We start from the raw sequence: 121,692 nt of genomic DNA, 5'->3' as shown, positions 1-121,692 counted from the left end.
TGTCACAGTATATATCACAGAAGAAAATTCCCCAATGTGAACACACTTTAATGCTAAGCTAACAGCTGTTTGTCTACAGAAGGAGGACTTACAGCTTCAGCTAATGTTCAGTCTGATTCCACTGCTGTGATTTTTATTTCCCAAAATTTGATCTGTGGATAAAAATCAACAAAATCAAAAAATCAACTAAACGATAGTCAAACATTAAACAGTCATAAATAACCAGAGACCATCTTGTGTTGTGATCAAACTGCTGACAATTCCAGGCCATGAACAATCAGAGGTCATTACCACATTCAATTCAATTCAATTCAATTCAATTTTATTTATATAGCGTCAATTACAGTCAACTCGTCTCAAGACGCTTTACAGAACCCAAATGCCTGACCCCCAGAGCAAGCCCAAAGGCGACAGTGGCAAGGAAAAACACCCTTTTAACAGGGAAGAAACCTCGAGCAGAACCCGGCTCTATATAGGGGGGACCCATCTGCCTGCTGGCCGGGCGGGTTGAGAAGGACAGAAGAGGGCAAGGGGGAGGGATGGGAGAAGAGGGAGGGGTGGGAAAGCACGGAAAACACAACACACATTTGGATACATGCATGACAGGATATGTGACACAGACAAAGTATAAGCTAACATTGAAAACTGACTCATAGTTTACTCTTATGATGTACGGCTCTGACATTAAACATACTCCATATATAGCTAGCAGTAAAATTCAAACAGTATGTAAGTTAGCATAACAGTATAGTGAAGGCAATGCAGAGTTGACTGGTGGAAAAAGGGAGTTGGAAGCAGAGGGCTGGAGGAAGGTCAGCAGCAGCATCCCACAGTGGACATGGTGGAGACTGGACCAGCCGGTGGAACATCAACCGCAGATCTGAAGCATCCAGCTCTGGGACCAGGGACACTCGGAGAAATAGCACAGGGGGAAACAGAGTGAATGTACTGCAATAACGGTATACATATTAAATGTAAAGGTAGATAGAGAAGGGCTCAGTGCGTCAAGAAAAGTCCCCCAGCAGCCTAGGCCTATAGCAGCATGACTAGAGGCAGAACGAAGGGACGTCCAAGAAGGAGTCAGCTGTGCAAATGAAGACACAAGCCGAACCCCTGTGGGTCACCCAGTCAGCCCCAACTATAAGATTTGTCAAAAAGGAACGTTTTAAGCCTGGTCTTAAAAATAGAGAGGGTGTCTGCCTCCCGAACCCAAACTGGGAGCAGGTTCCACAGGAGAGGCGCCTGATAACTGAAGGCTCTGCCTCCCATTCTACTTTTAGAAATTCTAGGAACAACAAGTAAGCCTGCAGCTTGAGAGCGAAGAGTTCTGCTAGGATAATATGGTACTATCAGATCTTTAAGATATGATGGAGATTGGTTATTAAGAGCTTTATATGTCAGAAGAAGGATTTTAAATTCTATTCTGGATTTAACAGGAAGCCAGTGAAGAGAAGCAAGTATAGGGGAAATATGATCTCTTTTGCTAACTCCTGTCAGTACTCTCGCAGCAGCGTTTTGGATCAACTGTAGATGTTTGAGAGAACTATTTGGACAACCCGATAATAAGGAATTGCAATAGTCAAGCCTGGAAGTAACAAAAGCATGAACTAATTTTTCTGCATCACTCTGAGACAGAATGTTCCTGATTTTTACAATATTACGCAGGTGAAAAAAGGAAGTCCTACAGACTTGCTTTATGTGTGAGTTAAAGGACATGTCCTGGTCAAAAATAACTCCAAGATTCCTCACAGTAGTACTGGAGGCCAATGTGATGCCATCCAGAGTAACTATTTGCTTTGAAAGCGAGTTTCTAAGATGTTTGGGGCCAAATACAATGACTTCAGTTTTGTCTGAATTTAGCAGTAGGAAGTTAAAAGTCATCCAGGTTTTAATGTCCTTAAGACAATCTTGCAGTCTAGCTAACTGATCAGTTTCATCTGGCTTCATAGATAAATACAATTGTGTGTCATCTGCATAACAATGGAAGTTAATACAATGCTTCCTAATAATATTGCCTAAAGGAAGCATGTATAATGTGAAAAGTATCGGTCCTAAGACAGAACCCTGAGGAACTCCATGATTAACTTTAGTATGCTCAGAAGAGTTATTGTTGACATACACAAACTGGAACCTATCTGATAAGTAGGATTTAAACCAGTCCAGTGCTGTCCCTTTAATGCCAATTGAATGTTCTAGACGCTGTAATAAAATGTTGTGGTCGATTGTGTCAAACGCTGCACTGAGATCTAACAAAACAAGTATAGAGACTAGTCCATTATCTGATGCTATGAGAAGGTCATTAGTAACTTTCACTAGAGCTGTTTCTGTGCTATGATGCACTCTGAAGCCTGACTGAAACATTTCAAACAAATTATTCCTTTGTAAGTGTTCACATAATTGATTTGCAACTGTTCTTTCCAGAATTTTAGAGAGAAATGGTAGGTTGGATATCGGTCTATAGTTAGCTAACACATCTGGATCTAAAGTGGGCTTTTTAAGCAAAGGTTTGATGACAGCAACCTTAAAAGCCTGTGGTACATAGCCTGTTACTAGAGAGAGATTAATCAGATCTAACATTGAAGAATTAATTAAAGGTAAAATCTCCTTGAAGAGTCTAGTTGGGATAGGATCTAAAAGACATGTTGATGGTTTGGATGTAGAAACTGTTGAAATTAGTTCAGAGAGACATATAGGAGTGAAGAATTCTAAAGATTCATCAGGTCTAACAGCCAATTCAAAAGCATCTGTGACATTTGTAGGAAGGGCCAGATTAATTTTATCTCTAATCATAACTATTTTATGTGTAAAGAAGCTCATGAAGTTGTTACTGGTTAAAGCTAAAGGAATACAAGGTTCAACAGAGCTCTGACTCTTTGTCAGCCTGGCTACAGTGCTAAAGAGAAACCTAGGGTTGTTCTTGTTCTCATCTATTAAAGATGAATAATAAGTTGTCCTGGCATTACGAAGAATGAAACCAACAGCTGAGACCACATTCTGCTTCCTGTACAGTTTACAGTATCACTGCTGAATGAACTATCAAACCATCCTCTCCTGTCCAGCTCCTCTTCATCTGTCATACAAACATTTCTGGATTTACAGTTTCATGTAAAATGATTCGACCCTTCCGACATTTGTGACATTCTGGTAAAATGAGCAACATTCTAGCTACAGGCGACTAAATCAGTGAACAGTTAGTTTATTAAAATATAATACCAAAGCAACAACCAAGATTTAATTCATAATCCATCCAAAATGTGAACTACTTTACTAAAATCAGGTTGCAAAATGATCCTCCCCCTATAAACATGTTGGTAAATCCAGATACCTGCAGTCCAACTCTAATCCATCCACCTGAATGTAGACATCTGGAGGAGAATCCAACAGTGAAACATTAATACTCGTGTATAAAATGAGGACACTTTGTCCTCTAGCAGCACCATGATTCAGACCAGAGAGATGTCCTGAAGTTTAGAGAGGAGTTGCTTTGCACCAGAAAGGAAATGGGTCCAAGAAGATCTCCAAGTTCTAGAATGTTCCCAGAGACTCTGTTGGAAGCATCGTTGGTAAATTCAAAGCCACCTGTACTGTGGCTACGCTACATGGTGGAAAAAAGAAGCTGTTGGTGAGAACATCAAGGTTCCTGGAAACAGATGGACCAGAACCCTCGGCTTACTGCCAAGGACTTGCAGGAAGATCTGGCTGGAAGAGGAACTGATGTTTCTGTGGACACATTCCATGCTGAAAGTCTTAATGCCAGATCTCCTAGACTGACACCACTTCTGAAGACACACCACAAGAACAATGGTTTCCAGTCTGCTAGAACCAACCTATCAAAGCCACAGAAGTTGTGGGAGTCGGTTCTATGGACTGATGAGACCAAACTAGAGCTCTTTGGTCCTATGGATCAGAGAAATGTTTGGGAGAAAGAACAAGGCCTATGAGGAGAAGAACACCCTGCCTGCTGTGAAGCATGGTGGTGGATCTAGGATGCTGTGGGGGTGTTCTGCTTCTAATGGAACCAGGAATCTCCAACGTATTGAAGGCTCCATGGATTCAGGAAGTACCAGGATATTCTGGACAAGAACGTCCCTCAGTCCATGAAGAAGTTGAAGCTTGGGCTTAATTGGACGTTCCAGGAAGACAACGACCGCAAACACGCATCAGAACCAACAAAGGCTGGTTAGAGAAGAAAGCCTGGAAGGTTCTAGAGTGGACATCACAGAATCCAGACTTAAACCCAATGGAGAAACTGTGGTGGATCTGAAGAAAGCTGCTGCAGTATGTAGACCTGAGAACATCGCTGAGATGGAGACCATGGACCACGAGGAATGGACTAAAATTCCCAAGGAGCTGCAAGAAGCTTGTTGGAGACAATTCCCTTCCATCTACAGCAGGTCATTGGAGCTAAAGGCTGCTGAAGATACAGCCTGATAGGACCTGAAGATACGGCCTGATAGGACCTGAAGATACGGCCTGATAGGACCTGAAGATACGGCCTCATAGAGGGTGAAGATACAGCCTCATAGGTTGTTGGATCATTCTGCAACCTGCTTTTTGTAAAAAAGTTGAAATTTTGGATGGATTATGAATGAAATCTTGATTGTTGCTTTGGTTTTATATTTCAATAAACCAACTCTTCCCCTCTGATATGATTTAGTTGCCTGCAGCTGGAATGTTGCTCATTTTGCCAGAAATGTCAGAGAGATTGAATAACTTTTCATGCAACTGTTCACTTCACATTTGTGTTCATCATATTATGGAATTATATTTTTGATGGAAAAAAACTAATTTAAACTTCTCTCAATATGCACAGCCTCCTGAAAGATCTGAAACTGGTTGTCAAATGATTGGTTGCAACTAGAGATCTTTGTTGGATTGATTAATGTGATTGAACATCAGGAGTGCTTCATTTAGCCTTAAAGGAATACTTCCTGTTGAGTTTGCATGTAGCTGTGTGCTAACGCAATAACGTGGCATGTCTCCCAGTTTCTTTAGAGATGAACACCACTGTACAACAACAAGGATGTAGAGGATGTGTAAGTGAGTATGATAAACTACATGAAATAAAATCAGTTTGAAGTATAAAGGATAGCTATGCTGAACGGATATGCATTAAAACGAATAGCAACCAGTGAAAACGCTTCGTAGAGACACAGTAATACCTCTTTTCCTCCAAAAAGAACCAGAGCCAAGTTAGATCCACGTTCATTGTGTCACCGTAAAACATCACTATGTCGCTGCATGTGTAGCCGTTCAACAACATTCGTAACCATGGAAATGCTGTTCCTGACTTTTCAAGTCTACATTATGATCCAGAAACAAATAATCAAGCTGTTAGTAGCTTCCTTTCTTCATCGCAGTCACAGGCAACAGCGGCTATGTTTGAGAAGACCAGTAACTGTCAGAGGTGCTTTGATGCAGTGAATATGTTAGCATTAGCTTAGCTACTTAACTTCGGCTAAGTTTGCATCCTTTACATAGCGGTTAACCTTCCTGTTGTCTTCATTTACAGGCACTAAAAAATATTATTTCCTTGTCGGAAAAAAATCCAAAAATCAGCAAAAAAAATTCCTCAAATTTCTGAAAATTTGCAAAACCTTCAGGAAGAAAATTCCAATAATTCCTTAAAGGTTTTTTTTTTTTTTTTAAATCCCCCAAATTTGGCAAGAAAATTCTTGTAAATATTTTCAGAAAATTAGTAAAAACCTTCCCAAAAAATCCTAAAAATATCTAAAGCGATTCCATATACAGTGGGGATGGAAAGTTTGGGCACCCCAGGTAAAAAAATTGTATTAATGTGCATAAAGAAGCCAAAGAAAGATGGAAAAATGTCCAAAAGGCATCAAATTACAGATGAGACATTCTTAATATGTAAAAAAAAAAAAAAAAGAGATTTTAAGGAGATTTTGTTTCCATCATTTACACTTTCAAAATAACAGAAAACACAATGATAGCGTCTGCAAAAGTCTGGGCACCCTGCAGAGTTTATAGCATGCACCGCCCCCTTTGGAAAGCTGAGGCCTGACAGTGTCATGGATTGTTCACAGTCATCATCTGGACAGACCAGGTGATGTCAGTCTCAAAGGTTTTAAATGTCCAGACTTATCTGAACTTTCCCCAACAATCAGCACCATGGGTTGTTCTAAGCAGCTGTCTAGAACACTGAAATGAACATAGTTGACGCTCACAAAGCAGGAGAAGACTATAAGAAGATAGCAAAGCGATTTCAGATGCCAGTATCCTCTGTTTGGAAAGTAGTTAAGAAATAGCAGTCCTCAGTAACACTGGAAGTTAAAGCAAGATCTGGAAGACCAAGAAAAATATCAGACAGAACAGCTGGCAGGATTGTGAGAAAAGCAAGTGAAAACCCACGTTTGACTGCATGATCCCTCCTGAAAGATCTGACAGACACTGGAGTTGTGATGCACTATTCCACTATAAAGAGATACAAATATGGTCTTCATGGAAGAGTCATCAGAAGAAACCTCTTCTACATCCTCACCACAAAAATCAGCGTTTGACGTTTGCAAATGAACATATAGACAAGCCTGCTGCATTTTGGAAACAAGTTCTGTGGACCGATGAGGTTAAAATAGAAGTTTTTGGGCGGAATGAGAAAGGTATGTTTGGAGAAGAAAGGGAACAGAATTGAATGAAAAGAACCTCTGTCCAGCTGTAAACATGGGGGTGGATCAGTCCCCAGATAGCAAACTATGGGTGAATCAATGTTGAATCTATGTTGAGACCAAACGTTGAAATTATACAGAAAGCGCAAGGTTGATAAAATGTTGAGTCAACGTTTGCTTACATAGATTACATGTTTGCAAACATAGATTCAACATTAATTAAACATTGACCTGTCAAACATTTTAATTAAACCAAAATACAACGTAGATTCAATGGTATCTTTTAAACACAAACTTCAATGTTGACAAAATGTTGTTGAATCAACGTTGATCCAACCATCAGTCTTCAACCGTAACCATAATTCAACCTTCTTAACCCTAATTCAACATTGATTTAACATCTTTTGCTATCTGGGTAAAGTGTGATTTATGGTTGAAAAGCAAACGTTGACTCAACATTTTATCAACCTTGCGCTTTCTGTATAATTTCTACATTAGGTCTCAGCATAGATTCAACATTGATTCACCCATAGTTTGCTATCTGGGTCATGCTTTGGGGTTGTATTGCAGCCAGTGGCACAGGGAACATTTCATAAGTAGAAGAAAAATGGATTCAATAAAATTTCAGCAAATTTTAGACGCTAGCTTGATGCCATCTGTGAAAAAGCTGAAGTTAAAGAGAGGATGGTTTCTACAAATGGATAATCATCCTAAACACACCTGAAAACCCACGGTGGATCCCATCAGGAGGTGTAAACTGAAGGTTCTGCCACGGCCTTCACAATCTCCAGACCTCAACATGATTGAAAATCTATGGATAGACCTTAAAACAGCAGTGCATGACAGACAGCCCAGAAATCTCACAGAACTGGAAGACTTTTGTAAGGAAGAATGAGTGAAGATACCTCAAACAAGAACTGAAAGACTCTTAGCTGTTAGCCAACTGTTCATTACATTTAGCAGAATGTTATTTATATTTAGCTAAGTATTTATGACTTTTAGCCAGCTATTTATTACATTTATCTAAATATTAGTTTCATTTACCCAACTGTTTGCTATGTTTAGCTAAATGTTCATTACTTTCAGCAAACTATTTGTTACTTTAGTGAAATATTTGTTATGCTTAGCTAACTATATTTTTTTTATCCAGCTGTTTGCTATGTTTAGCTATCTACAGTAACATTTAGCTAGCTATATATTTCTCTTGGCCACCTGTTTGCTATATTTTGCTAACTATAGTAACACATTTAGCTAACTATTTATGATCATTATTTGGATTATTATGATCACTACCTAGTAGAACATTTTGAAAATAAAACAAGTAAACATTGTGTAAACGCAGGTGTAAATCGTTGGTTAGGTATACAACTAACTGGAGTAACTAACTATTAAACCTGGAAAAGAGTGTCTATGTGCTTCTCAGTTAGGAGATCAAATCAACAATAAATTTAATACACAAAATCAAGAAATCATTTCAGTGACAGAATTCAAGTATCTTGCGATTGTTGTAGACCCTCAATTTAAATTTAATCTTCATGTAAAGAAGATTTCAAAAACTTCAAAAAAAATCCAGGTTTATAATCTTATCTGTGCTGTTTTTATGAGTCCTCTGACTACTTTTACTGAAAACCCAACCAGGGATGGAAGCTGAAAATTAGCTTCATGCTAAACACTCTACATGTACACATGTGGACAAAATTGTTGGTACCCCTCAGTTAAAGAAGGAAAAACCCACAATTCTCACTGAAATCACTTGAAACTCACAAAAGTAACAATAAATAAAAATGTATTGAAAATTAAATAATCAAAATCAGCCATCACTTTTGAATTGTTGATTAACATAATTATTTAAAAAAACAAACTAATGAAATAGGGCTGGACAAAAATGATGGTACCCATAACTTAATATTTTGTTGCACAACCTTTTGAGGCAATCACTGCAATTAAACGATTTCTGTATTTGTCAATGAGCGTTCTGCAGCTGTCAACAGGTATTTTGGCCCACTCCTCATGAGCAAACAGCTCCAGTTGTCTCAGGTTTGATGGGTGTCTTCTCCAAATGGCATGTTTCAGCTCCTTCCACATATGTTCAATGGGATTCAGATCTGGGCTCATAGAAGGCCACTTTAGAATAGTCCAACGCTTTTCTCTCAGCCATTCTTGGGTGTTTTTGGCTGTGTGTTTTGGATGGTTGTCCTGTTGGAAGACCCATGACCTGCGACTGAGACCAAGCTTTCTGACACTAGGCAGCACATTTCTCTCCAGAATGCCTTGATAGTCTTCAGATTTCATCGTACCTTGCACACTTTCAAGACACCCTGTGCCAGATGCAGCAAAGCAGCCCCAAAACATTACTGAGCCTCCTCCATGTTTCACCGTAGGGACAGTGTTCTTTTCTTCGTATGCTTGGTTTTTGAGTCTATGAACATAGAGTTGATGTGCCTTACCAAAAAGCTCTAGTTTGGTCTCATCTGTCCAAAGGACATTCTCCCAGAAGCTTTGTGGCTTGTCAACATGCATTTTTGAAAATTCCAGTCTGGCTTTTTTATGAGTTTTTTTCAGCAGTGGTGTCCTTCTTGGTCGTCTCCCATGAAGTCCACTTTGGCTCAAACAACGACGAATGGTGCGATCTGACACTGATGTACCTTGGCCTTGGAGTTCACCTTTAATTTCTTTGGAGGTTGCTCTGGGCTCTTTGGATACAATTCCAACGATCCGTCTCTTCAATTTGTCATCAATTTTCCTCTTGCGGCCACGTCCAGGGAGGTTGGCTACTGTCCCGTGGGTCTTGAACTTCTGAATAATATGAGCCACTGTTGTCACAGGAACTTCAAGCTGTTTAGAGATGGTCTTATAGCCTTTACCTTTAAGATGTTTGTCTATAATTTTTTTTCGGATGTCCTGGGACAATTCTCTCCTTCGCTTTCTGTTGTCCATGTTCAGTGTGGTACACACCTTTTCACCAAACAGCAGGGTGACTACTTGTCTCCCTTTAAATAGGCAGACTGACTGATTATGAGTTTGGAAACACCTGTGATGTCAATTAAATGACACACCTGAGTTAATCATGTCACTCTGGTCAAATAGTTTTCAATCTTTTATAGAGGTACCATCATTTTTGTCCAGGCCTGTTTCATTAGTTTGTTTTTTTAAATAATTATGTTAACCAACAATTCAAAAGTAATGGCTGTTTTTGATTATTTAATTTTCAATAAATTTTTATTTATTGTTACTTTTGTGAGTTTCAAGTGATTTCAGTGAGAATTGTGGGTTTTTCCTTCTTTAACTGAGGGGTACCAACAATTTTGTCCACGTGTGTATCTATCTATCTATCTATCTATCTATATCTATATAAATTAGGTGATTGTTCTCTTCCTGTCTCACTTATACACTACCCTTCAAAAGTTTGGAGCCACTTAGAAATGTCCTTATTTTTAAAATAAAATAAATGTTTTTCAATGAAAATGACATGAAATGAATCAGAAATCCAGTCTAGACATTGTTAATGTGGTAAATGACTATTCTAGCTGGAAACGGCTGATTTTTAATGGAATATCTCCATAGGGGTACAGAGGAACATTTCCAGCAACCATCACTCCTGTGTTCTAATGCTACATTGTGTTAGCTAATGGTGCTGAAAGGTTAACTGATGATTAGAAAACCCTTGTGCAGTTATGTTAGCACATGAATAAAAGTGTGAGCTTTCATGGAAAACATGAAATTGTCTGGATGACCTGGAACTTTTGAATGGTAGTGTATATATTCCCACTTACCAGTACAAATTTTTGCCCGAGTGAGAAGGACTTATTCAAGATTTTTTTTAAATAGTTTTCTTAAAAAAAGTTTGACAACAAAGTTACCGAGACCAGAGAACTTAGAAGAAAAACAATTCTCTTGCATGTTTAAGAGAATCAAGATAGCACTACTCAGCTAGTTGACTAAATTAGGTCAGCTCATTGCACTGTTTTGATTGTCACTTTTCTTTTCGGTGTTTATATGAGGCCATGCAATGGGCTCTGTGCACAATATGGCGTCTGATAACTTCCGGGCCCTGAGTGTATGCATGAGTACTTCCTGTGACAACTGATTTGACAGCTAGAGCGGGACATACCGACTTACCGACGTTTGACAGATTTAGTTGTTTTATTGTTCAATGAGTGTATTTAGAGTTCGAGAGAGGCGTCTTGCCTATCAGAGGGTGGGGGTATCGGCACTGCATTGTTGTGTGCCGTTGTGCACCGTTTCGTCACGCTATAATAGTGAAGTTAGCTTTCATTCATTCCCAGTTGACTCCGTGGTGCGGGCGCAATGGCTCCAAAAGATTCGGAGGGATAACTTCACCCCGACTAAAAACACCCGGGTTTGTTGTCGGCATTTTAAGCCGGATGAGTTTTATGTGACTGCTGGGGGGCTGCGAAAGCTGAAGAAGGGAGCGATACCGCTGTACTTCGAGTGGAATGGATATGAGCTCCCCACACCCAGACCGAGCGTTTGGGACCGGCGTACGCGGGTCGAGATTCCTGTCCCGGAGTCAGACTCGGATGCGGAGATGGAGACTGCATCCGAGGCAGAAAAAGATCATGATTATTGTCTTGTCCCAGAAACAGGAGCGAGGGCCAGTGATTTAGCGGACGAAAACGATGCCTTACGCCGCAGGATTGGAGAGCTGGAGGAGCAGCTGGAAGCGCTTCAACTGCGCCAGCGCTTCGGAATAGAGCGCTTGTATGGATCTGATGAGGACGTGCGCTTTTATACAAGATTTGCATCTTACAGACATTTAATGGCGTTTTGGCGATTGATTGAACCTGCTGTGACCCACAAGATGGTTCGCATAACCAGCGCCAAGACAGCCGCAGCCCGCACAGTCCCTCACCAAACAACGGTAGGTCAAACTGATAACATGACGTGAATTAAGACGAATGTTATTAGTACTCATTAAATCACAAGTTAAATTCAGATTTAAATATACAATTATAATTATTACCTTTATGTGTTATACAATTTTATTGAAGTAAATCAAAATTATATTGTACTGCTCATCAATACTAAATACAGTCTTGTGTTCTTGCATCTCAACAGAAACTAAGACCCATTGATGAGTTGCTGCTGTTCCTCATGTACCTCTCAGTGGGTTTTCCTTTAAGGGACTTAGCAGAGAGGTTCAGCATTCATCGCACCACTACAAGCAGGATCATCTCTTCATGGACCCATTTCCTCTACTGCCTGCTGGGAAGCAAGCGCCTTTGGATTCCCCCAGAAACAGTGAAAGCTCAACTGCCACCTGAGTTTGAAGCTTTTCCAGATACACAGGTGGTGCTTGATTGTACAGAATTATTCTGTCAAACGCCATCCTCTCTGCTCCTTCAGAGTGAGGTGTTTTCCACCTATAAATCTCATGCTACATTCAAGGCTATGATTGGCATGGCACCGCACGGTGCAGTCACCTTTGTGTCTGGGCTTTATGCAGGATCGATGAGTGATCGTGAGATCTTTCGGCTGTCTGGCATCATAAAGCTGTTGAAGCCAGACATGGCAATCATGGTGGACAAAGGGTTTCTCGTGGACAACATTGCGCCATGCAAGGTGTACCAGCCTGCCTTTCTCCATAGCAAAAAACAAATGAGTGGGGAGGATGTCAGACAGACACAATCTATTGCACGCCTTAGAGTGCATGTGGAGAGATGCATAAGGAGAGTAAAAGAAAACAAACTGTTTGACAAGGACATACCATTGTCTGTATGTGGGAACATTGAAGAATTGTTCTCTGTGGCCTGCTTCCTGGTCAATTACCAGAACGGGCCATTAGTCAAGGCATGGGCAGCTCGAGAGTGACTTACATCAAAGATGTGTCCAAGTAGTGTGGATGTACTGGTGTAAATAGTATAAAATGAAACAAAATGCTGATAAATGACTCACCTGCAGAAGTGTTCCCCTTTGCAGCTGGAATCAGCACCTTTACACGTTGTGATGTTTGTTGTGAAGAAATGAAAAAAGGCATACTCTGCTTTTTTAAAACCTTTGTTGCTTCCTTGTTATAATTATACTAAAATTAAGTTTTGCTGACTTGATATATAATTGAAAACACGGTGGAGATAACGTAAGAAAGTGTATGATTTAATGATGTAATAAAGAAGTATTGCAAACAAACAATACAACTTAAACACTTGTGGCATTGTGCTGTAAATTGTCCTGGGCAATTACGCCTGACAAAACATTTCTTTATTTATTTTTCCAACCAACTTACCAAACAACATAGTCAATTAAACAGAATACAAACAACAATCTACAATAAAAAAAAACAAACAAACACGAATCAAATATGAAGGGGGGCAGGAACAAGCAGAGTTTATCATGACCTGTCCTTACCTTTACAGTCTTATAATATCACCCATTTAATGTTAGTGTGTGTGTGTGCGTTTTTGAGTGAATAGGTGAGCATGTGTGTGTGACTGTGCACACAAGTCAGTCTCAAATCAAGTAATGATAAAAAAAGAAATAATCCCCCTTCTCCCTGATGACCTTAGCCACCTCAGCATCCCTAAAAATCCTCTGGACAAGAAGGGGCTCCTCAGCAAAAACGACAAAATCGCACCACTGCATGCCAGTTATAAGCAGTTGGCCTTGCACCTGCCAGTAGTAGCTGTGGCCTGGCTTCAGGCGCATGTTGCCACTTTGCATGTGAAGGTATCCAACATCTACATAGCTCTTTGCATTGGGGCACTTTACCTCCACCAGCCCAAACGGTGGACTCTCAGTTGGATCAAACACGAGGCCATCTGGAGAGGATCCAAGCCAGGGAGCATCTGGGTGGATGACAAATCCTGATGGCCAATAACTAATGCACCTAATTCGGGCATATTCCTGAATAGCTGCTGGCTCCAGTGATAGCCCCCTCTTCATCAGTGTTGTCTGGACCCCACCTTTGCGGATCCGTTCAGCAAGGTTCTCAGCGGAGCTGTGGCCTCTGACGTGGCACACCTCACGGAACCTGGAGGAGGTGAGCCTCATCTTCCTAAGGCTGTGCCACTCTGCGCTCCCACTCTGCTCCCTTGTGGCCATTTCAATGGACTGTGCCATGTCGAAAGTGATGCTAAGTGACATTAAATTTAAGTGTTGTTGGTGAGTGCACACAAAGGAACATGTGCTTTGGTCCAGCCTGTGACCATTTAATGGCAAGCGTGGTGGAGGGGGAGCATCTGAGTGCTTAATGATCACCCTACTCACTGGCACTGGGTGCTGGTATGAGATGGGGCTGCCTTCTTGAACTGTCCCGAAAGCTGAATCAACGAGGGGGACCTCATCGCTTATGGCTAGTGTGGTGATTAGCGGAGCAATGTCGGCTGTGAAGTCCTGGTATACCTCATCGACCTTCAGGACGTCTGGGTCTGGCAAGTCCCCTCTTACTGCTTTGTAGCGTTTGCTCCTTTGAAAATAGTTGTTAAATAATTAGAAAAAAAGAGAAAATCTGAACATAACTACTTCATTGTATATAACTTATAATGTAAACAGAAATAATGTGAATAATTTTATGAGACTATGACCAGTGCTTAAAGGAACTATATGTAAGAAATCTAAAGTAAATGGTCATAAGATCATACTAATATGTTAGAGACTCAGGAATAATGTTAATATAACATACTCATCTCATGGACAACAGTACAACCAAATTATTTGCATTTTTAAAAAATGTGGGACCTACACATAGATAAATTAAGCACTGACTAAAACTAATAAAGAAGTCTGAAGACTCAACTGAAAACTAGAAAAGATGACTAAAACATACCTTACACCATCAGCAACTGTGTACTGTCTTGACTTGGGTTTTGTTGAGATAAACACCATGTCACCCACTCTGCCTGGTTTCACACCCTTTGCAGTAAACAAAATAATGAAAAAAGGATAGAAATTGATTAGTCAATCATTTTTCTAAAAAGCTGTGAAATAATATGTATGTTTTTACATTTAGCCCTCAAGCGACCGAGTGTTGTCATTTATGACCCCAGCCATATAATTATATTTGCCGTTTTTATATCTTTTATCTGAAAAATGTTTCCTACCATGAATTTGTCAATCTACTTGTCCTACAGCTGCTCATAGTTTTTTGTAGAGATCGGCCAACTGATGTGACAAGGATAATGGAAACTTGTCTGGGGTCACTTATGACCCCAGAAAGATGTATAGGTTTTTCACTATTGTAGGCCTTAGTTTTATTTATTTCTACCTCTAATCGCTATATTTCAGTGTTTTGCAGTGCACTATAGCTGGCAGACCTACATTTTTAGCCACAGCTGCCCTGGGGCAGACTGACTGGCTGCCAATCCACTCCTACAACCCCTCTGACCACCACCAACATTACACAGCACACACATTCATACACCAGTGGAAGTGGCAGCACTGGAGCTAAAGTGGGTAAAGTGTCTGCATTGGACGAACGGCTCTGCCCCCTGAGCCACAGCCGCCCCTAATCTAAATACTTCTCTGCTTGTTACATTGCACACATACAGACAAGATGTTTGTGTAGATTTTGTTTTTATGTACTTTGATTTACTATTGAGGAAACAAAAGGAATAAAGTTTTAAAAGAAGTGGCAGACAAAGCGTGTCTAAATAAATGTTATTGCGTTCTTACAATGCATCACATTGTTCATATGGTTTTACTTTAGTTCTGAGTCAAAAATGATTAAAATCAATGAATAATTACAGAAGGTTATTTTAGAATATCCATTTTAAAATGCCGTGGAGTGGAATAGATAAGAAAGCACAAAAAGAGGCACTAAAGTAGACGTATTCCTGTGTAAAATATAGTGGGGTCATAAATGAGCCCAGTCAGTTATTTTAGTCGCCAAAATAGCTTGGTTGCTTGAGGGTTAGATGTATAATGACTTGTATAATAAAGCACTTCACCTTTACCTTATGTATTTACCTGTGTTCGTGGTTTATGCCATCGCTGTTCTGTTTCTGTGCAGCTGAGAACAGGCGGCACTGCTTTCAGTCTCAATGTGGAGTACTTTGTGGTCTCGTATAACAGTGCAACATTGTGGTTGCACAGCTCGGTTCCAGCCACACAGGAGCACTCAGCTGCATCAATTTCAACAGGGGTGGTGTTCTCAAAAGTAATCTATAAGTAAAAAAACATAATTTAGAGTCAAATTTAAGTTATCAATTTACAACTACAAATGAACTTTGTAAATGAGAGAGTTGAGAGCAGGCTAATGGATAGGCCTATGTTTACACTTAAGCTCCAATGAACAGGAGCAGTACACATTTGAACAAGTTCTTAAAGCTTAAATTGAGGATACAAAATCAGCTCTTTAGTTATACTAATGTACCCACCATAAATAGGCATACTCAAACTTAAGCTCCAAAGAACGGGAGCAGTAACAACTAATTTCTGGAGTGTCCATGAAAGCTTTCTTCAACTTTAAGGCAACTAACTATACTTAAATTATATCCAACTCCAGCCACATAAACACTCCATAAACACATTAAACACATTTTTCCTTCCTACTCTTAGGTTGTGGGGCTTCTCATTCTTCCTCAGCGACCTATAGCATGTTGCCCTGACCGTCACCCTACCAGCAAGGTCTTTGTTTGACACTGCGGGATTCAAGATTTTGCATAGGTCAGACAAAACACAATGTTGCATGAATGACTATAGAGCGCGATGGTGAATGTATTTGCACTTTTGCCCGTGAAGAGAGCGACGCTCCCCAGTACATCAGCACATCTCCCCAACACTTTGTAACCGCAGTTATTTTCTGTGTTGTCATCTGTGCGCGAGCGGCTAGCTACGTAGCTAGTGTGAGCTGGACAGCGATACGTGTTGTACTGCCAGTTTCTAACTTACCTTCATAGTTATCGATGTAGCTTGACAGGTACATCTTGTACCCCTTCTCCCGTTTGCTCCTGGGGGTTGAGGATCGAGCTTTAATTATTCTGTTAACATCCGAAATTGTGACTTTTGGGAGGTCTTGGAGAGACCGTGTGTAGAACGTCGCCATCTTCGACACCGGAAGTACTGATGCACACACTCGCGAAAGCGGAAATAAAACGGAAGTTGAGCCGTGCACAGAGCCTATCTCTAAAATGTCACAAAAATAGCTGAACAAGAAGCCAAATTGGACATTTCACTAAATATTATTTAAATTTAGGGTCAGACCCTGCAGTATTGAGATTCGTAGTGTCTACAGATACGGACCCGTACCCGTAGCCTGTGGCCTACGGATACGGCGCTTTACCTTACTATAAATATTAATGAGACGACATGAATATTAATGAGCCGGCTGATGAACGCGCTTTGTGATTGGCTGGTAATCCGACGTACATAAATATTAATGAGCCGGTTTGGTAATCCGAGTGATGAAGGCGCTTCCGTGATTCGAGGTGAATCTGCGTGCCGAACCTGTCATGTCAGTCATCTGCTGTTCTCTTTTCTATCATGCATAATGTCTTATAAATATCATTATCTGACTTTTTCACGGACAGCGATTTGGGGGTTGAAATCAGCACTACTATTAAAAATAGCAAAACTTTTTATTCACGTGACCCTGTTCTAATAAAGCACAAACAGCAAACAAAACAAATGGCGGAACTAACAGCCAGCAAACTACAAGTATTTTTTACCTTCAAAAGTAGCGACAGACTATTACATATTAACAACCTAAACAAAACCCTGACGTATTTTCTGCGTCTGTCAACACAGACCCTGCACGTCAGTCACTTTAATGTTAGCGGACTCTGTTGAATGGCTAATTTACATCACCACAAACAAATCTCACAATATCACAGTGAATCGAGTTTGTGGGTTTTTTTTTAATTCATGCCGAATTAAAGAGCTGCTCCTCACCATTCACGAGTGTTTGTTTCATATTCGACATCCTTAATTTTATCTTGTAAATTAGCGTCCGAAATTAAATGGGAACATTTGCAATGGAGTTCGTCAGCCGCTTCCACCACTGAACGCGGTAAACTAATTAATAGGAACTGGACTTCAAACAGTTTAGACACGGCGTCTAAAAGCGTAAAAACTGCAATGTCTAAAGTGTGAGAGGAGACGGTGTATTTTTGGTTAAATTATACAATGTTCGCCGTCAAAGTCATTCATATAAACTGCCTGTAATGTGCAGCAAATAGTAGTTAACCGGCGCCAGCTCTTCAGTGACCTTAACGGGTCCGTACCTCTAGTACAGATGCTATGAGTACGGGTCCGTACCTGTAGCATCAACCATTGAGATTAAGAAATCAAATCTATAAAATGTAAATACACTGAACTCATTTGGATATACAGGGTGACACAAAAAACAGGAACTTTTTAACAATCCAATAAAACCAAGAGTGATAGAAGAAAAAATATTTTATTCATAGTAATTGAAACCTTAAAACATGCCATTTAAGAAAGAATGATGGAATTTTCATTTTTGAAAAACTACGTCCTGTAGATGGTGTCCTCCTGTATAAATGCATTCTTGAAATCTGGGGCATTTGACTTCATGTTTCCACATGTTTGGAGCTGCATTTATTCCACAGATTTAACTTTTGTTCCAGTGAAAATGATCCATCAGCAGATCATTTGCACTGTAACAAAAGTAAATCTGCACCCAGTTAATGACAAACACGAGTGGAGCTGTTGAAGGCAGGATGTGGGACTGTGGAAGATGCTGGAGCTGAAGTGTCAGCGTGTGATCCACCGTCACGGACAGAATCAGCAAAATTGATGTGCTTCCTAAAGTGTGAGTGATGTGTGATGAGATCCAAAAAAGTGTATAAATAGAAAAGGCTGTTATTGTGGTGATTTCATGAAGCATTTTCAAACAGTGATTGAGCTCCATTTCAGAAACAGTCAGATCCGCTGGAAGTAAATATAGATTTAAAAATAAAAATAAAATTCCAGAAAAAATGGAGAGGCACACGTTTGTTGACCTTGCAGCAGCCACCTGCAGCTCCAGAGTGTTGACGGAGCTGCCGGCCTCAGACAATTCATATCATGTGCACTTCAAATGAGAAGTCACAGTGGAGGTTTTGTTTCTTAATACCATTTAAACAATTCATGCCACGTACCACTCGATATGAGAAGGCCCGCTGTAGATATTGTTTTTCGGTCAGGGGCTAAAGTGCAGGTCAAACCCATCTCCAATAAACTCCTAGTATTCCAGCTGTATTTATAGTCAACGGACCGGATGTTGGTCTCACTCATGGAGTTCTCAAAATTATTTAGAGGCATTTCCACGTGCGACACAATCTCCTAGGAAAACCTGACCACCCCACGGTGGTTTGACATTTTTATTTGCTTTAGTTTTCGCGTGAGCGGCTGGATTAGTTTCGTCTGAGGCTGCCCCTTGGAATTCTGGGTAATCATTGCTACGTCTCTGCAGAGCATAGACTACAGTCTATGGTAGCGCGTTAGCCTATCTAATCTTCTGTCTACATCTATGGTCAGCTTGTCTGGTAGCATCTCTGGCTGCTGATGACCTTGTTTTTGGAGTAAAACACGGTAAGAAGATTAATACTTTTAACCACTAGCATTGTTTTGTTGCGTGTTAAGTCAGCGACTTGTGAAGAGTTGTGTTTTGTCGTGTTTGAGCAGTTGGTCCAGACGTGTTAGCTAGCTAAGCGGCTAGGTTAGCTAGCGGGCAGTGGCGGCTTGTTAATCGGGGGCGCTAGGGCGCCGCCCCCATCAAGATTTTGTGATAAAGGTATTGATACAGTAAACATAAATACGTATTTAAAGCCTACCCGATGCTGAATGGAAGCAAGCTGAAGACAGAACGCGGTCTCATCTCCAGCAAAGTAGAGTTCAGAGCCTGCTGTGGTGCACTGGACCTATTCCAGCTGTTTATGGAGAACAATCTTGAAGTTGTCTTTTCAGAAACTGTCAATCTTTTAAGGATCCTGATCACCACACCCATGACCACAGCTGAAGCAGAGAGGTGTTTCTCAACCTTGAAAAGAGTGAAAACATTTCTCAGAAACACCATGACCCAGGAAAGGCTGAATGCCTTGGCCATGCTCTCCATGGAAAAAGAGACTTGTTTGTGAAATGACAGATTTCAATCAGAAAGTCATTGATAAATTTGCTGGCCTGAAGGAGAGGAGAGCAAAATTGATGTTCAAGTAATTGTTTTGTTGTGTTGTAATGCCCGTCTGCTAGTTTGGGCTGATGTTTGGGCTGCGAGGGCCGGTGTTCAGTCATGCCACTGGATTGATCATTCTGCTGCTGCCGCTGTTCCTGAGCCGCCTCCATTGGCAGCTCTTTCTTGTTTTTTTTGTTTGTTTGTTTTTTTTGTTGCAGACGCACCGTGACGTAACACGTCCGTGCACACGGTCAGAGGTGTTTGAAACATATATGTCTATGGTTTGAAAGATGAAAACAGGAAGAGCAAAGGTGGTGTGGAGTAGTGACCCATTTTATTTTTTATCATTAAAAGACAGTAAATACACAAAGCCCACAAGTGACAGAGAATAGGAAGAGATAAAAACATTTACTGTCATTACCGATGTCCAGTTTTAATAAAGTTCATGCAACTTTTATAAAATGATGAAAGTGAATAAATTGTATTTGTGTGATCTGTGTTTGATAGCTGTCTTTTCTCCGGTCATCCAGATGTTCAGAGGGAGGTGATGCCACATCTGGTCCAGCTGATGGAAGGTTTTGAAGTTCTCTGACTGAAGATGGTCCTCTGACTGGATTTAAGGTTCAGATGCTCAGGAACAAACTCCACCAATGAGCCAACAGGGAAGCTTTAGGATTATTAAATGCTGCTATGAAGGTTTCGCTGTTTTTCTTTGTGAATGCAATGTGCTCCAACTGAAACTTGAACTAGAACTTAGAAGTAAATCCTTCCATCTGACAGGATTTAGTTGCATTAATAACCTCATGACATTCTAATTTTTATCCCAGTCTTGGTTGGAAATAGAATCTCTGTATTGATTCAGGTAAAAACTGAACTTCACAGCATGTTGGAGCAAAACAAGCAGATGAAAAGTGTGATGGTGTTGGGCTGTCAGACCGTAATGTTGCAGCTTTTCTATCTCAGTTCATTCTGACATTCAGCTCTGAATCTACAGCAGATCCAGTTGATGGTGATCCATGCTGTGGAAGTCTCACATCTCCTCATTTAATTACACTGTTTTTTTCACCAACACTTTATTTAATAAAAGTCCCATTTAGTTTTTATGACTTTTTTTTTTTTTTTAAATGTGACGTTTTAATTTCTCTGTGAATAACTGCAGTCTAGTGGAACAGCTGGAGTTGTAACATCTGTTACATGTTAATCAGCAATTCAAAAGTAATGGCTGTTTTTGATTATTTAATTTTCAATGCATTTTTATTTATTGTTACTTTTGTGAGTTTCAAGTGATTTCAGTGAGAATTGTGGGTTTTTCCCTCTTTAACTGAGGGGTACCAACAATTTTGTCCACGTGTGTAATACATCAGATGTGTTCTATGGTAACTGCATGGTCCCTGATCAAATAAATGAATGCATGAAAAATAACTCCAGAAAAGGGTTTTAATAAGGTTCCTCCAGGAACCCTCCAAGAAAGCAGGGTTCCTTCATCATCCCCAGAGTTCTTTGAGGTTCTCCTGGTGCTAAGAGAGCAGCTTTCAAATCTACACTAGTTATTGGTGTGTTTCCTTCTGTTGGAGGAATGATCTGCTGAAAACACGTCTTTCTATCCTGGATTTCTTCACACTGAGGCAGATCAAGTGATGCACAACTGATGATCCTGAAGGAAACTGAAGCCCACAGATTCTCGCTTGTCCTCTTCTACAGGTTTGTTCTGGATGAACTTCAGAAACATGCTGAAGTTGACAGTGAGAGTGTGTGCAGTAAACGGACTTTATCTCTGCTTGTGCTGCATCGTTTCCATCCTTTTCCTGTTGTTAAGGAGGAAACCTCAGCTCTGATATCACAGCATCTGCTCACATCAGGACACTTGATCTGTTCTCTGTGGTTTTTAACGTCTTCACTTGTGAGAAGCAGCTCGTCTGTTGACTGACGACAGATAAAAGAGGAAGAAAGCCTTGGTGAGCAGACGGACGTGGACCTGGACATGGATCACCTGCTGCTGCTGCTGCTGCTGTGGAGTTCAGGTACGACTCAATGCTCACAGAGATTAGAACAGAAGAATACAGGAAAAGGAAATATGAGACACCAGCTAGAACTTCTGCACCTTTTTCTCTCTTTGTGCTTATTTTAGTTTGACGTTCTGTAGATTCATGCGGTTGATTTGTTGTCATTTTTGCTCATTTAGTGTTTCGTTTCGCACATTTCTAGGGTTATTTCCTTCTGATTTTTGGTCCAATCTTTGTTAGATTTTTGTCATTTTGTGCCACATTTTCATTGTGTTGCATCATTTTGAGGTTGTGTTCAATTTTGGTCGTATTGTGTCTCAGTTTGGTCTTTTTGCATCAGTTTGTAGCCGTTTGATGTCTAATTCTGGTCTTTTTCTTGTTGTTTGCATTTAGTTTTGGACATTTTGTGTGTGATTGTGGTCACTCTGTGTGTGATTTGTGTAGTTTTATATCTCATTTGGGACATTGTGAGTGTCCTTGTGTTCATTCTGCATCTCGTGAAGTGAACATTTCACATTTCAGCCTCCGAGCTTGGACCAGCCGTTGGCTTCAGCTCTGCAGCGCAGCAGCGAGTCACTCAGCTGATAATCCAGAATCAGTTTGTGTTTTCTGAGAGTGTTGATCAGAATTGTGCCTCATGTTGTTTCTGTCAGGCCTCAGAGGTGGAGGACGCCTGGCCTCAGCAGGTAAACACACAACACCAACATGAATCCTCGCTGCCTTTACTGGAGCTCACATTAATCTCATAAGTCACTGATACGTCTCAGACTCTAAGTGCAGCAGCTTTGGACGGGTTTTACTTCTTTGTGGCCGTTTCATTTCATTTGGCACATTTTGTGTCTCTCTTTGCATCTGTTTGTGCTCATTTTGTGTCTTTCTGGTTGTTTTTTGTCACATTTGTCTGTTTTGCATCTGCAGCCGTTCTGTGTCTCTTTGTGGCTGTTTTATTTGTGGTTGCATTTAAATTGTGTTATTTTGTGTCACATTTGTTTGTTTTCTGTCTGACTGGTCACTTTGCATCTCTTCATGTTTTCTTTTTGGTCACCTGTTGTGGAATTTGTGTCTCAGGTTGATTATTTTTTGTCTTTCTAGTTGTTTGTGTTGAATGTGGGTCATTCTGTTGCCTCTTTTTGCCATTTTCCATCTTCTTGTGGCCATTTTGCATCTATTTGTGGTTGTTTTTTGTCACATTTGGTAATTTAGTGCCACATTTTGCTCATGTTGCATCTCTTTGTTGCTGCTCTTTGTGCTCATTTAACATCTTTTTACGGTTATTTTGCCACATAGAGTGACTTTTGTGTCACTTTGCATCTTTTTGTTGCCATTTCTTGTGTTTGTGGCCGTTTTAAATCCGGTAACGTGCGTCTCAGAGCCTCTTAATCAGCCTGTATCATCTGTCCACTGTTCTGTAACAACCCGTTTACATGTTACATAGAAAACATACAAATAAAGAGAGACATCTATCATGAGTGGTTCAGTTTAAAAGCGCTGAGGACACTCTGAGCAACATCACTTCAATGTCAAAACTACTTTTCCTCTCAATCACTGCATTATTTCTCAGTAGAACAGCAAAATATTTAATCTGATGAATAATCAAAAACAAACACTTTATAAATAAGATTTAAGACTTTATTCTAAATCCAGGCTCCACAGTAGAAACTCAAAGTGAATCCAGCTGTGATTCCAGTCAGTCTAACTGCTGAACACGGTCCTAAAATGAGCTGAGAACAGCAGAACGTTCTCAGTTCTGGACCTGTGGAGTGAGTCTATCTATGTCTGTATCATGGCTCCACATGGAGAAGAACTGAACAGAGGAAGAGAAACATCTGACTGAGAGACTCGACAAAGATGGAAAACGATCCAGGAAGATCAGTGAGCAACTAAAAACCAGTAACGCACAGACTCAGCAGGAATCAGGAGGTCTAGAAGGAGTCATAGTACCACTAATCAGGAGGTCTAGAAGGAGTCATAGTTCCACTAATCAGGAGGTCTAGAAGGAGTCATAGTAGCACTAATCAGGAGGTCTAGAAGGAGTCATAGTACCACTAATAAGGAGGTGTAGAAGGAGTCATAGCACCACTAATCAGGAGGTGTAGAAAGAGTCATAGTAGCACTAATCAGGAGGTCTAGAAGGAGTCATAGTACCACTAATCAGGAGGTCTAGAAGGAGTCATAGTAGCACTAATCAGGAGGTCTAGAAGGAGTCATAGTTCCACTAATCAGGAGGTCTAGAAGGAGTCATAGTAGCACTAATCAGGAGGTCTAGAAGGAGTCATAGTTCCACTAATCAGGAGGTCTAGAAGGAGTCATAGTACCACTAATAGGGAGGTGTAGAAGGAGTCATAGCACCACTAATCAGGAGGTGTAGAAAGAGTCATAGCACCACTAATCAGGAGGTGTAGAAAGAGTCATAGTAGCACTAATCAGGAGGTCTAGAAGGAGTCATAGTACCACTAATCAGGAGGTCTAGAAGGAGTCATAGTAGCACTAATCAGGAGGTCTAGAAGGAGTCATAGTTCCACTAATCAGGAGGTCTAGAAGGAGTCATAGTACCACTAATAAGGAGATGTAGAAGGAGTCATAGCACCACTAATCAGGAGGTGTAGAAAGAGTCATAGTAGCACTAATCAGGAGGTCTAGAAGGAGTCATAGTACCACTAATCAGGAGGTCTAGAAGGAGTCATAGTAGCACTAATCAGGAGGTGTAGAAGGAGTCATAGCACCACTAATCAGGAGGTCTAGAAGGAGTCATAGTAGCACTAATCAGGAGGTGTAGAAAGAGTCGTAGTAGCACTAATCAGGAGGTCTAGAAGGAGTCATAGTAGCACTAATCAGGAGGTATAGAAGGAGTCATAGTAACACGAATCAAGAGGTCTAGAAAGAGTCATAGTACCACTAATCAGGAGGTGTAGAAGGAGTCATACTAGCAGTAATCAGGCGGTGTAGAAGGAGTCATTTCCACTAATCAGGAGGTCTAGAAGGAGTCATAGTAGCACTAATCAGGAGGTCTAGAAGGAGTCATAGTACCACTAATCAGGAGGTTTAGAATGAGTCATAGTACCACTGATCAGGAGGTCTAGAAGGAGTCATAGTAGCAATAATCAGGAGGTGTAGAAGGAGTCATAGCTCCACCAATCAGAAGTCCTAAAATGACTCCACAGACAGTGAACTACTTTCTCCATCCATCTGTAAAAACAGACATCAGCTGCTGCAGACTTGGTTCAGGGGTTCTCCATGGAAACCAGAGTTAGTGTGAAGCTCAGACAGTGTGAAGGAACCTTCAGAACATCAACTTCTATGGACGGAGGACCAGAACTAAACCTGGCTGCTGCTCAGAACTAAACTTCCAGATGAAAGTTTGCTGAAGAACATGAGATGAAGCCTGATGGATGCTGGAGAACATTCTTTGGTCAGATGAAGATCAATGAGTTGGGCTCAGATGGAGTCCAGATGTTTGGTGAGAACCTGACCAGGACTATCACAGTGGATGCATGGTCCTGACAGTGAAGCATGGAGGTGGGAGTGTGATGATCTGAGGCTGCATGGCGTCAGAAGGTGGGTCTGAGGAGGAACCAGAATGCTGGCTGACCAGATGAAGAAGAGGAACATTCCAGCAGGAGAACATCCAGAGAACATCATCACACCAGAGCTTCTCCACTAGAACCAAGTGGAACCAGGACCCGGACAGTGTAAGTCCTGAAGCCAGCAGAACCTTTGAGGTGTTCTCCAGAGAAAGGTAGACCAACACAACCCCTCCAGCAGAGAGCAGCCGAAGAACAAAGAAGAATGTGAGAAGATGTGAGCAGAAATGAGTGGACTCTGGTTTTCTGCATGAGGAGGACTGAGTCATCAGAGATAAAGGAGGACATATGAAGGACTGGAGGAACCAAAGAACCTCAGGAAACATGGAGTCACTTTAGGTCCACTGAGTTCCTGCTGTGGAGCCTGAATTTAATCCATGAAATCTGAACTGTAGTTTGGAATCTGATACCAGAGTAGATACTATTACTGCTGTAGAAGTAATCTGATTACTGTGAGGACAAATAGAGGCTTCTAAATAGAGAAATGATATGTTGTTGGTTTTTTTTGGTATTTTCTTGTTTCCCACAATCCTTTGTTTTGTTGCAGCTGCTCAGTGTGAAGCAGCCAAAGCTGACATTGTGCTGTTGGTGGATGAATCTTCAAGTATCTCCTTCCGGGACTTCTGGATCATGCGACAGTTTTTTCTTGAGATAATCAAAATATTCAACATTGGCCCAGATACAGTGCAGATGGGTAATGTTTTACTGTCTCAGGATTAGAACTGATTCTGTGTCTTTAACCCTCTGAGGTTCATTTTTCAATCTGAAGTCTTTGATCAGGGCAACAATGGCAGCACTGGGGTTTGATACTCTGACCTTCTGATCAGAGGCTTAGAGACTCAACCATTGAGCACTATTGTCATGTTGCTGTTATGAATAATCAGCTCCTTGCTGTCGTTCTTCAGGTCTGACTTCATTCGCTAGGACACCAAAGACCATGTGGGAGCTGAACACCCACCACACCAAAGAGTCGCTGCTGGAGGCTGTCTACAGATTGAAACAAATAGGTGGAGACACCTACATAGGTGGGAGAACAGCAGGTACAGCTGTAAACTAAACTTTCCATCCACCTGTAAAGTCCATGATTATCATTCAGTCTTTAGTCTTCAATGACTCCTAGAACTCTGAATTTATGATGGAATCATTGAAACATGAATCTTTGTCACAACAAACAATCATGAATTTTGGTTCTTTCATAGATTCATTAAAGTTTTTCTGGAAATATGATCAAATCTGCTGGATCATAAATACACAAACAAAAATGTTCATTTTTGGTTAAATTTGTCCATTTCCTCCTCAGTTCGGTTCTTCTGGTTTCAATCTTCTGGTTTATCTTTGACTCCTCTGGACAGAATTGGTTCAGTCCAACTAAACTTGTCATCTTTCTGACTCAGACTTGTTTCTTCATCAGTCCACAGGTTCTTGATTGGGCTAAGTCAGGACTTTGTGGAGACCAGTTTAGAACCTTCATTCCAGCCTGATGGAACCATTTCTTTACCACGTCTGATGTGTGTTTGGGCTCATTGTCCTGTTGAAACATCCAACTGTGTCCAAGATCAACCTTCTGCTGATGGTTTTAGGTTTTCCTGAAGAATGTGGAGGTGATCCTCCTTCTTCATTATTCCATTTACTTTGTGTAAAGCTCCAGTTCCACAGAGCATGATACTGCCACCTCCGTGCTTGATGGTAGGTTTGCTGTTCTTGGGGTTAAATGCCTCACCTTCAGTTCTTGTTCCATCTGACCTCAGAAGTTTCTTCCAGAAGGTCTTTTCTTTGTCCAAATGATCAGCAGCAGACTTGAGTGGAGCTTTAAGGTTCTGCTTCTAGAGGAAGAACTTCCTTCTTCATGGATCTTCTAAAACCCTGTGGACACTGACAGCTTTGTTCCAGCAGCCTCTCATCCATTTTGTAATAGTGTCAATGAATTTGTTGATTGTTTCACCTGATCCTGCCGTGTGTTTCTGTGTTCTCTGCTGGGGTTCAACACTGTGCCGGGTCAGTACCATTTACGATGAACCCAGAGAACACACAGCCCAGTCCCAAGCCTGCCTGGTGCCCCCAACAGTTGCTGCAGGGTGTAGCCAGCCAGGGGGTCCTCCTAGGACAACATGGCCAGCTAACACCCCCCTGGGGCATTATGAATCCAGAACCTGGAAGATGCCCTCGCGTCCTCCAGAACCTGGTGAACAATGTCCTCCTTAATTTCCTGAACCGCTGTGTTTTCAGTTACCTTGATGACATCCTGATCTTCTCCCAGAGCTAGGAGGAGCACTGTGTCCGCAAGTTTGCCAGGTTCATGAGCGCCTCATCCAGAACCGTCTGTATGTCTGGGCTGAAAAGGGCAAATTTGATGCTCAGATGATCTCCTTCCTGGGGTACATCGTTTCTGCGGGGGAGATCAGGATAGATCCTGCCAAGGTCGTTGTGGTGGAGGAGTGGCTGTGACCCGAGAACCAGAAACAGCTTCAGCGGTTCCATGGGTTCGCCAACTTGATTGATTGATTGATTGATTGCAGGGTTAGATCTTAACTTTTTTCTGCACTAGCCACCCGGGCTAGTAGCTTGCAAAATGCGCTAGCCTGCAGAATGTTGCTTACTTGAAGCCCATCTGTGACAATTTTAGAAGTTTCAATACTAAAGTTAAAACAGTTATCAAGTTGAAAAAAACAATGCTCCCACTTTGGTGTAATGAAACCATTATTTTATTCATTCCTTTATGGTTCTCATACATGACCTTTCTGTATAATTAGTGATGGTAACAGTTTTACTTTAAAGTATAACACACATTGGCTAGTGGTGAACCTGGAAACCAAAACTGCGATAAATTAATAACGACAAAATGTGGTAAAAAAGGCTTATCTTAACATGTCTCTATTACAGGCAGGTTAAATTAGATATTTACAACTATGCTTTAGGGCTGGACCCGAATATCCGAATATTCGTTCGCTACGGCGGTATCCGGATATTAATTTTGGTATCCGAATATTCGCTTTAATAGGGCCCGAATATTCAGAGGCCAGAAACCACTATTCGGGCCAGCCCTACTATGCTCATAACTAACTGACACAGCACTAAGGAACACCTGTTTCCTCAACTTGAAAGTCACATGCATTTCAATTCTAAAAAACTAACAGATTTTGAGACTTCTTGAATCTCCATACTCACCAGGTTATGCTCCCTGTGCTCAGAATCACTGGCCATCTGGATAAGCCCATTAAAAGCTATGCTATCTTGCAAATTCACTGCAAATCTCCTCACTCACATTTCAAACAAACTTTTCAAACATGGCTGACATCACCCCACCTTACTGCCCTGCCATCTACCCTAAGTTACAGATTCTGTTAAGCACTTATCATGGTGCAACACAGTTACCTGTGTCAATGAACAATGACATCAACAATACATTACAATAGAAATAGAGTGAACTTAAAAAGTTTTGCACTAGCCAACACGGGCTCGTAGCAGAGATTTTGCACTAGCCCGTGGATATCTGCACTAGCCACGGGCTAGCGGGCTAGTGTTAAGATCTAACCCTGGATTGATTGATTGATTGATTGAACTTCTACTGCCACTTCATCAAGCCGCACCGTGGCCCCTTTCACGTGTTCACCTCAACCCTCAGAAAATTCTCTTGGAACCTGGAGGCAGAGGCAGCGTTCTAGGAACTCAAGGACCGGTTCACCTCAGCCCCCATTCTCATCCAGCCAGATGTCTGCATCGTAGAGGTGAATGCCACGGGTCTGTGTGTTCTGTTTGGGTTCACCACTGTGAACCGTGACAAGTTTGTTTTTTTTAATTTCCAGAAGACCTTTAATAAATCTTTGAAAGAACCAAAATACATGATTGTTTTTTATGACAAAGATTCATGTTTCAATGGTTCCATCACAGAAAATATAGAGTTAGAAGAGTAATTGGAAACTCAACACTGAATGATAAACATCAACTTTACAGGTGGATGTAAACTTTAGTTTATAACTGTCCTTCTGAAATGATGAATCCCTGAACTTTCCTTCACATTTTTATGCATCCTTCTTGTTGTCACTCAGGAAAGGCTCTGGAACACATCCTCCGCTACAGCTTTAAATACGACAAGGGAATGCGACCAGACGCGAAAAAAATTGTTGTTGTTGTCACTGATGGAGATTCCATAGATGATGTAGAGGAGCCTGCTGAGCACCTGAGAGACACCGGCATCGAGGTCTACGCGATCGGTGAGTGACTCTGACTGATTCAGTTTCAACAGTAACACTTCTGAAAGTACGACATCAAAACTGTGAAGCACCAAAGAATTGGGTGGAGCTGGTGTCTTTGTCAGTGTTTAAAACATCTAATGAGGCTTGTTTCAGATCTCTGCAGGTTGGTTTTGGCAGTAAACTGAGCTGAAACAAACGGCTGCACAAGAATCAGGAAACTGCAGTTTTATTCCAACCAAACTGTTCTCTTTGTTTTGAAAGCACAGTTTTAACTCAGCGTTTTCTTTCAGGTATCCAGGATGCCTTAGAGCTCCAGTTGCTGATGATGACCGCTGATGTTGATCACATGTACATTGCCGAAGACTTCAGTTCTCTACTACAAATTGTCAACGATTTCTCCATCAGCCTCTGTAACAGCGCTACGAGCCGAGGTAAACAATCATCAGCACTTATAGTGACTCATGTTAGTGTTGTGGAAGTTCAGCGAGGTCCAGAGAGGATGAGGAGGCCGACACAGAGAGACTCACTGGAGACTCAGAGGACGTAGGTTGAGATGAAGGTTTACTGATGTCAGGAGAAGTGACACCGACAGAGCAGCAGTACATGCAAGCCATGGCAACATCAGTTGTGAGGATTCTCTCTGATCTTTGAGTTTATATTGTAGTTGGGAGAAGGTCAGATTTAGATTACAGTCCGACATGGAGACAGCTAGTCTGCTGAGTCACATCAGAATAGACGATATCTAACCTCCTGCAGCGTCTGCCTGCCCGCACAACTAGGAGTCTTAGAACGGCGACTATGCTGCATCAGAACATATATCTGTATTTACCAAAGGAAGGAAACTGTCTATCATCCAGTTTATACAGAACAGACATGACACGAAACCTGTACGAAGAGCAACAAGACTGCAGCTGCATGAAGGAAGCAAAGTTTAAAGAAGAAAAACAGAATCAAACCCATCATCTGAGAGCAGTTTGGTTTGTGATGCTGGAACAACAACCCTCATCCACTGTCTCTGTTGGTCAGATTCATTTAAGTCATTTCCTCTGAATTCATCAATTATTTCTGATTCTGATCAGCAGAAGAACTGAGGATTTGACCCAAATCCACCTTTGTTGGTTTTTGTTCCTCATCAGTGTCGTTCTTCATGCAGCCACCAGATGGCACCAAAGGAGGACGTTTGAAATCCTCCAAACAGCTGCTGGAGAACTTTTCAGTGTTTTCTCTTTCTTTTCAGACTCTGTGAGGCTGGTGAATGGAACCAGTCTGTGTTCAGGAAGACTGGAGGTCAGATCCAACCAGTTTAACCAGTCTAACCAGTCTAACCAGTCCAACCAGGGGTGGTCCTCGGTGTGTGAGGCTGACTTTGACCTGCAGGATGCTGAGGTGGTCTGCAGGGAGCTGGACTGTGGGGCTCCTTGGGTCCTCCGGGGGGCGCTCTATGGAGAGGTGGAGACTCCATGGTGGAGCAGAGAGTTCCAGTGTGGAGGCCGTGAGTCTGCTCTGATGGAGTGTAGAAGCTCCGCCTCACATAGAAACACCTGCTCACCTGGCAGAGCTGCTGGACTCACCTGCTCAGGTAGAAGAGGAGCTGCAGCTCTGATCTGAACTCTCTCTGTTGTGTTACTGATCCTCTGTGGTTTGTGTTCAGAGCCGCTCAGGTTGGTGGGAGGAGCCAGTCGCTGTGCAGGTGTTCTGCAGGTGAAGCTGGTGGAGTGGAGGATGGTGGACGGCTCTGACTGGAGCCTGAAGGCAGCAGCTGCAGCCTGCACAGAGCTGCAATGTGGTTCTGCTGTTTTAACAGCGAGCAGCAACCAGTCCTCAGAGAGTCCAGGGTGGAGCGTCGACCGTCGGTGCGTTGAGGCCGGATGGAGGCTGAGGGAGTGTTCCAGGTCCACTTGGTCCTCCTCCACCGTGGAGATCGTCTGCTCAGGTCAGTGCTTCTCTGATTGGTCCACCCCGCGTCCAATCCGTCTCTGTCCAGAGACACGATTGGACTCGGGGTGGACCAATCCTAGTGGTGCAACGGATCATCGTTGATCTGTGATCTGTATGGATTTCTGTCCATGGTTCAAAATGCACGTGGTCTGCAGACTGATTGATGAAAAAAGTTGTACGTGCAGAGCTCATGTTTAATCCACACTAGTGCAGCGGTCGTCATGGCTAGCGGAGGAGCAGAGGAACTTGAAAAACTTTCTGCGTCATTTAAGTCGTCCATATGGGAGCATTTTGGCTTCCCTCTAAAATACAGTGATGATGGAAGAAAGGTGGTGGACAAAACTATAACAGTGTGTAGGCACTGTAGCAGAGAAAGCCGTATGAGAGAGGAAACACATCGAGCATGACCACCCGTATGAAGAGACATCACCTGTCAGTGACAGGAGCCAAGACGAAGGCTGCTCTACAACCGCTGATCACCGCGGCATTTAAACGGCTGTTTGCTTCAGAATCCGACCGGTCTAAAGCTGTTACAGAAGCTGTTGGGGTGTTTACAGCTGCAGACATGAGGTCATATTCCGTGGTGCCAAACACGGGGTTTAAACATGCTGAACGTCCTTGTTTACTCTTTTGATCCGATCTGTGACTTAAAACTGTGATACAATCCGAACCATGAGTTTTTTTGATCCATTGCTCCCCTAACCAATCCCGTCTCTGCTTCCAGACCTGCTGGAGCGGCCCATCATCTTGGCGTCCTCTGTGGACGGGGTCTCTGAGGCCCAGCAGCAGGGCTTCCGGGTGTCCTGGCGCTCCAGCTTCACCCTCAGCTGCTCCATCCAGCCTCAGTACCCAGGAGGCTCCTTCCAGCTCAGCTTCACCTCCTCCTCCAACACCACGCTCAGCCGCACCCAGGAGGCCGTCAATCACTCCGCCCACTTCCTGTTTCCTGTCACAGACCACGCCCACCAAGGCAGCTACACCTGCGTCTATCACGTCCACGTCTTTTCCCACAACTTCTCCTCCGAGAGCCGCCGGCTGTCTCTGGTGGTCTCAGGTGAGTGGAGCTCAGGTGGAACCCGAGCAGGAAGTCCTCAGCAGCAGCCGACCGGAATCAGGAGCTTCCAGGTTGAAGATGGAGGCGGATCAGCCACATTTAAAAACAGCCCAAGAGCCGCAGTTCAACATTTAACCCACAACTTTAACTACTAACCAAGAGACTCCACAGTATTATTCATGACACAAATACAGTGACAACGTTAAATGTGAAGCTCAGCGCCTGCAGGAACATTTATTATTTAAACTCACCCAGATAATGATCCTAGAAAGTTTTAGACGCATTTATCAGACTCATTTAAACGTCAAACGTGGGACCATACAGGATTATTTATTACAGAAAGTCACCTGAAAACTGAAGTGTCAAAGACCCTGTAATGTTCTTTATTCTACAATTTGACCAAAATCATTGAAGTTAAGTTCCTCCAATATTTATTCTGGAAATTTATCAAAGATCCTTCAATGTTTTAATGATATAAATGAACTGAAATAAGTTAAATATCAAAGATGGAGTTTTATTATTTCCTTAAAGTGATTTAAATAATGTAGTTCTAAGATCAGACTGGGTTCTGTGTGGTTCTGATGGTTCTAATGTGTGTTCTTCAGATCCAACAGTGTTCTTCATCAGACTGACGCTGCTGCTGCTCAGTCTGCTGATCTTCACGTCTCTCATCTGTTTCAGCCACAAGGTACCGACTTTAACCTCAGGACACCAGAGGAACCCTGAAGCACTCTAACATCTGCTGTTTCTGTCCAGACCGCCAGGAAGTACAAGAGGAGTCCACAGGAGGACGTGGAGGTGGAGCAGCAGACCAGGAGAAGAAGGAGGATCCTCCAGGTGGAGCAGCAGATCTGAAGAAGAAGGAGGATCCTCCAGGTGGAGCAGCAGATCTGAAGAAGAAGGAGGATCCTCCAGGTGGAGCAGCAGATCTGAAGAAGAAGAAGGAGGATCCTCCAGGTGGAGCAGCAGACCAGGAGAAGAAGGAGGATCCTCCAGGTGGAGCAGCAGATCTGAAGAAGGAGGAGGATCCTCCAGGTGGAGCAGCAGATCTGAAGAAGAAGGAGGATCCTCCAGGTGGAGCAGCAGATCTGAAGAAGAAGGAGGATCCTCCAGGTGGAGCAGCAGATCTGAAGAAGAAGGAGGATCCTCCAGGTGGAGCAGCACTGATGGTCTGGAGGAACCCATCAGCTGGTTAGAGTTTCATAGAAGGTCTGCTTTCGTCCAGAGATCTTCAGTTCACTGAAAATATTCACATTTCAGAGTTTAAATGAGACTTTCAGTGTTTGTGTTTAAAATGCTCTGATCATGGATCAGAACAGTTCCTGTAATAATTAACGACTGATCGATTGATCGTTCTACCTCCAGCTGGTGGAGAACGTTCTCAGATCCTTTACTTCAGTAAAGCAGGAATACCACAGTGTACAAATATGTAGCAGTACTGCAGTAAAAGTACTCAGTATAACCTCAGATCATTTATTACTCTGTATTTCTGTATTTTACTGTTTTATTATTAATGTTTGCTAAAGCAGCAGTCAGTGATTATTTTTATCATTTCTACATTTCCTCATTTATCGGTTGGTTTGTAAAAATTAATACCGTTGTATGAATACTCGTGAAAATGTCTCCTGTTGTGTATTTTTACTGATTTGTTCTTTAATAAAGTTTGACCATAAAATTACACGATTATTTACTGTGTTTAAATCAGAAATGTTTTTAGCACATTTTCTCCGTGTTGTGAAAATACAGATAATATTTAGTGAAATCACAGAAATAGTGTTAATTTACATGATGACTGTAAAATAAAAACACCTTTATTTGAACAAACTGCAGTTATTTCTGACAGCTTTACTGCATGTAACTTATTTATAGAGCGAAGGAGCCTTGTCCTTACCTCCTGTTATATTAATATGTATTTATAATTCATTTAACATCTGTTCTACACATTCACCAGTTATTTTACTGATATTTTTAATTAGTGGAGTGTCCCTTTAACCCTTCTGTTGTCCTCATTTATGGGCATCAAAAAATATTGTTTCCTTGTCAGAAAAAAATCCAAAAATTCAGCATAAAAATTCCTCAATTTTGTAAAAAAAAAATGAAATCTTCAAGAATAAAATTCAAAAAAATCCCTGAAAAGTTTCCCTGAAAAGTTTTATTGAAAAAATGAAGAAAAATCCCCAAATTTAGCAAGAAATAAAAATTAAAAAAAATATACAAATTTGTAAATATTTTCAAAAAATGAATACAAATCTTCCAAAAAAATCCTAAAAATGTCTAAAGTGATTATAAATATATCAGTAAAACTTCTAATATTTTCTTTAAGAACATACAAAAAGAAAAAAAAAATCCAGTGAATTCCGCAAACTTTCTGTTTTATTTTGAAAACAGTTCAGGGAAAAGTACTTCTGAAAGCATTTGAGGTGAGAAATAAGCTCCTGAATGTGTCCTGGTTTTAGTTCAATGACGGCTGGTTCAGACTTTCACGACCTCCTCTCCCGACATTTGCATAAAGTAGAAATCAACTTTATGCAAATGAGCTCTGTGGCGACGCGATTTAATGAAACCAGCATTCAGCACGGTGCGTTTCACAGGCGCTTTTCCACCAGCACCTACTCTACTCAGTTTAAGTGTTTTTTTATTACACCTCATTCATAGAAGTCCCTTAACATCGTTTGTGTGCGACACAAACGCAACACAACAATGGAGGGCATGGAGGCGATGGTACACCTGCTGTGGCTTTCTGTCAGATCCAGATCAATGAGCATCGTCGTTGTTGCCAGTTTTTTTTTGTTTTAAATGACGGTTTGGTTTTGGTGAAGGAGTCGCTCTGGTGTGTCATCACTCCCTGTCCAATCAGAGGCCTGCACTCTGTAGACGTCACATTATCGGCTCCAATCAGCTCTCTGGGAACCCCGGCCCAGTAGGAACTAAAACAGTAGCTGATACCAGGACCTACATCCTGATGGAAAACCTCACAAACCCTGTAGAGTAGCTGCTGGTGGAAAAGCTCCTTTAGATGATGAATGGGATGCGAGAAATCCTGTGGTCGTATACCTTTTAATACCTCTGTTTAAATAATGAATAATGAAAAATAATAACCACTGTAGGATCAACCGGCCATAGCTGACTTTAAAAAAGAGGAAGAGCAGAGTCCTGTGGAGCTCTCTAATTTAAGATCCTCAGGGTGGATCAACATGTAACCCAGAAGAAAACATCTTCCACGGCTGTCAGGATAATGGACGTTTGTGTTCTCAGGAGGCCAAAGGACAGCAGACCTCTAGAAGATTCCACATGAGCACAACAAAGATGTGTATTTTAGGCTGGCCCACATCTCCAGTACCTGTCAGGTAAATAAAAGACCAAATGGTCCCCAGATCCACCAGGACGAGCTGCAGACCCTGCAGGAAGCAGGGCTCAAATTCTGATCAAAGGAACTCCACTTCCTGTTGACCTGAAGCACAAAACTCACACCAGATATCACCTGACAGCTTAACGACACTCCTTCCGTTTTCTCAACTTTTCTTCACGTTTACTCACAGAAATCAGCAGACACCGCTGTCTGTTATCTCCCCATAACCCGAAGAGCAGCTCGTCTCCTCAACCTTGTATTTTTAGTGTGTCTGAGTAGAAGTTTAACGTTTCCTGATCATTTACAAGGTCTCCCAAAGAATCTCACATCATTTCACAGCTAATAATTTCAGCAATTCTTTTTGAAATAACCTCAAATTTTCACAGAATGTATAGAAACAGATGAAGGTTTTATATTTATTGCTTTATTTTTGTTCTGTTTTCAGGTTGAGCCGTGCCGTTAGAATCTGCTGATGTTGATGATGGTCTACCAGATCCTTTAGTCCGGTACAAGCAGCCTTCCTCTTTACATTTTTGGTACCAAGTCTGACTTTGTTTGCCAGTCGGTGAAGCTTTTCCAAATTTTGAATTAGACGCGCTGCACAGTCTTGGGTGAGTGTGTGCGAGCATATTCCACGTTGTTCACACATACTGAGCTCTTAATAATGAACTTTCTCTTCAGTCCTGAAACTCTGACTGCACAACAAGAACTTTGCATTCAGTGTTCTTCTGCTCATCTCTCGTGTGTTAGCTGGTTGAATGCAAAGTTAAATTGTGTAATAATTCTGTTTAAATGTTGAGCAATATGTTTGCTAGCTGTCTGTATGTTTATAACAGCTACTGCAGGGTCAATAAACTCCGTCTCCACACCGACAGCTCAGTGAAAATTCCTCAAATTTATTGAAATGAAAGTGGCACAATCAGAATGTAAAAACACCCACATGGTCCCGTATTTAAAGATTCCTTTTAATACAACTCTCATGTTTAAACAGGTTTAAATTCCCTCATTAAAACGGGACATTAGCTTGGTCCTTGTTCCTGCAAATGTCTGAATGAATCTGCAGAAACTGTTCTTTAAAAACAAAGATCTCTGCTCTCATCAACAACAGCTCCACTTTGTTTTCAAATCGAGATGTTTAAAAGTAAAATAATATATATATATTTGAAATCTGAACTGGTGCTGCTCAAAAAATAGACTATGATGTGAAAGTTTTTTTTCATAATTTCATTCCAGAAGTTAAACTTTCATATATTCCATGTTAGTGACATATTTAAAGTCTGTTGCTGTCGTGGCCTTTAGCTCACAAATATCAGAAATAACTTCAGTCTTTCTCAAATCAATAAAAATGGATCTATTTACAAAACAGTTATGATTCTAACAGCATCTATACTGTCTGAATTGTAACTTATTGTAACCTAATTCTCTGATTTTCATGAGGTATTGAGCCAATATCATCAAAATGAAACCTTTTTGAATTAAATGATGACAAAAAGAACATCTGTAGGTGCATCTCTCGGTGCTTTCAGTCATTAAACAGCAGCAGGTCTTTTAATCTTCATGTTTTAAACGTTCAGCTCAGACAGCAGTCCTGACAACAGTCTGCAGCTGCTAAAACTACTTTAGACCTTATAGTGTGTGATTAGTGGTGATCTGATGCAGATTCTTCTTCTTTCAGTCGTTAGTCAGACGATGCATCCTTCACAAGAAGCTCATGACGGTTCCTTTCTTCCCGACCTGGTGAGGCTCCAGAGCGTGGAACTGGAGAACGATCCTGCAAATCACAACGCGCCGTCAAAACACCAAAATGTGAACACAGCAGTCTGACGCATTTAAATTGTAGGATGCAGCACTCATCAGCAGTGTTTTTGATTAGGAAAAAATCCTGAAATTTCCCCAAATATTTCCTTAAAGTTCCCACAAAACTGCAGGAAAATTGCCATGAAATTCCAGGAAAATTTGGGGGAAATTTCCAGGTAAATTCATATAGAATTGCTGGAAAATCTCCAAAAATTTCTCATTAAATTTCACAAAACTTGGGTTGAATGTCAGATACAATTCCAGGAAATTCTCCTAAAAAAATCCTGGAAAATTTACATAAAATTCCTTGAAATTTTCTAAAAAAATTCCAGGAAACCTGAGGACAAATTCCAAGGAAACTTTGGGGAAATTGCTAGAAAAATTTCAGGAAAATTTCCATAAAACTCTGGAAAAAAATCCTACAGATTTTGGAGGAGATTTTAAGTACAAAATCCTGGAAAACATTGGAAAAAAAATCTATAAGATTTCAGGAAAATTTCCATAAAATTCCAGGTAAATTCCCATAGAATTCCTGGAAACTTTCCAGAAACTTTCCCATAAAATTACAGGAAAATTCAGGGGAATTTCTCAGAAAATTCCAGGATTTTTTCTGAAAATTCCCGGTAAATTCAAGAAGAAATCCTGGAAAACTTTAGAGAATGTTCTATAAAATTTCAGGAAATTTTCCAAAAAATTCCAGGGAAAAATCCTGAACATTTTGGGGGAGATTTCCATAAAATTCTAGGAAATTTCCCATAAAGTTCAAAAAATACTTTCTTAAAGTTTCCACAATGAAAATTTGGGGAAAATTTCCAGGGAAATTCCCTTAGAATTTAAGGAAAATTTTCTATAAAATTCCAGGTAAATTATTATAGAATTCCTGAAAAAATTTCAGGGTAATTTCTATAAAATTTCAGGAAAATTTCCACAAATTTCCTGGAAAACTGTCAGAGTAATTTCTGGAATATTTCAGGAAAATTTCCATAAAATTCGTGGAATATTCTAAAAAAGATCAAGGAAGAATCCCATAAAATTTCTGGCAATTTTCTGAAAACTTTGGGGTCGTCGTCTGAAATGACAGCTCAGCTCATACAGTACGGGTTACTAATTGTTCAATCAATACATCCTAGCAGTTTAAAGGAGCTGTATGCTCTCAGTTGGTTAATTATTGACATAGTTTGCTTAGAAACCTCTGATCATTCAGACTGCTGAGGAGAATCAGAGCAACAGTGGAAGCATTTTGGGTTCAGAACATGACATGTGTGCAGGCAGAGCTCACCTGTCTTCAGTCAGACCAAGTTCTCTGGTCAGAAACTCAAAGATCTTGGCGCTGTGCTCCTTGTTCTTGTCGGCGGTGTCGGTCACAGCGATAGCCGACACTGAAAGCATCACACATGGAGAGCAGGAGCCGGCTATCAGCATGGGAAGGCCAGGCTTCACCACCACGTTCATCCTCTGGAAGACCAACAGCAGGACTACCGTCAGAGAGGAGCTCTCAGACATCCAACAGAAACACACAGGGCTTCATTTAAAGGCTCAACTGTCACAGCAAAGTGTTCACATTTAACCACCGCAAAGCCACAGCTCTATTTACACACGTGGACAAAATTGTTGGTACCCCTCAGTTAAAGAAGGAAAAACCCACAATTCTCACTGAAATCACTTGAAACTCACAAAAGTAACAATAAATAAAAATTTATTGAAAATTAAATAATCAAAATCAGCCATCACTTTTGAATTGTTGATTAACATAATTATTTAAAAAAACAAACTAATGAAATAGGGCTGGACAAAAATGATGGTACCCATAACTTAATATTTTGTTGCACAACCTTTTGAGGCAATCACTGCAATTAAACGATTTCTGTATTTGTCAATGAGCGTTCTGCAGCTGTCAACAGGTATTTTGGCCCACTCCTCATGAGCAAACAGCTCCAGTTGTCTCAGGTTTGATGGGTGTCTTCTCCAAATGGCATGTTTCAGCTCCTTCCACATATGTTCAATGGGATTCAGATCTGGGCTCATAGAAGGCCACTTTAGAATAGTCCAACGCTTTTCTCTCAGCCATTCTTGGGTGTTTTTGGCTGTGTGTTTTGGATCGTTGTCCTGTTGGAAGACCCATGACCTGCGACTGAGACCAAGCTTTCTGACACTAGGCAGCACATTTCTCTCCAGAATGCCTTGATAGTCATCAGATTTCATCGTACCTTGCACACTTTCAAGACACCCTGTGCCAGATGCAGCAAAGCAGCCCCAAAACATTACTGAGCCTCCTCCATGTTTCACCGTAGGGACAGTGTTCTTTTCTTCGTATGCTTGGTTTTTGAGTCTATGAACATAGAGTTGATGTGCCTTACCAAAAAGCTCCAGTTTGGTCTCATCTGTCCAAAGGACATTCTCCCAGAAGCTTTGTGGCTTGTCAACATGCATTTTTGCCAATTCCAGTCTCGCTTTTTTATGAGTTTTTTTCAGCAGTGGTGTCCTCCTTGGTCGTCTCCCATGAAGTCCACTTTGGCTCAAACAACGACGAATGGTGCGATCTGACACTGATGTACCTTGGCCTTGGAGTTCACCTTTAATTTCTTTGGAGGTTGCTCTGGGCTCTTTGGATACAATTCCAACGATCCGTCTCTTCAATTTGTCGTCAATTTTCCTCTTGCGGCCACGTCCAGGGAGGTTGGCTACTGTCCCGTGGGTCTTGAACTTCTGAATAATATGAGCCACTGTTGTCACAGGAACTTCAAGCTGTTTAGAGATGGTCTTATAGCCTTTACCTTTAAGATGTTTGTCTATCATTTTTTTTCGGATGTCCTGGGACAATTCTCTCCTTCGCTTTCTGTTGTCCATGTTCAGTGTGGTACACACCTTTTCACCAAACAGCAGGGTGACTACTTGTCTCCCTTTAAATAGGCAGACTGACTGATTATGAGTTTGGAAACACCTGTGATGTCAATTAAATGACACACCTGAGTTAATCATGTCACTCTGGTCAAATAGTTTTCAATCTTTTATAGAGGTACCATCATTTTTGTCCAGGCCTGTTTCATTAGTTTGTTTTTTTAAATAATTATGTTAATCAACAATTCAAAAGTAATGGCTGTTTTTGATTATTTAATTTTCAATAAATTTTTATTTATTGTTACTTTTGTGAGTTTCAAGTGATTTCAGTGAGAATTGTGGGTTTTTCCTTCTTTAACTGAGGGGTACCAACAATTTTGTCCACGTGTGTAAATCCACGTATTCAGAACAGAATGTGCACCACAGCCTCTAAAGACAGGCAACGTGGAAGTCTGAAAACAAAAAAACAGGTCTGACAGTTCTGGTTACAGCACACACAGAAAATGTATTCATGTACATAAAACTCTCTGCCTCCATGTTTAGGAAGTAATGAAGAATCAGCTTTAGTTTTAAAAACAAATGCAGTCTCTGAATAACAAAGTTTGGAAGGTCAGGGGAGCAACACCTTCCTGTTGTCAATAAAAACACAGAAAAAAACAAGGGTGTAAAGATAAACAAAGTGAATTTATTATATCAGTTCACACAACAACTCTGTCTAAAACCACACATATCTCACAGTGGAAGGAAACACTATAAACTTACTGGAAATCTATAAAAATATCTACATTTAACCAAGAACACAAACCATTTTATACAAACTCTTATCACATAATGTAACAAGAAAAGCAGTCCTCCTCCAAGGCTGCTCAGTCCTAGAATTTACAATGGATAAGTCATGTTAAAGTCATTTTGGACTCATTTTTAGTCATTTTTGAACCCTTCTCAGCCATCCTACACCATTAACTCATTTTAGACAGGGTTTTGAACAGTTAAGGAGGATTTTTTTTGCAAATTCTGGACAAATTAAAGTCATTTCTGGTCATTTTGCACATATTTTGGGTCATTTTTGACTAATTTTGACAACACTTAGAGAACACATTTGTTTTACGAGGTCAGATTTGAGTCATTTTGGACGTGTTTTTATTGTTTTTAGTCATTTTTGGAACATTTCTGACAGTCCTGGATGTTTGACTCATTTTGGACAGATTGTGAACAGGAGAAGAGGATTTTTTTGAGCAAGTTCTGGACAAATTTCTAATCATTTTGGATAAATGTGGAGATTTGTTAAAGATTTCTGTATCGTTGCCAGATAGCAGCACGGCGTCACTGTAACCATGACAACCAGTGAACACTACATCAGCTGATTGTGATCCTACTACAAATCCACCTCTGAGGACTTACCAGGACTTATCCATCAGAAATGATTTGAGGACTGAGCAGCCTTGGAGGAGGACTGCTCTCTCTGAGGGCTTTTATTGCTGCTGTAATCTTTACTCAGACTGCAGATAAACACTTTTTTCCTCTAACCACAGCGTGTCAGATCTCTTTCTCAGAGCTGGAGGTCGTCATGGAGACGGTTCAAGGTCAACAGGAACCAAAGGACACAAACTTCATGATAATTGACGTATTTTTTTCCAAGTTTATCAGATATAATTACAGACATTATTGGCGTTACTTTATCAATAAACTGACATTGATAATGAGCAGAAGGAAATATATAAGTTTCATCATCACATCTGCCAGATGTTATCCAGATGTGTCAGGTCCGTCACCAGAAGGTGTCTAAAAGAACTAATGAAGGAACCAGCTGATTGTGAGCTCCATGTGAGCTGCTGGAGCTCCAGAGGAAGCTCCATGTTCTACTCACGTCCTCTGGTTTCCCCAAAGCTGCCGCGATGGTGGAGCTGAGCTTCTTCACGAAGTCCTCAGAGAAGGAGCTGGAAGGAAGGTTGCTCTGCAGGTCGATGAACGGCATCTTACTGACACAACTGCTGCCGGGAACCAGGAGAACACGACGGCTATGGAGACCCGAGACAGGACGGCGGACACTTCCGGAGGTCAAGACTTTCAAAATAAGTGTCATGCTTATGGAGCTGCTGAACTGCTGCTGCTTCCGGGTCAATCTATGACCAAGGGACTTTGGAAGCCCATTTTGCACATATTTTTAATTAAAAATATAAAAAATATATGTTTTTTATGTTCACTATGATCATGTCTTTACAAATTTCATAATTATTTATTATTGAAACAATCACTTATTAGTAAAAAAATGACTGCATTTCACTAAAATGTCAACTATGATACAAAAAGTCTCACAATTATATATTGATCCGTCCAGAATGATTTGAAAATGATCCACAGTGATGGAAAATTAGTCCTGAGCGACATGAAATTTGTCCGAAATGACTTGAAAATTACTCCAAAGACACAAATCCAAGCTGACATAAAATGTGTTGGAAATGACTCAAAACTTGTTTAGAATGACTTAAAAATTGTCCAAAAGACACAAAAATGATCCAAAAGGAGGAGAAAAGATCCAAGCTGACATAAAACTTGTTGAAAGTGACAAGAAAATTGCCCGGGTCAATCTATAACTGAGGGGCTTTTAAAGCCCATGGGATATATCTGCACACATTTTTTAAAAGTAAAACACTAATGTTTTTTATGTTCATTATGATCATGTCTTTACAGATTCCATCATTATTTATTACAGAAACAATAAGTTATGAATAAAAAAGTGAGTGGATATCACTAAAATGTCCACTATGATACAAAACATCCCACAGTTACATAGAGCGTTCAGGTACAGGATGAGGAATGAAAACTATCCCCACATCAGTCATGATGGTTCATCTTTTTTCAGCCGTCACAGTTCTGACTGAATAAACATGATCAGCTGGTGCTGACATTGATTAAAATGTGCTCTGCTCATAGAGACCTCTGCTGACGGGAAAAACAGCACAGTCTCCAAAAATCCGTTGGTTTGAATTTGGGTTCATCTCTGTAGAACTGTTTTCCAACAAATCTCAGGTAACACACCTGTCAGAGCATGCGAAGCGTTCAGGGAACATCAGTAAAATGCAGTATTTACCAATAAGATGCTCAGTGTTTAGTCTGTGCCCAGTTTATGGCTGACATCACAGAGCACTGGTGACAAAATAAAAGCATTTTCATATTAAAGCCTTTTACAGATATAAAGTCATTGCACCAAAAGTCACCTGCTGATCAGCCCGTATGCTGAACCAAAGCAAAGAGGAGACGGAGGGACGACCGGCCTAGAAGGTTGGTAGAACCAGAGCTACCAGTGGAAACGTTAATTCTGGGGGCATTCAGATGTCATGGTTTGGTCTACTGTTGAGTAAAACACCCGCTGGTTCAGGTCCATCCTACTGCGATAAAGCTTTGACTAATCTAAATTCTAGTTTACGATCTTTAACTGAATTCAATTCAAGATAGCAACCGTACTCTGTTTTAGATATGTCATTAAGTTTGTAGATATCTTGAACAGGACTTATGACTTGTCTGAATTTAGTTTTAGACATCTCATCAGTATGTAGCAGCAGATATTTAGCATTACTGTTTGGACATTTTGTACTGGCAAACATCTGTACTTACATCAGAAGTGTGTGCACGTGGCAAATCAATACATTTATTAGCTAATAAATATGGAATTAAAATGAAAGACATCATTCTGATGGGTCATAGTTCCACTGTGACTACTCAGAATTTTTGAGATATTTTTATCTGACTACTTAAAAGGAACGTTCAGTTCTGGCCGATTAAAATAATAGTTGCAGATACGCTGAATGTCATTTGGGCCGTACTGATTGTTTGGCAAGATGACTTAAGACATTTTTAGAGGTTTATTTCTGTTTTTAAAGACATTTTGAGCAAGATTATTTTCTCTTTTTTTACACCTTGCTCCACATCGTCAGCAAAAAGATTTTTCTGGGTAACTTTGTTGCTTGGTTGGCCCAGTAGAGGGCGCCGTCACCTCACAGCCTGAAGGTCCTGGATTCACTTCCCGTCCTGACGTCTTTCTATGTAGAGTTTTTATGTTCTCACCAGGTTCTCCGGCTTCCTCCCACAGTCCAGAAACATGCTGAGATTAATTTGCGATTCTAAATTGCCCGTAGGTGTGAATGTGATTGATAGCTGTCCAGATGTTCCTTCACCCTCAGTCAGCTGGGACAGACTCCATGACCCTGATGAGGACTAAGTTTATTAAACAGTGGCAGTGGAGAAGGACGGTAAATGTGGGGAAAGTCTGAAGCAAAGGTCCGACTGGCCAGGACATGAATCATGGACTAGTTCTTGGACATGCAGGTGGTTTGTTCCCAGATAACTCAGCTCTGGGATCAGCCCGAATTCAGCATCTTCTAAACAGTAATAAATTGTGAAATTACTTCTTTGTTGGTCAGCGTTATTCCCTGTTGCTTGGTTTTGATAATTCTTTCACTGTAATGTCCAAAAGCAGCACAGACGTCGAGCTTTATCTGCAATTTCAACAAACAGATCTGATTTCAAAGGACAAGAACCCCACTCTCCAAAGCCAGTACAGCCTGAGCGCCTATGAAGATCAAAAACAACGAGAAACATTCCAGTAGGGGACAGTTTGTTGATTCAAAAACACTACATGGCAGAAACGATGACATGTGCCAAAGCAATGTTAAATTAGATAGCAGCTATTTATTAAAGGTTCATCACTGTACATTACTAAATACATTCACACGTTTCAGTCACTGCCTGAGCTTCAGCTTCAGCATGCACATGTCCGTTTTCATTTATTTCAGCTAGAAAAATCATGTGATGTCTGTAGCACGTTTCGATGATGAGATGTGTCTGTCCTCCTTCACACCAGCGACGTCACACCTAGACAGTAAAAAGGAAGCAGGACATGATGAACACTGAAATCCTCTAATCATGTGAAAGCAAAGTTTGTTCTGGAGGAATGACAACCACCAACCATTCTGGAAAAACGTGAGTCCGTCCAACGGCCACCACAAACTCACCGTGGGAGAACTTGCACTGTTTGAGCGCCTCGTTGAAGCCCTCACAGAAGGTGAGGTCAGGCTGGTTGGTTGCACAGTCCAGGAACTGTTTGACCTCAAAGTGACAGGGGCCCGGCTGGGCTGGGGCCGGCCGGGGCGGCTCCTGGAACCACAACACCCCATCCTCACGTTAAAATCTGTTCAAATGTCAGCACTGCTGCATTCTCACTAATTACCCGGCCTAAATCTTCTCATGAAACAATACACAGAGCAAATAAAGCAGTATCCAGAGGACTGTGTCATTTCCTCTCTTGTATACAGTGGCATCCCATGTGGGGGGGTGAGTTCTTGCTGTCACAGACAGCCAATCATAGGGAGGTTGTGGCGAGCACTGGTATCTGCCCACAAAGGGTCAAAAGTCTTCTCCCTGTGCGTGTAGATCAGAGCTCCACCGATAATTATGGCACCATACACGGACGAGTAGCAATGTCTCCACGCGCGTAGGAGGCCCAATTATGACGCCATATTTTTCTAGTTATTCTGGAGCCAAGTTATGGGTTTTTTTAATGGTGTCATAATTGGGTCAAAAGTCGCACGCGCGTAACACTCTCGCGCGTGTGCGAAACACGTACCCTGCGCGAGCGGAAAAAATTTCCACGGGCCCAAAAAACACTCTGCACGCGCGTGGCAATGTCTCCATGCGCGAGGAGCCTCTTACGCGCGTGGAGACATTGCTACACGTCCATGTATGGTGCCATAATTATCGGTGGAGCTCTGATCTACGCCTGCAGGGAGAAGACTTTTGACCCTTTGTGGGCGGGTACCAGTGCTTGCCACAGCCTCCCTATGATTGGCTGTCTGCGACAGCAAGAACTCACCCCCCACATGGGATGCCACTGTATACAAGAGAGGAAATGACACAGTTGGCTGGAGCCCCTTTGATGTTGCTGCCGCTGTTCTGCAGCTCTGCCGAACACACACAGAACCGAGCCCGGATCTCCAACTGCCGGTGGGTGAGTGTCTCCACGTATTTCTGGCTCAAAACAGGAGGTCTCAGTGCTCCATTGCGGGGCTGTCAGCCTTTAGTACAGTGATTAGACGTTAGTTAGCTCCATTGCTAATGGCAGTTACCCAGGTGGACTGACCGGAATCGGCCCAGAAGCCCAGCGTGTCTACACCAGTGATTCTGACAGGGAGTTTAAGAGTCACTGGAATCACTGGAGTAGACACGCTGGGCTTCAGAATTAGCCGCCGTTCCCAGCTCTCTCTACTGCTGACAGCCAATCGGAGGTGAGCTAACTAAACATCGTATGTTCACTGACATTAGGTCAATCTGGAACTGAACAATAAACACTGAAACCCCTACATCAAGGACATCTGATTCTGATCCTCCGGGGAGACTTCTTTTGGAGGTTTTCTGATCATGTCCTCCTGGGAGGAGACCCCGGGGTAGATCAGAACCCTCTGGAGGGATTATATATCTCATCTGGCCTGGGAACGCCTCGGGATCCCCCAGGAAGAGCTGGAAAGTGTTTCTGGGAGGAGGAACATCTGGAATGACCTGCTTCATCTGCTGGTTCTGCGACCCGACCGCGGATAAGAGGAAGAAGATGGATGGATGGATGGATGGATGGATGTCAACATCAACAACAATATCAGTCTGTTACAACATTCTGTTATCTTCTAGTAAAATGATTCATACATGCATGAAAGTCGTTGGTATTCATGACTTTATGAAGAACTGATGGATATCGTGATGCACGGAACGGATTTGGTTACATTTTCGTCAGTGGTCCGACTTATGGTGAAGATTGACTTACGTAGATCTGTAGGAACAGAACTCTGATGTATTACTGATGAGTTAGTAAATTGTTCTGTCAAGGATTTCTACTTTGGCTGCAGCGTTTCCTTACTTGTAGAAAAGCCAGATTTGAATCTAACCCAGTCATAGCCTACTTGAAGACTCTACATTCCAGCTAGTCCAGGTTAGATCTTCTGGACTGAAACTCTTACCTGCTGCGTGGACTTGGCTGGTTCTGAACTGCTGCTGCCTCCGCCGCTAAACGCCCCAGTGAGGGTGCTGCCGAGGACGTGGCCTACGGCTGAACCTACAGCCACCCCAGCAGCCGTGGTAGCCATCTGGGCCATGAGGCCGGGTCCCTGGGACGGAGCCGGAGCCGGAACCAGGGAGGCTGGAGATGGATGGGCAGGTGCCGGGACATGGGATGGAGCTGGGCTACGATCAAAACACAAAGAGTCCATTTAGTGTGCACTCAAAATATTTATATATTATTATATATATGAATTTTCCTCATTTTACTCTATTTATAGTGACTAAATTTAATATATACACACTAAAAAACATCAATTTTGAGGATTATTTTCAATATAAATGTTTATTTTCTAGGGCTGCAGCTAACGAAGCCTCGAGTAATCGTCTCAGCACGATACGTCATCAAAAGCGGAATTGAGCGCGCAATGCAACAGAAATCACTTTCCGACCGGAGCGCTGAACACGGACAGAAATCGGCGCTGCATCGTGCATATATTATGTATGCACGATGCAGCGCGGACGTTCGCATTTAGATACAGCTGTATAGTAAACGCTGACATCCGCGCTTACGATAGATCGTGGACGTCCGCACTGCATCGTGCATACACAATGCAGCGTCGATGTCCGTCCGTGTTCCGCACTCCGGTCGGACGCTGATTTCTGTTGCATTGTGCGCTCACTTCCACTTTTGATGACGTATCGTGCTGAGACGATTACTCGAGGCTTCGTTAGCTGCAGCCCTAGTATTTTCCTTATTTGAAGATCATTTATAGGGATTTCACATATTTACTCCAAAAAGATCAATTTTGAGGACTATTTTCAAAATAAATGTACATTTTCTTCATTTTAGGATAATTTATAGAGATGATTGTTAATTAATATTTTTCTATCAAACCAAGAGTTGTAGCATGACCAGCAGGAGCCAGTTGAAGGCTGCAGTGATTTTGGAGACACGACAGAGTATCAGAGTGAAGTTAGTGAATATTTGTGTCTCTCTTCGCTGTTCCTCTGGTTTGTAATTTACAGACGGTCCCTGAGCTCCTCATAGACTCTAATGTTTTTCCTGCAGCTTTAAAGACAGCTGCTGTAGATTAAATTGTTCTTGGAGCACACTGTCTACCTTACAACGACGGGAAAGAGGCATGGTTTATGTTCTGACCATGAGTTACTGATACCGGAAGTAGAAATCTGTGAATCTTTCCGACTTTCCCAGCTATCCTCGGTGACCTTGCTCAAACCCCACCTGGACATTTGGTGTCTATGACGCAACAATAATTCAGTATTCAAAACAACCGGTCTCCACTTTACTTACAATGTATTTATGTCCTTTTTGAGTCTCCCTATGGGCTAAATTAGTAAGTTCGACAGACCACATGCAACGTTCCAACACCACTAACTTATTTTCTATTAATAACATTTATATTTATTTATAATAAAAGTGTTTACCTGGCTGGAGCTGAAGGACGACTGCGGCTTCCTCTGGCCATCTCTGGGATAAAATCTGCTCTGTTGATTAAAGAGAATAAATATCCAGCTGGACAGTTCAGCCGCTGCTTCTAGAAAGTACAGAGTGACAGGACTGCTGCTGAAAGCACGACTGTTAGACAGCCTCGTTTAGACTGGAACTGTCAGCACAGCGCTACCTGCTGGAGTGGAGGTAGATAGATAGATAGATAGATAGATAGATAGATAGATAGATAGATAGATAGATAGATAGATAGATAGTCTATCATGGAATTTGTAAAGACATGATCATAATGAACAGACAACTTTTTTTAACTTTTAATAAAAATGTATGCAGATATATTCCATGGACTTCAACAGACCCTCAGTTATAGATTGACTTGAGTCATTTTGATTTCACGTAATTTTGGATAATTTTCATGTCATTCTGGACTAATTTTCCAAAATTATGGATCATTTTCAAGCCATTCTGAACAATGTTTGAGTCATTTTCAACAAGTTTAATGTCAGCTTGGATCTTTTCTCGTCATTTTGGATCATTTTTGTGTCTTTGGGAAAATTTTCGAGTATTTAGGACAAATTTCAGGCCATTCTGGACAAATTGTCCATAATTGTAGATCATTGTCAAGTCAATCTGGACTGGTCAATATATAATTGTGGGACTTTTTGTACCATAGTTGACTTTTAGTGGTATCTAGTTGTTTTTTTTATTAATAAGTGATTGTTTCCATGATAAATAATAATGCAAATTTTGAAGACATGATCCTAATAAACATAAAAACGTAAATCTGATCAAATGTATTTTATTTTGAATTTTCAGTTCTGTGCGACTTATTTTGAAAATTGCAGCCGGAAGCTTGCCGTTCATCAGTAGACAGGGTTTGATGCTGAGGAGAGAGCATCTTCACTGCAGCACTGTTAGGCCGTATGTTTGGGTTGGTGTGATGTCTGACAGAGGACTGTCATTATTATTATTCCTCCATGTTGTTTTATCGCTGTGATTCCAGTCTGATCCGGATCTCTGGTTCCGCCTCCTGAGCTCAGCCATGGTGGATCTGGCCGAAAGTGGTGCAGTGTTGGCCGGCCACGGCAGACACGGACCGGGCTCTGGCTCTGGCAATAACGGGAAGAAAACGTCGAAAAAGTCGCGAACGAGGAGAGGAAAACGAGGCCGGAGGAGAAGGAATAAAAAGAACAACAGGAACAACAAAACACCACCACCGTATTTACCACCGGAGGTAGCTAACGTCCCTTAGCCGGATTAACGGGACATCCAGCCCGCTGCACCGGGGGCTAGCTGGGGGTACAGCCTAGCTATTGACTGCCTAATTACTGCTGTATTTAGTTCACAGAACACTCATAAATATACAGAGCATTCATAAATAAATATTGAGAACATGACGATAAAACGTTGTTAATGTGAGCTAGACCTCCTAAAAGAGCCCTTATATTTTCTTCTCTGTCGACTACAGAAACGCCACACCAGACTCCACTTAAATCTCCGACATTTTAACATACATGTTCGCCATAATGGTGAAAACACAACCCACAGACTTTGAATATTTATCTTTTATGAAGTAGTAATAACTAATAAACAATTCGGCATGTGCTCCCAAACACTTCAGCGTTTTTCCCTGCACTATGTTTAGCTGTAATAGCATACAGCTGAGAGTGGCATTAGTTGTATTCAGTTGGAGAAATCTGCAGTGACAGGAGAAACATCTGAATAAATTGTTATTCCAGTGAAACACACCTTGCCAGGTGAATTATCTGCATGCCGAAAGGAGCAAATCTTGTCATTATAGGGAAAGGACTGAGTAACACTACACTATATATTCATTAACAATTCCTTAGTCAAAAGAAAGCTTAAATTGCAGGAATATTTAATGAGGTTTGGTTGACATTCTCTCCTCGCTAGTAAGGGACACCTGGTGGAAGAGGCCAACAGGGCATGATTTAATGATTTTAATATATATTTTTATCTCAGTATGTCTAGTATAGAGACAGAATGAACTATTAGCTTCTTGAAAAATGTACAAACCCAGCTTCTAGTAATGATGATGGAATACATGTACTGCTCACTAGAGATCTAGAGGATAAATTATAGATACTACTGTTGAAAATGTCCTTATTTTTGAAAGAAAAGTTTTTTTTTTCAATGAAGATAGCAATCAATGAATCATGACTCCAGTCATGACATTGTTTATGTGGTAAATGAGTGTTCTAGCTGGAAACAGCTGACCACAAATTTTTAAATGGCAGTAAATGTCAACTTTTACTCATTTAGAGCAACTTGAACTAGTATAGATCAACTTTGGCTAATATAGATCAACTTTAGTTAATATAGATCAACTTTAGCTAATAAAGAGCAACTTTAGCTTATATAGATCAACTTTAGCTAATAAAGACCAACTTTAGCTTATATACATCAACTTTAGCTAATATGGAGCAACTTTAGCTAATATAGACCAACTTTAGCAAATGTAAAGCAACTTTAACTAATATAAACAACTTTAACTAATGTAAAGCAACTTTAACTAATATAGAACAACTTTACCAAGTGTAGAGCAACTTTAACTAATTTAGATCAACTTTAACTAGTGTAAAACAACTTTAATATAGCACAACTTCAGCTAATATGGAGGAACTTTAACTAATATAGAGCAACTTTAACTAATTTAGATCAACTTTAACTAGTGTAGAGCAACTTTAACTAATATAGAACAACTTTAACTAATATAGAGCAACTTTAACTATTGTAGAGCAATTTTAGCTAATATAGAGCAACTATAACTAACAGAGCAACTTTAGCTAATGTAGAGCAATTTTAGTTAATATAGAGCAACTTTAACTAATATGGAGTAACTTTAATATAAAGCAACTTTGACTAATATGGAGCAACTTTTGCTAATATAGAGCAACTTTAACTAATATAAAGCACCTTCAAGTAGTGTAGAGCAACTAAATAATATAAGCAACTTTAACTAATATAGAGCAACATAAGTTAATTTAGAGCAACTTTACCTGATATAGATCAACTTTAACTAATATATATTAACTTTAACTAGTCTTTAACTAGTTTAGAGCAACTTTTACTAGTGTAGAGCAACTTCTGCTAATATAGAGCAACTATAACTAGTGTAGAGCAACTTTTGCTAATATGGAGCAACTTTAACTAATACAGAGCAATTTTAACTAATATCGATCAACTAGCTAATAAAGAGCAACTTTAAGATAAAGCAACTTTAACTAACATAGAGCAGCTTTAATAGAGCAAATTTAGCTAATGTAAAGCAACTTTAGCTAATATAGGGCAACTTTGGCTAGTATATAGCAACTTTAGCTAATGTAGAGCAACTTTAATATAAAGCATTTTAACTAATATAGAGCAACTTTAGTTAATTTAGAGCAATTTTAACTAATATAGAGCAACTTTAATATAAAGCAATTTTAACTAATATAGAGGAACTTGAACTAATATAGAGCAACTTTAAGTAGTATAGAGCAACTAAATAACAAGCAACTTTAACTAATATAGAGCAACTTTAATATAAAGCAATTTAACTAATATGGAGCAACTTTTGCTAATATAGAGCAACTTTAACTAATATAAAGCAACTTTAAGTAGTGTAGAGCAACTAAATAATATAAGCAACTTTAACTAATATAGAGCAACTTAAGTTAATTTAGAGCAACTTTACCTGATATAGAGCAACTTTAACTAATATAGATCAACTTTAACAAACATACATTAACTAGTGTAGAGCAACTTCTGCTAATATAGAGCAACTTTAACTAATGTAGAGCAACTTTTGCTAATATAGAGCAACTTTAGCTCATATAGAGCAACTTTCATATAAAGCAACTTTGGCTAAATATGAAGCAACTTTTGGTAATATAGAGCAACTAACTAATATAGATCAACTTAACTAAAATAGGACAACTTTAACTAGTGTCAAACAACTTTAATATAGCGGAACATAAGCTATTATTGAGGAACTTTAACTAGTGTAGAGCAGCTTAAGCTAATATAAAGCAACTTTAACTAACATAAAGCAACTCCTGCTAGTATAGGGCAACTTTAGCTAATGTAGAGCAAATTTAGCTAATATAGAGCAACTTTGGTTAATACAGAGCAATTTTAGCTAATATGTTGCAACTTTAACTAATATAGAGCAACTTTAACTAATATAAAGCAACTTTACCTACTATAGAGCAACTTTAACTAATATAGAGCAACTTTACCTACTATAGAGCAACTTTAACTAATATAGAGCAACTTTACCTACTATAGAGCAACTTTAACTAATATAGAGCAACTTTACCTACTATAGAGCAACTTTAACTAATATAGAGCAACTTTACCTACTATAGAGCAACTTTAACTAATATAGAGCAACTTTACCTACTATAGAGCAACTTTAACTAATATAGAGCAACTTTACCTACTATAGAGCAACTTTAACTCATGTACATTACCATTCAAAAGTTTGAGGTCACTTAGAAATGTCCTTATTGTTGAAACAAAAGCATTTTTTTTTCAGTGAAGATAAATCCACTGTAGACATTGTTAATGTGGTAAAAGACTATTCTAGCTCCATGGGGGTACAGAGGAACATTTCCAGCAACCATCACTCCTGTGTTCTAATGCTACATTGTGTTAGCTAATGCTGTTGAAAGGCTCACTGATGATTAGAAAAGCTTTGTCCAAACTTTGAACAGGAGTGTAGATGGTTTTATTTGGGGTTTTATTTGCATGTGTTATGTAGCTAGTGCAAAGTTTATGTAGAAAGAAACAAATAAACTTTGAAAATTTAATATATAAGAAAGTTTGGACTTGTAGACTTTTTCTCTTTAATGTGCCACTAACTCTCCTGATCAACTTTCTGTTCTGTGTTTCCAGGCTGAAGAAGGAAACATTGAATATAAGGTAGCTATCCCTTCATTTCCTTCTCATTTAGTGTCATACCAACTACCTCATTATTGTCACTTTTCCTACTGTTCTGTTTTCTCTCTGAGCTCTGGGAGGATGGTGCAGGGCTGAGTTTCAGGGCTAAGGTTTGGCTTAGGTGTTAAAGCTGACCCTAACTCAGTTACCTCAAAAAGCCTACAATGGTGATAAAATGTCTGAAAAGTATTATTTTAATTTACAGTATAATTAAATGTGTTTTATTAAAAATATCTTAAGAAAATCCCAGACCTGGAGACAAACCAGAGATCTTCTATCTGCAAAGTGACAGTGCTAACTACCCTGTTCCATATCATCAAACTAATATTTATATGCATTGAATATTAGACAGAGAAAACCCACAAAACACAAAATGCTGTTTTTAAATTGTGGTTTATTGAAGATTTATTAAAACCTGTGTCAGCCCTGTGAAAAAATAGATTGTAATTGTAAGCTGCAAGCAGCGTTGGTCGGGTCCTCGCATCCTTGTGGCTAGACTTTCCATGCATGTCCACCAGGTGGCGCTGCAACTTAGAGTGTATATCAGCCTATAGATGTGATTAGGGCCGGACTGTGATCACACATGTAAATTTTGAGGCAGATTGGAGCAAGTAGAGCTAGTTAGACATCACTTCCTGTTTGATGGCAAAACATCCAAAAGCCACTTAAGTCAAAATGGCTGACTTCCTGTTGTGTTTTGGGTATTGGTACAATTGGTGTCCCTTGCCAGCAACAACTGCTGTTAAACATTTACCATAGCTTATGATCATAGCTTGTGATCAACTCTTCTCTGCAGAATAGCTGTAATTCGGCCACACGAGATGGTTTTGGGTCATGAAGTATCCTTTTAAGGTCTTTCTTGGATTCAAGTCCAGACTTTAACTCTAGAACCTTATATTCACGTCTCTCACTCTGGTTCTCTGGAGTTCCAGAGCCTTGGTAATGGCTTTGTAACCCTCCTGACTGACAAATGTCAGTGACTTTGTTTCTCATTTGTTCTTGAATCTCTTTCTTTTTACCTTTTTATGGAAGAAGTAAAGATCAAAGACAGACATTTCTGTTCCAGCACTCCATCTTGACCACCATTATTGAAGTTCTAGGAACAAAATATTTGTTTCCTGTTAATATTTGCCTCAGAAATCCAGAATTATCCATGTTCTGAATGTTCCTGCAATGACCACATCAAAGTTTTGTCTTGTTTGATCATTTTGAGATCCTTTATGTTGTTTTCTGTATGGAATTCCTCTTTGAACATCCAGTATTGACCTTTATTTTCCTGTTGTATCACCTTTCTATGCTTTAGCTGAAGCTGGTCAACCCCACTCAGTACCGCTTCGAGCATCTGGCCACGCAGCTGAAGTGGCGTCTGCAGGAGGGCCGAGGCGAGGCCGTCTACCAGATCGGGGTGGAGGACAACGGCCTGCTGGTTGGCCTGACGGAGGCCGACATGAAGGCCTCCCTGAAGACCTTGAAGAGGATGGCAGAGAAGTAGGTCGCCTCATACGGAGTTTTAGTTTGTCTGATAAGGATTGAAGGTTTCTACAGTCAGAAAGGAACATTTAGGCAGTCATTTCAGGAAAGAAAACAGTAAGTAAAAGGGACAGTAGGAGCTGCCAAACACTTTCAGCACTTTACCTGGTGGTCTATTTATTGGAGTAATGTTCTGAAAGATGCTGCATCTTCTGTGTGTTGTAGATGACAAACAGTAAATGAATAAAGGACCTGATGACATCAAAGAGACCACCATAAGCACAGCAACAGAAAAAAATAATAAGATTAAACCGTTTCATTAAGCATTTTATTACATGAAGCTGAACACACTCACTGAAATGATTAGACTCTTCCAGAATGTGAGCACCAAAACATTTTTATGTTCTGTATTATTCTGACAACTTATCTGCTCCTACGTTTACATCCAGCATAGACAACTGCACAGTCTGGTTTCTGGTCACTTGATGAATTTGACCGTAATATCTGCTCTCCTTTAAGTCTAAATGTGGTCTATACTCACTCCTGGAGAACATATCAGGTGCTTTGACTGCTGAATGCCTCTGTGGTGTGCAGGGAGTTTATCAGAGGACAAAACTAGACTGGAAATGTGCCGCTTCAGAGAAAACTTTGTAGAGCTCCTCTACAAGCCATCCATCTGACCCACTGCTAATATGAAGGAGAAATTATAAAATGAATAATAAATGTGATTAGTTCAACACTCACCATCTATTGTACTTACATTTTTACCTGGGCACTGGGCTTTATTTTTGGACGTGTAACACTTCTATATGCAGGATGGTGAACATTAATGTAGCTTTAATAAAGCAGTAAGGATTTTCTCTTTGTGCATGTTGGAGCTGCTCTGTTCTGCATGTGTGTGCATTAATGAATGTGACTTCCCTTTAAATAGGAAGGGCCATCCATACCACACTGTAAAAACCGTTACAGTATTTTGTTTGTGTTATTACTTAATTTATGTGCACATATTTTATTTGTATTAAGTATGAGAATCTCGGTGAAACAGACACACAGAGGACAACATGACATGGCCATTCACTGCATTTTACACTGTGAGCGTGTGCTAATGGTTGTAGATGAAAGTTAACCCTCCTGTTGTCCTCATTTACGGGCACCAAAAATATTGTTTCCCTGTCTGAAAAAAATCCAAAAATTCTGCAAAGGACACAAACGGGGGATCTTCTCGCTGTGAGGCGAACGTGCTAACCACTCCTCCACTGTGGTCTTTTGTGTGACCTGGTTTTGTTTGTTCGTCTCCAGAGTCGGGGCCGACATCACGCTCCTCCGAGAGAGAGAGGTGGACTACGACTCAGACAGAAACACTCGCAAGATCGCAGAAGTTCTTGTTCGAAAAGTTCCTGATGATCAGCAGGTGAGAGTTTGGCCTCTAGATCCTGGATTTATATGGCTGTACAGACATTTAGAAACCTGTAGTTCCTCACTGTAGTCTGAATCCGGATGCTTAGTTTTGGTCTTATTATGGATTCTGGTCTCAGATCTGCTCAAATATAACAAATCAACAAGAACAGGACCAACAGAGGTTTGGAAATACCCTCAGACATTAGAAAGGATGTACCTTACCTCAGCTTCATTTGAACTGTAGACAACATCTGGCTTTTGTAAAACAGCTTGGAAACAGTAGAGTGTATTAGAGCTCATGCTTATGTAACCTCTGCTCTGTTTTGGACTGCTTCAGTTCCTGGACCTGCGGGTGGCGGTCCTGGGGAACGTGGACTCGGGGAAGTCCACCCTGCTGGGCGTCTTGACGCAGGGCGAGCTGGACAACGGTCGAGGCCGAGCTCGGCTCAACCTCTTCAGACATCTGCACGAGATCCAGACGGGACGCACCTCCAGCATCAGCTTCGAGATCCTGGGCTTCAACAGCAAAGGAGAGGTAATACTTTATCTCACAGCTGTTAGCTCCAGCTTATATTAGGGAATAATTATCTCACTGGTATGAAAATCATTTGCAATGTGTTGTTATTTCTCTTCACACATCGTTGTGCAGGTCGTGAACTACAGTGAGTCCCGGACAGCAGAGGAAATCTGTGAGAGTTCCTCCAAAATGATCACCTTCATTGACCTTGCAGGACACCATAAGTACCTGAAGACCACCATCTTTGGCCTCACCAGTTACTGCCCCGACTTTGCTATGCTGGTGGTGAGCGCCAACACCGGCATCGGTGAGCTGCAGCTACACTCACACCTACAAGAAGCAACAACGTCACAACAACTGATAGCAGCAGTCTGGCTCCAGACATAGTGGCTGATAGATGCAGGCTTTCATCAGGGCATCTGGAGCCGTTTTACCACAAACATCAGCGTGTTTCATCACCATTAATCCTATTTAGACCTGCAACTGAAGATTATTTTTAGCATCAGTTCATTAGCCTATAATGTGAGCGTTAAACATTTAGTCTGTACAACGAGAAATTCATCTAAAACACCATCACAGTTTACAAATTAATCAATTTGATCGAATGCAATTGCTAACCCTTAACCCTGTAAGACCCAAATATAGAAAAAAGATCAAAAAATAAAATAAAATAAATCTATCTATCTATCTATCTATAGATATAGATATTGTTGTGAAGCACGGAGATATGAGATCCCAGAATCAGCCACAAAGGGGAGACTCTGACAGAACAACAGCTAAATAAGGGAACATTGTGATATTATAACCTGTGATTTAGGATCAAATTATGCCATAACCTAATGAATGAGTTTGAACTCACCAAGTGTCTATTCTTACATTCTTTAATGTTGAAACAGTGTAAAAATCAGAAGTGTGTCTCACTGTAAAAAGTGATGGTTTGATTATTTTTGAAAGGTTGTCTTGATAATCTTTGTTTAAGAAGTAACCAAATCAGAAGAGCAGCTCACTGTGAAAAGTGATGTTTTTGGTTACCATAGAAACTGATGTTTTTGATAGATTTGACTAAAAAGAGGAACTTATGCTTTATGAAATGGGAATGCTTTTAAGAGTCTTGACTACTGTTAAAATAAGAGGTTTTAACCTGGTAATGAGGTGAGAAGTCACGAGTTAAGTGAACTAGGATCAAGTGTTCACAGTAAAGGTCTCTAGACTCAAAATAGATTGGTTTTTTTTAATAAGTCTGTACACATTGTCTAAAAGATTGCACAATGGGATGCCAGCGACAGTTAGAGGCTGACATCTGCGTTTCCATTTCCTGATCAGGAGCCTGTGCTGAGCTGCAGACAGGAGAGATCGGGGGGGGGCAAGATGGGCTGTCTGGACAGTCCAAAGCAGACAGTTTCAGTTCCTTAAAAGTGGAGGTGATCATGCGGTCAGTGTATGGGGCAAGTGTGCGAGTTGGGAGGGGGTAAAGATACAGTAAACTATAAATTACATCTGATCGAGATGCAAGTTGGGAGATCGTTGCGGGTATCTGCCTGGGTGCAATCCAGACATCAGTCTGAGCACAGGGGATGATTACCACGTAACTCTGGATGAGTGGAATAACTTGGTCTGCAGAGGGAATAACTGTTCTGATGGAATTATGGACCAAAGTACTGCGTTTCCTGCAGTGTGGTAATCATCCCCTGCATATTGTAATCTTGTAAAGTCCACTGTATCCTGATGGTGGATGGAGATCCTCGGCTGCAAGTATAGGCCTGCTACTTCCTGCTTCAATAAATTATTATCTATCTTAATGCAAATGTTCCACCAAAGCAGCGCCACCGTCACTGTTTTCAGGGAACGTTGAAGCGGCATCCTTTCAGTTTTCTCTGCCGTCCTCCACTGTGACCGGCTGTAAAAATACAAACAAGCTGGAAGACTATCTACAGCCAGACGTAATGATGTGGAGGTGCGCCCGGCCCGTTGTCACGGTAACATGATGGTGCAGGTGTCAGGTATCAGGTTCAGGGCAGAACAGCGTTTTCTTTGATATCAGAGAGTTTTGATGACGGCAGCACTGCAGATGAAGATGAACCTGCTGATGAGCTGGAATACATTCATAAATCTGATAAAACGGAGCTGGAGCAGAAAAAGGACTTCAGTCAGAGTACAGTTAACTACGATTGTTGACTTCTATCTTTCTGTGAGGAGAGCCTGTTAGATGCATTTAGAATCTATTAGACCAGGGATGTCAAACTCATCTTAGTCCAGGTTCCACATCCAGTCCAGTCTGATCTCCAGTAAAACCAGTAAAACCACAGCATAGCAACCTTTAAATAACCACAACTCCTAATGGTTCCTTTGTTTTAGTGCAAAAATGTACATTCTGAAAATGTTCACTTTTAATGGATTGTCTTTTTACAAAACACCATGAACATATGTGATATGTTTACGTGGTTCTAACAAATTGTATCAAAAACATCTTGAAATAGAAGAAAAACTGCCAAAGTACTGTTCACAACATGTATAAACTCTATCTTGTAAAAGCTCGAAATAAACTCAAACTCAAACCTGAAATTTCTTCAGAAAAATTAGTTAAATTTTTATCAACATTCATCCTCAGTTTATCATTTCCACATCACAACTTCCAGATCACAGAGTGTCTACAAAGGAACACAACATTTAGTCACCTGGAGCTGAACCATGGAGGATTTACTGGAGGATCACAACCACAAAAGAAGACAGAAAAAGACAAAACAACAACAAAAACAAGACAAAGTATTACAAAGATGAGACACAAAATGACAAAAGTGAGAAACAAATCAACAAAAAATGAGACCAACGACACAAAACAAAACAAAAACAGACAAAAAGTTACAAAGCAACAAAAAGATGGACAAATAACACAAATGCGACCAAAAATGACAAAACGAAAGCACAAAATGACAAAAATAAAACAAAAAACACAATCAACACAAGAAGGAAACCCAAAACGAAAAAATAAGAAACAAAACGACAAAAACATGAGACAAACGACAAAAGTCAGACAAAAAAAAAACAAAAAACAGCAAAAACAACACAAAATATTACAAAAATTAGACACAAAAGAACAATCCAGTATTCTACTTTCTGATCCAAACAACGTGTCATGGTCTAGAAATGATTTTAAATTCATAGTTTTACTAATTTACAATCTGCAGTTAATGTCTTCTCTGTAATTTTTACACTTTGAGGGATTGGACCCTCTGGAGGACCACTTTTGGACCACGGGCCTCATGGTGGACACCCCTGCATTAAAAGATAAACTGTGATGATTTTGTTTGCCGGTTTCTGCCACAATGTGCTGTGATTTGACAAGGAAATAAAATGAGGCCAATAATATATAATGAGCAGTGAATTAGACTGAAACCAGTATTCTGGTTGGTTATTTTTATGTAGCTTGCTCACAGTGTTCCTCTTCTCTTTCCCCTCCAGCCGGTACGACTCGGGAGCACCTGGGCCTGGCCATGGCGCTGAAAGTTCCCATTTTTATCGTGGTCAGTAAAGTGGACCTGTGTTTCCGCGGCACCGTGGAGCGAACGGTCCGACAGCTGGAGCGAGTCCTGAAGCAACCGGGCTGCAACAAGGTTCCCATGGTGGTGTCCAACCCCGACGACGCCGTGACGGCAGCACAGCAGTTTGCTCAGTCAGCATGGTGAGGATAAGTACTACTAACACGCCTACGAATACTCCTATTAATGCTATTACTAATACTACTAGTAATACTCCTACTAATACTCCTAGTATTACTACTACTACTAATACTCCTACTAATACTCCTAATTACTGATGCTACTGTTGCTGTAGTTCACACAGTGTACATGAGGACAAAAATACCACCATTAATATGAATGCTACTGCAGTAATGGGTAGTAAAACTGCTGCTAATGCTACTGATATTACTACTATGTTATGTACTGTAGAATAATGCTGCATTACCCATTTTTGAAAGTTATGAAGAAGTAGCACCAGTGGAACAGATCTGATGGTTCCATGTGAACCTGGTGCCAGCAGATGTTCAACGCCAGTTATTTCTCGTGGTCAACTATTTCTGCAGCCAGCTTCTCTATACATAACATGGCATTCATTTGGCCCTGAAACAACAGTTTGGTAGGTTTAATGTAAAATAATTCTGTTGTGTGCAGCATCACACCCATCTTCACCCTGTCCAGCGTGTCCGGTGAGAGTCTGGACCTCCTGAAGGTTTTCCTGAACATCCTCCCTCCACTGAGCAACAGCAAGGAGCAGGAGGAGCTGATGCAGCAGCTCACGGAGTTCCAGGTAGACGCACACAGGAGCACGTTTTCATCCCTTCTGAGGACGTTACACACAGGGACATGTTTCCATCCCTTCTGAGGATATTACACACCCGAGCGTGTTTTCATCCCTTCTGAGGACATTTACACTGGCTTACATTTACTTCCTGGAGACTTATGGTACCTGTCCACAGGATGTGACTGCTGAGGGCCCACTATGACTTTACCCTAAACCAAGTCTTCATTCTAAGATGTAGTGGGGATTTACCTCAAATCTTTATAATGTGATGTGTGTGTAAACTGTTTTATGTCCCTTTAAAATTAATAATACAAGTACGCACACCCACACACACTGTTTTTACCACTCCGCATTGTGTGTGATGTGCAGTACTCACCTATAGCAGGCAGCTTTCAGGTGGTATAAGTCCCCGTCTGATGGAGGATTCCAGTCCTGTAAAAAGCTTAGTGAGTGTTTTGATGCATTCTGAGAGCCTTATGAAAGAAGTAGTCCTGGAAATCACTGATCTTCCTTGACAAAGCTGTCTGTAGCGCCACAGAACACAAAATCTGACTGAATTTAGACCATTATAAATTTGTTATCTTGTTGTTTAACATCTACATATTGGGTAATGATCTTTTACACTTGAAGCAGCTACTAATGACAAAATGCCCTGGAAGAAAATCCTCCATGCACAAGCAGATTTATGGATGTGGAACTTTCAGAGGGAAGAATTAATACTTCCATTGTGTCTGTGTGTTTGCAGGTGGATGAGATCTACTCGGTTCCTGACGTTGGGACCGTGGTGGGAGGAACTCTCTACAGGTGAGGAAACGTTCTCTGCTCTGGTACGTCTTCAAGGTTTGGAGAGCGGCCCATAAAGTTTGTTAGCAGCCATTTTGTTTATTCAAATAACTGACTGTCAACAATTTAATAAAATAATTTTTTCAAAGTTAGTCAGTAATTTACAATCTGGATTCATGTTGAAATGGAGAAATGTGAACAGACAGCAAAGTTCTGTCACATTTTAGTCTTTGGTAACTGAAGCTGAATGAGGCTAATGTTGGCTAATGATGTAACTTTAGATCATTGGAAAGTTCTCATACAATAATTTCTGATGGCTTTTGATGGAAATGTGGCTTTAGTCATTTAACAGTTAGTAAATTATACCTAACTTCAACCCTAACATGTCTGTTGAAGGTTACAGAGCTCAGGTAAAGTCTGTGGCTGCCATTTAGATGACTTTAGGTTTGGATCCCAGTTTGGGTCTAGGCCCGTCCTCTGTTCCGGTCTGAAGGACAGTTTATTCCAGTAGCATCTCTGATGGTGTGTGTTCCAGCGGAGTGTGTCGGGAGGGCGAGCGGCTGGTGGTCGGTCCGACAGACGAGGGCCGTTTCCTGCGTCTGAAGGTGGGCAGCATCCAGAGGAACCGCTCGGCCTGCAGGGTGCTGAGGGCAGGACAGGCGGCTACGCTGGCTCTGGGAAACTTCGACCGCTCGCTGCTTCGTAAGGTCAGAGGTCACCTAAAGACACCAAGCATGTAGGAGGTGATCAGGGGTGTCCAACATGAGGCCCGTGGTCCAAAAGTGGTCCTCCAGAGGGTCCAATCCGGCCCTCAAAGTGTAAAAATTACAGAGAAGACATTAACTGCAGATTGTAAATCAGTAAAACTATACATTTAAAATCATTTCTAGACCATGACAAGTTGTTTGGATCAGAAAGTAAAATACTAGATTTTTCATTGTTCTTTTGTCGTTTTGTGTCTCATTTTAGTAAAATTTTGCCTGTTTTTGTTGTTTTTTGTAATTTTGTTTGACTTTCATCTCATGTTTTTGTCGCTTTGTTTCTCGTTGTCATCGTTTTGTGTTTCCTTTTGTCTCTCTTGTGGATTTTGTCTTATTTTTGTTATTTTGTGTTTTGCTGTATTCGTTGTGTTGCATGCCGTTTTGTGTTATTTTGCCTTGTTTTTGTCGTTTGTCCATTTTTTGTTGCTTTGTAACTTGCTTGTCAAATTTTTTGACTCTTTTTTGTTTTGTTTCATGCCGTTTGTCAAATTTTTTGTTTTTGTCACATTTTTGTTGTTTTGTGTCTCATTTTTGTAATATTTTGTCTTGTTTCTGTTGTTTTTTGTCTTTTTTTGTCTGACTTGTCATTCATCTCTTGTTTTTTTCGTTTTGTTTCTCATTTTTGTCATTTTGTGTTTCCTTTTTGTCTCACTGTTTTTGTCTTGTTTTTGTCATTTCGTGTTTTGCTATATTTGTTGTTTTGCGTGCCATTTTGTGGTTTTTGTCTCATTTTTGTCATTTATTTATGTTTTTGATGCTTTGTAACTTGTTTGTCTGATTTTTTGTCTCTTTTTTGTTTTATTTCGTGTCTTTGTCTCAGCTCTCATTATTTTGTTGTTTTGTGTCTCATTTTCCCAATATTTTGTCTTGTTTTTGTTGGGTATTTTTGTCATTTTTTTATCTGACTTTTGTCGTTTTGATCATATAGTAAAATTGCCCCACTGGAGATCAAACGAATGTGAATGTGGAACCTGAACTAAAATGAGTTGGACACCCCTGGTTTAGATCGCTTCATGGTTTGGGTCACAGTTTTTCAAGTTCACCTTCAGCAGTTTTTAGTTGTCAGAACATCCTGGGAGTCACCAGATGTTATGAGATTACCTCAATTCAGTCAGGTTTAGCTAGACTTTGATTACTCAAATAAGTAATTATGTTAATCAACAATTCAAAAGTAATGGCTGTTTTTGATTATTTAATTTTCAAAAATTTTTTATTTATTGTTACTTTTGTGAGTTTCAAGTGATTTCAGTGACAATTGTGGGTTTTTCCTTCTTTAACTGAGGGGTACCAACAATTTTGTCCACGTGTGTATACACACACACACACACTGCACACACACGCAAGTTTGGGCTCCTATCCTCGTGGAGACATACCATTGACTCCCATTCATATCTAACCCCTAACCCTAACCCTAACCCTAATCTTAATCTTAACCAACACCAAAACAATGGCTAACCCTAAAGAAACGTTTTTGCACTTTTACTTTTTTCAGTAACAACAACATGGCCAAGAAAACATTGTTTCCCCCCGTGGGGACCTCATTTTTGGTTCCCACCATGACACGGGTCCCCACCGGGTTGTGTGTAGTCAGGTCAAAGTCCCCACCGAGTTAGCAGAAACATGCCCACATATATATATATATGTATATATATATATATAAATGTATGCACACACACACACACATATATATGTCTGTTTATGTGTTTTTTTTGCTAATTTTTTTCTGTATTTGAATTAAATATGTATATGTTTTTTATTTATTTTGCTATTTTATATTGGATTTTTACTATATGTATATAAAATTTCTTAGTGTTTTCTTTTATTTATGTATTTTTTTGCAAATTTAAAATTGTTTTAGATTTGTGTTATATGTATATTTTATTTTGCTTTTAGTTTTTTTAGTTTTTTAAATTTTATTTTTTGCTCATTTTTTTATAGATAGTTTTATTTTAGTTTTTTGTTTTATTTTATTTAATTTTTTTTGCCAATTTTTTTTTTCTAAATTTGGGTCTTACAGGGTTAATTGCCCAGCAGTGAGTTTTTCTTCTATTAAGTGCTCCTGTCCATTGAAGGCTAAAAAATTAAGAAAATTAAAATAAATGCAACACTTCATTGGCTTCGACAGCTGCTGATACATTTGCTGTACAGCCTGCAGGACCACAGTCTGTCCAGTAGGGGGCAGATTATCACCCTGTTGACCTCAGTGCAGACAGACAGAAATGAGGGAAAAGAGAGGCAGTGAAGGTCTGTCTAGGCTCGTTTCTGAGGACAACCGTCTCCATGATGATGACAGTAGCATGTGATTGGTTGTCATAGGGCATGGTGATGGTCAGTCCCAAGATGAATCCAACCATCTGCTGTCAGTTTGAAGCCGCCATCGTCCTCCTCTTCCACGCCAAGACTTTCCGTCGGGGGTCTCAGGTCACTGTTCACGTCGGGAACGTCCGGCAGACGGCCACGGTGGAGTGTCTTCATGGAAAGGTCAGTTTATAGATGACATAATGTGTGATTCCCTCTCTGTCCCAGGTCTGTAACTTCGCGTTTCTGTTGCAGGACGAGCTTCGAACAGGTGAACGGGCCGTCGTTCGCTTCCGATTCATCAAACACCCAGAGTACCTGCGGCTCGGCGCCAAGCTGCTGTTCAGGGAAGGCGTCACTAAAGGCATCGGCCACGTCGCTCGCCTGCTGCCCCCCTCCCAGAACCAGGACCAGAACCAAATCCACGACCAGAACCTCCAGGAGCATTAAAGATGCTCCATCTCTGGATGGACAGATGTGGAGCTCCGTGAGAACTTTAAGGTCCTCTGATTGGGTTTACCATGGGGTGTGTTAATCCGCCTGTCCTGGATCTATATTCCTACTCTTAGTCTTTCCCACCATCATCATCATCATCATCATCATCTTCCCCCAGGAGACGTCGGCGTCTTGATGTAAAGCTGGATGACCTCAGCGGACCTGATGTTGCGCCACAGATTGATTGGAAAAAGCCGTTTGTCACGATAAGCGGGATTATTTTGGGGGGATTTGAGGAATTAACGCAGCAGTTCTGCTTCTTTGCTGATGGACAGACTCCTCCGTTCTCCATCCCATAATGCAACATGCCTGCATGCTCAGACTGAACATGACATCTGCTGAGGGAGATGATATTCAGAGGCGCTACTCTGAGGTGAAGCTCATTTCTGACGGTTGAGTTCGTTCTTCATGTTCCACCCCGTTAACTTCCTGTATGTTCAACCTTTTCTACAACAGCTGAGCGTTTCTATGGAGCTCCACAGCTGGATAGATCACTGATCACTTGTGTGGACTAATCGCAAGTTAGCAACAAGTTTCTGTTGAAGCAGGAACCAAAGCTACAGGATTTTGTTTCTCTGATCAGTTATGGAGGAGCACCCCGGTGTTACCCCAGTCTACAAGGGCAGCTGTGGGTTTGTTTTCTACAGATCCGTTGTTCATTCTTCTTAATGAAGGCTGCAGCTGTTTGTTGACAGGTGGACGCCCTCAGAGGACAGTCTGATGTCTCACCTCCACTCAGCCTCCACCTCTGGGCTCGTTTCTGGATCAACCAGGACTTAGGAGCCACTGAGCTTCAGAGCTGCTGCTGGGGAACCTGTGGGTGATGTGACATCTTTCTACAGTCAGTGTTCAGGACATAGACAGAGCCCACATTCTTTATTTCACCCATTTCAGCTGCACTTCCACAGTATGTCCACCGTGGACGTACGGCTTCATCATGACATCGTGCCTTAAGCTTCCTTCGTTTATCTGTTTTCTTTGTGAAAGGATTCTTTGTCTTTATGGGTCAGATACTGACACTTAGAAGACGGATCCTCTAGAGGATTGTGGGTCAGAAAAGCACACTGGTTTACATCCAAGGACATCCTGGTAGTTCTGGTCAACATGGCTTCATTTTTTGACATTTGATAAGGGAAGTTTTGGGTCAAACTAAATCTTTCTTTGGCGTCCCCCCTACATCATACTACTGGAGTATTCCTAAAGGGATGCAGCAACACATTTTGTCAAACAGTTTACTTCCTGTTAGACCAGGGGTGTCAAACTCATCTTAGTTCAGGTTCCACATTCAGTCCAGTCTGATCTAAAGTGGACCGGACCAGTAAAACCACAGCATGATAACCCATAAAACTCCACATTTTTCTTTTGTTTTAGTGCAAACAAGTACGTTCTTCAAATGTTCATATTTAATGAACAAAACATTACGAACAACCTGAAGTTTCTTCAGAAAAATAAATTCAGTTTCATCAGCATTCAGCCTCAGTTTATCATTTCCACATTACAACTTCCAAAGGAACACATTTAGTCATGATCAAAACGACAGTCTGACAAGAAAAGACAAAATATCACAAAAATGAAGCACAAAGTGACGAGAACTAAATGACAGAAAATGAGACAAATGACAGGAAATAAACAGAAAAGAGAAAAAAATGGACAAATGACAAAAATGAGACAAAACAATTACAGAAACGACACAAATGAGACCAGAAATGACAAAAATAAGAAACAAAACAACAAATTGACAAAAAAAACTGAAGTGAGACAAAGAAACACAAGACAACAAAAATGACACACAAAATAACAGCGAAACACAAAATGACAAAAATAAGACAATAAACACAAGCAAAACAAAAAGGAAACACAAAACGACGAAAACAAGAGACAAACGACAAAAGTCAGACAAAAAAAGACAAAAAACAACAAAAACAAAGCAAAGTATTACAAAAATGAGACACAAAGAAAAAGAACAAAGAATAATCTAGTATTTTACTTTACGATCCAAACAACTTGTCATGGACTAGAAAAAGACACAAAATAAAACAAACTTGTCATGGCCTCATATTGGACACCCCTGTGTTTGACGGTGGACTGGGTGCTATGTTACCGTGGTTACCCAGCTAGTCTGCGGTCCCTAAACATTGAGACATGTCGAAGACGTTTGCTGCTGTTGGTCTTCAGCAGAGATCCTCTCCTGCCGTCCAGCAGCTCCACATGAGCCCAGAAAGACCGATTCTATGGAATGAAAGCTTTCTCCAGTGTTCTCCTTCCTGCCTCCCACTGAGTTTGTTCAGCTGTTGAATCCTCCACATCCACTATCTGTATTTACAATGAATGACTCTGATGTTTGCATCTTGGTTTCGCGTTTGTCCAGACGATGTTCAGCTCTGATCTGAAACGCGTGAAGGTTCGATGTCCGGCAGCTTTTTGCAGTGAAACTTAACCTGCATGCTCTGAAACCCTCTCGTTTATCTGGTGAAGTGTTGATGCAGTTTTTTTATTTTCCTGAGGTTCTGTGCAATTATAAAACTAAGTATTGAATGTACTCTCCATGATGTTGTGTGGCATTTGGAAGTGGAGCTACCGTTGACTTTGCACTTTCTATTCTGATTGTGAGACGGCAGCTTTAGGGTGGAGTTATCAGTCTGTTTTTCCTGCTGACCGTCCCTCCAGCCGATTAATAACATCATAGTTCAAAATGAAACGTCTCGCATCTGTTGGTGAATTATTTTCTTTTGGAAACGTCCTTCATCTTGTCCAGGAGCAAAAGGCTGGAGGCTGGAGATCATTTTCGTCTTTAGCTTAGCGCCGAGACTGAAAGCAGCTCAAGCACACCAGCTCCCCTGTAGTCCATGGGCCCGGACCCAGCGTTTCCAGTATGGGTACCACTCCAGGTGACCGATTCTTTTTGGTATTTTTAACCTGCTATACGTCTGTAGTTTGCATTCTGATACGATAGCTGCTGCAGACTCACAGCTTAACGTCTGTTACCACTGGTTTAATGGACACGATGAAAGGCTCTGTGCCTGAAACAGAATTATTATTAGAAATAAGAAGTGCCACACCATCTGTGTTCATAACTTTACAACACAGAACGATACTGGAGCAAACCTGAGACTGAGAAGATTTCGTTTCTATGGTAACAAGATCATTTGTGACAAAAACAAACAGAATGACAAAGCAAGACACCAAACGACAGAAACACAAAGTAACAAGGGACAAAATTAAAAGAAACAAGACTCAGACTGACCAAAACAAATAAACATGAAAAGAAAGTGCAGACAAACAGGAAACGCATTCATTTGGGTCTGACGATTAACTCCATGTTCATACATTTTCAGAAAACTTTTTTATTGTTTACTTGAGATATCAAACTGAAGTTGAGTGGATTTGACTGAGTAGAAAATACATGACAAAACAGAGAAAAATAATTATTAATATTACTATTATTACCTCAAGTAACAATAAGAATAAATTTGCTGAAAATATATTAAAATGGAGTTGTCTGTTTTTGCAAATAAACATACATATATATATATATATATATATATATGTATATGAATGACCCTTTCTTAGTTCTATTTGACTACTGACTGATGTTACAGGTGATCTTTGCAGACGGTGAGATTTAAATGAATCGTGCAATACAGCAGGATACAATACAGTGGAAATGCTCATTGATGGCTGATGTTACTCAGAATCTGTCTTCTAGCGTCTAAAAACACCACATGGACACAAAACAAGCGAACAAACTGGACTTTAAGTTCCACTACATCATATTCTGATTTAGTAATCATAATGTTTAAAAAGATGACAAAGTGTTGTGTAGCAGTGCAGGGACTTTTATTAAAGGACCTTATAAACAAAAAGTAAAAGAAATTCTTCAGAGTTTTCTGCAAACCAAAACAAAAACTGGATGCAACTGATGAACATGAGATTATTCAGTTTTTACCAACGACAGCCCCTAAAGACGCAAAACACACACTGTTCTCATCATTTCCACAAATTAGCAATGTGCTTGTTCCTGTCTGGTTCAGCGATTCAGAAGTTACGGCCATATTTGTAGTCCTGATGTGGAGCGTGTGCATTTCAGAGGCTTCAGGGCTTCTCATCAGATGTAAGGAACACTGCAACTCTGGCTGCTACTTCTAGCGAAATTAATTTATAGCAAAACTAAATAAAGGAAAAGCAAAAGTTCAGATCCAGCCTTTGGGACGTCGGCTACACGAAACAAAAAGAAATCTCACGAGAGCAAGATGAAACTGTTGACATTCTGGTATCGAGGCTCAGCTGGAGGATGTCAAAGAGAACTCACAGGCCAGATTCACAGAACGTGTTGGTCTGTTTCTGGGAGTTTACATCTTTTATTTGACCAAAGGAGACGGGGGAACTGCCGTTTCTTCTCTCTCCTGCAGTTCTTTGTTACATTCTTTGTGCTGAAAACCAATCGGCAGTCCAGAAAAGATTCGGAGGTTCGTTTCTCTGCTGCTTCTGGCCTCTGAAGGAGATGCTAAGCCCAGGCTCCTCTGCCGGGGTTTGATCCTCAGATACAGCTGGAAATAAAAAGGAGAGTTTCTCATTAAAACGCCGTTAAGATAACACCAAGTTCTGGAACTCCTTACATAAGACTGTTGAGTCACAGGATTCTGAGCTGCCTTTAAAACCTCATTAAAACAGATTCAGGGACTAGAAGGAAGAGCAGACGGACAGCTCAGTGGACAGCATCGTCTTTTATAAGGTTCAGGAAGATCTGAAGCAGTTCTTCACACATTTTCTGACAGTAGCACAATTTCCACACTATTCCCTACAGATGGCTATTCAATTAAATGGATATTAGTCCTTTGTTTTGTGGGGAAAAGTTACTTACAAGCTCCATACAACCATCTAACCATAGTCCAGGTTCCTTTTAAACACTCTGATGAAAGAGTCCGAACAAAGCAGTACGACCAAAAACCTCCTGAATGAAGCGTTAAAGCAGCGGTGTCACTCATCTTAGGCCAGGTTCCACATTCAGTCCAGTCTGATCTCCAGTAAAACCACAGAATAATAACCGAGAAATAACCACAATCCTAATGGTTCCTTTGTTTTAGTGCACAAATGTTCACATTTAAGGAATTATCTTTTTACTAAACATCATGAACAACCTTTAATAAGTTCAGTTCATCAACATTCATCCTCAGTTTATTCATTTCCACATTAAACTTCCAGATCAGAGTGTCTACAAAGAAACACAACATTTAGTCACCTGGAGCTGAACCAGAGGATTTACTGGAGGATCACAACACAGAAGAAGACAGAAAAAGACAAAAAACTACAAAACCAGACAAATATTACAAAACGAGACACAAAATGACACAAACAGAACAGAAATGAGACAAAAGGTTACAAGGTGACAAAAAATGAACAACAAAAACTAGACAAACAAATATACAAATGAGATCAAAAATGACAAAAGCGAGAAACAAAATGACCAAAAAGTGGACAAACACAAGCGAGACAAAAAAAGTGAAACGACACGAGCGATACACAAAACAACAAAGCAAAACACAAAATGACAAAAATAAGATGAAAAATACGAGCGAGACAAAAAGGAAACACAAAACGACAAAAACGAGAAACAAACAAAAAATGAGACAAACGACAAAACTTGACAAAATATGACAAAAATGAAGAAACAAAATGACAAAAAATAGACAAACCACGCAAATGAGACAAGAAAACACAAAACGACAAAAACCATAAGACAAACGACAAAAGTCAGACAAAAACAACAAAACAAGACAAATATTACAAAATGAGACACAAAACGACAAAAGAACAATCTAGTCTTTTACTTTCTGATCCAAACAACTTGTCATGGTCTAGAAATGATTTTAAATTTATAGTTTTACTAATTTACAATCTGCCTTAAAGCTCGTGTCCGGAGTTTGAATCGCAGCGTCTCCCAAAACACTGTTGGTCCCTCCCTCTGATTTCGTCCCTTTATTTGAGCACACGCGCAGTACATGAGAGAAGTGCCCGGAGTACTGCAGCATCTCGCCTGTTTTGCTGTTTTCCACTCTTCTACATTTAGTACATTTAGTAAATAATAAAGGAATTACGTTAGAATGCTGTATTGAGTCTAACTTGTCCTAATACCAAAATAACATGAATCTGCTAGGACGAACGAGTAAAGTTTCATATGTGATTACACTCGTGTATCCCTCTGGATGACGTTGTTTATCAAACTTAGTGCATTTACGCGTGTATATGTGTTAGATTGTTTATTTATTTCTATCTAGAGTTCAGAATTGCATGACTCCTCTGATGAAGAGTATGTCCCAGACGCCCCAACATCTTCCTCCAGAGGTCGGGCATCTAAACGAAGCCGTCAGGCGGGCTATGGAGGCCGTGGTCGGGGAGCGACGCGAGCACCCCGAGCCAAAAAACGTCCTGCAGTCTCTTGGCCTGACAAGCCGTGGGATTGGTAACTTTTCTGGAAGTTGCTGATCCCTGATGCTCTCTCCTCCACAAGCAAAACAAATGTGTGCGCGGTTGCGTAGTGCGTAGCTCGCCCACCTCTGCATGGACTTGCTTGCTGTGCGCGTAACCGTTGATTGACAGCATGACAAAGCTGAAGCTCGAACTTGATTGGTCGGCAGCGACCGGCGCTTTTTGGAATAACATGGGGGTCTATGAGAGGAAGGCGGAGCTCAGGAATAAATTTTCATATCGCGTTATACTAACTTTATATTATAGTATCGAACTAGACTAACACATTTAAGCTTTGTTAAACAATGATACATAAATTGAAAACAAACGGAAACTCCGGACACGAGCTTTAATGTCTTCTCTGGAATTTTTACACTTTGAGGGATTGGACCCTCTGGAGGACCACTTTTGGACCACGGGCCTCATGTTGGACACCCCTGGGTTAAAGCATCACTGAGTCAGTGTGTGGGGATCACGAGACATTTAATCACAAGACTCTGCTGAACCGCTCGTCTCTAGAATCCTGTCTTATGAGCACTTGACTGTCGATTGTTTACTTTTAAAAACTGGTTTAAAACTGGTTTAAGGTCTGCCACTTGTTGGAGGATAAAGTGGGCTCACCCCCAGCAGGTTCCGGGGGATGTAGCCCTCGTGGTCGCCGCATCGCGCCCACCACCACTCCGTCTCCACCTCGTCCTCCCGCCTCAGCACCGTCATGCAGTCGCCCTCGGTGAAGCCGAGCTCGTCGCCGCTCTGAGGCTCGTAGTCCCACAGGGCGTACACCACGCCTCGGTTCATCACGCCCATCTTCTCCTGAACGCCTACGAGGACACAAAGGGGGAAAGACACTTTAAAATTGGCAAAATCAACACAAGGTGGCAAAGTTAGACCGATAAAATCACCTCTATAGCCGTTGCATCTACCCCCTCAATGACTCGGTGTTTCTTAGTGTGTGTCCATTTGGCTTTTGAAGTATTTAATCAGAAAAGTGTTGGTTTTCTTCTATGACAGCAAACTGACGACTAACAAACACTCTAACCATCACCATATGCAGCTAGCATGGCTGATAGTGACAGTTTCTGTGTGACGTATCAGCTCGGTCATGACAAGAACATCGTTTCATAACTATGTGCTCAGAGTCTCTGCACAAAAAAGGGCCTGAACTAAAGACGTTGGGATGGCAGAACAACTTAACAACTGATAAAAGAGGTTGGTGTTTAATGGAAACAACATAAAAATCCCAGTTAGGCTGACATCACGAAAAACACTCAAATCTGAAACTTGAGAACACACACTTGACTTGCTTTCCCTGAACTCTTCTCAAAACCTTAAAAATCCCGTCAGTGAATCAAGGAACTTCCCCATAGACCCTGGAACAGAGCTGTGTTTTCTATCAGCCCGTTTCATAACCATTCAGCGCCTCGCACCGAGTCGTGTCTCACCGTAGAGGAACTGTGAGCACTGAGCGTAGCCGTCCTCCATCTCCTCACACTTGTCAGCAGCCGTCTGCATGTCGCTGTAGGTGGTGGCGAACACGGCCGCCCCCGACTCCACCAGGAACTTACAGACCTGAACGTTGTTGCAGGAAGCAGCACAGTGAAGAGGAGTCCTACAGACGAGGAGAAAGAGGGGCAGGTATGGGTCAAACAGGTTTGGTCCTGTGCTTAGTCGTAGCTTTGTCCTTGGTTGGAAAATGAACCGAGCTGATCAGAACTTCCTACACAGTTAGCCTCATCAGTGAAAAATACCGACATGAAAAGAGCAACACAAATGGACCAAGTATGGATGATATGTTTACAACCGTTTTGTTTCTTTTGAGGGTTAATATCTTCAAACCAACATAGTTCTTAGATGGACAAAGATGACTGAAAACATCAGCTGGACTCACCAACCATCGCTGTCGGCAGCGTTGACGTTGACACCAAACTGAACCAAGAACTTGACGATCTCCGTGTGCCCGGCACAGACGGCATTGTGCAGCGCCGTGATGCCTTCATCGTTTGGCATACTGGGGTCATCAACCTGCATGTGATCACAGTCTCATAAATCACAATTACAACATTCAGATGGAAAATCCACACAAACATACCAGCAGATCTGGACTGTTCCATTAAAAGTCTGAAGAAACACAACAGAAGTCAGCAGCAACTGCAGCACAACTCAAAGTTACTCCCAATGGCAGGCCTTACATGGACACTCTGTGGCCATTGGTGTGTAAATGTGTGTGTGAATGGGTAAATGAGAAACACATATTAAAGTGCTTTGGGTACCAAAAGGTAGAAAGGCGCTACATAGGAGCAGATCATTTACCACTTCTGATTGCAACAAACAAAAATGAACATGTCTCCTATGAACTGTTCATCTGCTGGTCAACAGCTGCAGGACTTTACATGCATGTTTACGCCTTCTGGGGTTAGTCCCCAACGATATCTCCACAGAGGAGACATAAGTACGTAATAAATATATCTTTCTCCACCAGGGTTATATTGTGTGTGTGGTACAGTGCACCCTGCTGTGGGTCTGGACCGAGGTTATGGGAGGCGGAGGAATCTCGATGCTGAGCTCAACATCGTGGCGATGGATCAAGAGAAGCCACTTGTTCTTTGCAGTTTCTACATCTGTGTGTAACTGAGTAGCTTTGCAGATGGACTTCTCCCTGGTGGATGTGTGGAGTAAAACCAAACGACAGTGTGTAGCGTCGCTCACGTCGTAGATGACTCTCTGGACGAGGTCGTACTCGCCCTCCAGAGACGAGTCCAGCAGCAGGGCCAGAGGGTTGAACTTGACCCCCATACCGTGGTGGATCCGCTCTGAGCCGGCTTTATGGAGGATCGATCTCTTACCCTGACAGGAGGAACAGGAGAACATTTGTTGTTACTGCTTTGGTAGACCTTTAAATATCGATCAGGATAAGCATGTTATCCCTCATACCGGCGGCACTGTGACCTGTCCGGTCACCTCTGGAGGCTGCAGGTTGACGGCATCGTTCACCTGCTCCGCCTCCCCACAGCTCGGGTAAGGTGGAGGTGGGTAGGGGGGGAACTCCTCTGGAAAGCGATCATGAACCAAGGTAGAAGGACATGTCTCCTCTTCCGCTGTGTCTTCCAGAGGTGAGGGCAGGGAGCGGTAGGAGGTGGGATCAGGGATGGGGGAGCGAGGCGGCAGTGGAGGTGGGGTCAGGGCGTCCTCAGGGCTCTCATCAGACAGCTCGTTGACGCCAGGTCCGCTGTTGTCCTCAGGATTGGACGTTATATCTGCAACACCCATCCTGTCCTCATGAACCGTTGGCTGCTCATACATCCCAGCTGGACCAATGGTCTCCATGGGGATAGTTTCCATGGCAGCCAGAGTGGTCTTCTGGTAAAGCAGCTTCTGGATATTGGGTCCAGCTGGGCCTTCAGGCTCTGTAATGGAGTTGCGTTTCTTCAGGGGTCGGGGGGCGTGGTGCAGCCGGCGCCTGAGGGCCTCTAGGTCGGCGTCGCTGGGGTTCCTGTGAGGGTTGGACAGGAAGGGGAGGAGCTTGGTGGGGCTGAGAGGCCGAGGGGTGGTACGTTCTGCTGCATCTCCTCCACCACCATCGGCAATACCTGGGCAACTGTTGTCAGCCTCGCTGCCGTTAGACACGCAAAGCCCAGAATTAAAGGCAGCGTTGTCTGAGCTGACAGTCTGCTGCCCCCCGCTGGCTGGGAGGACCGGTTTTCCATACACTGGAAAGGGAGAGAACAGAGAGTAGAATCAACAGCATCGTTTCTAATGTGAAAAATGCTACATATTCCAACAGCAAATTCTATCTCGACAAACAGAAGTAGTTGTGATTCAAACACTTCTGACACTTTGTCAAATTTAGACATTATTATAGTCCTTAAAAGTCAAGTAGAATTAAAGGGGAACTTCGTTTTTTTCAACCTGGGGTCTGTTTTCATGTCATTTCATACATGTGAGTGATGGAGAAATTAATTTTCGACATAGCTCCAGTATTTAGCCAGGCAGTCAGCTAGCAGCTCAGTCCGCGCTAACGTGCTTTTTCCCCACACTGACCGGCTCAGATAGTCTCAATGAGTGTCCCACAACATACAAGAGATGAGAAGTGAACAAAAACCTCCACATTACTTGGCGATCAGCTGTTTCCCCCACCGGTGTTTTGGTGCGAGCTATCGCGCGATTTCGGAACGACATTTGCTTTCTAGCGTCCTGAGATTTGGATACAGACCACAACAAAGAGCGATCAAAGTTCCCCTTCAATGTTGAGCTGGACAGTTATTTGTTTCAGGTACCACAGCGGTAACTGTTGGCGCTCTTCCATTAGCATCTACTCGGCTTGACTCTACTCGGTTCAGTCATTTTCCATTCCAGTTGAGTACCACCTCATAGCGTGTGGAGTCATCATAGTAACAAACACCACAAAATGCACTTCTGAGCTTTTTCATCTTCTCCTGTCACTGCTGCATTGTCCTGCTGTGTCTGTAGACAGACGTCTGCTCAGAGACCTCCTGATGAACTTTCTCCATCCAGCTCTGGATTCTTTGGTCCATCACCAAAGACAGAAGAGTCTCTTCATTCGTCCACGGTACATGTCTGGTTGTCATATTAAAATTTTTCCAAGTTCTGTGAAGAGCAATGCATGCCTTCACTGATGCCAGTTTTTTTTGTTTTTTTTAATGCTGGGGTTGGTTTTCATGAAAGAGTCTCTCTGGTGTGTCATCACTCCCTGTCCAATCAGAGGCCTGCACTCTGTAGACGTCACATTATCGGCTCCAATCAGCTCTCTGGGAACCCCGGCCCAGTAGGAACTAAAACAGTAGCTGGTACCAGGAACTACGTCCTGATGGAAAACCTCACAAACCCAGTAGAGTCCAGTCGAGTAGGCACTAATGGAAAAGCTCCATATGTCCCTAACAGCAGTATTAACAGAGTGACAGCTGGATCAGTGCCTCACCTCGGGGCTGGCTGCGGGGCAGGGTGCCCTGGCCACCCTGCTGGTAGCCCTTCCCCAGTGTAGCCTGCTGGGTGTACATGGAGTAGATGGATGAAGCTGCCAGAGTCTGCGGCTTCTGCAGCACAGGAGGGTGGCCGTCGGAGAGGTCGGGGGTGTAAGGTCTAACGGCTGCCGCAGGAGGACTGTCCTGCTTGTTGGGCAGAGGGAGGGTGTTGCTGTGGCTGGAGACGATGCCCAGAGCCCTGAGGTGGCCACCAACGGGCTTCACCTTCCCAGGGAAGGTCCCGGTGCTGTAGGAGGGCTTCGAGAAGGTAGCTGGGTCAGATGAGGAGAATGGTTTAGGCTTACTGGGAAGAGGAGGTGGCAGCATCTTGGACAGACCTTTACCCGAGGCCTACAGTAAAAACAAACATGGAAACACGGAGAGATTTATACTCAGTAAAGATGGATAACATAAAATAAAAAAAAAAAAGAATCCAAAGCATGACTTCTGTATGAGAAGCCCTGCACTAGCTTCTTGGTAAACAGAGAACTGATATTAGAGTTCTTTTAGTTGGTAATAAAGCAAAGTGTGGGTTGGCTCCTGGGTTCATTTTAGAACTTATTTCTACTCTACCTGCATTCATGGCAGATCCTCAGAACAGCTGACTGTCCTACGATTGAAGCTGGTGGGTTAGAGAGAGCACGCCTTACTGCTCCTTACTATGTTATAGTAAGGAATGGAAGGAAGAGTCCACTGATACCTGGTTGTCCCTGAGCAGGTTCTCAGAAGTGTGAGTGGTTCGTGAAGGGACAGGTGGCGGGACGTCAGAGCCGGAGGGAAACTTCTGATCACTGAGGATCTCACCACCTCAAAGAGAAGAGAACACCAACAGTTTATATTCTGAGGGAGATCTTCAAACACAGCTGACAGACAGACACTTCATTCCTGCTCTTCTGGGTTGGATCATTACACAGAACATTGAGTGCAGCTGCGTTACCTCTTTTGGGGCCTAACTGACCCGTTCTGGGGCCTAACTGACCCGTTCTGGGGCCTAACTGACCCGTTCTGGGGCCTAACTGACTTGTTGTGGGGCCTAACTGACTTGTTGTGGGGCCTAACTGACCCGTTCTGGGGCCTAACTGACCCGTTCTGGGGCCTAACTGACCCGTTCTGGGGCCTAACTGACCCGTTGTGGGGCCTAACTGACTTGTTCTGGGGCCTAACTGACTTGTTCTGGGGCCTAACTGACCTGTTCTGGGGCCTAACTGAGCCGTTCTGGGCCTAACTGACTTGTTCTGGGGCCTAACTGACTTGTTCTGGGGCCTAACTGACTTGTTCTGGGGCCTAACTGACCCGTTCTGGGGCCTAACTGACTTGTTGTGGGGCCTAACTGACTTGTTGTGGGGCCTAACTGACCTGTTCTGGGGCCTAACTGACCCGTTCTGGGCCTAACTGACCCGTTGTGGGGCCTAACTGACTTGTTCTGGGGCCTAACTGACTTGTTCTGGGGCCTAACTGACCTGTTCTGGGGCCTAACTGAGCCGTTCTGGGGCCTAACTGACTTGTTCTGGGGCCTAACTGACTTGTTCTGGGGCCTAACTGACTTGTTCTGGGGCCTAACTGACCCGTTCTGGGGCCTAACTGACCCGTTCTGGGGCCTAACTGACTTGTTGTGGGGCCTAACTGACCTGTTCTGGGGCCTAACTGACCCGTTCTGGGGCCTAACTGACCCGTTCTGGGGCCTAACTGACTTGTTGTGGGGCCTAACTGACCTGTTCTGGGGCCTAACTGACCCGTTCTGGGGCCTAACTGACCCGTTGTGGGGCCTAACTGACCCGTTGTGGGGCCTAACTGACTTGTTGTGGGGCCTAACTGACTTGTTGTGGGGCCTAACTGACCCGTTCTGGGGCCTAACTGAGCCGTTCTGGGGCCTAACTGACTTGTTGTGGGGCCTAACTGAGCCGTTCTGGGGCCGAACTGACTTGTTGTGGGGCCTAACTGACTTGTTGTGGGGCCTAACTGACTTGTTGTGGGGCCTAACTGACTTGTTGTGGGGCCTAACTGAGCCGTTGTGGGGCCTAACTGACTTGTTGTGGGGCCTAACTGACTTGTTGTGGGGCCTAACTGAGCTGTTCTGGGGCCTAACTGAGCCGTTCTGGGGCCTAACTGACCCGTTCTGGGGCCTAACTGACTTGTTCTGGGGCCTAACTGACTTGTTCTGGGGCCTAACTGACTTGTTGTGGGGCCTAACTGAGCCGTTCTGGGGCCTAACTGAGCCGTTCTGGGGCCTAACTGACTTGTTGTGGGGCCTAACTGACCCGTTCTGGGGCCTAACTGACTTGTTGTGGGGCCTAACTGACTTGTTGTGGGGCCTAACTGAGCCGTTCTGGGGCCTAACTGAGCCGTTCTGGGGCCTAACTGACTTGTTCTGGGGCCTAACTGAGCCGTTCTGGGGCCTAACTGAGCCGTTCTGGGGCCTAACTGAGCCGTTCTGGGGCCTAACTGACTTGTTGTGGGGCCTAACTGACTTGTTGTGGGGCCTAACTGACTTGTTGTGGGGCCTAACTGACTTGTTGTGGGGCCTAACTGACTTGTTGTGGGGCCTAACTGACTTGTTGTGGGGCCTAACTGAGCCGTTCTGGGGCCTAACTGAGCCGTTCTGGGGCCTAACTGACTTGTTGTGGGGCCTAACTGACTTGTTGTGGGGCCTAACTGACTTGTTGTGGGGCCTAACTGACCCGTTCTGGGGCCTAACTGACTTGTTGTGGGGCCTAACTGACTTGTTGTGGGGCCTAACTGACCCGTTCTGGGGCCTAACTGACTTGTTCTGGGGCCTAACTGACTTGTTGTGGGGCCTAACTGACCCGTTCTGGGCCTAACTGAGCCGTTCTGGGCCTAACTGACTTGTTGTGGGGCCTAACTGACCCGTTCTGGGGCCTAACTGACTTGTTCTGGGGCCTAACTGACTTGTTGTGGGGCCTAACTGACCCGTTCTGGGGCCTAACTGACCCGTTCTGGGGCCTAACTGACTTGTTGTGAGGCCTAACTGACCCGTTCTGGGGCCTAACTGACCCGTTCTGGGGCCTAACTGACCCGTTCTGGGGCCTAACTGACCCGTTCTGGGGCCTAACTGACCCGTTCTGGGGCAGCTGAGGCTGGACATGCGAGGCAGGGTGGAGGCGTGGCTGTGGCTCCCGCTGGGTTCAAGAAATGAGCAGCTCCAGTCAGAGAGTTTCGCTGTTTTTGGGGCGTTAAAACCTGTGAAAAACAAACAAACGTAAATAAGATACACTGTCAGTTCTGTTGGTGCAGAGGTGTCCACCATGAGGCCCGTGGTCCAAAAGTGGTCCTCCAGAGGGTTCAATCAAAGTGTAAAAAAACTACAGAGAAGACATTAACTGCAGATTGTAAATTAGTAAAACTATAAATTTAAAGTCATTTCTAGACCATGACAGGTTGTTTGGATCAGAAAGTAGAATACTGGATTGTTCTTTTGTGTCTCATTTTTGTAATATTTGTCTGTTTTTGTTGTTTTTTTGTCTGACTTTTGTCTCATGTTTTGGTCGTTTTGCATTTCCTTTTTGTCTCGCTTGTACTTTTTGTCTTATTTTTGTCATTTCGGTTCTGGCTTTTGTCGTTTTTTGTCTTGTTTTTCTCCATTTTTTTGCCGCTTTACAACTTTGTTTTTTGTCTCTTTGTTTTGTTTCATGTCGTTTGTCATTTTCTTTGTCATTTTGTGTCTCATTTTGGTAATATTTTGTTGTTTTTTTGTCTATTTTTGGTCTGACTTGTGGTTTGTCTCATGTTTCCGTTCATTTGCGTTTCCTTTTGTCTTGTTTGTGTTTTTGTCCTTTTCATTTTGTGCTTCACTTTATTTGTTGTTTTGTGTATTGTTTGTGTCGTCTTGTGTTTTTTTGTCTCGCTTGTGTTCCTTGTCCATTGTTTGTTGTTTTGTTTCTTGCTTTTGTCATTTTGGTCTCATTTGTGTCGTTTCTATAATTTTTGTCTCGTTTTTGTCGTTGTCCATTTATTTGTCTCTTGTCTGTTTTGTTTCATGTCGATTGTCTCATTTGTCATTTTCTTCTCATCATTTTGTGTCTCATTTTGTAATATTTATCTTGTTTTTGTCATTTTGTTCCTCGTTTTGTCTTGTTTGTAACATTCGTGTCATTTTTTGTGTCGTTTGTCCATTTTTTTGTCACCTTGTAAATTTTTTGTCGGATTTTTTTTATTTCTATTTTTGTTTTGTGTCTCATTTTTGTAATATTTTGTCTTGTTTTCGTCTTTTTTTGTCTGACTTTTGTCGTTTGTCTTATGATTTTTGTCATTTGTGTGTCGCTTTACTTGTCGTTTTGTGTTTTTTTGTCTCATTTGTGATTTGTCTATTTTTTGTCGTTTATTTTGTTTTTCAATTTTGTCAGATTTTGTCAAGTTTTTGTCATTTGTCTATATTTTTGGTCATTTTCTAATGTTTTTGTCTATTTTTTGTCTTGTTTCGTGTCGTTTGTCTCATTTTTTTGACATTTTGTTTCTCGTTTTTGTTCTTTTGTGTTTCCTTTTTTCCTCGCTAGTGCTTTTCATCTTTTTTTGTCATTTTATATTTTGCTTCATTTGTTGTTTAGTGTATCGTTTGTGTCATTTTTGTCTTTTTTTGTCTTCTTTTGTGGTTGTGATCCTCCAGTAAATCCTCTCTGGTTCAGTTCCAGGTGACTAAATGTTGTGTTCCTTTGTCGACACTCTGTGATCTGGAAGTTGTAATGTGGAAATGATAAACTGAGGATGAATTTATTTTTCTTCATAAATGTCAGGTTGCTCATGATGTTTTGTTAAAAAATTATCCCTTAAATGTGAACATTTTCAGAATGTACTTTTTTGCACTAAAACAAAGGAACAATTAGGAGTTATTATTTGTAATTATGCTGTGATTTTACAGGTCATTAGAGATCAAATTGGGTTGAACGTGGAACCTGTGACTGAAACAAGTCCAATGAGGTCAAACGTACTTGTAGAACACGTTCTCCTGTTCTTCTATTAACAGCCTGACTGTGTACCTGAGGCTGGTTTGGCTGGTCTGGGCGGTGGCTTCAGGGACGAGTCCGGCATGGGCAGGGTGGCAGTGCCGTCCGGGTACGCCGGCTTCACCAGAACCTCCTGGTGATTCGGCACCGGAGGGCCCTGAGAGGTGGATGTGGAGGACGACTGTATGTACGGCCCGACTGCTGCCACTCTGGAGCCTCCGCCATGCTGAGGGGTGACCCCATCTGAAGCCACCTGGAGGGAACACAAACACCTGACTGCAGCCTGATGCACTGGAAAACATGCCCCTCTCAAAACAAGAAATAAAACTGATTTCAAGGAACTTTTACCTTGAAATAAGTGAAAAAATCTGCCAATAGAACAAGTGAAAATGGCTTGGTGAGATTTCCTGAAATAAGATATTATATTTAAAATACTGAGATCTTAAAATTAGCTGGAAAACTTATTTTAAGCTCTGTTTTACCAGGATTATCAAGCTTAGGTGTCTTAAAATAAGCCAGACATGCTTAAAAAAAAAGAAGAAGCAGTTTTTCACTCAAAAATAGATTTTTGCTTTCATGTAACCTCCTAATTTGAGATGTTTAACCCTCCTGTTGTCCTCATTTACAGGCACAAAAAATACTGTTTCCTTGTCTGAAGAAAATCCAAAAATTCAGCCAAAAAAAAAAAAATCCCCAAATTTCTGAAATTTGCAAAACCTTCAGGAAGAAAAATCCAATAATTCCCTAAAAGTTTAATTTTTAAAAAAATCCCCCAAATTTAGCAAGAAATTGTTTGTAAATATTTTCAAAAATGAGTAGAAATCTTTCTGAAAAAGTCCTAAAAATATCTAAAGTGATTCCATATAAATCAGCAAAATGTCTAATATTTTCTTTAAGAACATTCACATAAAAATCAAAAATTATCCAGTGAAATTCGCTGGATTTTGGTTGAAGTTTTTGTGAACGTTCTTAAAGAAACATTCTGAACATTTCTTTTTATCCAACAAAAAATGTTCAGAAATTTCCCAAAAATGTTGAAAATGTGGACATCAGAAGTTTAACTGTGAAAATATATTTATTTTGTCCACATTTTCAAACTCTAAAACGGGCTAATTTGACCCGCAGGACGACATGATCGTTAAACTGAGTTGAATTTTACAAGAAAATTCAACTCAAAACAAGATCATTTCCACATTGTTTGACTTAAAGGGGAACTTCGTTTTTTCAACCTGGGGTCTGTTTTCATGTCATTTCATACATGTTAGTGATGGAGAAATGAATTTTTGACATAGCTCCAGTATTTAGCCAGGCAGGCAGCTTAGCAGCTCAGCTAGCAGCTCAGCTAGCGACAAGTATGGGGCAGCTGCCCCCCCGTGTCAAAGTCTGCCCTAACGTGCTTTTTTTCCCTCACTGACCGGCTCAGATAGTCTCAATGAGTGTCCCACAACATACTAGAGATGAGAAGTCAACGAAAACCTGCGATTTCGCGAGCTATCACGCGATTTCGGAACGAGATTTGCTTTCTAGCGTCCTGAGATTTGGATACAGACCACAACAAAGAGCGATCGCCAAGTAATGTGGAGGTTTTCGTTCACTTCTCATCTCTAGTAAGTTGTGGGACACTCGTTGAGACTATCTGAGCCGGTCAGTGTGGGGAAAAAAAGCACGTTAGGGCGAACTTTGATGCGGGGGGCAAGTTGCCCCATACTTTTCGCTAGCTGAGCTGCTAGCTGAGCTGCTAGCTGAGCTGCTAGCTGAGCTGCTAAGCTGCCTGCCTGGCTAAATACTGGAGCTATGTCGAAAATTCATTTCTCCATCACTCACATGTATGAAATGACATGAAAACAGACCCCAGGTTGAAAAAAGCCAAAGTTCCCCTTTAAGAGATTTAAGATGCCTTCTCTTAAAAAAAGTCCCTCCATCTGCTGAAATGTCTCTTGTTAAGTGAATTTAGCTTAAATCAAGTGGGATGAGACATTTAGACTAAAAATAAGACAAACAGACTTGGTCAGATTTTGAGTTTTTGCAGGACAAACAAAACAAAGCGTGATGGAAGTTGTAGAAATCCTCACCGGTAGATTCTCCTTCTGCTGCAGGGCGGTCTTCTTCTTCCAGAGCCGCTGTCGGAGCTCAGCCAGCCGCCGGTCCATCGCCGCCACCTCCAGGTTCCTCTTGTTCAGGCTGTCTCTCTGCTGCTGCAGCCGGACGCTCTGGTCCTGGTTCAGCTTGTTCCTGAGCTGGAGGGGAAGGAGGCATCAGGGCGGGGTTTATGAAGGCTTCATCGGGTTCAACATAAGACTTTCAAGAACTGAAGTGCAATTTGTGCTTGATTCACAATCATCCAAAGAGTTAAAGTAGAATGAAACACCAGAAGCAGAGACGGATCACACTCTGTTCCCTGCACTAAACGGATGGATTGTTTAACCCTGGTGCCGTCCTGCGGGTCAAAATGATGCGTTTTAAAGTTTGAAAATGTGGGGGAAAAAAATGTATTTTCACAGTGAAACTTCTGATGTCCACATTTTCAGTATTTTTGGGAAATCTTTGAACATTTTTAGTGGAACAAAAAGAAATGTTAAAATTTTTTCTTAAGAATATTCACAAAAAAATCAACGAAAATCCAGTGAAATGTTCTTAAAGAAAATATTGGAAGTTTTATTGACATATATATGTAGTCACTTTAGATATTTTTTGAAGATTCTTACTCATTTATTTATTTTGTGCCAAATATGGGGGATTTTTTTTTTAAAACTTTTAAGGGAAACTTTTTTATTTTCACAAAGAAAACTTTCAAAATGTCAACATTTCTGGAAATTTTTTAACATTTTTGGCGGATAAAAAAATAAATCTTTTAGAACTTTATTGCCATAAAACAGGGCAATGACATAAACAAAACGTTAACATTGTCCTGAGACTGGGCATCATACCAAATACAAAATCAGACACAAAATGAAGAAAAAGAAAATACAGGCATAGGTTGAGTCCGACCACAGGAATTCTATCATTGGCCCCCACTTCCCCTCAAAAACAGGGTTTTAGTTGCAGTTGTGCTGTCAGCTGTTCCATCAAGAAAACTTGTCTAGTTTTTTGTGTCCATTGTGTAATTGTCGGTGGCTCAGGTTTCAGCCAGCATATTGTTAGCATTTTTCTTGCAGTCATTAACATTAGACGCAGCAGATATTCTTGGTCATGAGAGAGACTGTCCAGAAAGATGTCCAATAAAAATACTAAAGGGTCTAGAGGTTCACTTTCAGATGTTTTTCCAGTTTGTCCTTAATGTTCTTCCAATAATTCTGAATAGCAGGACAGTCCCAGAAAATATGAGCCTGGTCGCCCACTAAGCCACACTTTCTCCAACATGTGTTACTTTTACTGGTTTTTGAAAGAAAAGTCTTTAACGGAGTTCTGAAAATCTTATTTTTGTTTTCCAGTCAGATTCTTTCCAGACCTGACTCCCCACACCATGATGACAACCTGAGCAGATATTTCTCCAGACATCATCCTCCAAAGTCACATTTAGCTCCAGTTCCCATTGCTGTTTTACATGTAGTGTATCATCCGACATGTCACTCAACAATTTTTGATACATCAATGACACTTGTTTTTTCATTACATCACCATTTTCAACCAAATTAATAAAATGTTTTTCTATATTTGTTGGTTCCCTTCTAATGTATTCCCAGTCTAGGTGCTTTGTTAAATAGCTTCTTATTTGTAAGTACCTATATAAATCATTTGAGGGTATATCAAATTTGGCTCTTAATTGGGTAAAATCTTTAAAGACATTCCTTTCAAACATCTGATTGATTGATATGAGTCCTCTCTCAGCCCATCCATTAAAGCCACTGTCCGATAGAGATGGAAGGAATTCAATATTTCCATGTATTGACATAGCTCGAGATAAGGAAACCTTTCCCTTCAATTGTTTTTGGATTCTATTCCAAATCCTTAGTGTATGTTTGACCCACAGATTTGCAATTTTTATTTTTTTCTTGGACTGCTGGCTGATAAATGGGAGACGTGACAGAGAGTTTCCAGGCAGCGAACATTCTTCCATAGAAACCCACTGTACTTCTGGATCACGGATGATCCATGCCACCACAGCCTTCCATTGGGCTGCCCAGTAGTAGAATTTCAAGTTGGGTAGTCTCAGGCCCACATTTTCTTTGTTTGACATCAAAATTTTGAGGTGCACTCTTGGCCTTTTGTTTTGCCAAATAAATTTTAACATTAATTTATCTAATATTTGAAAAGTGGACTGTGGTATAGGGATGGGTAAGTTTTGGAACAGAAATAACAATCTAGGAAGAATATTCATTCTTATACATTCAGTTCTCCCCAAGAGACAGAACGGAAGTATGTCCCATCTATTTATATGAGTTTTAATTTCTTTTAACAATTTATCATAGTTTGCTGAAAACAATTCTGAGGTCTTTGGGGTAAGGATTAGCCCAAGATATCTAAACCCATGTTTTGAGTGTCTAAATGACTATGTTATCCAACTGCGATGGCCAGCTCCCAGAAATCATTAAGGCTTCAGATTTGTTCGTATTTATTGTATAACCTGACACCTCACTGTACTCTTTGAGACTATTGAGCAAAGCAGGAACAGATGTGATGGGATTTTCCATAAACAATAAAATATTGTCAGCAAAAAGTGACAATTTGTGTTGAACATTGTTTTCATCTCTTATTCCTTGTATAAGTGAGTTAGATCTTATGAGTTCAGCTAGCGGCTCAATACTCAGAACAAAGAGGGAGGGAGAAAGAACGTCGCCTTGTCTAGTGCCGCGTCCCAGTGAAAAAAATTCTGAACAATGACCACTGACCCTCAGTCCTGACTTTGGATTTTTGTAAAAGGTTTGGACCCACCTAATAAACATCTCATTGAAGCCCATCTGCCTCAGTGTCTGCTGTAGAAACCCCCAATCCACGCGATCAAACGCTTTCTCAGCGTCCAAGCCGAGAAGCATCGATGGGGTGTTCCTATTATGTGCGATTATTTGAGGTTTAAGGCTCTTCGAACATTATCAGTTCCATGCCTATGTGTGATGAAGCCAGTTTGATCAGGTTTCACTAGTTTTCTTATGTATTTTTGTATTCTGTTGGAGATAATAGCAGTAAGAATTTTAAGATCAACACAAAGAAGGCTGATGTGGGATCTTTGCTATCTTTCTGTATAACGCTGATAATGGCTTCAGACCACGATGGAGGAGGGTCACTCTCTGAAAGTGCATAATTGTAAACCTTATACAAGAGTGGTGTAATCTCTTTTTCAAATATTTTATAATATTCTCCTGGAAGGCCATCCACTCCTGGAGATTTATTAGTTTTAAGTTTCAGAGTACTGTTTTTAATTTCCTCAAATCAGCCTCCTCTTCAGTCAGTTTGCTCAGGTTTACTGAGTGGAGAAGAGTCTCTGTTTTTTCTTTTTTATTTTGATGTTTGTCCTCCTTATATAATTCCTGGTAATATGTGGCGAAAGCATTGGTGACATCTCTGGGCTGTAAAAACATTTCCTCCGTTTTTGGACATTTGATTTTTTGGACTACTTTGCTTGATTGTGATTTACCAAGCTGAAATGTTAGCAACCGACCTGCCCTGTTGGCAAATTCATCATATTTTTGATTTGAAAAACAAAGTTGTCCCTCTGCCTTATAAGATAATAATTTGTTTAACTTCTGTCTCTTTTCTTTCAGCATGTTCAATGTGACATTATTTTGGTCTTTTTGATATTCTTTCTCCAGTTTTCTGATTTTATTCTCCAATTCTGATTGTTCAGCAAGTCTTTCCTTTTTTAATCCTGAAGAAATTGCACTAATATTTCCCCTTAAGACACTTTTATCTCCTCCCATAGTGTCGATGGGGATACAGTGTTAGTGTCGTTAAACTGAATGTACTCCATTAGGCCGTTTCTAATTTCTTGTTGGATCAAGCCATTATTTAGGATAGATACATTTGCTCTCCAGTATTTAAATGTATTATTTGGATTCATCTTTAATTTCACAGAAACTGGAGCATGGTCTGAGACAGTGATTGCTTCTATACTACACTCAGCAGCTCTGTAAGAATCTACTGCAGACATCAGACAGATATCTAACCTAGAGTGACTATCGTGTGCATGTGAGAAAAAGGTAAAATCTTTTTCTTTGGGGTGTAGCCGCCGTCAAACATCCACCATACCTAGCTCGTCCATCAGTGCACAAAGAGAACGAGACCTTCTGGACCTTGGACCAAAATGTGCAGGAAGCCTATCTACAGATGCTCTTAAAACACAATTAAAATCTCCCCCTGTCAGTACAATTCCCTCTGCTTTTCCTGCTATCAGTGATGCAATGTTTTTAAAGAAATTTGGAGAGTCCTCATTTGGAGCATATAAATTAAGTAGAGTAATTTTAATGCCCCCTATACATCCAATAACCATCAAAAATCTCCCCTCTTTGTCACTGAAGGTTTTTCATGAATAAAATATACTGATCTATTGAAAAGAATTGCAACTCCTCTTTTCCTCCCATTTTGATATGAAGAGCTATACTGCTGGTCAGCCCACTCCCTTCTAAGGTTCATGTGTTCCTTTTCTGAAAGGTGTTTCCTGGAGCATTGCAATGGAACAGTTAAGTTTTTTTCAGTTGGTTGAGTAGTTTTTCCTTTTAATTGGACTCCCTAAGCCTTTGACGTTATAAGTAACACAGGTTATTCTATCCATCTATCATCATTGTGTTTTGTTCTTGAACCCTGTGCTGTTTTACACAATTTTCATAACAATACATATTAAAATCAACAGAATAAGAACATTTACAAATGAACAAATATCAAAACATAGAACAGATTAGGCTTCCACATACCCGACTGGATCAGCTGAAGTGTTTCAATATAAAGTTTAGTTCTCAAACCTGAGTGGTCCAGTCTCCGATGTGACTTGGGCGGAGGTTGGTGACCGGACCTCCGCGGAGAAAAGCACAACGTGCACAGCTCCGCTGTCGTTCTCTTGTAGCGGGGCTTCAGCTGTGGATAGGTGGCTCTCCACTCAAAGATTCCCACGTTCCGTCCGTATAGAACATATTCACTTTTCTTTTTTCTTCTCTCAACATCTACGGTTTAAGTTAATCAGATGAACTCGGCATGGAAATAAGCTAGTCCTCAGTGCACAAGAAGGTTTTGGTCTCGGCCTGACAGAGGGTTATTAGGCCTCTGCCTGCTCTCCGTCCGGCCGCAGTACTCCATCCTTCCCGGGCCAGCTCAGTCTCCAGTCTCCCTCTCATCGACGTACAGTCCCAGCTCCTGGAGCACGGTTTCAGCCTCTGTCAGCGTCCGGTAGGTCTTCATGCAGTCTTCCCAGAACACTCTCAGTTGTGCGGGATAAATGCACTTTGCTCTTATATTCTTCAGTTTTAGCTGTTTAACTGCGTCTCTTATCAGTGTTCTCCTCTTCTGCAACTCAGGGGAGAAATCATGATCAAAATAGATCTGTTTTCCGCTATACATAACTTTTCTCGGCTCCCACGCCTGTCGTAGTACGGTTTCTTTGACTGAGAGATCCAAAAATCTAACGACAAGCGAGCGTGGTGCAGCTTCGGGGGACTTGGCTCTGAGCGCTCTGTGTGCTTTTTCAATTATGTTAAGTTCAGGGGGAGTCGAAGAGTAGATTTAAGCAAATCCTGGACAAACAGCTTAACATCCCTTCCGTTCTCACTGTCTTCAGCAACTTGATAAATTTTCATATTATTTCGCCTGAGACGATTTTGCATATCTTCACATCTTGCGGTCAGATCCATTTCCTGTGCAGCAGGTAGCGGAGGGCTCGTTCATGGCGCTTGGTCGTATCTTCATTAGCGCTAATACGATCCTCCGCCTCAGATGTTCTCTTTTGCAGTTCAATTAAGTCTTCTTTCATTTCACAAAAAGACGTCTCCAGTCTTGTTAACGAAAGCTGGGTCTGAGCATGCAAGTCTTGGTTGTCTTTCCTCAATTTCTCGAGCTCTGCTAGTATTTTCGACTCAGAGTCACACATGTTAGCATCTGGTAACTCGGTGCTTGCATTAGAGTTAGCTGTTTCAGATTATCACTTTTATCCTTTGCCGAGTCCTGTTTGCTTGATCCTTTACCTCTCACAGACGATGCCATGTCTTTTAAGAAGGAATTCGCCGAGCGTTGTGCTGGTTTAATTAGGAGATAATATAAGTTTGACGGAGCATATATTTTAGGCAGTAGCCATCATGGCGTCACCGGAAGCCCTCAGAAAAGAAATGTTTAAAAAAAGTTTCCTTAACAACATTCAAAACCCAACCAAAATCCAGCGCAAATTCCCTGGATTTTGGTTGAAAATATCAGAAGCTTTACTGATATATATGGAATAATTTTAGATATTTTTAGGATTTTTTAAAAAGATTTTTACTCATTTTTTGAAAATATTTACAAGAATTTTCTTGCCAAATTCGGGGATTTTTTTTAAATAAAACTTTTAAGGAATTATTGGAATTTTCTTCCAGAAGGTTTTGCAAATTTTCAGAAATTTGGGGAAATTTTTTGCAGGATTTTTTTTCAGACGAGAAAACGATATTTTTTGGTGTCCATAAAAGAGGACGACAGGAGGGTTAACGTGTCCATGTGGTGTTTCTCTACCTGCAGCTCTTTGTAGAGGCGCTCCAGCTCAGCGGTGGAGGAGGAGGTGTGGTGGTGAGGAAGAGGAGCAGGAGGAAGAGGAGGCTCCAGTCTGCTGCTCCTCAGCGCCTCCAGCTGGTCGCTCAGCTCCTCCACTCTGGCCACGGCCACCAGCAGCTCCCTCTGCTTCTGCTGGAACAGGCCGGTCATCTGCTCGATCTCCTCCACTGGAAGACGACCACATGAACAACTCAGAAACTCACAGCGGTTTGCTTCCTGTGGATTCACTCAGTACACTTTCTGAAGAATGTTTCTAAACGTATTAGTCAACAATCTGAAAAATGTTGATTAAAATCTGAAGCACAGCACAACCAGACAACAAATGTGAGACACACACATGCAGCTGAACACACGGATGTGAAACAATGAAATGGTCTGGCTTACATGTGAAACAACAAGCAGCTTCATGTAAATCCTGTAATTTGTGTAAAGATAACTCTGAGTCAGGGTCACATCAACTGGATCTCATTTCTACTAAGCTGATCTGGTCCAAGCTGTCTGATGGACAGTTTCCATTGACTCCATTTCATATACTTAGATGTCCATCTGTGCTTTCTGCACACACAGCTACGCAATGATTACTGCTGAATAAATCCTGTTGTTACTTATGAGTGACAGAATTTATATTTTAATTAAGATAAACCATGCTGTGTTCAGAAGCACTGTAAAACCTGTTTTATTGTTTTTTTTATTGTTTTCTCCTGATTTTAACCCTGTAAAACCCAAATATAGACAACATTTGCAAAAATATAAATTAAATAAACAAAAAATACAAATAAACCCAAATATTGAAACAAGTGAGGAAAAAAACAAAAAGGAAAAAAAAAATACAGAGAGAAATATATATATATATATATATATATATATATATATACTGACAGTCAATAGAAACTTTGAGGTAGAAATGTAGGCAGAATTCTACTTGTAGGGGGGTTGTAATTATTCATTGTGGATTTACTGATGATCTAGTGCCCTGGTTGTTGAGATAATGATGAGTTGTCATTTTGTCATGATTCATGTTGGTCACTTTGCAAAAGTGAACCAAATACACACCAAGCAATACTCAGTGAGTATCTGCACAACGTGAGAATGGGTTTGAAGGCCTATATAAAGGCCCAAAAAAGGCCCCCATTGTTAGTCCAGTGAACAGCATCATGCCGCGTCTATCACATGAACAACGTCTCCGGGCACTGGGTATGGTGGAGGCCGCTTTGAGCTACAGTGATGTATCCAGGCGTATGGGCTGTTCCCAACCCACAATCAGAAGCCTGGTCCAAAGCATGCGCCGACGGATTGCTGCCTGCATCCAAGCAGATGGAGGCCATACTCGGTATTGACTGCTGTGACTTTGTGTTTGGCAGGTGCCGTTTTCTTTTGTGAAATTCTTTATTTTGAAATCATTATTGAAACTTTAGATTTTTGTTTCTGTATGCCAATATGCTAAACAAATGATTCATATGAAGAAAATCCAGTTTGGGCTTCAAAATAAAAATTATGTTGAAAAATATGGTCTCAAAGTTTCTATTGACTGTCAGTGTATATATTTATATATAATACAAAAAAATAAAACTGATATTGTACTTCTGTAACAGTGTGTTTTACAGGTTTAAATCTCTCATTTTGTGAGTTGTCCACTTATTTCTGCAGCTTTTTTCAGATTTTGTTTTGAAAAAGCACATTTTATTTTGAAAAGTGCCACTTTCTACATGCAGCTTAAAGCTGAGGTAGGCAGTATTTTTTTTGGCCTAACTGTATCGTGGTCCAAGAGGAAATCAGATTTCTACACCTCCTCTTTGCTTTATTTTCAGGCTTAGATACCCCTGAGAGAGCTTCTAAAGAGCAGCAAACATGGTGGGAAGAGGTGGCGGTGGAGCAGTGGGATAAACAGACGCCTTCTACTCCACAGACTGAGGTCTGAGTGTCACTTTGAGACACAAATGCTTGAGTTTGGCTTGACCACTTTTACATGTTTGAAATATGTGCATGTGGCTGTGCTTGTCTGGTGAGAGGACCTGGGTGGTTAACAGGGTTTAAAAACATCACGTCCCAGTGTCTGTCACTGACACTGATAACAATAACGTCCATCCGTCTCCTGATCCCTGCAGGAACCTGAGACTCTACATCCACTCTGTACTCTACTCTGCTGTCACACCATCCATGGTTTCTACCTGCAGCCACAACCTAAACCAATAAGACTGTGATGTTTCCCCTTAAAATGCTTCAGACTCCGTCCAGCCCCTGACCTCAGACACACTGACCTAGCTTGCTGTTGCTCAGGCGTTTCTGCTCCACTTGGCCCCTGAGGGCCCGGACACGTCGCAGTTTGGCCTCCTGGTTGTGTGCGTTCTCTCTGAGCTGTCGCAGTCGCTCCTGTTCAGACGCATCCTGATACTGCTGCTGCCGCTGATCCTGCAGCTTCAGGTAGCGCAGACGCTGCTCCTGCAACACCAGAAAACACATCTGTATTAGCTGAACGCTACCAGGTGCTATCAAGCAAGCCAGAGAGAGATTCTCCCAGAGACACAATGGAGGACATGGGGACAAAATCTAAGAACTTGTTTTCCACCCATGCACCCACCCATCCATCCATCCACCTGTCCACACATCCATCCATCTTCTTCCTCTTATCCGGGGTTGGGTCATGGAGTCAGCAGATGAAGCAGGTCATTCCAGATGTTCCTCCTCCCAGCAACACTTTCCAGCTCTTCCTGGAGGATCCCGAGGCGTTCCCAGGCCAGATGAGATATAGAATCCCTCCAGAGGGTTCTGGATCTACCCCGGGGTCTCCTCCCAGGAGGACGTGTTCAGAAAACCTCCAAAGGAAGTCTCCCTGGAGGATCTGAATCAGACGTCCAAACCACCTCCACTGGTTCCTTCAGAGGTGAAGGATCAGCAGCTCTACTCTGAGCTCCCTCTGGATGTCTGATCTTCTCCTCCTATCTCTAAGGCTGAGTCCAGACACCCTACAGAGGAAGCTCATTTCAGCTGCTTGTATCCATGATCTCATTCTTTGGGTCTCTACCCAGAGCTCATGACCACAGGTGAGGGTTGGAACGTAGATGAACGGTAAACTGAGATCTTCTCCTTGAGGCTCAGCTCCTTCTTCACCACGATAGTTCGGTACAATGCCTTCATTACTGCTGATGCTGCACCAATCCTCCTGTCCATCTTTCACTCCATTTTCCCATCACTGGTGAACAAGATCCTGAGATACTTGAACTCCTTCACTTGGGGAAGCAACTCCCTCCAACCCAGAGGGACCAATCCACTGGTTTCCATCAGAGAACCGTGATCTCAGACTTCGAGGTGCATGTCTGAGAGTTTATCTGAAGCTTATATGAGGCTTTAGCAGTCTCAGTTAGTCCAATCATACACATCCTCAAAAGTTGAAATCCCTTTCATGTGAATTCGCCGTTGTGTTTCCTTGACTCTTTACTGAGTATATTAGTCAACAAATAATAGAGAAAATGAGGGGGTTAATTAGGGCACCGGGTATGGAGGTAATCCCAGGTAACCCTGAGGCCCTCGTATCGTCCTGCGGGTCAAATGGACCTATTTCAAAGTTTGAAAATGTGGGAAAAAATAACTTTCACTGTGAAAACGTCCACATTTTCAACATTTTTGGGATTTTTTTTTGCATTTTTTGGTGGGAAGAAAGAAACGCTAAAAAAAAGTTTCTTTAAGAGCATTGGGGAAAAAATCTGCCAAAATCCAGTAAAATTCACTGGATTTTGGCTGATTTTTTCCTGAATGTTCATAAAGAAAATATTTGACCTTTTACTGATAAATATATGTAGTCACTTTAGATATGTTTACGATTTTTTTTCAGAAGATTTTTACTCATTTTTTGAAAATATTTCCGAGATTTTTCTTGCCAAATTTGGGGTTTTTTTTTTTTAAAAATAAAACTTTTAAGAGAAACTTTTAAGGAATTATTGGAATTTTCTTCCTGAAGATTTTGCAAATTTCCTGAAATTTGGGGATTTTTTTTGCTGAATTTTTGGATTCTTTTCAGGTGAGAAAACAATACTTCTTGGCGATTTTTTATTCATTTTTTGAAAATATTTACAATTTTTTACAATTTTTATTTCTTGTTAAATTTTGGGTTTTTTTGAACAAAACTTTTAAGGGAAACTTTCAAGGAATTTTGGAATTTTCTTCCTGAAGATTTGGGCAATTTTTTTAAAAATAAATTTTGGATTTTTTTTTTGATTAATGTCTGGATTTTTTTCAGATGAGGGAACAATATGTTTTTGGTGTCCGTAAATGAGGACAACAGGAGGGTTAAGAGGGTAATCTGGCACTGTGGTTGTGGTAACACTAGATGAAGTAGTCGTCATAAAGTAGCAGAAACAGAACAAGGAGTGTTTACAGACAGCAGCAGAAAAAGCTGCATCATTGGAGGACTGCGCTATTAGGAGTATTAGGGCAGTAATAATAGTAGGAGGAGTACAAGTAGCAGCGCTAGCATTAGCGTATTGTTTGAGTCTTACCTTGGAGGCCAGCAGCTGCTGCTGGGCGTTGATCTGCTGCTGCTGCCGGGTTGCCAGATCCTGCAGCTCGCTCAGCGTCACGTCCAGCCGAGGAGAGGAGACCTGCAGCACATGCAGAGAGTTCACCTTCACATGGACAGACACCTTCACAGATACATCACACACTAATGCAGGACTTAAAACTGCAATCTACAACCTTCTGTGCACTCCAGCTACAGCCCAGGGTGACAGCTGGATTGTGGGTTTGTATCACGTTGTTCTACAGTGATAGGTTACGTTTACAGAAGTGGAACAGAGATGATCTATGTCTTTTCATCTGAGTCAAAGTCTCTTACCCCGTTCTCCAGACATCTTTCCACCGAAGCTTTCATCTGGTTCCTTTTCATCATTAGATCTGCAGCTCTGGATCCACCTGGACACAAAAACAGAGTTAGCAGTGATGCAGATTTCTACATTTTGAGCCATGATTCAGGCTGCTGGATGCTACTGTAGGTGTTAGTCCAGCACTCTGGTGCAAAATACCTCAATGACTGGATAAATGACCATGGAATAGGCTGCTCATTGAACAAAGGCCTTGTCAAAGTGTTCTGACTGGACTGCCCTGAGGTATGGTAGAGATGGTCTTGGTCACATTGAGTTTCCGATGACTTTAATTAACCCCTAGTTTTCGATGACAGGATCAATGAAACGTTCGTCTCTGTCTCAAAAACAACAGTCATGTATTTTGATTTTTCAAAGATTTATTACAGACCTCCTGGAAGCTAAATCTACTGGGTCACCACTGGACAGGTCCCCAGCCAATCACAGCCTGAGCTGAGGCGACACCGCTGGCCGCTGCTCCACCGTGCTGCCCAGCTGTTTGACAGTTTAAAATGATCTCAGCGACCGGTCACACATGGACTGTTATTCTGATCAGGAAACCCTCAGAAGGGATTTCCTTGTTTTAAGGAGACAAATAACAAATAAATCACAATCCATCAGAGAAAATCCACTCGACGCTCTTTGATTATAAGCTGATTAAAAACCCTGACACTGCAGCTGGATTCCCATCAACCAAAAGGTACCATAGTACTGCATTTTGTTGAATCACAACCAGGATTAAGGATCTGTCTCTAGGGGTTAAGCAGTCTAAGGTGGTGGACAGGTGTGTTTTTCTTACCTGCATCCCGTCCAGGAGCCCTCTGGTGACGAAGGAGGTAACGGACCTCTCCCCTCTGCTGCCCCCATCGCTGTAACACCTCCAACATCCGCTCCCCATCTCCAACTACACGTTCTGAAAGGTTGGAAAACAGAATAATCACGGTCACATGAAGAAAATGTGATGCAGTGTTTACATTATGCGATCAGGAACATGTGGAAGTGTAGCACAACAATGTCTTTGTATTTCTGGAGTCTTCTGGAATCACTTAGAACACAACAGCAGAGCATGTTGATATCATATATAATCTGGCCATGTCCCTTGAACTTCACATTATGTCTAATGTCAAAATGTCGTTTCACCCTCTACATGACCCAGCCTGATCAGACTGAGTGCTCTTCCTCTCAGGTATTGCAAGTGAAAAAGGGTGTACCTCTAGGGTCTGTGCTGGGTCCATTATTATTCACTATTTACATAAATCATCGCGGACAGAATGTTACAAACGCAACATTTCATTTCTATGCTGATGACACTGCTACATATGAAGAGTTCATTTGCAAAAACAGATAAATCCATTTTGATACATTTTCAGAAAACTTTTTTTTATTGTTTACTTGAGATAATATCAATCAAACTAAAGTTGAGTGGATTTGACTCAGTAGAAAAATACATGACAAAATCGAGCAAAATTATTAGTGTTATTATTATTATCTCAAGTAAACAATAAAAATGTGAGTTTTCTGAAAACGGAGTTACCTGTTTTTGCAAATGAACTCTTCATATTGAGCAGCACCCACTCCTGCTGAGGCTTTTCAGTATTTACAACTTGCATTTGATAGACTCCACGAACGACTTTGTCATCTGCAGCTTGTTTAAAATTCAGACAAAACAAAATGTATGTTTTTTACTACTTCAAAAACTGCCAGATCAGCACTGCCTGGAAATTTTTTTACAAGAAATGGTCAACAAATAGAGTTGTATCTACTTTTAAATATATAGGATTTTTCATTGATGATCATTTGTCTTTAAGGAGCACATTCAGTATATGGTAAAGAACCTGAAACAGTTCTGGCTTCACCTGAGCCTCTCCACATCTCAGCCAGGTAGCAGTCGGCCTCACCAGGCTCCTTGCAGAGCTCCACCACATCTCTGCACAGTGTCTCTGGAGTGATGGGAACCTCGTTAAAGTGGTGGTCGTTGTTGCTAAGGTACACGGTGAGAAACATCTACAAACACAGGGCAGATGAAGCAGAAAAACAGAGGTCAGGCTATATCAGGAATCCAGTTCCTTTAGTTATACATTCATTCATTCAGCCCTATGTTATTTCCAACTTAGTGCCTCTCCCAACACCTCAACCTTAGCAACGCTGACAACACTTAAAACTACTAATTTCTTTCAGCAAATTCATCCTGACTTCGGGGTAGAAGTTGGCAGAAACATGATGCTTCCAGCTGATTAAAGCTGCTGAGTTTTGGCTGGACATAAGCACCATGATGTCACTCATTGGTTCATGAACTACCATTCTGAAGTCTTGAGTTTGGAATTTGGCCGATGCTGTTTCGCTCTTTTGAAACCAGATATGAGTGAATGAGAATTCAAGGACACTAAACACTGAGACACCGTAGCAATCAGTCAGTTACAACGTAGAGGTCTAAACTCAAAATGGAACCATCCTTTATCAACTGAACATGGTGCTGTATTCAAAACATCTTGAAACACATTATTGAGACTATACACTCATTTGAACAATACCGAGGAAAGAAATCGAATGAATACAGACTTTTTTGCAACCTGAGGTGGTGCCCCCTGCTGGCTGTTAGAAATAATGCAGACCCTAAAGCTACTTCTATAAACAGTCTGTTGTTGCTGGTGATGCTTTGGTTTCTAGGAATGGTTCCCGTTAAACTAAATAATGCCATACACCGCTTTAGAAAATCCGCAGTAGATTCTGAAAATAGTCGGCAGTAATGTCAGGTTTCTAATGATCATTTTAAAGTAATTAAAGAGAAAATACTGGAATAGTCCTTTAAAACAGGTTGAGTTGACAGAATAAAAACCAAACATGCCTTTTTCACCTCCATGGCAGCTTCCTGTGCTATTTAAGACTATGACGGATATTTGTGGACATAACTCCCATGATGCACTGGGCCATCTGTTACTCCAGCAGGGTATCTGCTGATAGGCCCAGAGCCAGATTGCTTCCCACAGCCCGCCAACCTGCACGGAGGCAGCGTTCAGTGTTTTCCAGCCTTTCTTTATCCAGTACTGAGCCATAGCTCACTCCAAGGCTCACCAGAGACGACTGGACATCCACACCTTCAAGTAGAGCTGCTGGAACTGCTAACGTGATGAAGATGTGGACCTTCAACCTTCAAGATGACGTCTCTGATTCTATTGTTTTCAGGTCTTATCTCCTTTCAGTCTTCGCTTCGTTCCAATTACAAAAAATTCGCTGCCTTCTTTGAGTGCTAATAGCCAATTACTTATGGCGCCAGTTCACATTATATGTCATCTCATAGCACTTCACACAGTACAGCAAAGACCTTATACATTTTAAACAGAGAAACCAGACATTTCCAAGGTTTTCTTTGGATTCACGTGGACATAATAACATGCTAATGTGCTGATATTTTGCAGGTGTTGAGTATGTTACAGTGCTCATTAGCGCTAAACACGAGCTACAGCTGAGGCAAAATCCAACATCACTAGTTTTTCAGATGTTTGCTCAAACCGAGGTACGGGACAAACTGATGATGATGAAAGAAGTCATCCTCTGAGGAGCATGAAGCTGTGAGCCTAACATTACTGAAACATCTTACTCAGACCACGAATCTTAATGTGAAGGTAGTCGAGGAAAAGTCAGAGGATGGGGACCATAACTTTTCTAAACATTGTACCAGATCCTTGTGGTTGATGTTAAAACAGTTTACTGGATAACAGCAATGGACCAAAGGGGAGCTAAAGACCCCAAACAGCCAGAAAAGAAGCCTCTAGAGGGCTACAAACACCCAGAGAACTGGACTTACGTCTAGAAACTACGATTTTTCTGATTGAAATATCTCTCCATGAGATATTTTAACAGCAAACACATTCAGTCAAGTAGCTCTGATCTAGCAGAACCTGCTCACACTGGTGTAGCATGTGCATGATTTGGGTTTAGCTGTGGATTTAGTTGCAGCTCTGGTACAGACTCTTAAAGTCTTAAATCTGCTCTGAAGAGTTCTGGAAAGACTGTAAGAACAATGTAAGACTAACCCAGAACCTGCTGCTAAAAGAAAGAACTGACAGGCTGAATGGACACAGTGTGATGCGTTAACTTAATGAGAGTTCTTAATATCACGTTTAGAAAAGCCTGAAAACCAGGGTTTGTGTAGTGTAGAAATGAAGTCCTCAAAATCCCACAAAAAGCTTTCAGACACGCATGAGGTCAGACGTCAGACAGATTCTGGGTTAAACTCTGCATGTTTTACTTTTTAAGTCCTAATTATTGCCTTTTTTTACCCTTGTGTCGTCCTGCGGGCCAAATTGATTCGTTTTAAAGTTTCAAAATGTGAGAAAAAAATATTTTCACAGTGAAACTTCTGATTTTAAAATTTTCAACATTTTTGGGAAATCTTTGAACATTTTTTGTTGGAAAATAAGAAATGTTAAAAATGTTACCAAAATCCAGTGAAATTCACTGGATATTGGTTGATTTTTTGTGAATATTCTTAAAGACATATATATTTGTAATCACTTTAAATATTTTTAGGATTTTTTTGGAAGGTTTTTACTCATTTTTCTGAAAATATTTACAAGAATTTTCTTGCCAAATTGGGGGGATTTTTTAAAGGAATTATTGGAATTTTCTTCCTGAAAGTTTTGCAAATTTACGGAAATTTGGGGATTTTTTTTGCTGAATTTTTGGATTTTTGTCAGACAAGGAAACAGTATTTTTTGGTGCCCATAAATAAAGACAACATTAGGGTTAATCTAATAATCATTTCGTCTGCAGTCAAACTGAAAGGTCAGCAAACCGCCACAGTTCAGCTGCAGCAAATACAAATGAGGTGCTTCATCCAAAAACAGCACTATTTAGAAACCTTTAAGTCCAAATCTATAAAATCAACTGAGGCAGCAACTCGTTGACGGAGATGAACGAGTCTGGTCTAGCCGTCCTGCTGTCCCACATTCAGCCTGAATAAATCTGGAGCAGCACTGTCTTCCTTCAGGTTTCTGCAGATGAAGTGGGTCACAGCCGTCAGTCACCGAACCAACCAGGAAATACAGCAGCCAATCAGAGAGCAGGGAGGAGAGGCTGTCTGTCCCTCAGGACAACAACAGGGAGGGGCAGTGGGACCTGCTGTCATTGGATAGGCTGGTTAGAACCTCAATGTGTCCTCAGAACAGACTGATGAGGTCTGAGGTTAAAAAAAAGTCTGTACACTCAGCAAAGTGGGCTAAAGAAGAACTGATGAAATGAAGGTACCAAAAGCTGAGGTGAGTTATGGCTCACACCAGGGTTGGGTGAGCAACTAAAACAACTGATTGTGAGTTTTTACTCGTAGATTCTTGGGGAAGCCTTATTAATCATGTTTCAAGCTGAAGAGAAAAGAATGCACAGTTCTCGCTTCTCATGTGTGAGAATTTACTTCTTTTCTTCTAAGAAAAGCATCCAGGAAGATCTTTTTCCTCTAAGAATACAGGTGTTGTGCTACGAGCAGCTAGCTATCACACAGATAGAAGTACTCAGTTTGAGAGTTTTTGTTTTTTCTATTTATGTTTGGTTGTAGCTCCACCAGGTCAACAGCCATGGGTGAGTACAACACAAATCAGAGATGTGGACATCATTTAGAACCTAGCTAAAAGTACATTAATTTATCACTAAATGAAAATCAAAACTCTTCAGGAAATGATTAAGGAGTTTGGAAGCAAAGCGGTTGAACTCACCCTCTTAGTTTTTGAGAAAAATGGGTTCAAAGTTTTGTGTTTTGCATTTGAAGCGCCAACTCACTTATGGTGAATGTGTGAGTCACTTCCAGGTTCCAGTCATGTCTCTAAAAAACCTGAAGCTGACTGAGGACCTGAGAGCGACGCTGCCAGTCAGCAGGCCAACACATCCTTAAAGTCCTGAGGCTGCAGCTCCTAATCCGACCAGGAATTAACACAGACTTCAACCCCCCACTGCTGCCGAGGCACTAATTAATGATCCAGCTACCGTCTGAAAGACATCAACAGCTTCTGCTGAACAATGATCAGCGTCCTAATCCTGTTACCGACCGGTCAATCACTGAGGCCTCATGAGGTCAACAGACAGTTCATCAGACCGCTGGAGCCAACACCAGGAAACATCCATCTAGTTAAAGTCTAAACATCACGAACATAAACACGTTTCAGAATTGTTTCATCATCCCTGAACTACATGTTTATATATATATATATATATATATATATATATAAATGTATTTCTTGTGTATCTTTATTCTTAACGTCGCAATGTCATGAAAGTCAGTGAGAGAGAACGTGAACTTCCTGGATTTGAGTGCTTGCAGCTTTAATTAGTTCCCCTTTCATAGTGCAGTAAATAGTAGAAGAGAGGAACTTAATGAGGTCTGTCTTTTAAAACTAAGGCTTTATGGAGGAACAAATAATCAGTTCAACTTCTCCTTCTTCTCATTTACAGCTTTTTATCACGCCCCAGTTTTACTTTTGACTTCATGGTATTTATCACATATGTAGAGAGCAGGTCATTAGGTCGACATTAGCTGGATTTTGGTTGATTATAAATGTCTTGTGTACCTTTATTCTTATTATTCTTATTGTTTCGGTCTGGAACAGGTGCACAATGCATTTCAGTGCGTATTATACAATGTATAATTGTCATCTCTGAACAGTTCTGTAGCTCTTATAACATTCTCGCAAATTAAAAATCTTTCAGAGCCTCTTGTTTCCTGTCAGAAGTGCAGCTTCAACACTTGAACTTGGGATTTAGGTCATTATTTGTCCTCTATATTATTTTAATGGAAGTTCTTGCATGGCTGCTTGGACATAATTCATCAATTCAATTAAAAAAAGGTTGTGTCAAGAAGTATGCTTATATTCTTCAAAAAAATAAAAAATAAACCATGCTAAGACTGAAATAGATCCTGAGAATGTCATTTTAGACCAGTCCTGCAGCTATCAGTATATGAGTCCATCAGGGATTAAATCAATAGTCCAGAGAGGGAAGTATCCTGACCAACGGTTGTTTTGGAGTCAGGAGGAAACCCGTTGGACGGTGCTGGAGCAGATCTAATGAAGGGAACACAGATCTTCCTGTCCGTACAGTAAAGGGTTGAAGGGTTGGTGTTTTCATCTCATGTCTCTTCTAGTTCTGCTCGTGGTGGCAGCTGGCTCACTGCAGGTCACATCTCAAATGTTTTGTAGGCGGCTGGAGCCATATGGCCGACGGTGTCACGTGATGCAGCAGTATTGGATTAAACACACACACACACACACACGCACACACACACACTAAACCCCGCCTGCTGTTCAGGATACTACCACAGTAAACACCGCATGCTTCCATGCTTCTATTGTTGAAAAGACGTCTTCTGATTGGCTGCTTTTCTGTTTAAATCCCGTCATGGGATAATGTGGACGCACACTGATGGGCTGGTCACTGACTGGTCACTGTGTTTGTCATCATGTGGCTCGTTTTGTTGTGCTGTTGTAATTCACCAATGAAGCAGTCTCTCCTGTTGCCATATTTAACCGTCAGTTTATAACACCATCTGTCATTCATCCATCCATCCATCCATCCATCGATTCATCATCCATCCATACATCATCCATCCATCCATCATCCATCCATCCATCCATCCATCTATCCATCCATTCAGCCATCATCATCCATTCGTCCATCCATCATCATCCATCCATCCATCACATCCATCATCATCCATCCATCCATCACCATCCATCATCATTCATTCATCCATCCATCATCCATCCATCCATCCATCCATTCAGCCATCATCATCATCCATCCATCACCATCCATCATCATCCATCCATCCATCACCATCCATCATCATTCATTCATCCATCCATCATCCATCCATCCATCCATCCATTCAGCCATCATCATCATCCATCCATCACCATCCATCATCATCCATCCATCCATCACCATCCATCATCATTCATTCATCCATCCATCATCCATCCATCCATCCATCCATCTATCCATCCATCCATTCAGCCATCATCATCCATTCATCCATCCATCATCATCCATCCATCCATCACCATCCATCATCATTCATTCATCCATCCATCAATCCATCTATCATCCATCCTCCATCCATCCATCTATCATCCATCCTCCATCCATCCATCATCCATCCATCCATCCATCCATCATCCATCCATCATCCATCCACTGTTTAATCCTCATCAGGGTCATGGGGGGTGGAGTCTTTCCCAGCTGACTGAGGGTGAGGGAACACCTGGACAGGTAACAGTCTATCACAGGGCTACACATAGAGACAAACAGTTTAGAATCACCAGTTAACCTCATCATGTTTCTGGACTGTGGGAGGAAGCTGGAGAACCTGGAGAAAAGCCACACGTGAACAGGAGAACATGGAGACTCCATGCAGAAAGATCCAGGAAGGCCGGGATGTGAACCGGGATTTTCTAGCTGTGAGGCAACAATACTAACCACCAAGCCAGTTTATCATGTGACACCTCTAAACCCAAACACATACTAACGGTATGAAGCTGTTTCTGTAATCAGCTACATCAACTATTCTGTTTTAGACGGACATTCTACTGAGATCATCTTCTACTGATGGAGGCCAGTTGGTTGTTTCCATTCTGTCAGAAACATTCCCACATGTTACAACAAGGAAGCTACAACCTAATGACATGAATCAGAGGTGTCCACCATGAGGCCCGTGGTCCAAAAGTGGTCCTCCAGAGGGTCCAATCCGGCCATCAAAGAGTAAAAATTCCAGAGAAGACATTAACTGCAGAGTGTAAATTAGTAAAACTATAAATTTAAAATCATTTCTAGATCATGACAAGTTGTTTGGATCAGAAAGTAAAATACTAGATTGTTCTTTGTTCTTTTGTTCTTTTGTGTCTCATTTTTGTAATTTTCCGTCTTGTTTTTATTTTTTGTCTTTTATTGTTTGACTTTTTTTGTCTGACTTTTGTCGTTCGTCTCATGTTTTTGTCGTTTTGTTTCTCGTTTTTGTTGTTTTGCGTTTCCTTTTCGTCTCGCCTGTTTTGTTTGTCTTATTTTTGTCATTTTGTGTTTTGCTTTATTCGTTGTTTGCGTGCAGTTTTGTAACTTTTTTGTCTGATTTTTTTGTCAAATTTTCTTGTTTTATTTCGTGTCATTCATCTCATTTTTTGACGTTTTGTGTCTCATTTTCACGATATTTTGTCTTGGTTTTGTTTTTCCTTTTCTTATCTGATTTGTCTCATGTTTTTGTTACTTTGTAGGGGTTTTGTCTTGTTTTTTGTTGTTTGTCCTTTTTTTGTTGCTTTGTAACTTTTTGTCGAGTTTTTTGTTTTGTTTCATGTTGTTTGTTAAATTTTTGTTGTTTTTTTTCTTTTTTGTTGAAAGAGAGTCACCTTGAGATGCCCCACTAGAAGCTAAAATAGAAAACTGCTCTGATTTCTGCTGTGTGGTGAACATTAAAGCCTTTCAGAGCTGCTGACGAGCAAACGGCTCCCTTTAGATGTAATAAACGGAAGTGAAGTGGAACAAAGAGTCTGATTTAGTCGTCTTTGAGCATCAGGACTTTGTAAATGAACAGGAAGGTTACAAACGCTTTAGTTCCTCATCGCCCAAGGAATACTAAAATAATAGAGTTCCCGTATGACCTTGAACAGTGTGTGTGTGTGTGTGTGTGTGTGTGTGTGTGTGTGTGTGTGTGTGTGTGTGTGTGTGTGTGTGTTTCTGGTCACTGTGGCAACAGTTACCAAGCAGCAGAGCGCTCCAGCGAGGCCTGGAAGATGATGAGGACGTAGTATACTGATCAGGGTGTGCTGCTTTTAAAAGAAAGCCTGGATGAAACATTATGGGATGTTTCAGTGTCTGAGTCACCCACTTACAAGACAACTAATTCACCTTCACTTTAACTCTCATGTTGTCTTCATTTACCAAAAAATACAGTTTCCTTGTCTGGAAGAAATCCCAAAATTCAGCAAAAAAATTCCCCAAATTTCTGAAAATTTGCAAAACCTTCAGGAAGAAAATTCCAATAATTCCTTACAAATTATTTAAAAATCCCCCAAATTTGGCAAGAAAATTTTTGTAAATATTTTCAAAAAATTAGTAAAAATCTTACGAAAAATCCTAAAAATATCTAAAATGATTACATATATATCAGTAAAACTTCTAATATTTCTTTAAGAACATTCACATATTTTTATGTGAATGTTCTCAAAGAAACATTTGTTTAACATTTATATTTTCCACCAAAAAAAAAGCTCAAAAATTTATCTAAAATGTTGAAAACGTGGACATCAGAACTTTCACTGCGAAAAATTTTTTCTCCACATTTTAAAACTTTACATTTGCAAAACCTTCAGGAAGAAAATTCCAAATATTCTTTAAAAGTTTCCCTTGAAAGTTTTATTTCAAAAAATCCCCCAATTTTGTCAAGAAGATTCTTATAAATATTTTCAAAAAATGAGTAAAAATCTTCCAAAAAATCCTAAAAATATCTAAAGTGATTCCATATATATATCAGTAAAACTTCTATTTTCTTAAAGAACATTCACAAAAGCAATCAACAAAAATCCAGCAAAAATAGACTTAATGACCTGCTCTCTACATATGTGATAAACACTATGAAGTCAAACTGACGTGTGAAGAGGAATAAAAAAGCTGGTGGGAGAAGTTGAACTGATTATTTGTTCCTCCATAAAGCCTTAGTTTTAACAGACAGACCTCATCAAGTTCCTCTCTTCTACTATTTACCGCACTATGAAAGGGGAACTAATTAAAGCTGCAAGCACTCAGATCACTGACTTTCATCTGACATTACGGCTTCGGTTCACACCTCTGCAGATCTGCATCCATCTGAGAGCCTCAGACAGCCGCTCAGATCAGGGAGGAGCAGGAACTGTGACACGACGGAGGCCCAGACTAAAACCAGGACGTGATTCTGATCCGCCCAAAATGTCAAAGTGTTCACAAGCAGTAAGACGGAGTATTCTGCAGACGCTGCAGTGTGGATGGAAAGGTCAGCATTTCCTTCTCCTCCCAGACCAGGAGACAACCAGCATCCAGCATGACGACAGCAGCAGACTCTAAACCAGGGGTGTCCACCATGAGGCCCGTGGTCCAAAAGTGGTCCTCCAGAGGGTCCAATCCGGCCCTCAAAGTGTAAAAATTACAGAGAAGACATTAACTGCAGATTGTAAATTAGTAAAAGTATAAATTTAAAATCATTTCTAGACCATGACAAGTTGTTTGGATCAGAAAGTAAAATACTGGATTGTTCTTTGTTCTTTTGTCGTTTTGTGTCTCATTTTTGTAATTTTCCGTCTTGTTTTTATTTTTTTTGTCTTTTATTGTTTGACTTTTGTCTCGTGTTTTTGTCGTTTTGTGTTTAATTGGTCTCGTTTTTGTCGTTTGTCCATTTTTTTGTCTCTTGTTTTCTTTTGTTTCGGGTCATTTGTCTCATTTTTGTCATTTTGTCTTGCTTTTGTTGTGGTAGTGCATCGTTCAGTGTGGAGTTGTGGTTATTTATAGGTTATTGTGCTCTGATTTTACTGGTCACTGGAGATCAAACTGGGCTGAATGTGGAACCTGGACTCAGATGAATTTGACTCCCCTGCTCTAAAGTCTCTCTGATCCTTCAAACTTTTTCGTCAGCTTCATTACAGTCCTTTAAAACTAAATAATTCATTAAGTGAGTTGGTCATAGACGCTACAACACCTCATTACTGACCTGAGAACAGTGGGTTTAGCTCATCTGAACACAACAGTGTGGAATTCTACTGTTATCAGAAATATCTACATTATATTCCAAATGTTCACAAAGACTAAAGTTAAACTACGTCAAACTAAAACTGCCTACTACTGTCAGTTACTCTCTTCTTTAATCGATTAGTTATTTGGTCTCTAAAATGTTAGAAAACTGATCAGTGTTTTCCAAAACCCAAGCTCTGTCCAGATCTGTCTACAAACTGAAGAAATTCAGTTTACTGGAAAAAAGAAACCAGAAAATATTCAGATTTCAGGACCTGCAATCAGAAAATTTAGACACAAACATCTGGACTCAAACTGGTTCATCAATTATCAGAATAGTTGCTGATTAACAGCTGATCGATTCTTTACTGCAGCTCCACACTTCAGATGAAATGGTTGGGCTCTGTCAGGACAAGCTCCTGGATTTTTATTGTTATTTCTTTCTATTTTTTTGAGAAAACTGAGATCAGATGTCTTTTTGAAGCGACCTGAGAAGGGTGTATGAACCTAAAAAACAACTGCAAAAATGAGACAAAAAACGACATGAAATAAAACAAAAAATGGACAAAAAATTAGACAAACAAGTTACAAAGCAACAAAACAAATAGATAAACGACAAAAATGAGACAAAAAAACACAAAACAGCACACAAAACAATGAATAAAGAAAAACACAAAATGACAAAAACAAGACAAAAAACACAAGGGTGACGAAAATGAGACACAAAATGACAAAGACAAGAAACAAAACGACAAAAACGACACAAAATATTACAGAAAATGAGACACAAAATGACAAAGACAAGAAACAAAACGACAAAAACGACACAAAATATTACAGAAAATGAGACACAAAATGACAAAGACAAGAAACAAAACGACAAAAACGACACAAAATATTACAGAAAATGAGACACAAAACGACAAAAAATTTGACAAAAGTTACAAAGCACAAAAAAATGGACAAACAACAAAAACGAGACAAAAAACACAAAATGACAAAAACAGCACGCAAAACAACAATTAAAGCAAAACACAAAATGACAAAAAATAAGACAAAAACCACAAGTGAGACAAAAAGGAAACACAAAACGACAAAAACATGAGAAGAAAGCCAGACAAAGAAAGACAAAAAAACACTGAAATCAAGAAAAAAATGTAACAAAAATGAGACACAAATGACAAAAGAACAAAGAACAATCCAGTATTTTACTTTCTGATCCAAACAACCTGTCATGGTCTAGAAATGATTTTAAATTTATAGTTTTACTAATTTACAATCTGCAGTTAATGTCTTCTCTGTAATTTTTACACTTTGAGGACCGGATTGGACCCTCTGGAGGACCACTTTTGGACCACGGGCCTCATGGTGGACCCTCTGGAGGACCACTTTTGGACCACGGGCCTCATGGTGGACACCCCTGGTCTATATGAAGCTGGAGCTGTGAAGTTACTGTCCATGAAGCCTCTATGGTGGCTTATAATCTCTCTATGGTGGAGGATGAACTCACCGGCATCATGGTGGATGATCTCCTCCTGGATCTCCAACCATCAAACCATCAGTCTGTCCTGCTGCGTTCCTTCCTGTCCTCACATCTCTTCTTATTCCTCAGACCTGTTGCAGTGAGTCCTCCCTCTGTCCCTCCGTCTGTCCCTCTGTCTGTCTGTCCCTCTGTCTGTCTTTCAGGACTCTCAGGACTGCAGCTCTTCATGAAGCTCTATCTCCAACCAGCCCTGAGGAGGACCCGAGCTTCTCTCTGTTCTTCTGCTGAGCTCTAATCTGCTCAGCGTCCAGATCAGTCTGACTGCCGCTGCGTTCAGTCACCGGAGACACGACGCTCGTTACCGGAGAGACGCTGAGAACCGCAGCTCCGGCGCGACTTTTCACAATAAGAGCCCGACCTGTAGGACAGCTCAGATCTTCTCCATGTGGGGATGAAGTCTGACCCAAAAATCAATGAGCACTAAGACTCCAACTCCCAGCAGCCTCTAGGGCGTCTGCCAGAAACACTGATCAGATGTCATTCTTAAACTCTATATTAAATTATGAATGATTAAATGATGAAACACATGGTGTGAAACAGTGCATTTGTTGCATAAATTGGATGACTTTTTGGTGAATCTGCTTATTTGGATTCTTCTTCTATTCATATTTTATTATAATACTTATACAAAGATCCAGAACAATATTCAGTAACATGACATTGAGACACCCTGAAGTTAAATATAAAGTTATTTATTCATTTATTTTATAACCCTCCTGTTGTCCTCATTTACGGCACTAAAAAAATTCACTCCCTTGTCTGGAAAAAATCCAAAAATTCAGCAAAACATTCCCCAAATTTGTAAAAATCTACAAAATCTTCAGGAAGAAAATTCCTTAAAGGTTTCCCTTATTTTTTAAAAAAAAATTCCCCAAATTTGGCAAGACATAAAAATGTAAAAAATAAAATAAATAAAAATCACAAAAAATGTCAAATTTTCAAAAAAATTTCCCAAAATATCTAATTCCATCAATATCAGTAAACGTTCTAATGTTTTCTTTAAGAACATTCACATGAAAATCAACCAAAATCCAGAGAAATTACGAATGTTCTTAGACAAACATTTTTTTTAACATTTCCTTTTTCACAAAAAAATGTTCAAAAATTTCCCAAAAATGTTGAAAATGTGGAAGTTTTCTCAGTGAAAATGTATTCTTCTCCACATTTTCAAACTATAAAATGGGTCAGTTTGACCGACAGGACAACACGAGGGTAAGAGCTCTGAGCTCACGTCTGTAGTTTGTTAAAAGTTTGTTTTTTATAATTCATAACAATTTATTCAGTCTTCTGTTCTCATCGGAGCTTCACTAGAAATCAGCTGGACTTGTCTTGTAGGTTCTTGAAGACGTTCCATCCAAGAGGCTTCTTCAGTTCTCACTCACTAATGGGAAGTTCAGAATCTATAGTCGAGTTTACTTTTACTTTGAAGGGCCAGTTGTGCATTTCCGGGTTCATATGTGTTGCTTGACAGCTCCTCAGCTCGGTCTCCTGGCAACCAGAATAAACTCCTCCTCCTTAGAGGTAGACTCAGGTTGGGCAAATACACGGAGGCGCCTCCCCCAATGGAAGGAAATCACCAAAGATCCACATAAAACCTGCATTATTCTAAAAAAATAAAATGCAACCACACCTGTTTGTCCAGAAGAAGGAAATGGAGTAAAAAGTAGTTTGGTCACAAACAATAAAATGACTTCCAGCTCCAATTTATTCATGTTTATTTCAAAAATCTACACTTATTCATGTAATAAATTCAACTGTGAACTCACCAGACTGTAAACCAGGAGATTAAAAAAAAAGGAAGCCAGGAGATTTTAGGAAGGATTTCCTCACAAACAACATAAAGTTAAAGTAATTACACATTTACACATTAGACCAGGGGTGTCCACCATGAGGCCCGTGGTCCAAAAGTGGTCCTCCAGAGGGTCCACCATGAGGCCCGTGGTCCAAAAGTGGTCCTCCAGAGGGTCCAATCCCTCAAAGTGTAAAAATTACAGAGAAGACATGAACTGCAGATTGTAAATTAGTAAGACTATAAATTTAAAATCATTTCTAGACCATGACAAGTTGTTTGGATCAGAAAGTAAAATACTGGATTGTTCTTTGTTCTTTTGGTTTTTTTTTGTGTCTCATTTTTGTTACATTTTGTCTGTTTTGTTGTTTTTTGTCTGAGTTTTATCGGTTGTCTCATGGTTTTTGTCATTTTTTGTCTTATTGTTGTCATTTTGTGTTTTTTTTGTCTTGTTTTTGTCCATTTTTTGTCACTTTGTAACTTGTCTACTTTTTTGTGTCTCATTTTTGTTGTTTTTTGTCAGATTTTTGTTGTTTATCTCATGTTTTCGTCATTTTGTTTCTATTTTTTGGTTTGTGTTTCCTTTTTGTCTTGCTTGTGTTTTTTGTCTTATTGTTTGTCAGTTTGTGTTTTGCTTTATTCGTTGTTTTGTGTGCCATTTTGTGTTTTTTGTCTCATTTTTGTGGTTTGTCCATTTTTTGGTTGTTTTGTAATTTCTTTGTCAAATCTTTTGTCTCTATGTCGTGTGATTTGTCTCATTTTTTATGTTTGTGTCTCATTTTTGTAATGTTTTGTCTTGTTTTTGCTGTTTTTTTTTCAACTATTTTATCTGACATTTGTCATTTTGATCATGTCGTAAAACTGGTCCTGTCCCTGAACTAAAATGAATTTGACACCTAGTTTAGATTAAAAGAGCAGAAATATGTTTAATTTTATTTATAAATTATATTACTTTGTATTTTTGGTTATTTTATTATTTTTATATTTTTTTAATTAGAAATCTTTATAGACAGAAACAGTGTAGTGCAGTGCACCATAATACATTGTAAAACAGTCACCAGGGGTTACAAACATTCAGGGGTAGCACCTTAGAACATTACATTATACAAATATATTAAAAAGAGCACACAGATCTTAATGGCCTTCATATTAGTGGAATGTCTAATAGTTTTGATGTATTGTTTGGCTTCATTATCAAAAATGGAAATAAGTGGTTTCTGATTACTGTATCGACATTTGTGCCATTTGGCTAAATATATAATAAGATTAATAATGTAAAATTGTTTTCTTTTGGTAGATAGTCAGTGAAGCCAAACAATATATGTTCAAAGCATAAGGAAAAGACTGAATCAATACAAGTAGAAATCAGCATGCAAATATCTTCCCATAATTTAGTGGAGAAGGGGCAAGAAGACCAAAATAAATGAAATACATCTTCAGGGTGTCCTTCACAGAAAGAGCAAGTTATGTCTATGTCTTTTTTGAATCGTTGCAAAAAGACTTTGGATGGGTAAAATCTGTGAATTATTTTAAAGGATACTTCTTTTACTTTATTATTTAACACATATCTAGCTGGGGCTGCACAGTGTCCTAGTGGTTAGCACTGTCGCCTTGCAGCAAGAAGATCCCCGGTTCAAATCCCGGCCTGGGATCTTTCTGCATGGAGTCTACATGTTCTCCCTGTGCATGCGTGGGTTTTCTCCGGGTACTCCGGCTTCCTCCCACAGTCCAAAAACATGCTGAAGTTAATTGGTTACTCTAAATTGTCCGTAGGTGTGAATGTGAGTGTGATTGTGTGTCTGTATATGTAGCCCTGTGACAGACTGGTGACCTGTCCAGGGTGTCCCCTGCCTTCACCGAGTCAGCTGGGATAGACTCCAGCACCCCCCATGACCCTAGTGAGGATAAAGTGGTGTATAGAGAATGGATGGATGGATATAGCTAGCTGGCAAGTTCCAAGTCTTTCTCCAGTTAAGGTTATTGATAAAAGTGTTCCAATAAGATACCACATATGGGACTGAAACGACATCTTTCTGAAATAATGAGCGTATACGACGATTACTATTACTTGTTGAGGAGAAACAAATCTGACATATTTTTGGTTAAAGAAAGCAGTTTTGCTGTTTAAAAACTGTTATTTTTGCTCAGTCATTTTTAAATAAAGTTCTTTTAAAGCAAGGCTACCTTAAAACAGGAAGTTAACCTTCCTACAAAACAAACGGAAACAGAAATCCCCGTAGAACCAAACGGACTGCAGGTTGAACAGGATAAACCCCGGTAATGTCGGTGGAAGACGTGTGTGTCAAAAACTCAAACCCAAAAGCTTTTGGCAGCGCGGTTGTTTCTTTATTTGAACCAACCAACCGTTACGCTCTTATTTTGAAAGCGGAGCTGCTATGACGCTGCAGTGACTGCTTCCGTCGCCATGTTTACACGTGGGTAATGGAGCCGAGCACAACAGGACTGTAAAGAGAACTTTATAACCAGGTATGTTCGCTGTTTCTGGATCCTCGCCGCCGTACAGAGCGGTGGAGGTGATGTTAGCGCTTATTGTGAAGACATGTTAGCCATTTAAACGGTAAAATAAATAAGCTCTGCAGTGTTCCTGACTGTCTGATTGTTAGTTCAGCATATAAATGATTCGCAAGAAACGCCAAAATTATCCAACTGTGGGTTTTTTCCACGGCTGACACCATGAGTAAAGGTCCATAAAAACAAGCAGAGAACCCAGCTAGACTTAGAATGTATTGCAGATATTTATTTATTTTTAATTCCTTCCAGGACAAACGACGTGAATTCCTGTTTTGGGGGCTTTTCATTACAGATTTCTACTCAGAATAATGACTAAAGCTCAGATGCAACTTTAATTTCTGATATCTACAGTTTATTTCTTACTAGTCATAATTCTAAGTAATGATAGTTTTCCCCCTTTAATTCTGTGTATTCATATTGTCCTCATTTGATTTCCTAAATTTAGTTTGAAAGTCTGTTGTAAAGTCCTGCATTTGGGTTCTGCTCGGCCAAAATATAAGGCTAAGTTCTCAGGAGAATTGATGCCGATGTCAGACATGAAAAAAAGACAAAAACTTGACTGAAGCGCAGATGAAATTCATCTAATTTATCACAGCTAACCTGAACTCCAACACGCTCTCTGACCAGTAGCTGTGCTGTTCTGCTAGCTCCTGTTCCTACAGATGAACACGTTTGTCTTGGATTTGATGAGACATTTGCTAAGATGTTCACCTTTTAAGTCGTCTTTGCATCTTCCAGAATCACGGAAACGAAGATGAGAGGAAAAGAGAAGCAGCTGGCGAAGAAGAAAAAGATGTCGAGCAGCAGCAACGATGAAGACTCTGACGTGGAGAAGAACTTTGTCCTGCTCTCTGAGCGAGGAGGAGGAGGGACTGAGGAGGAAGAGCAGCATCCTGGAGGAGAGGAGGGGTCTGGAGACGAAGAGGAGGACCAGGATGGAGGTGAAGAGGAGGACGGAGATGACAGCAGGGATGAGGAAGACTCTGAGGAGGAGGAAGGAGATGAAGAGGAGGAGGAGGAGGAAGACCCTGAGGATGTTGGTGGCAGCAGTGAGATCCAGACTAAAGAAGACATCAGAAAAGGTGAGAATAAATAGAAGGTAGGTGTAAATGGCCCCGCCTCTTCCCTGATCTGTGCTGTGATTGGTCCAGTCTTCTAACCAACGGTTCCACTCTGTGTCGTGTCACCTCCCAGAACTGTCCAACATGTCCTTTGAAGACATCATGAAGCTGCAGAACAAGGTGGGAACCAAAGTTTACAACCAGGTCGCTTACGGCGGCGACAGGAGACGACAAACCAGCAAGAAGAAACGACTGAACAAGAACCGGTAAGAATTCCAGACCGAACAACAATGTTGGACTTTTTACCGTTTAAACCAGGAGGACAAACTCATTTTAGTTCAGGAGCCGGTTTTTAACATAAAAGTCAGATTAAAAAAGACAAGAAGAACTAGACAAAATGTTACAAAATGAGACAAACGACAAGAAATAAAAATATAGAGACAAAAAATTAGACAAATTACAAAGCAACAAGAAAATGGATAAACGACAAAAACGAGACAAAAAAACACAAAACGGCACGCAAAGCGGCGAATAAAGCAAAACACAACATGAGAAAAATAAGACAAAAAACACGAGCAAGACAAAAAGGAAACACAAAAATGAGGAAAATGAGAAAAAAAACAGCAAAAGATATGAGGAATTACACAAATTCGACAAAAAAGTTACAAAGCGACAAAAATGGACAAACGACAAGAAATAAAAAAACAGACAAAAAATTAGACAAATTACAAAGCAACAAGGAAATGGATAAACGACAAAAAAGCACAAAAAGGCACGCAACGAATAAAACAAAACACAACATGAGAAAAATAAGACAAAAAACACGAGCCAGACAAAAAGGAAACACAAAAATGAGGAAAAAAACAGCAAAAGATCTGACAAATGACATGAATGCGACAAAAAAGTTACAAAGCCACAAAAAATGAGACAAAAATGACAAAAATTTTGACAAACGAAACGAAATGAAACAAAAGAGAAAAAATGAGACCGGTTACAAAGCGACACAAAAAATGGACAAACGACAAAAACAAGACCAAAAAACCACAAAACAGCACGCAAAACACAAAATGACAAAAATAAGACAAAGACCACAAGCGAGACGAAAAGGAAACACAAAACGACAAAAGTCAGACAAAAACAACAAGACAAAATATTACAAAAGTGAGACACAAAATGACAAAAAAATGTAACAGTCGGCACAAAACAAACCAAAGAGACAAAAAAATGGAAAAGCGAGACAAACACAAAACAACTAATAAAACAAAACGACAAAAATCACAAGCAAGACAAAAAGGAAACGCAAACCAACAAAAACACGAGACGAAAGTCAGACAAAAAGACAAAAAGCAACCAAAATGAGACAAAATGTAACAAAAATGAGATACAAAAGAACAATCCAGTATTTTACTTTCTGATCCAAACAACTTGTCATGGTCTAGAAATGATTTTACATTTATAGTTTCACTAATTTACAATCTGCAGTTAATGTCTTCTCTGTAATTTTTACACTTTGAGGGCCGGATTGGACCCTCTGGAGGACCACTTTTGGACCACGGGCCTCATGGTGGACACCCTGGTCTACTCTCTTACAGTCTTTGTGTTTATCCTGTCAGGCCCGTGGAGATGTCGGCGAAGAAACCGGCTCCGTTGCTGCGTCAGGTTGTCGCTGTCAGGAAACCGGTGAGTGAAGTAAAGCTGAAGTATTTGTGATGTAGATGCTGATCTCTGCTGACGGTAATCTGCTCCTGCTCGGTGCTCCAGACTCTGAGGGATCCTCGATTTGACGACCTGTCTGGAGAATACAAACCCGAGATCTTTGAGAAGACCTACAAGTTCATTGATGACATCAGACACGGAGAGAAAGAGGTGAGAGAAGCAGAGGAACGTCTGTAGGTGAGATGTTCGCCTGAGGGGTGCTTCAGTGAGCGTGTCGTTGGTCTGCAGGTCATCAAGAAGCGGCTGAAGAAGATGAAGAAGAACAACAGCAGGAAGGAGAAGCTGCAGTTCCTTCTCAAGAGAATGGTGAGTAATAAACCAGTAAAACCAGTAAAACCACAGCATGCAAACCTGTAAATAACCACAGCTCCTGATGGTTCCTTTGGTTTAGAGCTAAAATGTTCACATTTAAGGAATTATATCTTTTACTAAACACTTCTGCTGCATCTTTCTGTAATTTTTCTAAATCTGTGGCTTCCTGCAGGAGAACCAGGAGCGAGCGAGGAAGAGCCGAGAGCAGCAGAGAGAGAGAGAGCTGCAGTTCAAGAGGGAGCAGAGAGAGCGAGCCAATCAGGGAGCTCGGCCCTTCTTCCTCAAGAAATGTAAGAAAAGGCCAAGGAGACCTGGGAAGGTCTTCTCCTTCAGTCTGCTGCCTACAGGCACCTCAGGAAACATCTGCTGTGTTTCAGATGAAATTTTAAATCTGACAGCATTCTGGAGTGACGCCAGACGAGTGTTTCCACAATGTTTGTTTGTTTGTTTGTTTGTTTGTTTGTGTTGAAGAATGCATTTAAAGTTTAACTTCAGTCGGTACTGAAAGTAGTTAGTTAGCATTAGCAATGACTTAGCTAGCAGTACTGTGAAACCATCCATCATCCATCCATTTGTCATCCATCCATCCATTTGTCATCCATCCATCCATTTGTCATCCATCCATTTATCATCCATCCATCATCCATCCATTTGTCATCCATCCATCCATTTGTCATCCATCCATCATCCATCCATTTGTCATCCATCCATCCATCCATCCATCCATCCATCCATTTGTCATCCATCCATTTATCATCCATCCATCATCCATCCATTTGTCATCCATCCATCCATTTGTCATCCATCCATCCATCCATCCATTTGTCATCCATCCATCCATTTGTCATCCATCCATCATCCATCCATCCATTTGTCATCCATCCATCCATCCATCCATTTGTCATCCATCCATCCATCCATCCATTTGTTATCCATCTATCATTCATCCATCCATCCATCCTCCATCCATCCATTTGTCATCTATCCATCCATCCATCCATTTGTCATCCATCCATCCATCCATCCATCCATTTGTTATCCATCTATCATTCATCCATCATCCATCCATCCATCCATCCATTTGTCATCCATCCATCCATTTGTCATCCATCCATCATCCATCCATCCATTTGTCATCCATCCATCCATCCATCCATTTGTTATCCATCTATCATTCATCCATCCATCCATTTGTCATCCATCCATCATCCATCTATCCATCCATCTGTTATCAACAATCCGTTTTCCATCAGAATTTTCACTCTTCTGCTTTTTTTCTTTTAACAGCTGAGAAGAAGAAGCTTCAGCTGGCTGAGAAATACCAGGAGCTGAAGAAGAGCGGAAAACTGGAGAACTTCCTGAGCAAGAAGAGGAAGAGGAACGCCGGGAAGGACCGCAGGAAGCTGCCCAGACAGCTGCAGAACAAGAAGACCGTCTGAGACGTCCACAGGAAGTCAACAGGAGAAGAACCTGCTGAGAGACAGACAGAAGAAAAGTCCTCATCCTTCAGTCTGTCAGAAACCAAACCTGGAATGAAATGAGTTGGCCTGATGAAGCTGGTTCCACCTCATTTATTCCACTGTCAGACTTCTTCTAGGATCTTCTACTGATGAGTCTCTTTGGTGCTTTCAAGGATTCAAGGACAGTATCGTGGTGTTTGAGCTTCACGGTCCAGGTGGAGGATCTCACCGGCTTCAAGGTCAGACTGTTGTCCAGGAGTCCTTCCAGACTTCACCACATCCTCTAGAAGATGTTTTATTTTAATCATTAAACCCAGAAGACAAACAAGAACCAAACGGTGAATGTGTTTGAGCTGCCAGATGTTGGAGAGTCCATGAACAGTCTAAAGGTGTCCACTGTGGACGGCTGGATGGTCTGAAGGCTTAGATCAGAGTTGACTTGAGTGGGGAGGAATAATTGTTGTTGTTTCTTATAGACGAGCTGTCAACTGCCTGGACAAAGAAAATCATCTAAAAGCTGATGAAGTTCTTGTGTAAAACATTTTCTGAGCTCGCTGAGGTCAGAGTTGGACAGAAGTTGTGTTGCAGGAACGCCGTCGTCTCCTTTAAAGATGTGTAAACTGTTCACTTCTGCTAAATGCTGTTTTCTTTAATAAAAGTTTATTTGTTCCCCAGAAGCTCCAGCAGTCGACCCGTCGGCTCCAATCCTTCCTCCACTCTTCTTTCCTGTCTTCCTCTAGGTAGTGTTCTATCAATAAAGCCAAAAAATACTTTAAAAAGAAATAAATGTTTACATTTGTTATGAATAGAAGCAACAAAACTCTAAATGGCATCACTTTATATGTATAAATATTTAAACAGATAAGTCCTGATAAATTTCATAGATTTATTGAAGATCTCTGCTGAACCGTTTCTTTACCACTAACCGTCATTTCAGAATAATTTTGAGTAGTTTTTGACCACTTTTAAAGTAATTTTGGACAGGAATCAAGTCATTTCTAAGTCAATTTTAGACAGGTTTGGTCATTTTGGACACACTGAGTAATTTTAGAGCAATATTTTTCTAATTTTGGAGCCATTTTTAGTCATTTTGAACCATTTTTTGTCATATTGGTCAAATTTAAACCATTTTGTGTTTTTTTTGAAAACTTTATAAGGTTTTTGGTTTTTTTGGATACAAAATAGACAACAAAACGGAATGTAACAAAGAACATTAAATCAGACAAATTTAAACCATTTTGAATCGCTTTTTGGCATTTTAGACAAATTTTTGAACATTTTTGTCATTTTAGACTTTTTGAACTTTTTTTGGCACTGGACCAATTTTGTTTATTAGTGTTGCGCTTTTTTGCCATTTTGGACAAATTTGCAACATTCTGGTCAAATTTTAAACCATTTTCGACCAATTTTAAGTAATTTTCAACCATTTTTTAACCAATCCAGACTATAAGCTGCATCACTGCCAAACTCTGATCACTCAGTCCTTGTATCATTCTGACCTTCACTGGAAATTTCATCCAAATTAGTCTGTTTTTGAGTGATTTTGCTAACAGACAGACACGCTGATCGTCACATAACTCTGAGTAATAATAAGGGGCCACTTTAACAGTGAAACAGGAACAACAGAGCTTTGCTTCAGCCATTAATAAGGTATAAAATGACTGTCATAGTCCGGGCATTCCTTTTTTTATTTTATCTTTTAATTTTTACCAAATGTTCAGAAACTCTGTGGAACTCTTAGTAATGACTAATGCTGGGTTCCTCTTGGAGCTGCTGCTGGTTCTGTCATAGTTTACTCAGAACCTTCACAGATCTCATTCATCAGATGTTCCACCTGTGATCAGTCCAGATGTCTGCCAGGGAAAAGGTTCAACAGTCCATGGTCCACTTCTAGGGTTAGGTCTGATTTCTGTTTATTTATGTCTGCAAAATGATCTAATGAAAGTACAGTTTAACCAACTGAAGGTGCACAAAACAGCTTAAGAAGAGAGATCCTGGCCCAGACTGACCACATGCACCATCTTCTATCCAGGTTCTGCCCTTCAGTGATCATCCATTAGAAAAACAAAGCTCTAATGATGTGGCCCTGTCACTGCAGCCCTGTGCTTGGACCAACAGCTGCTTCCTGCTGCAGACACTCATATGAGTGATGTGGTGACCTGGACAGCAGGGGGAGCTACAGGACAGCCTGGGCATCCCATCAGCTGCTGCAGGTAAAGTCAGAATGAAGACGGTTTTAGATGAACATGGACACTTTTCCAAGCAGAAGCTGTACCTTTACTGCCTGGAATTTCTTGTTCTTCCATCAAATAAAAGCGACAATGCCGCTTAAAATGGGACCAGAGGTGTCCACCATGAGGCCCGTGGTCCAAAAGTGGTCCTCCAGAGGGTCCAATCCAGTCCTCAAAGTGTAAAAATTACAGAGAAGACATTAACTGCAGATTGTAAATTAGTAAAACTATAAATTTAAAATCATTTCTAGACCATGACAAGTTGTTTGGATCAGAAAGTAAAATACTAGATTGTTCTTTTGTCATTTTGTGTCTCATTTTTGTCATATTCTGTCTCTTTTTGTTGTTTTGTTGTCTGACTTTTGCCGTTTGTCTCATGTTTTTGTCATTATGTTTCCTTTTGGTCTTGCTTGTGTTTTTTGTCTTATTTTTTCATTTTGTGTTTTGCTTTATTTGTTGTTTTGTGTGTTGTTTTTGTCGTTTTGTTTATCTTTTTGTCATACTTGTGTTTTTTCTCATGTTCCTTTTTTGTAATTTTTTGTCTCATTTGTGTCCATTTTGTGTTACTTTGTAACTTGTTTTGTCTAATTTTGTCTCTTTTTTGTTTTGTTTCGTGTCGTTTGTCTCATTTTTGTCATTTTGTGTCTCATTTTTGTAATATTTTGTCTTGTTTTTGTTGTTTTTTGTCTTTTTAGTGTAACTTTTGTCTCATGTTTTTGTCGTTTTGTGTTTCCTTTGTGTCTCGCTTGTGTTTTTTGTCTTTTTTTTGTCATTTTGTGTTTTGCTTTATTCATAGTTTTTCGTGCCATTTTTGTCGTTTCTCCATTTTTTGTCACTTTGTAACTTTTTTGTCAATTTTTTCTGTTTTGTCATTTATTAACTTTTTTGTCGTTTTGTGTCTCATTTTTGTTATATTTTGTCTTGTTTTTGAAATGAGTTTGACACCTCTGCTGTAGAACAATCTCAACGAGCTGATTGGACCTGCAGCTACTTTCAGCTGTGGTGGTTTTTGGCTCCTTCATTCCTCCTCTGTGTCTTTGTTCCTCTCATCCTGGGGCCCTAAAAGTCAGTGAGCAGGAACACAGAGCTGAATACCATAGAGCTGAACGCCGTAGAGCTGAACGCCGTAGAGCTGAACGCCGTAGAGCTAAAAACCGTAGAGCTGAACACCATAGAGCTGAACGCCGTAGAGCTAAAAACCGTAGAGCTGAACACCGTAGAGCTGAACGCCGTAGAGCTAAAAACCGTAGAGCTGAACGCCGTAGAGCTAAAAACCGTAGAGCTGAATACCATAGAGCTGAACGCCGTAGAGCTGAATGCCGTAGAGCTGAACACCGTAGAGCTAAAAACCGTAGAGCTGAACACCATAGAGCTGAACGCCGTAGAGCTAAAAACCGTAGAGCTGAACACCATAGAGCTGAACGCCGTAGAGCTAAAAACGGTAGAGCTGAACGCCGTAGAGCTAAAAACCATA

The 121,692-nt window shown here is 40.9% G+C and overlaps 8 protein-coding genes across 51 annotated transcripts; 4 read left to right on the top strand and 4 right to left on the bottom strand.

Annotated features, from left to right (window-relative positions):
• The first annotated feature begins 10,636 nt into the window (after nt 1-10,636).
• Nucleotides 10,637-12,789, top strand: LOC127533431 (uncharacterized). The gene is made up of 2 exons (XM_051946506.1): nt 10,637-11,508; nt 11,706-12,789. The coding sequence occupies exons 1-2, from the start codon at nt 10,780-10,782 to the stop codon at nt 12,456-12,458; spliced, it is 1,482 nt and encodes a 493-aa protein (XP_051802466.1). The 5' UTR covers nt 10,637-10,779; the 3' UTR covers nt 12,459-12,789.
• LOC127533434 (uncharacterized) lies at nt 12,725-16,698 on the bottom strand. 3 transcript variants are annotated; one of them, XM_051946518.1, is made up of 4 exons: nt 16,473-16,698; nt 15,536-15,743; nt 14,410-14,495; nt 12,725-14,049 (listed from the first exon to the last, which is right to left on the bottom strand). In XM_051946518.1, the coding sequence occupies exons 3-4, from the start codon at nt 14,466-14,468 to the stop codon at nt 13,095-13,097; spliced, it is 1,014 nt and encodes a 337-aa protein (XP_051802478.1). In that variant the 5' UTR covers nt 14,469-14,495; nt 15,536-15,743; nt 16,473-16,698; the 3' UTR covers nt 12,725-13,094. The 3 variants fall into 3 exon arrangements, with proteins under 3 accessions (XP_051802478.1, XP_051802476.1, XP_051802477.1); XM_051946516.1 differs by having other exon boundaries at nt 15,549-15,743; XM_051946517.1 differs by having other exon boundaries at nt 15,549-16,698.
• A 10-nt stretch (nt 16,699-16,708) lies between these two features.
• Nucleotides 16,709-34,142, top strand: LOC110961287 (lysyl oxidase homolog 3-like). Its single transcript, XM_051946496.1, has 10 exons — nt 16,709-24,060; nt 24,095-24,230; nt 24,671-26,304; nt 29,326-29,490; nt 29,763-29,903; nt 30,710-31,051; nt 31,124-31,405; nt 32,135-32,464; nt 33,070-33,152; nt 33,221-34,142. Exons 3-10 carry the CDS (start codon nt 26,217-26,219, stop codon nt 33,317-33,319), a joined length of 1,530 nt encoding a protein of 509 aa, XP_051802456.1. The 5' UTR covers nt 16,709-24,060; nt 24,095-24,230; nt 24,671-26,216; the 3' UTR covers nt 33,320-34,142.
• Nucleotides 34,143-36,689: 2,547 nt separating this feature from the next.
• ddt (D-dopachrome tautomerase) lies at nt 36,690-42,518 on the bottom strand. The gene is made up of 3 exons (XM_022208848.2): nt 42,316-42,518; nt 38,890-39,065; nt 36,690-37,584 (listed from the first exon to the last, which is right to left on the bottom strand). The coding sequence occupies exons 1-3, from the start codon at nt 42,421-42,423 to the stop codon at nt 37,512-37,514; spliced, it is 357 nt and encodes a 118-aa protein (XP_022064540.1). The 5' UTR covers nt 42,424-42,518; the 3' UTR covers nt 36,690-37,511.
• A 2,599-nt stretch (nt 42,519-45,117) lies between these two features.
• On the bottom strand, nt 45,118-49,107 carry chchd10 (coiled-coil-helix-coiled-coil-helix domain containing 10). The gene is made up of 4 exons (XM_022208846.2): nt 48,939-49,107; nt 47,453-47,675; nt 45,461-45,602; nt 45,118-45,320 (listed from the first exon to the last, which is right to left on the bottom strand). Exons 1-4 carry the CDS (start codon nt 48,977-48,979, stop codon nt 45,301-45,303), a joined length of 426 nt encoding a protein of 141 aa, XP_022064538.1. The 5' UTR covers nt 48,980-49,107; the 3' UTR covers nt 45,118-45,300.
• Nucleotides 49,108-49,811: 704 nt separating this feature from the next.
• Nucleotides 49,812-68,623, top strand: gtpbp2b (GTP binding protein 2b). Its single transcript, XM_022208845.2, has 12 exons — nt 49,812-50,194; nt 53,860-53,886; nt 55,208-55,392; nt 56,674-56,785; nt 57,110-57,307; nt 57,422-57,596; nt 60,749-60,968; nt 61,459-61,594; nt 62,334-62,392; nt 62,907-63,078; nt 65,449-65,613; nt 65,686-68,623. The coding sequence occupies exons 1-12, from the start codon at nt 50,003-50,005 to the stop codon at nt 65,878-65,880; spliced, it is 1,836 nt and encodes a 611-aa protein (XP_022064537.1). The 5' UTR covers nt 49,812-50,002; the 3' UTR covers nt 65,881-68,623.
• Nucleotides 68,624-69,740: 1,117 nt separating this feature from the next.
• On the bottom strand, nt 69,741-109,410 carry LOC110961289 (apoptosis-stimulating of p53 protein 2-like). Of its 42 annotated transcripts, none has more exons than XM_051946387.1 (22): nt 109,085-109,410; nt 97,698-97,845; nt 96,641-96,754; nt 95,817-95,893; nt 95,482-95,583; nt 93,247-93,427; nt 90,950-91,155; nt 84,400-84,564; nt 82,361-82,580; nt 80,361-80,567; nt 79,250-79,438; nt 78,767-79,081; nt 78,600-78,725; nt 78,433-78,558; nt 78,070-78,176; nt 77,327-77,720; nt 75,322-76,097; nt 75,097-75,234; nt 74,279-74,412; nt 73,833-73,999; nt 73,012-73,211; nt 69,741-70,472 (listed from the first exon to the last, which is right to left on the bottom strand). In XM_051946387.1, exons 1-22 carry the CDS (start codon nt 109,091-109,093, stop codon nt 70,284-70,286), a joined length of 4,290 nt encoding a protein of 1,429 aa, XP_051802347.1. In that variant the 5' UTR covers nt 109,094-109,410; the 3' UTR covers nt 69,741-70,283. The 42 variants fall into 42 exon arrangements, with proteins under 42 accessions (XP_051802347.1, XP_051802348.1, XP_051802356.1 ...); XM_051946388.1 differs by having other exon boundaries at nt 78,621-78,725; XM_051946396.1 differs by lacking the exon at nt 78,600-78,725 and having other exon boundaries at nt 78,788-78,829; nt 78,872-79,081.
• A 3,863-nt stretch (nt 109,411-113,273) lies between these two features.
• Nucleotides 113,274-118,670, top strand: rrp36 (ribosomal RNA processing 36). The gene is made up of 8 exons (XM_022208841.2): nt 113,274-113,393; nt 114,177-114,520; nt 114,633-114,765; nt 116,113-116,179; nt 116,261-116,365; nt 116,444-116,521; nt 116,700-116,817; nt 117,815-118,670. Exons 2-8 carry the CDS (start codon nt 114,193-114,195, stop codon nt 117,964-117,966), a joined length of 981 nt encoding a protein of 326 aa, XP_022064533.1. The 5' UTR covers nt 113,274-113,393; nt 114,177-114,192; the 3' UTR covers nt 117,967-118,670.
• The last annotated feature ends 3,022 nt before the right edge of the window (nt 118,671-121,692 follow it).

This window comes from Acanthochromis polyacanthus, chromosome 3 (genome assembly GCF_021347895.1).
Source record: "Acanthochromis polyacanthus isolate Apoly-LR-REF ecotype Palm Island chromosome 3, KAUST_Apoly_ChrSc, whole genome shotgun sequence".
Classification (NCBI taxonomy): Eukaryota; Metazoa; Chordata; class Actinopteri; family Pomacentridae; genus Acanthochromis; species Acanthochromis polyacanthus.
This window is presented reverse-complemented; position numbering and strand designations above follow the sequence as displayed.

Bases quoted from the DNA above. Each gene is read 5' to 3' on its own strand.
- LOC127533431 (XM_051946506.1), top strand. From the start codon at position 10,780: ATGAGTGTATTTAGAGTTCGAGAGAGGCGTCTTGCCTATCAGAGGGTG. The intron at 11,509-11,705 runs GTAGGTCAAACT...GCATCTCAACAG, and splicing joins CAGTCCCTCACCAAACAACG to AAACTAAGACCCATTGATGA.
- LOC127533434 (XM_051946516.1), bottom strand. The intron at 14,496-15,548 runs GTAAATACATAA...TTTACTGCAAAG, and splicing joins GGCATAAACCACGAACACAG to GGTGTGAAACCAGGCAGAGT. The intron at 14,050-14,409 runs GTATGTTTTAGT...CTATTTTCAAAG, and splicing joins ACAGTTGCTGATGGTGTAAG to GAGCAAACGCTACAAAGCAG.
- LOC110961287 (XM_051946496.1), top strand. From the start codon at position 26,217: ATGTGGGAGCTGAACACCCACCACACCAAAGAGTCGCTGCTGGAGGCT. The intron at 26,305-29,325 runs GTGGGAGAACAG...GTTGTCACTCAG, and splicing joins AGGTGGAGACACCTACATAG to GAAAGGCTCTGGAACACATC. The intron at 31,406-32,134 runs GTCAGTGCTTCT...CTCTGCTTCCAG, and splicing joins CGTGGAGATCGTCTGCTCAG to ACCTGCTGGAGCGGCCCATC.
- ddt (XM_022208848.2), bottom strand. From the start codon at position 42,423: ATGCCGTTCATCGACCTGCAGAGCAACCTTCCTTCCAGCTCCTTCTCT. The intron at 39,066-42,315 runs GTGAGTAGAACA...TTGGTCTTCCAG, and splicing joins CTTTGGGGAAACCAGAGGAC to AGGATGAACGTGGTGGTGAA. The intron at 37,585-38,889 runs GTGAGCTCTGCC...TGTGATTTGCAG, and splicing joins CTTGGTCTGACTGAAGACAG to GATCGTTCTCCAGTTCCACG.
- chchd10 (XM_022208846.2), bottom strand. From the start codon at position 48,979: ATGGCCAGAGGAAGCCGCAGTCGTCCTTCAGCTCCAGCCAG. The intron at 47,676-48,938 runs GTAAACACTTTT...TTTTGATCGTAG, and splicing joins CGTCCTTCAGCTCCAGCCAG to CCCAGCTCCATCCCATGTCC. The intron at 45,321-45,460 runs GTGAGTTTGTGG...TTTACTGTCTAG, and splicing joins ACAGTGCAAGTTCTCCCACG to GTGTGACGTCGCTGGTGTGA.
- gtpbp2b (XM_022208845.2), top strand. From the start codon at position 50,003: ATGGTGGATCTGGCCGAAAGTGGTGCAGTGTTGGCCGGCCACGGCAGA. The intron at 53,887-55,207 runs GTAGCTATCCCT...TCTATGCTTTAG, and splicing joins AAGGAAACATTGAATATAAG to CTGAAGCTGGTCAACCCCAC. The intron at 57,308-57,421 runs GTAATACTTTAT...ATCGTTGTGCAG, and splicing joins GCTTCAACAGCAAAGGAGAG to GTCGTGAACTACAGTGAGTC.
- LOC110961289 (XM_051946387.1), bottom strand. The intron at 91,156-93,246 runs GTCAGTGTGTCT...GTCGTCTTCCAG, and splicing joins CCTGAGCAACAGCAAGCTAG to TGGAGGAGATCGAGCAGATG. The intron at 78,559-78,599 runs GTCAGTTAGGCC...GCCCCAGAACAG, and splicing joins TCAGTTAGGCCCCAGAACAA to GTCAGTTAGGCCCCAGAACA.
- rrp36 (XM_022208841.2), top strand. From the start codon at position 114,193: ATGAGAGGAAAAGAGAAGCAGCTGGCGAAGAAGAAAAAGATGTCGAGC. The intron at 114,521-114,632 runs GTGAGAATAAAT...GTCACCTCCCAG, and splicing joins TAAAGAAGACATCAGAAAAG to AACTGTCCAACATGTCCTTT. The intron at 116,366-116,443 runs GTGAGAGAAGCA...GTTGGTCTGCAG, and splicing joins TCAGACACGGAGAGAAAGAG to GTCATCAAGAAGCGGCTGAA.